Source organism: Stegodyphus dumicola, chromosome 7, assembly GCF_044657685.1.
Source record: "Stegodyphus dumicola isolate Sdum_Otavi_A_Nest chromosome 7, ASM4465768v1".
In the NCBI taxonomy this organism is placed as follows: domain Eukaryota; kingdom Metazoa; phylum Arthropoda; class Arachnida; order Araneae; family Eresidae; genus Stegodyphus; species Stegodyphus dumicola.
In genome coordinates, this window is record NC_140774.1 from 52,302,931 (window position 1) to 52,447,109 (window position 144,179).

Here is a 144,179-nt window from a genome sequence, read left to right on the forward strand (position 1 = left end):
TGGAGTCGATGTGTTTCTAGCGACTCCAGCTCCGACTCATTTTACTCAAAAACCTGCCTAACTCCGATTCCGACTCCACAGCCCTGCTAAAAATGCATTGGTTATAAAGCTTTGAAAATTCCACATATTAAAAAACAAACGCTTAGCCCTCTTTTAAAATAAGAATGATAAAAAGATATTACTTGGGCGATTTTCTACACTATTTTTTAAAATATTGCTACGTTTTTTTCTGACACCAGTTGTTACGTTATTTTCTTCTTTCACGTTCGTACGGGGTTCGTAGATTTGGAGTGAATAACGACGACACTTGATGAAGTATCGAAACACACTTTATTTACCAATATTAATTAGGATAGCTGCAAAATCACGTTTTACAGTCGTCGAAGATCTACTATAAACACGCTGGAACAATCAGCGACACAGCCTTCACACTGTCATGCAATAACGGAGGACACAGCTTCATTGCAAAGCAGCTTCACTCCCAGAAAGACCGAGCAGAGTTAAGAGTACAGCTCCCAACTCTGCTCGGTCGTTCTCGGAACTCCACGTACTCTTGAGACTCTCCACGCTACAACTCGCTATGCACTCGACGATACACAAGAGTACAGCTCTCGACTCAGCACACTCTGAGACAAAACTCGACGATGCACTAACTCGCGATACACTAAGACTCTCTCGATGCACTCGACGACCAACTCAGCCCTAGACTTCGAGACACTCGCTCAATGACTGACTATCAGCTCGCTAGACGAGGCACACTAACTGACTGCGGACCAGCATGGTTTATATAGCATTCGGATTGTGTTCAAGAACATTTTGAGTTAAACCGGTAAGAATTCGTTCCAGAAGGTTCTCCATTCGTCCATCACATATGGCAAATTTTGTCGCCAAATGGGCGATTTCTTGCCAAATGTGGCAATCATGCCTTCCCTTACCATTTTACGGCAACCCTAAACTTGCTTTGCGGGGAAGTTATCTTACCGCGCCTCGACATTTCGTAACAATATGCTTATAATATGAAGCAGAAGGAAAAGTATCAGTTCTCTCTTGGGCATCGTTTCGAAACATAGTTTTAGGATTATGATATCACTGCGTCACTGTTTCCTTTGCTTCCGTATCGACATCTCTAAAATTGATTTGCGTCAGGAAATGGCTGCTAACAGCATATCTTTATTATCCGTAGTTCTAAAGAACAATTTAACGAGAACCTGTTTCAGACGACGTTGCGGCAAACAAATCTTTTTCTTGTTTGCCAAGGCTTTACGGTCTGCATTTTCTCAATAAACGCAGTGTTATCCAATAGTCGCAATTTTTATCTTAATTTTGTTTTAGCTCGATATGGTTCAGTTTGGTTTATGTGATTCAAAGACTCGAGGATATCTGCCTAAAGGGAGGGATGCCTTCGTGGAGGATTTTCTAAGGGAACTGGCTCGTGTGCACGTTACACATAGGAAAAGCCACGAAAACGCCCATGCAGCCAGCCCGTTTGAGGGATTCGAACCTCAAAAGATTGAACTACCAGTGTTTAGCGACTTTGCCGCTCGGCCGCTGGTAGACCTTAATTTAACTCGGATTCTGTGTTTGTTTGTTTGCCTTGAAATTCGTGAAATTAATTATTGAGCCCCTTCTGCTAACCGACACGTTTTAAAATTTTCCTACACTTCTATATCTGACAATAATACAGTATTCTCGAAATTCACTACTGATTATATCATTATTATTATTATCATTCATATTATTTAGCATTGACATTTTCTCATATATCCTTGTCTAAAAGTCAAAGTAGTCATTGCAGAATTAGGATTTTTTTTTTTCACCATCGGTTGGATCGAAAAATAGTCTTCCAAATAAACTACTTTTAAATACACTCTTAGACAATAAAAACGACGCACCACGACGCACCGAGAAGATATAAAGCAAATTGGACACAAATTGATATGCACACAGGTTTCGATGGAAAATGCAAAATTTTACATTTTGGCTGCCAATGAATGAACGGTTGTCGCTACAGCGCATCTGATCTGCGCAACTGGCAGACTATTTAAGAAGAGAAATTACGATTCTAGGTCATAAATTCTTCACGAATTTTATTCCGTGTACACTGGTAGACAACTCTCCTGGCAGGAAGGCTTCCGACCAAACGGAAAAACTATTCCTCGCATACAGGTTAGCGAAAACGATATGCACAGATGTTAGAATTTGAGAGAGGTCGTCTAGTTGGGCTCAAAGAAGCCGGTTGGTCTTATCGGCGAATAGCTGGACATTTGAGCAAGAGCGATGCCACTATTAGGCGATGTTGGCAGGAATGCGTGAACCATGGCCGCACACAGCGTCAAGAAGGAAGCGGCAGGCCTAGAGAAACGACAGAACGTGAAGACCGAGCAATCGTCAGAGCGGCATTCACAGCCCCAGATGCATCATTATCATCGATTGTACGTGCAACTAGTGCTTCAGTGACCGCAAGGACCATTCAAAGATGGCTCACAGAAAGGGGGCTGAGGCCACGGCGCCCCACTGTCTACCATTGACCTCTGTACAACGTCAAGCCCGTTTGCAGTGGTGTCGGGTTCATTCGCACTGGAATGTCACTGACTGGAGTAGAATAGTCTTCAGTGATGAGCCGCGCTTTGAACTGAGCCCCGATGACCAGCGAAGGTGAGTCTTGAGATGTTGCAACTCAACTCTTGCTGAGATCCGATGGCTGAGTGACGTCATCTCGAACTATGAACTCTCGCTAGAGATCACGAGAACTCGGGACTGAGAAGTCGCACGCTACATCGTGCGAACATTTAACCTTTCATTATGTAAAAATTATGTAACCGTTAACGCCTTCATTAAATATGTTTGTGTTAAGAAAGTTTATCATTTATGGATTATCCCTCTCAAGATTTTACAGATAGAGTCCCTGAGAAGAATGCATCCAGTGGCCCTGGCCGAACCCATTGGAACAAGGTAAGCAGTTTTGTTTTACCTTGATTAATTAGTTAGAAGTAAGATAAAGAATATAAAATAATAATATTGTGGCGCCATAACGTGGGGCCATTGGGTTGAATTAGAACTGAAATTTAATAGATTTTGCTTAAGCAAAAACATGGATTTAGAAAAATTAAAAAAGAAACGATCTGCTATAAGAGCAGTAGTTACGAGGCTAATAAGTAAGATAGAAACAGAAATTGCTAATGAGGGGGATAAAAATGTAATTGAAGAAACGGTTGCTCAGTTAATTAGTAAAAAAGAAGAACTAATCTTAGCGGATAATGGTATTGAAACTTTAATTGATGTAACAAATTTAGAAGATGAGATAATGTCTAGAGAAGAGTATAAAAGTAAAATTATTATTTGGAAATTACGCGCGAAAAGATATTTAGATACTAATACACATAGCGCTAATTTTACTTCATATGGAAATGTCACTGAATCGCAGAACAAAATTAAACTCCCCAAATTGACACTGGAAACATTTTCGGGAAAGGACGTGTGCAGTTGGCCCGGGTTTTGGGCACGATTTGAGACAGCTGTACACGAAAACGAAAGTCTACATGCCGTAGATAAATTTAACTATTTAAAGTCAATTCTTACTTCCGATGCAGAAATTGCAATACAAGGGTTGACGTTAACAGCGGAGAATTACGAAAAGGCTGTGAAAATATTAAAAGATCGGTTCGGACGCAAAGAACTCATAATCGATACCCATATGAACAATTTATTAACTCTGACTCCGGTTAAAAGGTCTTGCGATGTGACAGCACTTCGAAAATTATATGATCGTTGTGAAGTACAAATTAGAAGATTAGAATCGTGTAATATTTTACCGGATTCGTACAGTACCTTATTGTATCCGATATTAATAAAGGTGATTCCGAATGATTTAGCACTAGAATTTAATAGGAAATATGAAGATGATAATCAGACAAAAATTACGAATTTGCTTCATTTTCTAAGGAAAGAAATAGAAAGTCGAGAACGTACAGGACTTTTAATTAAGCCAACAGATTCTGAAGTCACTGAAAAGAAATCCCATTTTGAAAATAAGCGGCAGTTTGGAGAACGTTTTCGAGACAGCGAAAGAAATCGGGATTATAATAAGGGTAGAATTTCTTCAGCGGCAGCGTTAAACGCATCACTAATAGCTGTTTATTCTGTTCTGAAAATCATACGTCAGAATCATGTCAAAAACTGTGCCAGAGAAAAAGGAAGCGTTAATGCGAAGTGGATTTTGTTTCAGATGCCTCAAAAGACGCCATTTAGCTAGGATGTGCAAATCGAAACTAACTTGTAGTATTTGCGATCGGCGACATCATACATTGATACACTCTGACGAAACGAATGTGTCAGACAAGAGTCCCGTCCAAAGGGCAGCAGTCTCTTCTGTTTCCGATTGCGCAACAGCAAATAACTCATTTCTTGTGACAGCACGAGCTGAAATTATAAACACAGGCAATTGGCGCCAGCAAAGCGTTCGCTTGTTGTTTGATTTAGGATCGCAGCGAACATTTATTAAAGAAGACATCTGTAAGAAATTAAAACTTCCCGTTATTGGAGAAGAAAAAATAAAAATATTCTCTTTCGGCTGCACGACGTCTGAAGTGCAGAATGTTAAAAAAACCAGGCTCATTTTGCGTAATTCGAAGAATCGATATGAAATCAAAATAGAAGCTTTAATTATTCCTGTCATTAATGGATCACATATTCATTCCCCTAGAAATGAAATAGTTAATCTTATTAAAAAACAGGGCATACAACTTTCCGATGAATGGGGACAAGGGAATAAACCGCCGAAAATTTCTTTACTGATAGGAGCGGATTTTTATTGGAAGATAGTTACGGGTAAGGTTCACAGACTGTCTAATTCCTTAGTAGCGGTTGAAACAAAATTGGGTTGGACCATTAGTGGAACAGAAAGGGCTTACGGAATTTCACAAACTAATGTGAATACTATGAAGGTTGTGGTTCATAATAATAAAGATACACAGAACGAATCACTGTCTAGGTTGCTGAAGAATCTCTGGGAGCTCGATTCTATGTTGATAAATTATGATTCGGATAAGGAACTTGAATTAGAAGATAATTTAGTTTTCGATAATTTCAAAAGATCTGTGAAGTTTGAAAACAATCGTTATATTGTGCGCCTTCCTTGGAATCATAATTCAAATGAGCTAGGAGATAATCTGGAGATTGCGAAAATTAGATTTAAGAGTTTAAGTCGTAGATTTCAGAATAATCAACAGTTCTATGACAGATATCGCGAAGTAATTGATAGGCACTTAAAAGAAGGAATTGCCGAAGAGACTAACATTGCAATTGGACCAAAAACGTATTTTATGCCGCATCAAGCCGTTATAAGAGAAAACAAGGAAACTACAAAACTCCGTGTGGTTTTTGACGCTTCGTCACATGCGGAGAATTGTTTGTCATTAAATGACTGTTTACATTCAGGTCCTAAGATGTGTCCAGACATACTGGAATTGCTCCTTAAGTTCCGTCAAAATTGAATTGCGTTTACAGCTGACATCGAACAAGCACTCTTGCAGATTTCTCTTGCTGATGAAGACAGAAACGCAGTCAAGTTTCTATGGAACGATGGTGAATTAAATGGAACCAAAATAAAGGCTCTTCGTATGACAAGGGTAATTTTTGGAGCAACATCTAGTCCGTTTCTTCTCAGAGCAACTCTTAATGTACACGTTGACAAATACAAGTTACAGTATCCGAACGTATATTCCATGCTAACTGAAAATATGTATGTTGACGATTTAATCGCTGGAGCAGATGAAGAATCAGAAGCATTCGAGGAATCGGAACATATTAAACGCATACTGAAAGAAGGTGGATTTAACATGCGGAAGTGGAAAACGAATGAAACGAATTTACAAAGGGTATGGAATGAAGAAGATTTTTCACACGATTCGACTTGTTCTAAGGTATTGGGATACATATGGAATAAGTCAAATGATACATTTTTGACAGAAATTGAAGAGTTGGTAAAAGATGCCAAAAGGATAGATAACATACCAACTAAAAGGGAAATCTTGAGATTTGTAGGACGTTTTTTTGATCCACTGGGGTTTTTAAATCCATACACCATTCGAGCTAGGATTTTATTACAAGATTTATGGGAACAAAAGATAGCATGGGACACTGAAATACCAGAAAATCTCAGAAAGAATTGGCAAAGCTGGTGTGATGAATTAGCTCATATTTCTAGTTTGAAAATACCAAGACATCAGTTTGCAGGTGCTGGGAAAAGGGATATAAAGGATGGTTTACAGTTACACTGTTTCACAAATGCGAGAAGGCCTATGGGGCTGTTCTGTATTTTCGTTATTCGAAAAATGGTGTCATTCATACAAGTTTCATTACATCAAAATCACGAGTAGCACCTTTGAAAAAATTATCGCTTCCCAGATTGGAATTGATGGGTGCTTTGATAGGCTCGTGCTTGTCAAATTATATTCAAAAGAAACTTCGGGACATTGATTTAATTGTATATATGTGGACCGATTCTAGTATAACGTTACATTGGATTAGAAGTGATGTGAAAAGGTGGAAGCCATTCGTTCAAAACAGAGTGAAGGAAATACAGAAGAATTCAGATGTTTTGAACTGGAGATATACGCCTGGTGAACATAATCCAGCTGATTTACTAACTAGAGGTGAAAATGTCAAACATCTGAAGCAGAATAGCATATGGTGGGAAGGGCCCACGTGGTTGAAAGAAGAAATGGAACACTGGCCAAAACCGAATTTATGTTCCACAAAGAACATTGAAGATTCCAACAAGGAACTAAGAAAAACATCAAAGGAAGTTTTCGTAAATGCATGCGTTACCGAACCTTCCGAAGATTTATTTAAAACCCAAAATTACAGCAATTTACACCGAATTTACCGAATTACTGCGTGGTGCTTAAGGTTCATCAACAATATTAAAAATACCTCGAAATTATCAGGATGTTTGCAGGTTACCGAATTGGAAATGGCAGAAACTTATTGGATCAAACGTGTTCAGGAGCGAAATTTTACAAATGAAGTACGGGCATTGAAGAACAACGATGAATTAAGTTCAGAATCAAAACTAAGGTCCCTCAATCCATTTGTAGACGAAAGTGGTGTAATTCGTGTTGGTGGACGATTAGAAAATTCAAATTTGGATTACAAACAAGCACATCCAATCGTGTTGCCCGACAAAGATCACTTGACTGATCTAATTATTCTTCACAGTCATCAGGTGGTAGGGCACGGAGGAATAGCAGATACTTTAAATCAGATAAGGGACAAATTTTGTTTGCTGAAGGCTCGTCGAAAAATTAAAAGTGTTCTGCACAATTGCAATGTCTGCAAGATATTTCGAACTAAACCTGTCATGCAAGATATGGCACCTCTCCCACCAGACAGATGCCGAGAAGCCTTTCCATTTGAGAACTCCGGAATAGATTACGCGGGTCCACTGTACGTGAAAAGTGGAAAAGAATTATCTAAGACATACGTTTTACTCTTTACCTGTGCTGTAACCAGAGCCGTGCATTTAGAACTTACGGCTGACCTTTCCACAGAAAAAGTTTTGCTTACATTTAGACGGTTCATCGCGAGAAGAGGTTTGTGCCGAATAGTGTATACCGATAACGCCAAAACCTTTAAAAGAGCGAAAAAAGAATTAGAGCTATTGAACGAGGTGATGAAAAGCAATAAAGTTCAAGACGAGTTCTCTAAGCAAGGAATCAAATGGAAATTTATAGTTGAGAGGGCGGCATGGTGGGGAAGCTTTTGGGAGCGTATGGTTCAGTCTCTTAAAGCTCTTCTGAAGAGAATCTTAGGAAAATCATCCTTGACATTCAAGGAATTAGAGACAGTCATAACAGAAGTGGAAGTTATATTGAACTCCAGACCTTTGACATTTACATACTGGGATCTAGGAGAGCCAGAATCTTTGACCCCTGGTCACTTCTTAATAGGAAGACGATTACTATCATTGCCACAAGGAAGCTCTAAATTAACTTCAACAAAGGAGAGTCTTGCACGTCGATTTAGACATCAACAGATACTGGTAGAAAGAATCTGGCGAAAATGGAGGCAGGATTATTTGATGAATTTAAAATCTGCTCATCATTCCAAACTGGCGAAAACAGGAACCTGTTTGAAGAAAGGAACTATTGTATTAGTGCATGAAGATAAAATTCCACGGCTGATGTGGAAGATGGGCATCATAATGGAAGTCTTTCCTGGGAGAGATGGCAAGGTGAGAGCCTGTGCTGTCCGCTTGCCCAATGGACATACGATTAAAAGACCAGTGCAATTACTATATCCGGTGGAGCTGGAATGTAATAAGGACAATTACGGCAATTGTCCTTCCGGGCGGGAGGATGTTGCAACTCAACTCTTGCTGAGATCCGATGGCTGAGTGACGTCATCTCGAACTATGAACTCTCGCTAGAGATCACGAGAACTCGGGACTGAGAAGTCGCACGCTGCGTCGTGCGAACATTTAACCTTTCATTATGTAAAAATTATGTAACCGTTAACGCCTTCATTAAATATGTTTGTGTTAAGAAAGTTTATCATTTATGGATTATCCCTCTCAAGAGTTTACAGATAGAGTCCCTGAGAAGAATGCATCCAGTGGCCCTGGCCGAACCCATTGGAACAAGGTAAGCAGTTTTGTTTTACCTTGATTAATTAGTTAGAAGTAAGCTAAAGAATATAAAATAATAATATGAGACGCCCGGACAGCGGTGTGATACCAACCTGACTGTCTTCCGGCAGACAGGCCGACAATCAGGAGTGATGGTCTGGGGTGCCATTTCATTTCACAGTAGGACCCCTTTGGTTGTCATCCGTCGCAACCTTACAGCACAGCGGTACGTCGACGAAGTTCTAAGGCCCGTTGTGTTGCCCTTCATGTCACGCCACCCTGGACTTACATTTCAGCAAGATAATGCCCGCGCCTACACTGCACATGTTTCTACGGCTTGCCTTAGTGCTTGCCGAACATTACCTTGGTTAGCAACGTCGCTGGATCTCTCTCCTATTGAGCACGTTTGGAGCATTATGGGCAGGGCTCTCCAACCAGCTCGGGATGTTGACGATCTAACGCGCCAGTTGGACAGAATTTGGCACGATATTCCTCAGGAGGAGATCCGAAACATCTATCAGTCGATGCCAAGCCGAATAACTGCTTGCATAAGAGCCAGAGGTGGACAAACGCGTTACTGACTTTTTCACTTTGTGAAGCTCTATCTATCACTTCAATAAATCATCAAATTTTACTCAAACTGTCATCATTTATTTTTCTGTACATGTACATCACTTCTGCCGATTTTCGTCCCATTCGGATAACTCCTTCTTGGTGCGTCGTTTTTTTTTTTTTTTTTTTTTTGTCTAAGAGTGTAGTCCTAAAGTAACTTACCCAAGTCTGAAGGTTTCCTGAAAACCGTTCTCTGTCATACAGTTGTTGCTAATGACGTATTTTAAAATTAAAATATCTAACCCTTCATTGCTCGCATCTGTATGATTTCAAGTGATGATAAAATGAGATTTCTAAATCAAACAGAAAGTAAATGAATTGAACGCAAATTTACGCCATCGGATTGATCGTTAGGCCTTTAAAAATGACAATACAAGTACTCCCTTTCTAGGCTAATTAGAAAGAATAAACTTCCTATGTTTAAGGATGGACATTTTTTTATTACTTTTCCACCTTCTTTATGCTAAAAAATGTGTAAAATAAAATTTAAAAAATAACAAACTATTTAAAACTTTAAAAAATTGAATTTCACACTTTTAATTACGCGCATTAAAGCATTTTTTTTTTCTTTCAAAGTACTATTCTTGAGCATGCATGGCTAAAAATAAATTCTTTGGATGTGCTTATATATGAAATGTATTAGAACATTAACGGAATTTTAAAGAACAGGAAAAATTATAGTACTGAAATGACATAAATATTTGGATTAAATCTACATGGTTTATTCTAACTAAAATATTATTTCTGAAGTTGAATCTTTCCTGCGCTTCTGCCGCTTTGTCTACTCCACCGGCAAATGTTAATTGAGTTTAAATAACAAGTAAAAAGCTAAGTTTATGGACAGAATTTCGGCAACTGAGGCCCGAACGCTGAAATACCGATTCAGCTTGCTAGCACTAATTGGTGAGTTAGCTTTTCACTAATAGTTTGTGGAACAAGATATGCTAACGTAGGTGTCGAATTCTTAGTATTAATATTTAAGTTGTAAATAATTGAGTTTTCTATAACCACCAAACTGATATGCCAATAAATATTTTATTTATTTTTGTATATTTGTCATAATCAACGTGTTTTAAGTTAGGATGGAACGAAAAATCCGTCTGCCAAACTGATAAAGTCACTCAGTGTTTAAATTAAGTGTAATTAATGTGTAATCTCATATATTCAATTCATTTAAATTTCTGCCCGATAATAGTGATTTAAAATTAGCCGCTCTTAGAAAGTCTCACTATTTTGTCTTAATTATCAAGAATAATAAGATGCTGAAAGAAATACTCTTAAATTTTTAGAGCGTTTAACCAAAATTGTGTTATTTAGCACTTTTTTAAAATATGTTTTGTTTATAATAGGGTTGAATTTTGAAAAAAAAAAATGGAAACGCTTGATTTTCGAAACCGAAATGAACATTACTTTCCTGTACAGTTTCGGTTATGAAGATACCGGGTGGGGGGAGATGCGCTGTTTATGATAGAATGCGGGTTACATGTACGTCGCAGGATATTATATAACCGCTGGAAGCTCAGAAATATCCTCACAGCATCACATACGCAGTTGGCTATTGACCTTGGAGCGACTGCGGAGTAAAAATACAATAATGGCCTTCAACTCGAAACTTCCTTTGACTTAGCCAAGATAAACAGCCACAGATACCAACTTCTCCGTAACCGTACCTGTAAATGCGGCGCCCATTTGTTATTAAAAATGATAATAAGAGGCGCGCGCTTCTTTGAGTTCGTTACGTCAACGTTTTGGGTGCGTGGAATTTTACGCGTTGATGGAAAACGGCTATTTATATTTCGTCTAAGGTGACACATTTTAAAACAAATAAGACATTTAATTTATTAACTTCCTATAATTAATGTAATTAATGGCATTATTTCTCTGGCCGGAGTAAATGATTTCATGGAGTTCACTTTAAGTATACCTTATCCATACAAAACACCAACCCATATTTACTCGAAGTCTATGCGTTGGGCCTTTTAAATAATTTCTAAAGCCAAAGGGTTTGATTTATTTAAAGCTCTCGAGGGATATTTGCTTAAAAGAAGGGATGCTTTCGTGGAGGATTTTCTACTGAAACTGGTTCGTATACACGATACACATGAGAAAACCGCGAAAACGCCCATGCACCTAGCCCTTTCGCTGGAATTTGCTTCTTCTAATTGCGTAAGCTTTCAGTTATTAGATGTAGAAGGCAAACTGCAGTTTAACACCACAGAATATGTGCCATTTTCTAATAAGAATCATAGCTTCGGGTATAATTTTCGCATCCTTATTTTGATGCGATATTTGCGGGAAAAATGTAAAGATCAAATTAAATGACTCCATTCCGAAGTACGTAATATAGACAGTTTTATTAATTGTAAAAATTAGAGATGTTCCTAATTAGCAATTCAATATATCAGAAATTAAATGTAATTTAAATTAAATAAACCAGATTTACTTTTCAAAAATTAAACAGATACTTAAATTACTAAAAAGTGCATTTATTACTTTTAAACATTCAGTTTGTTAAACAATAATAAACTCGTTAAATTTGAAAGATAAATTAAGCAGCGTATGCTTTGGCAAAGGCCTTTGATACTAGAACCTCTGAGAACTGGCTGTTACGTGAGGCCATGTTCAAGACAAATTAGCTATCTCATGTTTTCATGCAGTGGTAACACTTGTCAAATTGCATGAATGATATACTATGCATGGCAATATAAGATAAAATAATGAACATAGCGATCCATGAGTTTTGGAAAGTCTCTTCCAAGAAAGCCCTTAATGTTCAATATCGAAGCACATATGTCTCATGAAAAATCCAAGACTAGAAACATTAGGCAGAGAAATGAGTAATTTGTGCAAGAAAAATGAATGAAAAAGTTCCTGAAGACCCGATTTCAGTCTTACATCCACTTTATGTCTCAGTTAGTAAATCTTTCAAAGATGGAATTCGATTGTCTTCCAGAGAATGGATGCTTGGAGATTAGAGTATAACTACAGTTTGACGCCCGGATTTCTAAAATAATGATCGTCTTTTAAAAAGATATGTAAATAGTTCACAAAAACATGGAAATTAGTTTTGACGATAATTTAAAAGAAATTTAAGAAAACTAGTGTTGCTAATGCCTTGAAGAGTTCATTGTGATTCTGATTCAGTCTAACAAGATGTTGCGAATAAAGATGGGTATGAATGCCGCCGTCGAGGAGGAAGAGCAGCGATACACCAGATTCGCAATTTCTTGTTAGATTTCAATTTTTATATGTACCAATAATTAATTATCAATTCTATTTCGTTTTTACTTTTAGAGTACTTACAGCAAAAATAACTGGACTATGTAGCATGAATTTTTTCGAGAAAAATATCACGTTATTCAAAACATATATGCTAAATACTGAAATATTAGCTCTATCTGCTAAAATAGCGATCGCTTAGTGACAAATCAAGGTATTTCGTAAGAATTAATATCGAGAAACCTTAGCGTTTTTTTTTCTACACCATTTTCAATAAGTAAAACATTAGCTTTATGAAAAATACGCGAAATCAAGATCTGTATGTATTTTTAAAAAAGCAGCGACAGTGCAATATAGTACAACTTATATATCCTCTGGTAATGTGACCAAACAGGCGTTGCTGTGTAGAGACATTAGGATTTTTGGAAGCAGGCAAGATAAAAATATACAATTACCTTCGCCGGGAATCGAACCACGGTCTTCTGAAATACCGGCTCCGTGTGCCGACCACTACACCACGAAGGCACGCTAGGAAGGCGGGAGAAATACCTTGTAGCTGTTAAGGAAAACCGTGGTTAACTGTTGGCAATACCATCGTTATTAGTACAAGGTATTAGAAAGATGATTACGGGTTTAACAGGCTTTCCTCGTCTTGTGGAAACGAAGCATTTCTGCGAGAGATGCTGAAATGGCGTTAAGCGAAGAAACGTTGCCCATTGTTTCATAGAGGAGAAAATGTTATACTTTACCAGCCCATTTATCGTGGAGGAAAGGGGATATTAAAAATATATTATTATTGCATTAGAAAAGTCATGAAAATAACTTTTTCCACTTCTTAAATTAAAATAAGTACCACTACAGACACTAAATATTTAACTTTGATTAAAATTAAAAATCAGATAATTATTTGACTAAACTTAAAAGCAGAAATATATATATATATTATGGCTTGCAATCTATATATTACTATAAAATTTATCCATCTTAAATTAAATTCTTGATGCAGATAACATTAGCATACACAAAACGTAGAGTTCAAAATCTCTTAAGATGGCCAGTTACAGGATGTTAGGAAGCCTAAAAAAAGGAAAATGAACGTTTATATTATTATAAAAATAATGCGTCGAAACGTTTTCCTTTTTTCTTTGCCTGTATTGTCTTATTTTTATCTATTTTCAGATACATTGTGTAAAAATATTTGGTAATTGGTAAATTATTATAATAAGTTAAAGAAATAACAAAACTGCTAAATTTTTGGCGACCTCCTGCTGCAAGTCCCGCGAACCCTGGGGCTTTGCGACCCGCAGTTTAAGAAACGCTGCTTTAAACAAAATGGTTTAGTTAAATTATTACATTTGCATTACAATAGTTGCATAAAGTGTAAATTGTTTCATTTACACTTAAAAAATGGCTTCTGTAATATATGAACACAATACGATAAAAAGCAAGCTTAGATATATATAGAAAACAAGCTGTACCACTGTGCGTCAAAACTACCGCTGAAAGCAAATTTGATTACAAAACGATAAAAACTCTTCACATTATTGCTTTGATTCCTTGCCAGACGAGTACTTTCAAATCAGCACCGATGAAGATCGTTAGTACGAGTAACTGAAAGTAACAAGCTGGTTAGTGTGAAGGTACGGATGATCAAGACTGTTTGTTGTTCACTAGAACCAAAGAACTTCAAAGAAAACGCCAGGAATTTCTTTGCTAGAACTCTTGTTTTCTGGAAGTGATTTTGCATTATCGCCATATATTAAATTTTCTCGTAAATAAAAACTGTATACTGATAATAAAATCTTATTCATTGTAATTTATAAGATATTTAACAATCGTTGTAACTGTGTCCTATCGAACCACACAGAAAAAGGATACAATATAACGAACGGTCGGTATCGCGAAAATTGATTTAATACTCTCATCACCTGCGGGCCTTTCATTGAAGGGTCTTGTTATTGGATTTAGTGTGGAGATACGTAGACATTCACCTTCCAACTCAGAGAAAATTTAAAGGCGATAGACGAAAATCAATTATTTTGCATAAGCACTGCATGTTTTCCGAAAAAAATGAAGAGTTACGACCTGATGTCCTTAAAAATATCGAATGACTATATTTACGTCAAATTTTAAGAGCTTTAAAAGGTTTTTCATACATGAGAAATTGTACGATGTATATCAGTTCTCGACAGGAATATCGCCTAGGAGCTTCCCAGACAGGGTGAAGCCTTCTTTAGCTTTTCATAAATATTGTTTCTGAAAACGTTTTCTTATATGCATTTGTATTAGACGTGATTTATACACGCATATGCCCAACCAGATCCTTGCAACCTGTTCGCCGAATAAGATACAGCGCAAGTGTCAAACCGTCATTGGAAATCATGGGGAAGGGGGCCCAGAACGCTTTTGCAAAAAGACCAGAAACTCTATTTGCATAAGCTGCAAGAGTAGAAAGAAATTTAGTTGCATTAGAAAATAAATAAACTTATGGTAGGTAAATGAATAAAAATACTCCAGTTTTTCGAGATATATTGAAGTTCAAATTCACTCATCAGTCTTTGACGATCATGAAAATAATATCTTCGATCATATTACTTTTGTTTTTTCTTCTCTGTGTATGGATACTGTAGTTTATAGCGTTTGATAACTAAATTAGTTGTAACAATAGATTTGCAATTGGACTACGATAATTACTTTATTTAAAGGATAATTTTTCTGTTTAAAAATGTCATTTTGGAATAGGAAACAATCTATTTTTCTAAAATGAAGCTTGATATAGTATTTTTAAGAACGCTTTCAAAATAGAAGAGGTATAAATATTCAGATTACTCAATTGTTTTTAGAAAAAACAAATTAGAAAGAGAATGATGGGATTTATGTCAGCGGAGTTGTTCTAGGAAATCTTAGTGAATCTTGGGTATAAAAGCATGAAGCGTGTAATCTTGGGTATAAAAGCGTTTGCCTTATCAGTGAGTAACAAATTTTCTTCTGATCTGGAATTTTTATCTATGAGAACAATGCATAAAATTAAATTTTATACTTACAGAACCTGTTCCCCATTAATGTTCCAAATTTTCCTCCTTCCAGTATCTTATCTTGAAAAACTTTCTAGTTGGAAATTACGCTTGGGATGAAATCTAAACGTATAGGAGAATTCTGTGTCGAGTACGTAATATACGGCAATAGAAAATATATTTCATTAAGTCAATAAATGTAGGATTTTTTATAAAAATCAGCTGGGTATATCATAAATTAAATAATTCGAAATTATGTTAATTAAAAAAGATATTAAACTAAAACTAAGCAAAAAGTGACCACTTGTCACGAATATGCAGAAGTTAATGGTCTGACATAAGGTATGGTATAACAGTTCAAAAATTACATCTATTCATTTTAAAATCGCTCCAAGCACAAACATCTACAGATAGACGAAATTGGAAGATAAATTAAAGACTTTATGGTATGCCAAATAATACTTTAAGGATCGTCTATTCGCGAGGCAACGTGAAAATAAGCTTAATATAGGCAACATTTGACAAGTCGTACGGATGCATCTATACGACTTATCGAAGCTTAGGACCATACGGCATCCATAATCTTCATGATAAGTGCATGGAAACGTCAATCCAAAAATTTAGAAAGGATATCGTTAAGGGCATTTCTAATACTAAAATTAAATCGAAGATCACGGCTACAGTTCATTGTGAACCTATAGGTTGACGGTTACCGATGAGCAGGTATAGAGTACTGTGGCAAGTTTAAAACGATAATTAAAATTAAACCAAAGGATACTGGTAACTACGGGTTGACAGTTACTTGGTGAAGGCTTGCAACGCGAGTAAAACGCGAGTATGATTAATTCATGATATCGTAGAATGCTGAGTAAAATGCTGATAGTCATATAACAGGCGGTACAGCAACTCAGCTGGTGGTAAGTAAGTAAGTAAGTAACTTGACATAACGTAACGTAACAGTTCAAAAGTTTTGATGATTCTGTAGAGACATTAGGTTATTCCGAAGCAGGAGAGATGAAAAATGAGCAACGCCTTCGCCGGGACTCGAAGTACGGGCCTATAGAATACGCGCCGAGCGTGCTGACCACTTCACTACGAAGGCATGCTAAGAAGGCGGGAGAAATACCTTACTACCTTATTGTCTATTAAAAATTTTTAAATATCAGTAAAGCCTGTAGCCATCTTTTTGGAATACCTTATATAATCGGGCATTTATTTAAACTACAAATCACTTTACCTATCCGAACGATTACAATGATGACTATAAAAACATCCAAACAACTGAGAAGTGACGAATAAAGCAAACAAAGACGTTACGAGTTATAAGTTTTGCTCAAAAGATTAACCAATTATTTTCACTTCAGAAAACAACGCAGTCTCGTACATTTTTCGCATGCAAATGAGGCAAATAACTTTGATAAAATCAGGACTGACGTTTGGACAGTTGGTGTACCAGATATTCGCAGCAGGAAATGATGCGTGGTCTTGTATTACGTAATATTCAAAATATGCGTCACTGAAAATTCAAGTTTGCCACGTGAGCTTGTAAAGCACGTGTTGGAGCAAAATTGTCATTCAAAACGGTTAACGCTCTGAAATTTTTTCTTTCCCTTTATTTTATTTATTAACTTTTGAATTTCTCTGTTTTGTTAAACGTAGAATGACATAGATTACGCAATTTTAACTATGACCTTGAAGATATCATCATTCCCACAGGTTTTGGGACTGTGTTTGTTATGCCGGTTGATAAGAGTTTTTGATGGCTTTGTTCGATAAATGCGTCTCAGAATACCCACACATCCCCGATTTTTGTGCAGTTAAAAGGTTTAAAATAATTTCTCCAATTAGAAAGAAGCGCTAGGTGTCCATTATGTTAGGGTTATGCGCATCCCGATATTTTACAATTCCTTTCAAGATACATCATGGAAAATGTCTGGAATTCTGCAGATATTCATAGATTTTTGTAAATCGTCGGCATGAATTTTGCTACTGCTGATCCATGTAGTTATGGAACTGTTTGGGGGGGGGGACAGAAATAGTCTGCAAATGTTTTCTGTTTGCCACATGAAAGAAAACAATTCGTTATACCTAAGCTTGTACTTGATGTAGAAAACGACTGTGCGCTGACCAAGATTCGAACCAGCAGCTAGCTGGTTATAACAGCAAAGTTTAAAGTTTCGTAATCGGTAAAATTTTCATGTGATAATAATGACGTGGATTTTTCAAAAGAGATGAAACATTTTTATTTTTTTAAATATAATTTTTCGTATGTCACTAATATATTTATAGAATTATAAAACCTGACTCACAGTTATTTTACTTAGCACAAAACGTAACACTAAATAAAATAATACCACTTTTGACAAACTATCTTTGACTCTAATTTACGTTTAAAAATTTCGAATCTAAAGTAAATAATCTTTTACTGTATTAAATAACAAATGCAAAAGTTGACCTCATCATAAAGTATATAAATAAATTTTTTATGCAATAGGCTTTTATTCGTAAAGTAGTAAAATAATTTTTCATGTAAAATTTAATGGCAACAAGAGATTAAGTAAGTCTCTTTACAAAACTCATCTATAATTTTACATAGTGTAAAAGAAAAGCGTGGGATGCCGTTGAAAATGAATGGCTTATACTTCTGATAAAGGAATCCAATTATTAGATTTCGTTAATCAGGCGCCCAGGCTTTTGTTCATGATATAAAACTGTAAAAAAAAGTTTCTAAAGAGAATTATTTAATCTCTTGCTCTCATTAAACGGTTTATGAAAAATTACTTTTCAACTTTTAGTTCATTAATCAATTTTGTGTTTTTTAAATAAGACCTTATTTTGCAAAAAATTCTTTTATTTTTTATTTTCATCTTTTTAGACACGTTAATCAATCAAATTATTCAATGAAAAATCATTTTTCAACACTGAATAATTATTATTTTACTTTCAACTATAGTTTACATCAAACGCTAACAAATGGAAACAAATCCAGGCGATTTTGCCCCCCCCACACACACACACACAAAAAAAAAAAAAAAAAAAAAAAAAAAAAGAAGAGAGAGAGAGAGAGAAATAACATTAAAATCAAGTGCAAACTTTTTCTTTCTTTCTTTCTTTACTTATTTTCTCTATCCGATGCTGTAAACAGTAAAATACTGAGATTTTTAGTTCGTTCGTTAAAAACAAATGTGCAAAAAATCGTTTAACATCGGAAAAAAATCAAAATCAGAATCGAAATTTGAAAAAATTGTTTCGCTGCATTCATTGTACTGTTTCCAGAAAGACTGTGTATGCAAAATTTGAACTCGATAGCTCATGTTAAAAAGTGAATGTCAAAAGTTTGACAATAGTGATAAGCGAGAAACGCCATAATGAACTAATCAAAAGCTTACAATAAAAGCAGCAGAATTAATAGTGTACAATATATGGTATACATAGTAAACAAAATGTCAATATAAAAAGTTTTCGAATAATGAGTAATAATTCTATCAGTTGCAACTATTTATTTATTTTGCTTTGACTTTCTCTACTATAAAAAAGTAGTAATCGCTTATCGTGTCAACGATCCATCTATTCTGATCTTCTGCTTTATTTTCTAAATATTTGAACGGAGTCTCCTCCTTTTTTCATAACCACCAGTTCCTGCGCTCTTATGGAAAAAGTCTAGGTAGGAATGGAGAAAGTGAATTTTTAAAAACGCTGTGCATCTCAGCTTACTGCTGTTCAAATGTTTTTCATATCCAGGAGCTCTACTTGAACCACTATTTCTCAGAAATCTCAGTATATCACTAAAGATCTTAAGGTAGCTAGTTCATCACTATTTTATGAAAGTTTTATGAAAGTCTTACCTATCTTACATGTGTCTCCGAATTTCAGACAAATTTCCTTTTTTCATTTCCGACTCACTAAGCTTTGAAAAACTTAAGTAAGTAAAATTAAGCTTTGGACTTTTTAAGTATGAAAAATCTTCTCCATGAGTATAAGGTATAGTTTTTTCAATTAACACAATATGAAACACAAATTCTATGCAACAAATTATGTGTGGCCATCAAGACAACAACAAGGTGGTTTTGATGTTTCAAGTCCCTTGAAATTGCTACAACTATGCACTTTCTTTTAATGCACGCCTCCAATGAATGTCAATAAAACTAATTTTTTTAAAGATTTAAGTTAAAATGTTTAATTTTTTTTCTCAGGTTAGGATGCGAAAGTGTGGAATGAAAAAAAAGTGCACAAAGATTCAAGTTTTCGAATCTCGAATTTTTTTCAAGATTTCATAAGATTTGAATGTCACACCCCTAATCTTCATATTTCATATGAATCTTTCTCTGTTGATTTTAAATTTACCTCTCTGACTGTAGCTCTGGTAACATGTTGAAAATAGAATTAATAAAAACAAATAGTTGGATACAGGGTTCGAAATGTAAAATTTTGTCAGCTCATTGAGATTGGAAATATTGCCCCTGAATAAGTTTAAAATCGGATACTGTCTTCAAACAAAAATATGAATACATTACAACGCTTTGTTGCTTTACCTTATTTTTGATGGTCCTTTCTGACTGCGCGAACATGAAATACGTTACATTTAGCTTGAAAAGAATTTGATTTAAGTTCCATTTATTTTCTTACTCTAATCCACTGTCTCGCAATTTACTGACGTAAAATTATTTGACACATGAAGAAATGGGAATTTTATATACAATAGAATATCAGAAATATAGGAAACTAAATTTACATAATACAGGAAAAGTTCTCAGTTGTTATGTACATAGATAATGTTAGTACAATGAATAAATATTAGGATCCGGCAATTTTCTGAATTCTTGTTCTCTTCCAAACTACGAAAAAATTATACTACTATAAAATTCAGCTGCTTGCTATTTTATTTACATATGCTTTCAATTGCTGATATGTGAAACATATGGAATATTTGTGAAGAATTCCTTACGTTACGCTACCAAGCTTTTATCTTCGATGCATCTTGACATGTACTGCCTACGCGTGAAATATTGCATGGCCCTACAGTGGCTTAGTTAGTAGATCATTGGTGTGCTTCGGTTGTTTTAAATTTATTTTAATAATCTACCTAAATTTGCCGTAACAACTGCTATCGTAATTTTTGTTCACACCGTAGCTTTAAAGTCATTAGATATTTAAGCTCAGCTTTGTTGCTAAGCAACTAGACCAGTGTTTCTTAACCTTCTTGGCACAATGAACCACTTTAAAAATTTTAAATATGTCACGGACCCCTCTGTGAAAAAAAAAATTGCTTAAACATCATTTATTACAAAATATATTCTGTTTTATTATTTAATTATTTTAATATTTTTATTTCAATAGTATAAAAAATTTGAAGAAATTAAAATTTTTAATGTGAAGGCTGTTGCTGCTTTTCCTTGATTAACAGATTGAATTGAGGGATGGTTTTCGACAAAGCAACGCGCATATCATGTTCGACATTCAGTCTATTTCGATGTTTTGTTTTTATTGTGACAAGTGTAGAAAATCCCGCTTCGAAAAGATATACTGTAGCAAACGGAATAATGGCTGCCATATCTCGTTTTACAAGCAATGGGTAGGCTTTTCTTAAAGAAGACCGAAACTCTCCAAGAGTTTTAGAATCGAAATCCATTTTTAACAAGGACTTTGTTTTCAAATCAATTAGCTCATCTTTGGCAAGGTTCATGTCATCGATACAGTCAATATCACAAAGAAAAGGATTACGAATCCACAACTCATCTTTTATATTTATTCCATCCGAATTGAAATATTTTTCAAATGAAACTTAAAGTACTTCCAGGTGTTCACAGATTTCATTTTTCAAGTTATTTAATAACAAACTTTCTTTCCGAGATCCATTTTCAAAAAGTACTTCGTCCAACATTTGAAAGTTTGCATATATCCCATTTTGAATTCCAATTTTCCAAAGTGACATTTTCAATAAAAATGCCTGTAGTTTCTCAGTGGCATCCATAATTGTTGTATCAGGCCCTTGAATTGAAAGACATATAGCGTTCATGTGGTTAAAAATGTCTGCCAGGTAAACCAAGTTACATATAAAATCTTTTTTCTTGAAATATTCGAAGAGTGAGTTATCGTTTTCTTCTAAAAAAAGTGATACTTCTGTCTTCAACGTGAAAATTCGTTTGTAAACCTGCCCTCGTGACAGCCAGCGCAATTCCAGCGTTCAGAAGTACCTCATGTTCTGCGTTCATTTCTTAACACAGTGTTTTAATAAGGCGATGATTAAGAGCTCTACTTCTAATAAAATTCACAGTTTTAATAACTATTGACAATGCTTCTTTTAAGCTGGTTGGAAGAGTTTTTGTAGGCAGTGCATGCCTATGTAAAAAACAATGTGTAACAATAACATTAGGAGCCTCTTTTTTTACCAAATGGGCAAAAGCAGATTTATTGCCAAGCATCGCAGGTGCTCCATCCGTACAAAGTGAATGAAGGTTTTGTTTCCAGTCGAAGTCGCGTTTGGAAAAGAAAACATTTAAAACCGCTAGAACAACAACTGCCTTTGTAGTTTGCAAAAGAGGCTCACAAAATAAGAATTCTTCTTTGATAGTATCAGCAGACACGTAACGAACAGAAACAAGAAGTTGACTACAATTCGAGATGTTTGTAGTTTCATCCAGTTGCATACTAAAGGGAAATGGCGATGCTTTCAATTCATCGATGATCTGTTTCAAGATATTGCAAGAAATTTTAACTATTCTTGAATGTATCACATCCTTGGACAATGGAATAGCCTCAAGTTTTTTCTCTGTTCCAGTCCACAAACTAATTCAACCATTTCCAGCGCACATGGCTTAATTAATGTCTCTCCAATAGTATGCGGTTTCTTACTTTTGGCAATACGATATGCAACTCTGAAAGATGCCTCAACCAAAGGTTTTTGTGAAATACCAAATCCAAGTTTGGTTAATGTTCCAGATTTCGAAAACTGTGCTTTCTTCTTTGTAAAAAATTCTAGATCTTTAGATGCATTTTCAGGATGATTTGAGATGCTCTATCAATTTTACCGGTTTCATACTGGCATTTGCCAAACTTTTCCACACAGAAAGTATTGTGGCTTTTCAACACCGTCCGATTCCTTCATGAAGCAGAATCCATATTTTACATAATTTTCATCATATTTCCTTTTTTTGGACATTTTGGGCTACAAAAAAATCAAATGAAATATTAAGGACAAACATTAAGACACACACACACAAAAAAAAAAAAGACTTGAAAAAAAAAAACTTTAATTACAACTTATGAAAAAGTAAAACAAATATTTTGTTTTAAAAATTTGCAAGAACTTTGCGGAACTGATTTTAATGTCACTTTATTTCCAAGTGAAATAAAATTCAAAGGCTACTTTGTGTTTCTAAAAATTTCAAATTTTATATGGTTTGCGAATGTTCTTTTCCTCGTACTCAGGTCTCTATTATTGGGAAATGGCAGACAGACGGCTTACAGAGGTTGCCCGTGACAAAAAAAGTTTTTTTTTAAATATTGATGCAAACATTTTAAAAATTAGGAGCAGTCGACGGACCCCAAAATATGACCCGTGGAACCCCAAAGGGTCCATGAACCACAGGTTAAGAAACACTGAACTAGACCTTGCTGCGTCACAAAAACTGGTTTAAGGATTTTGCCTAAAAGTTCAAACTTTTCATCTTTATGCCAATTTGATATAAGAACCACTCATCACAGCGAAACAAACATCGGTCGACGGTTTCGCTGAGTCATCTATATATTTACGTATGTGCAACTTTCCTTTCCCTGACTGGTTAAAGCTTAAATCTGTTAAACAGATGTGAATAAACTTAATGACTTTTAAACCACAAAACTTGACGTCGTCTGAATGACGTCAAAATCGTCGTCTGAACAAACGATCTTATGAACTAACCGCCGGTAGCTAGCAAATCTTAAATTACTAGTGAACTTGACCGTGGTTTTACGAGTTACCAGTCATCAACGGTCAATTTTATTTTAGTAATTACTAAATATACTGTGCCATTTTACACAGTTGACTATGAACTTGTAGTGACTGTCACCTTTGATCAATTACTCAGATGGTCAACTTTGATTTAATTTTTCTTTTTTTTCTGATTGATATAATTTTAAGTACATTAATTTATAATAAATCCATTTGATAATTACTAACATTTGCAGCATTAGTTTTAATTAATAAAAGGTATTCATAGTGTCGCATGTAGAATAAATTACGTCTATACATATTTCGTACCTAACTTTTTTTTCTTTCCCACTAGTATAGAAAAAAAAAAAATATTAAATAGAAGCACTTTTTGAAATTATTTTGTGTGAAAAATTTAGCAGAGGTAAAGTAATTATATTGTAGCCATGAAAACAAAAAGTAGAGTTATGGCTTGCAGAACTGTAGAAGGTATTTTTTCATGTGAAGCAAAAATAAATCTGTTTCCTAGTACACTACACTCAAATGAATACATCTGTGTGGTTTTGCTTTCAGAAAAGATAACAATTTTAAATCACGATATCCCGCGTATTAAAATTTTAGTTCTAGTTTTTGTATGTTCAGAAAAATTAGACGATTTCTAGTTTTCGAATGTAAAACCTTAAAAAAAATCTCCTTTTTAATAAGTAGCAAATAACATTTAAATTGTATTAATAGTAATATAATTAATGTAAAAAATACTGCAGTAATATTACACCCCTTTTTTTATTTAATTTAATTTTTCTTGCCTTTAACGAGAAAAATAGTCGATAATTAACCAAAATCTATTTTATTACAGAATTTAGAGAAAACAGACAGGTTTGATAGTTCTTCCAAGTGAAGATATTGTATAAATTTTATTATTTTAAATTTCTTCAAGCTTCTCTCACTGCTAGGAATAGCAACTGGCAACATTAAAATATTCTTAATGCACTCACAAACTCCGATTACGAATGAACTAAATTGTATTCATTTATTACCTTTGAAATATTTATATTTATGAGGGAAGAAAAAGCTTATGGAGGAATATGACGTAATTTTGGTGAACCTTAAAGTCTGGAAACCTAAGTGCGAAGTTTCTTTCAAACTCTTCAAAATTAAATCGACGACAAAATCAAAAAAGAATGTAAAAACATGTATATTTTCATATTTTGTTTTGCAAATGATGCTATTATTTAAATATTAGTTCTGTTGCTCTTGCCCGTTTTTCACATTAACTTCATTCCAAGAAATTTGCGGTATGCATTGTAACTGTTGAAAACTTACGGACGGCTTTAGAGAAGTTTGGATTCAAGGACAATACATTTTTCTTCCCCCCCCTTTTTTATTTTTTTATTCGTACCAGATATTTTGTTGGTAGTTTTAACGATATGCAGATTTCTGTTTAACGTTTCATATGCGTATATTTCGACTTTTTATACCTACCGCATATACAAAATTTTGGAATTAACACATATGAAATGATTATATATGAAGACAACAGCTTTAAGATTGTTAAACCTTCTACATACGTTCCCTTTTAAGCCGTAATTATGCATTTTTTGGCAAGTTTGTATAGCTTCTGGATTACTTCGTAGACGTCAGACGGTTTCGTCTTTAAGGTTTCCTGAATTTGTGAAACGTTCTTAAAATAATACTCCTTTAAGTTAAGATTTCTTTTCAGGAAACAGGAAATCGTTTGCAAGTGAAAAAGGACATTTTTGTTTGTAGTAAAGCCATTTGTCAACAGTTTAATTATGCGAAAAAAGCTTCCTTCTTTTGCTGTGTAAATCATAAATCTACAACGGGTATGTGTCAGCTCTATAAAAATAAACGTAGAATAACATTCAGTTTTGCTTCCATAAGCAGAAGATTATTTAATGAAAGCAAATTAATTAAGGTCAATAATCATTACCACAAGTTATTATTTCTCAGCTCCACTGGAGTAAGCTGAAAAACGCAGATATAAATGTTATTACGTAAGATGGAACATTCGAGTTCTGGACTTCCTCGGTTCTTGAAAAAAATTTGAGAATAGGAACTCCAAACTTCACCCTATTTTGTAATTCAAAGCTTTCGAATATTAACCTAAAACATCATTAAAAGCATTAGCTCTTTTTATTTTTCATATATTTTTCTCAGTTTGTGACATTTTATGTAAGTTTTATAAACAATTAAAACTTTGATTTGTACCTCTCCTTTATGTCGTTTCGTCACGTACTCGCTTAGTCCAGATAATTATGCAGATTTGATTGGTAAGCGGTTTAGCATAGACTGAAAGGAAGAAATCGTGACCGCATGATTTGCAATAGGGTAGATGCTTCGGTGGGTAAACCGGCTGCCGTGTTTGGCTTATATTCAGAAAACGCGGCTGCGCTAATAGACTACCAGAGGTTAGCGCAGATGGTATGTTAATCTCGATTAGATTTTAGGCTGCCCGACACCGAGTGTTGTGGCCTTGATAGGAATTACTTATATTCTAGTCAACTAAATCGTGTGTTTCAACTATTTTCGACAAAGTCAAGGAGACTCGTATTTTGACTATATTTTGTTGTGCATAATTTTAATTAAATTCTTACACGTGGTGAGGTCCAATAAAATCGGAATGAAGTTTTCCTTGTTTGTGTAATTGTGTTTTCTCAGTTAAATTAAGCTACAGACAATAACTATCATAAACAGCTTTAAGGTGCCATGAGGGTTACGAATTAGTTAGAAATAATCCTTCAATTGTTGTAAGTTCATCATACCAAATGCTCAATATTAAACAAAATGACCCTCATAACTGTTTCGCGTTTTAGCTTTATTTAACGTTAACACAATATCATGTAACATATCATGTTCTATGAAACTGATTCACCGTATCCTAAAAGCATTGACTCTTCTGCTTAACTACCCCTGTCTCTATCTTTGCGAGAAGGCTTCATTTGTTTTCTTTCTTTTTGCCTGTGATTACACTCCATCTTCGGGATCCCAGTGCACAAAATTGTTCTGCCCTTTATTCTATGTATAATACAAACTCCGATACCCGGAATAGTCGGGACGTCGGCATGATTTCAGATATCGGAGATCCGGATTTTTAGATCATCGGTTTAAATCTGGTAAGATGACATGTAGAATTTATACAATTAAAAAGTCTTTATTAATATTTCTTAGAGAAACAGGTATTTTGCACAAAGAAAGATTTTTTTCTGAATTAGTACTACGTAAAGTTGAAATGTGTCTTTAAAATATCATCATTTTGGTTCAAGTTGAAATGTGACTTAAATTAAAATGATGACATTTTCTGGATTTAAAAGCATACTACGGATTTTCACATTTCCGCATTGTTCATCGCAATGTAAAACTTCAGTTATATCATCTTCATTTAGCATTTCTTCTCATGTTCCATTCATCGGAAAAATTACTTTTTTTTCATGTTATATCCAAAAACCTCTCGATCGCTGCTCTGATCATTATCGTGAGATTTGGTACGAAAATGGCTATAAATTATGTCAAGCATTTTAAAAAATATTTCCGGCCCTCTCGCAATGGTCCATACATCAGATTTTATATTAACCCACTGTACTGAAGGTGGCTTTCGGTCACTATTTGATGTGATGCAGTAACTCGAGAAGTGACTCTCGGTCATCACTTGATTTGACGCGGTAACTCGATAGAGGACATTCAATCACCACTCGGTTGGAAGGCATAATTCGAGCGGTAACGATTTTTATTTAGGTTTAGTTTGGACAATATCGCTTCATGAATGTATTCAACTATACACCCAACTACCAATATTTAATCTGCTAGTACAAAACAGCTGCCAATATTTAAGCCTAAATACGCATTTTATATTTACAGTTATGCATAAGTCTTCAGAGTTAGTTCGAACTCGACAGTCGCGGCAATATAAATATTATTTTCAAAGTTACGGAGCCCATCAGTCAGCATGGAATACGATGAAGGAATCTGTCCAAGTGAAGATGAGTTTCATTTTTCTTTGACGAAGAACGATACAACGTCTATGCATAGACCACTTCACGATAGAGAGGAGGAAGATTGCAACGAAATAAGAGGTGTACGAAAGGCGAAAGATCACGGTAGCACATAATCCGAAGCAATACCACAAAAATACTGTTTGTGTCTGGCGAAAGAGCCGCAAGACTGCAAGTATCTTTAGATATAAAACCATTAGATTTCTTGAATTGTCTGCGTTAAATTATTTTAAATTTGCTATAAGAAATACACCAAATGAGCGGAAAATCGTTTAGAACTGCTGGTTCGCCTGAGCGAAAAAGGCTTCGAGTGCAAAGGGTTAAAATATTTCTAAAATTTTTGGATTGTCTTACCACTGCATCGGCTTTTAAAAAGCTACTTAATATCCTCATTTCAGCGCGCACAAAACTCCGATATCTGTTAGCTGATTGAGGGGGCAAAAAAACGGAGACATTATCCTTTACTAAAACTGTAATTTTTATTAGACAGAACAAACTGAACTTCCTCGCTGCTATGTCAACAAGAGGTATAAACCAACAAACTAGCATGAGCAACATAATATTCTAAATAAATATAACATGTGGGTTTACTTATTGTTTAGGTCAAATAGAAAAATGCTTTTCCTCCACACATACACAATCACTGAATGGCTGAAAGCGTAGACCACGCTAATGTCGATACACCGTCAATGACAACTGGTCATGGTGTGCGTCCCTAGCCAGCAGGTGTTTGAAAAGTGATATACAGGAATCTCACTCACCTGCTTTTTCTCGAATATTGAATTTTCCAATTATGTATTTTGTGAAGAAAAAAATAATTCTAAAAAAAAAAAAAAAACATTTGTTTGTGGTTAGCAGATCGTGTTATTAGACATCCAGTATTTCAGACTTTGTACTGTACTGACTATGTTTTTTTTTTTTTTTTTTTTTTTTTTTAAACAACAACAATAGGAGTTGATAACAAATGTTTTAGTTGAAACTTTCTATTGATTTGGCTTTTCTGCTTACCCATACTATGAGATATAAACGCTATGTCATGCACACTGTATCGTTTGTCTGCCACTACTATAGTAGTACACTTCTACTATAGTTAATGAACTTTCAAGAGTTATTCAAATATTGTTCGTGAAATTATGTAGAGAAGGTAAACTCTGAGTTCAAGAATTTTAATCACGAACTTCATTTATAAGGAATTATCGCCTCTTGCAGTTCGTGTTTTTGTGGTGTAAACGTAAATACGTCCCTCTGGAATTTGAAGATAAACGTTGTCCGTATTTTGGCAAAGACGGAGTTGATTTTTTATGTTTCTCGCTTCCTCCAGTGCCGGATTTACGTATAAGCTGAACAAGGTATAGCTTAGTGCTCCCACTTTCTTGGGCTTCTCCCCGAAAAATTGTAGCATATCCCACATCAAAAAAATTGACTCATATCCTTCATAAAGGGCCCCCCCCCATATCTCAACTAGCTTATGATCTTGCCAAATCTAAATCCGGTTCTGGCTTCCTCCCCCCCCCAAAAAAAAAAAACTTAACAGCTTTCATATTCGTTCACCTCGTGCGCACCTCCTTAATTAAGTATACGAATATTTTTCAAGATTGGATTCTTAAATTTCTTCTTTGTTAAACGCAGATTTGAAATTGTGCCATATTTAAATAATTCTTAACATTAACTAAATTGACTCCTCCCTCTTTCTTCTGCTTATTCTTATTTGAAGGATTCGAGAACCTTTTATGAATTGGATTCAGATTCGAGCAACTTTAGAATTTCCCCTACCTTTAATATTGTGCAAGACTTTCTATCCATGGGGATTCCTTCTCTTCAGTCTTTTTTTCTGTTGAAATGAAACTGTGCGTGGTAAATCGATCCGTTCCAATTTTATCGCTTACCTGCTGACGCGCGCTTGTTTACAAAAAGGAATAGCAGTAAATGCTGATCCACATCACGTAGTTATTGACAGGCTGTTGCCTAATCAATTCGTAAACATCTGGAGGAGGAACGTAACCTCATTTAATCGACAGGCGCAAGCTTGCGAACGTAACAACGCCGGAGTTACGACTATTATTGTACGTTCTGAAAATAAACCTAAGACTTGTATTGGGAAATTTGCTTTCCCCTCGCTTTACTTGGTGATGTCGAAACATCATCATAATCTGAAATACTTTCATTTTTCTAAGATAGGTAATAAAGAGTAACGGGAAACTTGATTGCGATGAAGGCTGAAATGAGAGACGCGATGTATTACGAATATTTAAAATATTTGTACTGTACACTAGTCATCTAAGACAACAGATGTTTTTCTCGTTTGCAGGTGCAACGGAAACTAAATTTCATACAAGCACGCAGCCATTATCACACGTCGATGCAACGCTTTAAAAAAAAAAAAAAAAAAAAAAAGATTATTTACTGATGCTTTCTTACCAGTGAAACAGAAAATCGTGATTTTTATCCAAACGCAAAGAAAAGAGGGGGGAGGAGACCAATTTGAAAATTTCAAGTTACAATCTTTTTTTAAAAAAAAGGTTGGGGGGGTTAAATTTTAAAAATTTCGAAAAATATATAAACATCAATAAATCAAAGATTCTGTTCTAATTTACGTTCCTGTAGCATTATAAACACATACTAAAGTAGGGTGTCTAAGCAGGAAGGAATTCCCCCTATTTTCAGATTTAGGATGGAATACAGACAGCCTTTTAATTTAGCTGTTAAATATTTAGTTTTATTTTATGAATAAAAAAAAAAAAAAAAAAAAAACTACTTTTATTCAAGTTTTGGTATTTATTAACATTTTATATACTTTTGTTATTTAATTTATGAAACATATTAAAAATACTTTAAATTTAAAGAAACGTATACATATTTTTCGAGTTTTGGAAAAGAGGGGTGGAATGGTCGTAGCAGCAATAGTGAAAGGGGTGCATGGGGCAAAAACGGTTGAGATCTGCTATACTAAGAACAAGTTTGGATACGGCAAAGCACACGAGGACTATCTACCTAAGAGATGAATATGCCTTCAGGGGGAATTTTAGATGGTAAATTACATCGTATTTGATTTACCACATAGGTAAAACCACGTAAACATCCATGCATCGGAAACGCAGGTATCCAGGAAAAATTCCCTGAAGACGAGGTATCTATATCGATCGTTTTCGACATCGATAAACTTAATCTAAAATATATGGCAATACAAGTCTTTTGTTTTTAGGTTTTATTTTAAATACGAGTCCCTTTCTCAGTAAAATATGAGGTAATCCTTGAGAGCAACTGAGATAATCCAAGCTCCTTCCTTCCTCATATCGATATATGATCTCGCAAGTGAAATATTTATAGGTATGCCTTACCCGATCGAGAAGGCCACGAGTTATTTTATATGATCACGAAATATTTTCGAAATATCTACTTTCTTTTTAGCATTAATATCAGATCTTATTGTTATTAATTTACACATTTTAAATTATTAGCTCAAAAGGGTTATTAGTCTCGGAGCACGAATTTGCATTGATTCACTTAATATTAGAGTCTGTTACCATTTGATAAAATGTAAGGTATTTATCATTCATATTTAATCTGTCTGTTATTGATTAACAAACTAAGCTATTTGAAAGCAGTTCATAAACATATTTTTTTCACTTTTTAAAAGTCTAAATATCCCTTCATCTAGTATCCTATAAAATGTTTCGCTTTTTTCCTGAGCTATATCTATGGGTAATCTCTACCGATAAATCATATTTAGCTATAGAAGAACATTTTTGGGTGACCGTTAAAATATGAGCCCTTTCATATTTTTATCATTATTTTGTTTAATTTTGATGATACATTTATTTTTAATTTAATTTATCATTTATATATATTTATCAACAAGCGTAAAATATATATTTATCAACAAGCGTAAACAAATAATGTTAGCACGTAAAAGTAGTGATTTAGCTAATCTTTAAGCAGGAAATAACTTTTAAATTTCTATGTCCACGATTACAATTTTTTCTAAATTAAAAGAATTCCCTGAACATTCGTAAATTGCTAAATAATGGAAGCAGAAAAGTTCTGAATTATAAGCAAAGTTATTGTTTGCAGAGTTAGTTATTGAAATTTATTAGTGGTCTCGCAGAATTTCTAGTAGAATTACTTCTCGTTATTCGCAATACTCCAGAAATATTTTCTAAAACTAATAACTTACGGTTATTTATTGAATTTTATGAATTTTTTTAATTTAAAATATTTTTATAATACTTCTTAAATATCTCGACAATGGTGTTATTGTTTTCAGTACGCAATTATGTGTCTTTCGAAAATAGAAATTGTTGCAACTGCATTTATGAGAAATATTTGTTGCAAACTTCGGATGCAAGATTCAGGGAAAATGTGCACTAACTCTTGAATAATTACTGGATTATGTTCTTTGGTTATGCAAAACACACAAGGATATTTTTCTCCGTGAAGGGATGCTTTCATGAAAAACGTTTTAAGGGAAAGTGGCTAAAAGCAAGAAAGACACTCATGCAACCCGCCATTTGCGTGGATTCGAGCTAACAGTATTCAGCGATTTTAACTACTCGATTGGTGACGCTTTAAATAACGAAATTTTTTCTTTATTGAATCAGTGTAAAAGTGTCCCTGTTTTATTAACTGAGAAAAAATAATATCATAGTATTCTCTTCCTCGACATTCGGCATTATTTTTTTCTTAAATAGCTCGTTTTAAATGTAGCATTTTATCTTTCACATCTGGAACTTCTGAGGTTGCTGTCTATTAGTGGCGCTAGATTACTTTAAACATACAATATGTTAAAATGGAATTTTGATACAAAGATCAGATTGCAATTTTTTTAAATCTTCATGATTTTTTGCGTTAAAAAATTTAATATACAATAGACTTCCGAATAACCCTATAATACCGAAGACGACAGCAAATAAAAGAAACACAGGAAGGGAGAATAACCAATATTATAATAATTCACAGAAAAGTACTATTAACAGTTTAAGTGTATTAAACAGCTCAGTTTGGAAAATAAATCCATCTGATTACGGAAATTAAATCAGCATTAAAAACAACACGCTTCAAAACAAAAAACAACATTTTGTTTTTGTTTGCATTAACTGTTGCATTTCGATAGCAGTCATCTGTAAACGAAACATTAAAGGCCGTACGCTTCATTTATTTTTACGGTTTACCAATTTATTTTTAACGAATGATTTAAAAATATTTATATATTCTATGAGCAATTAAATTACGCACCGTTGTGAATTCCTGAATACCATAGTAAGAATAATTCCATCATCTGCTATTATCTCATTTTTTTCCCTTCTTTTTGTATTTCCCGTAAAAGTTTTCTTTTATTTTGATGGCTTATGAGAGTTCTTTTTCGATTGTTCCCCAATAAGGAAAGTTAGCTTTTTCTAGATGAGATCTGGTTAATCGGGAGATTACCGCATTTAATTTTTAAAAATTTTTTGTTAGGAATAATATATTTGTGTGTGTGTGTATTTTATATAGATGTATGTTGCGCCTGCGCGCGCATTTCATTACTAGCGTCGGCGCATGCGTCTTGAGCTCTTGGAGTTTGTGACATGAGATTGTGAGCTAAGAGCGTGTGAGAGAATTCGTGGCTTCGAGTGGCCATGAACTATGTAAATTAATGAGAATTAAAGTGAGATATAATACAGTCCATTGTTCCTGAGTTTATTGAATTATAGTGTAGTGCCTGTGCAAAACATCGTGGTCCGTCATGGGCCAGAGATCTATGGATTATGAGTTATATACAAGTAACAAGTAAGTCAGCAGTTTCGATTTAAGAATAAAGTGCCATTTTGTTATTTTGAGATACTGTGTAAGAGTTTTGAGAAAATTTATAGTATTTATATACTGTGTTACTGTGTTTAAGTAATTGAGAAGAATTACTTATTATCTTGTGTTATTTCATTAAGAGTATAATGTTGATAAAAGGTGCACTTAAAGAGGATTTAAAGCTATTGGCTTTAGAACTGAATATAGAATTAAGTGAAAAGATAACTGTTACAGATTTAAATTTAGCGATTAAAAGTAGTGAAGCTTTTAAATCCGATCCAAATTCGGTAATAGAGTTGGGTAATTCCATAGTAGAGCATCGTAAATCTGAAGAAGCTAAAGTATTACAGTTAGAACAAATTAAATTAGAGAGATCTAAAACAGAACTGGAAATTGCTCGAATAACGATCAAAACGAAAATAAAGGAGAAAGTTCCGATTCCTTAGATTCTCTTATTAAAAGTATAAGAATACTAACATTGAAGGTTCCGAGTAAACCTGAAAACTGGAATTATTTTTTCTCGTCTTTAGAAAGAGCTTTCGCGACAAAAAATGTGCCTGAGAAATCTAAAGCGGAAATATTGTTAAACTTGTTAGGGGAACGGGCTTCAAACATTATCGTGTATATTAGAGATGAGGAGCTAAGTCACTATGAAAAAGTAAAAGCTATTATTCTAAAAGAATTCGAACCTACACCACAAATTGTTTTAGAAAATTTTAAAAAGGCTCAACGCCTAAATGAGTCCCATGTGCAGTTCGTGTTGCGATTAACCACAAATTTCGAATATTACTTAAAATTGAGGAAAGTGTCTGATTTTGAAACTCTGAAGCAGTTAATAATATCAGACAAATTGTTTGAAACATTAGATCGAGAAACGTCAGCCAATATTTCTATAAGGCAAGCTGAAAGTTGGTTTCCGCCTCAGCAAATGGCTAAGGAAGCAGATTTATTTTTCACATCTCGCGGAAAGTCCCTTGCCGCAAGTGTGGACAGTTTTCAAAAATCCCGCAACAATTACAAAACGTCGAAAAATGTTTCAAAGGTATTCCTTGCCGATGTAAAAGGCTTAAAGTGTGTTTTTTGTGAAGAGAATCATTTTTTGGCAAAATGCCCAAATTTCTTGAAACAACCGGTGAATGATCGGGTTGAAATCATCAAAAGTCATAAATTATGCTTTAATTGCCTAGCATTAAACCATTCCGTCAAAAACTGCAAATCAAAGTTTTCGTGTTCCGTTTGTGGGAAAAGACACCACATGACATTGCATTTTCCAGTAGAAAATAAATCATCGAAAGAGAAGGAAAAAAATAAAAACGAAACAGCGAGTAGTTCCAGTGTGCTTTCCCCCCTAGCGCCAGACTTTCTGCCTAACAGCGGTAATACTCTACTTACAGCGACTAGTGTAAACAGATCCAAAAAAAAGTGTTCTTCTGAGCACGGCTATTTGCTTTATTAGTGATGGTATGGGTAAGCTACATCCAGTCAAAACATTACTTGATGGCGGCAGTACTTTATCGTTTATAAGCAGAGACTGTGTGAATAAATTCAACTTTGATTCTGAGAAGGTAAACATTGCGATTTCCGGATTAAATGATTCCTTGTTTACAATTCGGAAAAAAGTTTCGGCATGCATTAGCAATAAAGATAAAAGTTACGTGAGACATTTAGACTTATTAATAGTACCAAAAATCACGCAAGACTTGATTCCTTCAAGGAAAATTGATATTAAAATGCAGGATTTTTGTAACATAAAATTAGCTGATGAGAATTTTAATGTTCTAGAACGTATAGAGATGCTTTTAGGAGCTGAGGTTTTCTTTGAGATATTAAAATCTGAACAAATTCGCTATGAAAACTCGAGTCTTTTTTTACAAAACAGCGTGTTCGGGTTTATAGTGTCGGGAAGCGTTACATCAGAAGAACAGAGCCGCGTACATTGTGGGTTAATGAAAACATCTAATGACTTAGAACAAACAATGAGAAAATTTTGGGAAATAGAGAATGTTGAAATAGCCATTCCAAAAAATAAAGAAACAGCAATATGTGAAGAACATTATGTGCAAACTCATAAGCGGAATGAAGAAGGGAGATATATTGTAACAATGCCACTAAAGGAAGATCCTATTTGCTTAGGAAATTCAAAGGATGTTGCCCTTGAGAGATTAAATTCCCTATGGAAAAGATTAGTTAAAGACCCTGAATATTTGAGTCTGTATCAGGATTTTTTAAAGGAATATGAAGAGCTAGGGCATATGACTGAGGTTAAAGAGAAAAATGAGCCTAGGGTAGTGTATTATATGCCACATCATGGGATATACCGACCTCAAAAAACAACAACTAAATTGAGAACAGTGTTTAATGCATCGTGTTTAACATCAAATGGAATTTCGCTAAATTGTTTACAACGTAATGGAGGGGTTATTCAAGATGATCTCTTTTCAATCATGCTTAGATTTAGAAAGTACCCATTCGCATTTACGGCGGATATTAGAAGAATGTATAGAATGATTAAAATTAACCCTGAACAGAGATGCTTGCAGCGAATCCTGTGGAAAAAAGAAAATGATGCACCTGTGAAAATCTACGAGCTTAATACTGTGACTTACGGTACAGTTAGTGCGCCATACTTAGCTATGAGAACTCTTAAACAATTGTCGATTGATGAAGGTCCAAAATTTCCGTTAGCTGCGCCAGTCTTACTTTAAAATTTTTATATGGATGATGTGCTTAGTGGAGCGGAATCTTTGAGCGGCTTACTGTCAAGGAACTTAAATCTCAGTTAACTGCAATACTGAAGAGTGCAGGAATGACACTGCACAAGTGGTGCAGTAATCATGCTGAACTTGCGGAAGAAGATCACTCCTATTCCTTTCCTAATGAAGCAGAATCTACAACACTTGGAGTGTCTTGGAGGTCTAGAAGAGACTGCTTCTGTTTTAGAGTGAAACTCGATAATGACATAGTTGTTACCAAACGACAAATATTGTCCACAATTGCAAGATTGTTTGACCCGATTGGTTTACTAGGGCCAATCATAAGTAAAGCCAAAATATTCCTCCAACGGTTGTGGTTGTTAAAGCTGAATTGGGATGAACCACTAGCAAAAAAGGAAGCTGATGAATGGAAGAAGTTCTCTACTGAACTGGAAGTTTTAAGTAAAATAGAAATTGAAAGGTTTATTCTTATTGCTATGTGGAACTTCATGGATTTGCAGATGCCTTTGAGGTAGCATACGGAGCAACCATATATTGCAAGTGCCGTTCGAGAGATGGAGAAGTGAAGACAAGGCTAGTGACGAGTAAATCCAGAGTCTCGCCTATTAAACGAGTTACTATTCCGAGACTGGAGCTTTGTGCGGCAGTTCTACTTGCAAGGTTGATGGTTAGAGTATCAGGTTCAATGTTCCTTCTAACCTTCTTCGGGAACATACAAGGACCTGACTAGGAACAGAGAGCTTACTAAAGCTATGTTCACTAATTGTAGTAAGTAGACAGGATACAGACGAAGGGTATATAAAACCCTTTATTTTTCTCTATATACAATAACTTCCGTACTTCGGAATACAATGACCCGCCACTCGGGGTCTAACGTAAAAGTATAAAAATAAAACTAAACTCTAATTTAACTTTAGAATAATACACGTGGAAGATTGGCCTTATATTAACAGGAAGCGTATGTAGCACAGAGACTGTGAACACTACAATACGTTTTAATTTATCAAGAGGATTAAAACCTCTGGCCTGGAAGGCAACCAGCAACTGCGTAACTTCTGAGGTAAGCGGCCTGCTTTAACTCACTGCTTCCTCTCTCTCGCTTGGCAAAAAGGCCACACTTAAATACTTGGCGCTCGCCAGACAACTTTGCATAAAAACCTTCACGCTTATAATTCTGGCCGGAAGTAGAAAATAAGAAGTGATAGTAAAGATTTAAAATAAAATAAACGTTAGTAAAACTTAAGATCCTTACATACTTCCCGCCAGAGTTAATTAGTTTGAAACTGAGGTCTAAAACGACCTTGTTGAAAACTTTTAGCTCTAGAATCTAACGCGAGGCCAACCTTTTACAAACACAACTTAGCTAGAAACTAGAAATTTAAAAGAAAGAAATTTGTTACAATAGCAGCTCCCAGGATATACAACAATCTTTTTTTTCATCTGTACTGCATCTAAACAGGAGCTTATATTCAATTCTGGTTCCTTCCAGAGATCTGAAAGGAAAACTAGTTTAATGAAATGTTACACAATGACATGGCAAGTAACATATAGAATTATACTGCTCTTAACATTCTTATTTCATTCATGACTATTTTAATTATCTCTTCCCGTGCTCTCTGACATGTGTTGTAAAAAAACACCAAACACGAATGTGTTTCTGTCTACGTGTGCCACACTTCCTCCTACAATCAAAACACTAACGTGTTAAAATTCAACATAACGAGACCTCTTAACACACCCTAATTTCAACTCTAAACCCTGAGGTACTATTCTAAAAGTGGCTAACTCTAAAGTGTAGCGTCAGAGAGCCTAACTACATCATTCAACCTTTAACACATATTCGCCATGATTTATTTAGTCTTTACAGTCACACGAATAACAAATTTTTAACATTACTTCCACTTTTACCATATCACGGTATTTCTTAACATTTTAAAATAACAGAACATATCAACATGCCGTTAATTTTACAGATTTGAAAACATACATTAGTAGTACATTGTTAACTTCTATTCTTTTCAAAGCAAGTGCAAATTCTTTCTACATTGAAATAATATATTTCAAAAAGTCTTTCAGACTAAAACTTCTCTCTTGCTAGAATGTTTTAAATAAAATTTATACAATAACTTTTTACAATATTTAAGTCTTTACACAACGCTATTATACATCAACTTTAGTTTTACGCGCGAGTAATTGAAAACATAATAAGAAAATCGGTCACAACTCATTTCTCGACCTTTTGGCGATAAAGGTAGACCTCGCATGAGGTAAAACTTCTTGAAATCTGCCACTTGCAGTAAGAATGAAAGATTAACTTAAGTTTGCAAAGTAACATAAAATTTTACTTATCTTTGTAATATTCGGACATCCTTTTCTGGGCCCAGTCTTTAAAGGTACTGCAGATAGTAGTTTGGTTTATCCTCCTTCTTGTACGGGCTCGCCCTTCAGTGCTTTCCTCTGGAAGCTTCCGTTTTTCACCAGTTCGGCCACCCTTGAACACCTTCCTTTTCTCCTCTGCTTGTGGTCTTGGCCGTTTGAAGGCAGCTGGTCTTGGCGGAACCGGGAAACTTCTGTCGTGATCCTGCTTGGACCTCGTTGTTGGCCGTTCAAATTTTCCTTGTACTTTTTCCTCCGCCGCTGATGGCCCTTCCGCAGTTCCGCGACTTTTGCTGCGGAGAGTTCTGTCGGATGAGTAGATCTTCCGTTTTAAAGCCGGGTTATAGTTGCCGTCATTTCTCCTGGTCCTCTTCACATACGTCGTCCTTCTCCCTTCTTCATTCTGGGGGTGTTCGTGAACTCTGTTTTCTGGACGGTGGAACGGCTTCTTTTTCTTGTTACCTTCGATTTTTCCGCGGGGCAATTTTCTTTTCACTTGCTTCTGTCTCTCATTGGCTTCCCCTTATACTTGTCGTTTTTTCACCTCTGGAACTTGTACCTGGGGTGTCTGCCGTGCCGGATCAATGCAAAAGATCTGAAAAGATTTGCATTTTATTACGATCGAAGTAGGGCTTGATTTGATCAATGTTTGCGGAACAGGTTTCACCATTTCTGGCTTTTAACACTACAACAGCGTGAGTTATTTTTTCTATAACATATGGTCCTTCAAATCGTGGAAAAAATTTGGCAGTTTTATCTTCTGGTGCTGAAGAAAGTGAATGCTTAATTTTTAAAACTCCATCCCCTACTTTATAAGTTACTCCCCGTCGTTTCAAATCATAATACAGCTTCTGTTTTCTTTGTGCTACTTCCGTATTCTTTTTTGCTTCTTTTATTAGTTTTTCTATATCACCCATTTTAAATTCTGGGGCTCTTTGTTGCACATAAAATAATTTATCTAACGGTGTTATAATCTTTCTGCCTAGAAATAACTCAGCAGGAGTTTTGCCCGTTGTATCATGTTTTGCGGTCCTAAGGGCGAAAGCAAATTCATTGACATAGTTATCCCAGCTTTTATGAAAATTTTTAACATAACTACGGATAATTTTCACTATATTTCTATTGACCCGTTCCGCTATATTTGATTGCGGCCGATACGGGACCATTTTTAAATGACGTATGCCCAGTTTTTGGCACATGTCTTCAAATATATTACTTACAAATTGAGGACCATTATCCGATATAACTTTTAGGGGCGCCCCGTATTTTAAAATATATTTATTTAAAATAGAATCAGTAACTAATTTCGCGGAGGCTCGTTTTAAGGGAACAATTTCGGTCCATTTACTAAAATGATCAACCATAACAAGGAGATAGCGACTTTTATTTAACTGACTTTTTGGGAAAGGGCCCAATAAATCGATGCCAATTATTTCATTTGGAAATTCGGATTTAATACTATTTAGAAACCCGCCCGGGCGTAAATTAATATAATTAACTGCTTGACATGTTGGGCAGGACTGGACATACGCCCTTGTTAACTTTTGCAGTTCAGGAAAGTAGACTGCCTCGCGTACGCGTTGGATAGTTTTTCGAATACCAGCATGAGAAGCTAAAGGGCTGTCATGGAGCTCCTGCAGGATATTTAATCTAAGACTAGCTGGGATAACAGGTCGAAATTCGTTGTTGGAATTCGTAGTTTTTGTATAGAATAATAGACCATCTATTAGTTCGTAATGAACCGCCCTATTTCTTATCGCCACAATATCTTGGTGGCTAAAATTTTCAGGATCCTTCAAATACTCATAAATACTTCCAAACTCAGGATCCTTACCCAGTTCGGTTATTACAGTTTCTCGGGAATTTATTGTACCTGCTGTAAGCATTGCAACTTTTACGGTATTACCCTGTTCGTCTAATTTAATTCGTGATAGGGCATCTGCTACGATATTTTCCTTTCCAGGGGTATGCTTGATTAGCAGATTATATTCTTGCAGCTTGAGTGCCCATCTTATTAACCTTGGGGATAAATTTTTTCCTGAGTACAATCTAGTTACCGCCGCATGATCAGAGTACACTGTTATCGGCGCCTTTCCAAAATAGACTCGGAACTTTTGCACTGCTAACAGAACTGCAAGTACCTCTCTCTCGGTCGCGGAATAGTTTCTTTGTGTTTGATTTAAAGTTCGGCTAAAAAATGCCACGGGCTGCTGATTTTGCGAAAGTACCGCTCCTACCGCATAATCCGAAGCATCCGCTGAAATTTCTAAATTTTCATCCTTTTCAGGAAATTTCAACACAGGGGCTTGCGTTAATGCTTGTTTTAATTTTTCGAAAGCACTATTGGCTTCGGCCGTCCACGAGAATCTTTCCTTTTTCCTTTTTAATTTTAACAATGGCTCAGCGATAGCCGCAAAATCTTTTATAAAGGACCTATAATATGAACAAAGTCCTAGAAAAGAAGAGAGCTTCTTTGCCGTGTTTGGAGTCGGATACTTTTGTACAGCGATTATTTTTGATTCATCTGTCTCGATCCCTTTTTGAGATATTTTGTAACCTAAATATTTTAATTCAGGGGCTGCAAATTTGCACTTTTCGACATTAACTTTTAGACCGGCCTCATTTAATAAAGAAAACACCTGTCTTAAATCCTGTACATGTTGGTCTAGATTATCACTAGTAATAATGATAGCGTCTAAATAGATAAATGTGGATTTTCCAAGAACAGGTCTTAACACAATGTCCATGCATCGCTGAAATGTTGCTGGGGCCCCTGAAAGGCCAAACGGCATACGCAAAAATGCATAAGTGCCAGACTTGGTTATAAAAGCAGTCTTAGGCACGTCCTCAGGCCTCACCCCTATTTGAAAATAACCAGTCGTTAAGTCTAAAGTCGTCATAAATTTGGTTGATTTTATGTTCCTTAAAATTTCTTCTATGATCGGTAACGCATATACCGGATATTTCGTTATGGAATTTAATTTACGGTAATCAATAGCGAATCTCCACCTTTTTGGATGCTCCAAAGCATAGTCATTATTTTTCTTACATAAAACCACCGGGCTAGCATAACTACTTGAGATGGGCGTTATGATCTTTTTACGTAGCATATCGGTAATATGCCATTCTATAATTTTTTCCTTATTCTTATCATACCGGTATGGTTTTTGACGAACTGGCAATGCATCTCCGGTGTCAATACTATGGTTAGTAACCTGAGTAAATCCTGGTATATCACTAAATAACGAAGCAAATTCACTTACCACTTGTCGGATTCTATCTTGCTCGTCATTAGGCAGGTGGTCAAGATTTATTAACCTTGGCGGTTCAACCTTTTCTACACGCACTGGTTTCATCGTCAGCTTAAGAGACGCTTCATTAAAATCCAGTGTAGCTTGTGCGTCTGAAAGAAAGTCTATTCCTAGTATTAAGTGTGCTTGCAAATTCTTTACTATAAAAAACATCACCTTTACTTGTTCGTCCTTGATACGGATGTACAAAGGTACTTTACCTACGCACTTACATTGTTCTCCTTGCGCCGCTAATACTGTTGTATTATCCGCATTATATATGCGGTATTTGCGAAAATACTTTCTAAAAAAGACTTCTGCCACACAGGAACACTGCGCGCCGGTATCCAGGAGTGCGGTGGCCGGGATATTATTTACCAAGACTTCAATCTTCGGAAGAGTCAAATTTTTCACCATTACTGTATTTAACTTGTAGGAAGAGGGGTTTTCGTGGCCTTCGGATTTCCGCACCCTCTCGTCAGCAGAAATCCGTTTTAGTTTAAATTATTTTTCCTTTCCGTGCTTTCCTTCTTTTCCCCCTGGCCTTGAGACTTTTTTCCTGGGTTGCTATTGAACTGTCGACGTTCGCCGGCTGTTTTTGAATGCTCGGGTTTCCTTGCCCACTGATTCGCTTTTTCTCCGTAGCCGTATGCTTGAGTTTGCTGTAGTCTTGGCGTACCAAATTGGTTTCGCTGTTGATATTGGCGTCTTCTTTCGACGTCCGCCGTTCTTCTACTTTCAAACTGGATTGCTAGCTCAAATAACTTTTCCAGTGTAGTCGGATTTCTTAATTCAATAAAGTCTTGCACTTGGGGCAGTAACCTCGGCAAAATCACTTGAATTATTTCAGGATCCGGACGGTTTCCATACAAGAGCTTGAAAACGTGAATTTTTCTTAAAATAAAGCTCGAGAGGTTTTCGATTCTTTGTTGATATATACTAAAAAGTTCCGTTTCTAATTTCGCACGATCCCTTACAACAGGGAAGGCTTTTAGTAGGGCAGTCTTGAAATTTTCGTAAGTATAGGTGGGACTTCCTGCTTGACCCAAGAGACTTCTGCCTATACATTTGAACCAGTTAAGCGCTTGGCCCCTCAAAGCGCTGGTAGCTAAGGTAACTTTTTGAAACTCGTGCACGGGGTAGAGCATGAAGTGGTCATCCAATTTTTCCAAAAAACTGGTAACCGGTGAGTTTCCGTTAAACGTTGCTTCTGGTTTCATCGAAGCGCGCATGGTCTGGACGATGTAACCGAATCCTTCCAGGGAGGCAGCTGGCATTTCTGGATTCTGAGCCGTTTCTGCAGGCAGCACAGGTTCTTCTTGAAACTCGGCCATGGTTATTCTTCTTCGTTGGGCGCCACTATCAGGTTCAATGTTCCTTCTAACCTTCTTCGGGAACATACAAGGACCTGACTAGGAACAGAGAGCTTACTAAAGCTATGTTCACTAATTGTAGTAAGTAGACAGGATACAGACGAAGGGTATACAAAACCCTTTATTTTTCTCTATATACAATAACTTCCGTACTTCGGAATACAATGACCCGCCACTCGGGGTCTAACGTAAAAGTATAAAAATAAAACTAAACTCTAATTTAACTTTAGAATAATACACGTGGAAGATTGGCCTTATAATAACAGGAAGCGTATGTAGCACAGAGACTGTGAACACTACAATACGTTTTAATTTATCAAGAGGATTAAAACCTCTGGCCTGGAAGGCAACCAGCAACTGCGTAACTTCTGAGGTAAGCGGCCTGCTTTAACTCACTGCTTCCTCTCTCTCGCTTGGCAAAAAGGCCACACTTAAATACTTGGCGCTCGCCAGACAACTTTGCATAAAAACCTTCACGCTTATAATTCTGGCCGGAAGTAGAAAATAAGAAGTGATAGTAAAGATTTAAAATAAAATAAACGTTAGTAAAACTTAAGAGCCTTACAGGAGTAATATCTGCATTAGAGATTTCTGTGAACAACGTTTATCTGTGGAGTGACTCCATGATCGTGCTTTCATGGATACAAAAGGAGCCTTACCAGTTGAAGACATTTGTTGCAAATCGAGTGGCAACAATTCAAGAGTCGACTAGTGGTCATCAATGGCGTCATGTGTCATCAAAGGAGAATCCGAGTGACCTTATATCCCGAGGTTTGGATCCCAGTAAACTTCTACAAAATGATATGTGGTGGAAAGGCCCTCTGTTCCTGAGATACGACGACTACCCAAATAGAGAGATTCCGGTGGAAGTCATTGTGAAGGACTTTCCAGACGAACTTAAAATCCTTAGTGACTCTAATATTTTTCTTAATGTGAAAGCTAACCCTTTCATTGAGGATTTCTTAAATTTAAGTAACAATTACACTAAAATTATTCGTGTTTTAAGTTTTATTTTTAGGTTTATAAACAACTGCAAGGAGAAGGACAAGGTTTCAGGTCCTCTTCATAGCTCAGAATTAAAATTAGCTGAACTTAAGCTGATTAAGCTAATTCAAGATAGTGAATTTAAAAAAGAAATTTCAAGCCTTGAAAAGGAGGGTAAGGTACCTCCAGATAGCAAGGTAAGAAGTGTTTTTCCATTTTTAGATCAATATGGAATTTTAAGAGTTGGAGCCAGATTAGCTAATTGTAAGTTGAATTTTGATAGAAAATTTCCTATAATCTTACCAAAGAATCATAAGTTGACTAATCTAATTATTGTGATGTTTCATAAGAAATACATGCATATTGGTCCACAAGGCTTACTGTCTATTGTTAGACAAGGGTTTTGGCCTTTAAACGGGCGCAACACTTGTAGAAAAATAGTACATGAGTGTGTCGTATGTTTCAAAGCAAAACCAGTGCCCTGTCAACAACTTATGGGTCAACTCCCTCAAGAAAGAGTCAGCCCGAATTTTCCATTCAATTGTGTTGGAGTTGATTTTTTTGGTCCTTATTTTATAAAATACCCACATCAGAGAAAAGGTCGCCTTAACAAGGTGTATGTGTGCATTTTCGTTTGTTTTGTTACCAAAGCTTGTCATCTTGAGTTGGTAACAGACCTGTCTAGTCAAGCATTTATTGCAACCTTAAAGCGTTTTTTCAGCAGGAGAGGCAAGTGTGCTCGCATATTTTCAGATAACGCAACCAATTTTGTTGGTAGTAAAGCAGAATTAAAGAAATTGAATAGGCTAGTCAGCAAACCAGATGATGAATTAGGTAATTATTTATCGAGTGAGAGTATTGATTGGTCGTTCATTCCCCCTAGAGCTCCCAATCATGGAGGTCTTTGGGAGGCAGGTGTCAAATCTGTTAAGTTTCATTTGAAACGCGTAGTAGGCAATTTGAAACTAACCTATGAGGAGTTTCTTACAGTAATTGCTCAAATTGAAGGCATTTTGAATTCTAGGCCCTTGCAACCTTTATCATCCGAACCAGAGGATTTTGATATCTTGACACCAGGCCACTTCCTGATAGGCAGACCTATCACGGCTATTGCAGAACCTAATATTTTAAACGTTAACGATAATAGATTAAAAAGCTGGCAAAAATTGACTAAAATAGTACAAACAATTTGGAAGTATTGGAGAAATAACTATTTGAGTGCAATGCAAGGAAGAACTAAATGGTTCTTTGAAAAAGACAATGTCAAGGTTGGAACTATGGTAATTTTAAAGACTGATAATGTTCCTGTATGTAACTGGCCTCTTGGCAGAATCGTAGAGATATTCTTAGGTAAAGACAATAAGGTTAGAGTAGTTTCAGTGAAAACGAAAGGAGGCATTTTTAAAAGATCAATTAATAAAATTTGTCTTTTACCTATGCCAAATTAAACAAAAAGTATGTTTGTAATTAATTATTGTATTTTCTTATTATAGTAGTTTGATTTTTTTGATGTTATTATTTGATATTTACAATTATTTACCTGTATTTCGTTTTGTCACTCTGTGTAATTTTTTATTGTAAGATCTAATTTTGAATGATTACATCATGTCAAGGCGGGCGGTATGTTACGCCTGCGCGCGCATTTCATTACTAGCGTCGGCGCATGCGTCTTGAGCTCTTGGAGTTAGTGACATGAGATTGTGAGCTAAGAGCGTGTGAGAGAATTCGTGGCTTCGAGTGGCCATGAACTATGTAAATTAATGAGAATTAAAGTGAGATATAATACAGTCCATTGTTCCTGAGTTTATTGAATTATAGTGTAGTGCCTGTGCAAAACAATGTACGTAAGATAAAAAATATAAAAGCGAACTTTTAAGTTTAATTTTGCAACAGCTGTTTTATTTTCCATTTTAATTTGGGTACTTTCCCTTTCTGTTCTAAAAATAGTAACTATTTATAATATATCAATCTAAAGAGCGTCATTAATACTGAAATGCGGATATCTTATAGCCAATCAGATTAAAGATTTCTGTTTTCTTTCACACGTTCTTCTGAATGCGTCACTTTTCGTTTTTCTGCTTCGTTATTGCAATTGGTAACTGCTTGCAAAAAATATACTTCACAAGCCTATCGGTATCGATGTGAAATTTTTTTAAGGAATTTTTTATAACACTCATATTATTTTGGTGTACCCATATTACGTGGTGTACCCATATTACGTGTGTACATTACTTACTTAATGAAACATGTGTGTCAACAAAGAATAAAAATGATATAATTGGACTCAACCACGTCTGCAAGTTCCTTCTTCTATATCCATCTATCTAGGGCGCAATACACCTCTCCAGGTTATTAAATATCTATATCATTTTAAAATATCAAATTATAATCAAACAGGCAAAATTTTTAATTTAATCCAAAATTCAAAAAATACATGTAAATTAAAATTAAAATTCATAAAATGCATCTATATGTAAAAATTTATTAAAGTTGATGGTTAACAGTGATCAAAACGTTTTGATTTCAACTAAAATCTTATTCCTTAATTGGCTAAAACGTACCTGCATTGCAGCGCAATGTAAGATCGTATCGTACGGATTAATTTGAAATGACGCAGTTTGTATAAATACAAGCAGTTACTATTTTAGGACAGAAAGCGAAATACCCAAATTAAAATGAAGAATAAAAGGGGCTAATGCCAATTAAAATCAGAAGTATGCTTTAATATTTTTTTCATCTTACATATATACAGGTAAATATTTATGCACAACTTCGTCCTCAAGTGATTGGTTTGACAAATTAAAAGTAATAATTCGCTGCACAAATAATTGTACACCGGAGCACGTAATACATGGCATTATTAACATCTTCTGTTAATTACAATAATACTACAAATGTTCATAAAAAGCTAGGAAATGGGTAGATTAAAGTTGAATATACTTTATATATTAAAGAAAAATATTATTAAGAATCTAAGATAAAACTTGAATTAAGATAAAGATAAATTATAAAAAAAATGAATTAATTTCTTTTAAATCTGTGTGTTCGTTAAGCAGACTGATTAAAATTCAAAGTTTATTTATTTGTTTATTTATATGAACACAGCGAAGCAGATGAGGACTATCTGCTTAAGAAAAGGAGTGCAGGATTCTCGTTCGGATTTTCGAAGCGAAATTGAACGGTATTTACGTTACGGATGGAGAAAATATTCATGCAGCCGATCCTGATCCACAGGATTCGCATCCGAGCAGAACCAACAAAATTCAGTGGTCTTATTCATTCAGCCACAATGGGCTTAAATTTTAAAAATAAATTAAAGTTCTTGTACTTTGCCGAATGGCAATATTGCGAGAATTCACTATTTGCCATGGAAGGCAAATTAAACTCGTATTCGCGTAATGCCATTATTCGAAAATCCGCTTGGATGATAAATATGCATGCAACGTAATTTAAAATAAGTACCGAAAAATTTTCGAAAGACTAAAAATTATCTAACTTCAAAACAAAATTTAGATATTTATTCTGTAATTACATATGTATATTGCATTTTTCATATGATTTAAGTAAAAATAAAAATTTAAAAAAAGACGTTTTGGAAATCATTTTCTGCAAAAGATTTTAAAAATAGCATTGTTTTCGAAAATGATGTTTACATAAGTGAGCCATGTCCATTCAAAACAGTGTAAAACTGAACACTGTTCTGAACAGTTTTACAGCTCAGAACAGTGTAAAACTGTTCTGAGCTTCATCCGAAATGTCTCTGCCCCTTCCTTCAGTTATCGGATATGAGTTCAGCCTAATAGTCTGTGCTGAAGTGAATAAAATCTGATGCACTATTTTATTCCCATCACAAGGCTCAGTCTCGGGCGAGACATTTTAATTGAACTCTGCTCACAGGCTAATCAATATATATTTATCTATTAACAAAATTATACAGTAATTTTTAGACATTTGAGTAACTTTACAGTAACAATCGTCAAAGATCAATTTAAAATACAAAGTCACAATCTAATATTAAAATTGCTTTTTGGATTGGTAACATAATTAACGCACATTGTCACTAACGTTGCAATATGTCCCGTACGAGCTTCTAAATGCAAATTTCTGCTGAAGTAAAAATGAAAATAAAATCACTATTGATAACGCTTTTAATGTATTCACTCGCGAAATTTTCCATCATTTTCCCTTTAGACTATTTTAGAATTAAGAGGAAAAAAGTAGGTAATCCGCGCTACTTATGACAGAAAAGGTAAAGAAAGAATTTAATATCGAAGTTAGAAAAACTAATATTATTATCGATTCTTTGCTTGTATGTTGCTACAAGTTAAATTGATTTTTTTAAGTTACATATTTCAGATCTGAAGACTTTTCTTACCGGTGTGTACCTGTTATCAGAAAAAGCTCACATAATAACATAATAATAAATTTTAAAACGATACTTATCTTCAGTGCTGTTCCTATCTTTAAACGCCTATATTAGTAATTTGTGATGGTGGACTGCAGGAAGGAAGACAAGTGAAATTCGATTTTTACAAATACTCTGCATTTTCCAATGCAGAATGACGTGCATTCCTAAAGCATAAAAATCGTATTTTTCATCTTTATTAAATCTTCCAAGGTTTTATCTTTGGAGAAGATGTAAAGAACAAATTAAAAATGCCAGAAATAGTAATTTATGTAAAGTTAGTCAATGGAATACGATAAAGTACGCGAACGTTATCTCTCTAAAAGAATAAATGCTTTCATGCAAGACCTTTCTAAAAGGAAGCTGACTCGTATTCATATAACGAATGAAAAAAAATGCACAAAAGCATCCATGCAACTAGCTTGTGTCGAACTACCAGTGTTCAGGGGTTTTAGCCACTCAGCCACTGATGGGCATTTATTCTTTCGAGGAACAAACTTCCTAAATTCAAGGAATGAGTTGAAAAGTATCTAAATAAATCAAAAGCTTCTAAATCATGTTCTGAAAAACCTATGAGGAAATTACGGGAAGAAATACGGTATCTTTCGCCTACGCGATAAAATTCTTCAAAGCCGCAGATTGAAGGTTAAACAACAAACAAAATGAAAGTTTTAGTTATTTAAACATAAAAGGAAAGGCTGCGATCTTATCATACATTGTTATTGTAAGAAGAGGAAATAATAGCAGCTGGCGGTATCTGCACTCTGAACGAGAAGTCTACTTTCCTCTGGGCTCTTCATGCGTGTCGAGATAAACAGAGAGATTGGTGGATGATGTCACCTGCTTGGAAATTGCGTTGTAAAACTGCCATTTATCATTGCCATGAAATTTTATCGTATTCGTGTATATACAAGGTGATCATAAAAAAGCTTCGCAGATATATGAACACCTAGCGGTCTATCCGTGGTGTAAGCAGTTAGCATATCCTATTGGCAAATGAGAAATACATGTTTAGAATCCCGGTAAGAGCATAGCAGATTTTTCGTGTATCAAAGATGAATAAAATAACTTTTTAAATGTTTCAGTTCCTTACGCAGATGAAAAATATACTTTCATTACATTCAAGTTAAAAAACGATCCTATGCATTATCCTTGGAAACAATAGGCCTCTCGTGTTTTCGATCCTTTATTTGTACTGAGCAGGATTTTAACGCTAACTGAAAACAATATCAGTTCATCTAGAAGGAGTTGAAAACATTTAAATTTTTGGGCATTTATTGTGAACGCTATTACGTTTAATACGTTTTTCATCAATACTGTACATTACTCGCAAACTATTTTTATTTAACAGGAGTTAATTTTCACTTAACATAATCCAAGAAAATTTCAGACACCAATGATAACCGCATAAGTTTTTTTTCTCCATCCTTTCCGCATGCCTCCGTGAAGTAGCCGCAAGCACGTTCAATGCGTATTCGGGAGTCGCAGTTCGAATCCCGATGAGAGCACTGCGGATTTCTTCGAATTCCTGCTTCAAAAAATCCTAGATTCTATAAGTGGCGGTCGAACTAGAAAGGTGGTGGACGATAACTAGTCACCACCAGGATTTGGCCGTTGGGCCTCTTCATCACCAGTCGCACTTGAAAAGGAGAAGTATATAAGGTATTTTACCCCTCCTTTCCGCATGTCTTCGTGGTGTAACAGAAAGCACTCTCGGCGTGTATTCAGGAAATCCGGAGTTTGAATCCCGCAGAAAGCAGGGCATATTTTTTTGCGTTCTTAATGACTCTACAACCGAATTTCACAGTTAAGGTGTTTTTTAATCCAAAGGGGCTTTCGTCCCCTAAGGACTATTAGTTTCGTTCGGGCGTTTTTGTCCGATTCACAAAAAAACCTTATATCACTTTTCAAAATTGTGCCTTCTCTCTCTCCTCGTCCTCTCTCTCATCCTCCTCGCTCTCTCATCCTCCTCTATCTCCTGTTCCTCTCTCTCCTCGTCCTCTCTCTCCTCGTCCTCTCTCTCCTCCTCCCCCCTCTCATCCTTCTCTCTCTCCTCCTTCTCACTCTCTCATCCTCCAAACCTCTCTCATCTTCGGAAGGAAGGCAATTCGCCAAAAAATTTCAAGCCATGAATCTCGAGTTGCGGACGAATCCCAAACACTTTACTTACCATAGGATATTCCACGATCGATGGAATCTTTTCCAATCAAAGCACGAGAATGGATTTATATATTAGTACATATAGTTACTATTTCCCGTTATATGGAAGAATAAAATAGTAATCATTGTCAATAAAACGGTAGTCAAGCAACCACAATAAGAAACCATTGTAATAGACCTTTGTAAAAAATAACTGTGGTAAGAAACTTTTGCATTGAAAAAAAATATCATATCATTAATCAAACTGATGGTTCTTCGGGGACGAAAGTCCCTTTGAGCGTAATCTAAAATCTGAATACTTTCAGACTTTTTTTTTATTCGAATTTAATTGGAATATCCTGTTTCAAATTTATCAGGTTATCTTCATTTGCGTACTCCTAATATTCTTTTATCTTTTTCTTTTTTTCCCCTAGCTGAATATGGCAAAGAACACGAGAGTTATCTGCCTAGCAAGAGGAGTACTTTGATGGGAGAATTTTCTAAGGAAAACTGACTCCTATTCAGGTTGAACATTGGGAAAACATGTAAGCATCCATGTAGACTATCCATTCCCAGGTATTTGAATTAATTAATAATGTTTAGTGATCTTCTCCAATAGGCCATTGTAAGGTACAGATGAGTTCTTCAGTTCATAAAATACATATTCGAATATATTCGACTATTATAAGCACGCGTCATCAAGGAATATACGAGCTGCATACTGTAAGAACTTATTGCCTCACTTCACAGCTGATTTTGCTGATCACAGTTACTCATGAAATTAATTATTGGGTATGAATTAGCCTTCGATGGAAAATATTCGGCAATTTTATAGAAATTATTGAACTCACATTTTCAGGAATTGAACGAAAGCGATGCTGTTATCATAAATTTATAACGAGCATATAAATGTAACTAACAATGACAAATAAACTGAGGAAAAAGCACTTTCAAAAACGAAAAGAACTGCAGCACTATCAAGCAACTTCATCCCATCTCTCAAGAACTGAAGTAATGACTTCATGGAATTTCATATATTTATCAAAGAATACAAGTTGAAAGAAACAGAAGAAAAGGCATTCTGAGCTTTAGACAGAACAAGGGGGAAAAAAGTGTTCATAATAAAAAAAAAAAAAAAAAAAAAAAAAAAAAAAAACATTGCCTATCAGTCTAATAGTATCTAATAGTACTTAATTATCCTTCGTGTGCAGCGGCCGAGCGGTAAAGTCGCTGAACACTGGTAATTCGGTCCGAGGTTCGAATCCCGCGAATGGGCTGGCTGCATGGGTGTTTTCGTGGTTTTCCCCATGTGTAACATGTATACGAGCCAGTTTCCCTTAGAAAGTCCTCCACGAAGGCATCCCTCCTCTTAGGCAGATAGCCCTTAGTGTGCTTTGCCATAATTAAATACACACCTTATCCTTCGTGTGAGCGTATAACTGTCGAAACACTTTGTAGGAAGGGACTGTATAATTTTTGCACAGTGGGCTGTAATTTTGCTGTATTCGGAGGTGCAGGATTCCTGTATTTCATAGTGACTGATATGATATTCCAGATGTATACGTTGAGATTTGATCATTAATATCACTCTGGAAAGACTCAAATAATGTTTTTCTAATCATAATTTGGTACTAAACTTTAGTGATTGATTATTACCATGACAGAAGAGGCCAAACCCATTAGAAAGAATGCACAAATGAATTTTCATGTTCCTTGGCTCCGACAATAATCTAATAGACACTACAAGTAAGTTGTGCAGAAAAGTAAACAGTATATTTTTAAGCAAAATTCCTTATTAAGTTGGCAGCTTATTTTAAATAATTTTCGTATCAAATTGAAATTTCTTTGCATATCGCCAATCTCCATGTTAATTGTTTTAGAGTAAAGAAAAATCGCTAGTTCTGTATTTTTAAAAATTACGGCGCTATTCTTCACTTCATAAAGAGCTTTTTCCATCAAAGCAAAGACTGCTATATTTTCATTCTTTTCAATTTGCGCCTGCTAGAATTATTTGACAATAGCAGTCAGAATCAGAGAAAAGTAGAAACCAGAAGAAAAACATTTCTTTACTGTTTGAGGAAGGTATCCAATACATAGCTATTTTATTTTATTTTATTTTTATTTAAAAGTTTCAAATTTGAAGTATGAACATATATTCCTAAATATAGCATAAGAACAACAACGATATTCGTACTAAATAATTATAATAATTACAAAATGCATTATTATTGTTAAAATACTTAAAACATTTACATATTTCTATTCGAAAACTGTTTTATTGCTTTCGAAATGACTTACGCATCTAGTTGAAATAAAATTGCAATTCTTTCTTTTTTCTGAATTCTGATTTGCAGCTAGCTCTTGCTGATATGAGGTTCGGTTCCTCTGTCACACTTTATAGAGCTGAGGAGAGTTTGCTTTAAAATAAGGTGAAACAAGAAAGCTGCAATCTAAAAACCACAGATTATAGCTTAAAGGAGCCATTAAAAAAATGTTTAAATATTGAAAAATTAAAAATAGTAAACTTAAAATTTTAAAACAATACTTAAAATATGGCCTGTGAAACAGCATTCATTAATCACAATAAAGCCTCAAATGTTCATGAAATTTATAAACTGGATATACTATAGACCAAAAGTATTTAAATTTATACGAATTAATGCATTATTTTAAAATGTAAATAAATATTTAAATTGCTAAGAAAAGCATTCATCGAATTTAAATTGCTCAGTTTATTATTCGACAGCAGAGTGATTTAATTTAAGAGATAAATTAATCGCGAGGAAAATAAAAGACGAAAAGGCGAGGATAAAAGACGAAATTGAAGGTCTTATATTTCGCACAATGGCAACACTTTGTTAACGGCTGATTCTAGATTCGTTTTATTCTTCTTGTCCGGTTTATTGCTACGGATTATCTTTCGTCAGGACGTGAATTTACTCTAATTTATTGTTCAAGTTTAATTGAATTTACGATAATGGCAACAAATCTTACAGAAAACACTGCACCTCTTTCGTGGTGGAGAAAATACAAATTTTTTTCCACCAAATTTCCAAAATGCATTCATTCATAAAGAAAATCCAAATATCGAACTGGATATCTTTGTTTTGTTTAGTTTCATTTATTTTTCTTTGTCTGTCAGAAATAGCGTCCTCTGGCGAACGTTTGCATTAAACGAAAGCTTCCGCTAGTTAAAAAACCCTAGAGCCTGTTTACTAAGGAGGGTAGAGGGTATGTGGAACTTCCAGAGCTCACCTCTTTGTTCTCAAGGTCATGGTCGGTCGTCTATTCATTGCATATGCGCATCCCTGGCAGGATAGGAAATAGAACGGCCTACTGCAACAGCAAACATACGCAGTAACATGTTGAAGATCGTAATAGGTAAAAACATGCATTGTGAAAAATTCTGCAATTTAAAATAAACAGAGTAAATCATTCTATGTTGTGCTGCTAGTTCCTACATGAGAAAATGCTTCAAATTGTCAAGCGAGCTGTTTAGTCCTGAATTCTACATTCTGAGCCTTTGTTTACGCATGTTTCGAATTCTTGGTAGTTCTTGAAAATTCGCTCTAGGCTTAATCTTGTTGGCCTTATTATTTTGCATTAAAAACTTTATTGTTGTTATTCCTTTCTCTAATCCCTTGTTTTTCAGACCACCTATGTACTAAAACAGGAATTGGGTTATAAAAGCGTTATTTATTCAAGAAATGCACGTGGTTCTTTATAACGCGTTGTTATCGAATGAAATTATTTTGTATACACGTACATTATAAATAATAAATAGTACTAACACATAATACTTAACTACAAGTCTGCTCTGCGGCTCATAGTATTAATGACTGCTAGTATGGGTGAATTCGGCAGGCACATAAATTATGTGAATTAAAATAAACAACTTTTATATCAAAGTAGGGAAAAGGTATTTAATGCAGCTTTAAATTATTTTCGAAATATACTTTAACTTTTTGAGCTACTGAATTCGAAAATAAATAAATAAATATTCAGGTTACAGTTTACGCCTAAAGGATTTACTTTTAATAATTTTTAAAACTTTAAATTTAAAAAATATTTTAAATATAAAAGAACTCTGTAAATATTTCCGTCTTTCAAATAAAAGTTATACTGATTGTAGCGAATCCATAAAACTAAATACTTATTATGGAACACCACTAAAACTCAATTTAAAACGAATTTTACTTTTAAAAAGCTGTCTCCCCCCCCTACATTTTTCTTTAGAATGTTAAGGGGTATAAACACACAAACTAAAAATATCAAAAAATTACATTAATGCTTGAATTTCTCTCTAAGAAAGAAGGAAATATGAAAAGAGGCTTTCGGATTGTATGTAAATTACAGCGAAACTTCGTCATCACTGTATTTTATTTTACATGTAGAAAGTAACTGTTTCCAGTAAAAGTAAAAGTTTCCTGTTGTAAAGTATTAAAAATTTATTTTATTTATGATAGGCCGGTGGTGGTGGTGGGGGAATAGCGTCCGAGGCTATGGCAGCGAGATCTCCAACCATCTCTTGGAATGACAGCATGGGAGCCGGCTGGTATAGCGTTGTAATGAATAGTAATGTATGTAATAGTTAATGAATAGTAATGTATGTAATGTTGTAATGAATGTAATGCGTTGTACTAATGTAATTAATGTCAAAATTCATTTTTGAAGCTGCAATTCATCTAAAACTTTTATTATCTAATTATCTTAAAAACAAACCCTTGCAGTAATAATGATATAGTAAAAAAAGGAAAAAGAAGAAGAAGATACAGATTCATATAATAAGAGGAAGAAGATACAGATTCATATAATAAACTTTATCTCAAGGAACTATTATGAACTGTTATAAATTATGACTGTTAGCCTACTATTATTATACCTATTATATCTACTATAATTATATCTAATAGATATAGTAATCAAAATATCGATATACTATTTACACTGTTATACTATTTTATATTATGTGTTATATTATACTATGTACTATTTTGAATATTACTTTAAAAATAAACCGAAGTGTAGTGGGACTATACCTACATTACTTATAGTAAACATTGGGTGTCCCACTACATTTCCACCTGAACTTGAACCTGAACCTGGTATAGCGTTGTCCCCAGGTTCGAAAACCGGAGAAAGCATTGATGCTTGTAAGTTTATTATGCTTTGCGGTTCGGGGGTACTTAAAATACATTTGAGCCGAATGTCTTCTGGAGAGGTTGCTGGTAGAGGAAGAGGAGTGAGACCATCGAATCCGTCACCCAGAGTAGTCTCTATCAAAACTGACACGTAGTTTTTTCTTTCTCACTAGTATTATTCGGTCTTTCTATATGGTATAACCTCGACAACGAATTTGGCGATGAGACGGCTGAATAATTGATGGATTTTGGCTGTTCCTGATAAATGTATTCGTAAGAGTCCATTTGTCAGGAATACAAATGTCAAAACACATAATGAAATGTGTTTTGTATTTTACTTTGTGGTCATTTGGAGCGACAAGAACATTTACGATGCTTATGGCACAATAGAACACTTCTTGCAGCCCGTTGTTGTTAAGATATCTAGATAAAGTGACTTTTTAAATGATTAATTTAATGCTATATCAGAAAGCACATTTTTATAATATTGAACATAAATGAAAACTCTTATGCATCGTCGACTGGTAATAGCGCGACGGGCAGGATTTTATCTCAAATGGAAAACAATTTAAAACACCAAATGACTTACTTAAACCAAAAATAAACAAATTATTAAAACTTTAATAAAATTATTAAGTTTTCAGAGAAAACTTACCAAGTGAGATGAAAATTGAGAATTAATAGTAAAAACTTAGTCTGTGTGAGTACAACTATGAGAGGAAACAACTAATTTTTTTTATTAAATTTTTCTTCGGTGTATAAAAAAAATACACGTGTTTGTAAGTAAATAGTTGCAAATAATGAGATGTGTTTTGTATTTTACTTTGTGGAAATAAAAATATTTTATTTATATCGTGTAATCTTTGTGGAAGTAAAATATGACTAAAAACGTAACCTATTTTTCGTTGAATTATAGTAAATCGGTATCTAAAAGATGTGAAAACGACATTCTGACATATTATGAGAGGCTGCAGTCACAGTTAATCCGTATGCTTGAAGTTCTATAGCACTCAAATACCGAATAAAGTAGGATAATAATTTCGATTAAATATGAGATAAAAAGGCATTTCTCGCAATTTAGAATAACTTCCTTTAAAAAGAAAGGGGGGAGAAGTGGGATCTTGAATACGTTTTTGCAAAAACTAATAAGCACCATAATAGCAAAAGAAGTAAAATTATCTATGAAATTGAGAAAAGAAACTTCTGTTCATTCTGACACCTTCCCAACTCTATAAACAGCCTGACTCTGACAAAATATTAGATTCTAAAATCTAAATATTTGATCTCATTCTATAAATGTAGGTGAACAGGATAAAATGTTCACGTATTAAGTAGAATAACAAAAATCCTTGACATAATTTTTCTAAAAATATTTTTCTAACGTTATTGGCTGATGGTATTTTCCAAAAAGTAGATCATAAGAGGAAAAGAGTACCGAATCAATCAATTCGAGAAGAATAAACAATAGGATTTTTACCCCAACAGATTCAACTTTCTCACACGCAACATAAGATGTCGTTTCAGTTATACTGTTGAGGCAAATAATAATATTCATGTGTTCATTCGGGCATTTATTTTATTGCTTCGCAGTGTGGTAAAATATTAACTTAAGGAGAAAAAAAAATTGCAATTGAAAAACATAAAATTACAGCCTCACACCTCAAAAAAAAGAGTTTAACACCAAATTTAGCAGTAAATAACAAAATAAGTAGCTAAAGGAGTTTTTAAATGTTTAAATATAAAAAAAATCCCCTAAGCGGTTCAAAACCCGTTTCAGTCTGAAAATTTCAGAATACAGATTAAAACCTATTACCGTTAAATATTTTTAAAAATAATTAAAAAAAAAATTAAAGTATTCCAAAAATAAAAAGATACAAAAAATGATTTAAATCAATTTGATCTTTGAAGTCTATACTTTCAGTTTAACACTGAAAAGTTTTAACTAAATAGCCTTAGGCCAAAGTTCGAGATAAGCTTATTAGTTTAAGAATAAGTTCCCGGAAATTAAATGTAAAGAAAAAGTCTTAAATTCAGATTTCTTGCGGGTCCAGTGAATGATCTGAAAACAGTTAATGAGTCAGAACATTTTGTTTAACTAATAGAAAAATTTTATTAACAAATTTAAAAAGAAATTTAAAATTTAAAAAATTAAGAAAAATTTTATTAAGAAACTTTAAAAAATGAAAGCTTTCAGATTTTATATTAGGCAGCGTTATTTTAACGTTTTGTGTGTTACCTTTATTTATTAAATATCATGTTCTTCGCATCTAAACCATAAAATTCAGTACAATAACACAAAATAATTTTAAAATGAGCATTTCTTTAGAATTTCCATTACACAGTCTCGCGCGCTGGAGATTTCCCCCCCCCCGTACAGTGCTGCCATTCATTGCTTTGAAATCGTTGAGTTTGTTAATAAAAAATTCTCCAATGTCTGACAAAATATGAAATTGATAATAAAACAAATTCCAAATTAGGGCTTCCATGTGCTCATATTTGGTGGAGGATTACGTTATTAAAATTTGATGGCTCTAGGAATCGTTGTTTTATCATAATGCGAGAAACATACATTTATGCAGATTCCTTATTATTTAATTTCTTTAAATATAATACGGGGCTGTAATATTTGGTGACAACAGTTTGAAAAGTGAATCGACGCAAAATGCCAAAACGAAATTAATAGCCCTTCTGGGCCCTTTGCGCTAAAAACTGTAACCAACTTTTAAATTTCACTTACGAAACATGCATAAACAATAATACTGAAAAAAAAAATTTCAAATTCTCATTTATTTTCGATCTGGTACCCATAAAGCATTTGTTGTTAGTTACATTCTGTAATTCAAATATATGCTCTAAATATTAAATTTCTACATACTAATTTCAAATTCCAAATACTAAATTTTTATAATAATTTTTTAAGTAACTCTAATGTATTTTATTAATCCTTAAATGACTTACTTAAACTGCATTTAAACAAATTTTAAGCTTATTTAAACAACTTTTAAGCTTTCAGAAAAAGCTTAGGAAGTGAGATAAAACTTGGGAACTGATAATAGCAACTTAATCTTTGCGAGAACAACTGTAAGAAGAACGACTCTTTCTTTTATATATTAAATTTTTCTTCGATGCATAAACGCATAGGATAATAACTAAGATTTTTTACTTTATTATTAAAGATTTTCATGCTCAAGTTAATTATGTGCTTTGAGTCTACATACGATGTCATCACTACTCAGACTACACATTCCTCTCCTGCTCGAACGACTCATTATATCTGTTACGAAATGTATATTGTTTTATCTGAAGTTCTAAAATCTTATTGACCAAATGGATAGACGAACACGGAAGAAATCTAGGAGCAAATTTTGGCAAACGGAACACAAAACCTTTAATTTATCTTCCACCTGACCTTGCATGTATCCTGTTTTCAATGAGCTGCCGTTCTACAAAGTATAAGGTCTTTAACTTATCTTTTAAATTTAATCAGGCTATTACTGACTAGCAGACTGAGCGAATAAAGAACAGCAAACATAGTTCTTAGCAATTTAAATATCTGCTTTAATTTTTTTGTAACATATCTAATTAATATCAATTAATTTATAAATATCCAGCTAAGAACTTTGATGAACAGTTGCAGCTTTGTTGTAATTAATCAAAGATGTTTCTAGCGTCAGATGTTACGTAACTGGTAGAAGATCATTTATTATCCCTAAATTTTTGGCTTATGTTTAAAAAAGTTTTTAAAGTCTTTAATCTTTGAGCTGAAGCCTGGAACCGTATTTATTTGTTGTTGTTTATTTTTATATTACTTTTTTTAGGCAATCATGCCTTTTCATCCCTATAAGTCCAATTCCTTAAAGATCTAAAACAAACTATTCTGGTTGTTTCTGTTTATCTTGTAGAGTCATTATGTAATTTTGAAACTGAAGAGGTGGAAAGTGTGCATTGCACTCTCCGGTATTCGAACTCCGAACCTCCCGAATACGCGTCGAGTGGGTTTTCAGTTAAACCATGAAAGCATGCTGAAAAGAGGGAGAAAATGCCTTACATACTCCGCCTTTTAAAGAGCAACTGGGGAGGGGATCGAATTGTCAAATCCTGGTGGTGACAAACCGTCGTCCACCACCTTTTAAATCGAGCGCCATTTGTAGAGTCATTGGGTTATTTTGAAGCAGAAGATGTGAAAAATGCGCAATGCCTTCGTCGGAACTCGAACGCTGGACCTCTCAAATAGGCGTCAGTATGCTTCCAATTGCACTAGGAAGGCATGCGGAAAGATGATAGAAAATCATAGCTTTAGATTTAATGCAGCTGTTAGCGCAACTATGACATACTCTGATGCCTTTGATTCTTTTCACATTTTAATTTTCTGCTTATTAGAAACAGGTTTTGTTAATCGGAAATCTCAACCCCTCCCAAGAATTTAAAAAAATTTCCAAAAAAAAAATTTTTTTTTTCTTTTTTTTTTTCAAATTTTGAAAAGTAGAAAGTTTTTGAAACTATAATCACTACTGATTCAGAAGTCAAACAACAAAAATCAGCGTTAATTCACAAAATTTTCACAGGACTAGTTTCGATGGTTTTACCGAACCATCATCTTCAGCTGCAAAACCGCAAATGAACAAGATAGGAAATAATGTTTAGATAAGATAAGAAAGCCTGGACAAGAATAAGCAAGTGGCGCCATCTGTTGGCGAAACCAGAACTAAAACATAATTTCTCTAAAAGCCGAAGGCAAATTTGGATTGGAATTAGGATCGTTAACTAGAACAGAAAGATTTTTATGAATGTGAAATGCCTCTAGAAAATCCAGTTCTCCAATGGAAGATGTTTTTTGAATAATTTTGGCAGCAGAAAAATTGAAAGTGTGATTTTCGGACCAACAATGTTGAGCAACAGAAGACTTCTGTGTTTCCTTTTTTCTAACATATGCCTCATGTTCTTTGACGCGAAATTTTAAGGCTCTCTTAGTTTGGCCAATGTAAATTAAACCGCACTGGCAAGGAATCCTATAAATACCCCAGGAATTCATATCCGGAATGGGGTCCTTGAGTATAGAAGTTGGAATTTTATTGATGGGAGAGTAAACAACCCGAAAGTTAAATTTCTGCAAAATATGTGCAACTTTATAGCTAATTGATGGAAAGAAGGGAATGACAACAGAATTTTTATAATCTCCTAAAATAAGAGTGGGGCTTTTAGTGTGTTGAGATGAGAATTTTTTAACTGCTTGATTAATAATGTTGGGTGAAAAGCCCCTGTCAATAGCTATTGCTTTTAAATAATTTAGTTCTTCATCAAGGGCTAGTTTGGAGGAGCAAACTTGAAGAGCACGGAAAACATAGGAATAAAATGAAGCTAACTTTTGTTTAGTCGGATGACATGATTTAAAGTGTGGTGGAAGGCAAACCGATGAAGGTTTACGGTAAACTGTAGTACTGAAGTTGGATGTGTTACGTGTGACCAGAATGTCGAGAAACGGAAGAGAATTGCAAGTTTCAAGTTCAAAAGTGAACTGAATAGCAGGATCAATAGAATTCATTGTTGAAAGAACTCTATTTAAATCATATTTATTACCTTCAAACAGGGTAAAAGTATCGTCTACCCCTCAGTCCCATCCTGGCTGATATCTACATGCATTATTATGAATCAAAATTGTTTGAAACTTTAAACTTCCCGGCATGGTTCCGCTACGTAGACGATACTTTTACCCTGTTTGAAGGTAATAAATATGATTTAAATAGAGTTCTTTCAACAATGAATTCTATTGATCCTGCTATTCAGTTCACTTTTGAACTTGAAACTTGCAATTCTCTTCCGTTTCTCGACATTCTGGTCACACGTAACACATCCAACTTCAGTACTACAGTTTACCGTAAACCTTCATCGGTTTGCCTTCCACCACACTTTAAATCATGTCATCCGACTAAACAAAAGTTAGCTTCATTTTATTCCTATGTTTTCCGTGCTCTTCAAGTTTGCTCCTCCAAACTAGCCCTTGATGAAGAACTAAATTATTTAAAAGTAATAGCTATTGACAGGGGCTTTTCACCCAACATTATTAATCAAGCAGTTAAAAAATTCTCATCTCAACACACTAAAAGCCCCACTCTTATTTTAGGAGATTATAAAAATTCTGTTGTCATTCCCTTCTTTCCATCAATTAGCTATAAAGTTGCACATATTTTGCAGAAATTTAACTTTCGGGTTGTTTACTCTCCCATCAATAAAATTCCAACTTCTATACTCAAGGACCCCATTCCGGATATGAATTCCTGGGGTATTTATAGGATTCCTTGCCAGTGCGGTTTAATTTACATTGGCCAAACTAAGAGAGCCTTAAAATTTCGCGTCAAAGAACATGAGGCATATGTTAGAAAAAAGGAAACACAGAAGTCTTCTGTTGCTCAACATTGTTGGTCCGAAAATCACACTTTCAATTTTTCTGCTGCCAAAATTATTCAAAAAACATCTTCCATTGGAGAACTGGATTTTCTAGAGGCATTTCACATTCATAAAAATCTTTCTGTTCTAATTAACGATCCTAATTCCAATCCAAATTTGCCTTCGGCTTTTAGAGAAATTATGTTTTAGTTCTGGTTTCGCCAACAGATGGCGCCACTTGCTTATTCTTGTCCAGGCTTTCTTATCTTATCTAAACATTATTTCCTATCTTGTTCATTTGCGGTTTTGCAGCTGAAGATGATGGTTCGGTAAAACCATCGAAACTAGTCCTGTGAAAATTTTGTGAATTAACGCTGATTTTTGTTGTTTGACTTCTGAATCAGTATTTATTCGGCGTGTTATTGTGTCTTAATTATAATCACTACGTTAACGTCACACGTAACTGAACTTTCTTGACTGAAAGGTTTCCATTTCTCTCATGGCTCTCAAAACAAAATTGCTTTTAAGGTTAGGTATCTCAAAAAAATCAGAGGGCGGTGAATTAAAAAATTTGAGTGAAAATAAAACTAAAAATAAAGAATAGCATATCAAGAAGCCTGCATTGACATCAAAGGAAGCAGACGCCGCTGACTGAATCGTATCCTCTTGTATGACGTTACGCGCAGTGGACCATTGATAATAACCATCATTTCACCTGCGGTACTCAAACGTTTTCTCGGTCGGGGAATGGCGTGGAACACGGGATTTGTTGACGACGGAGTCTGTTTGTTGATGTTAGTTCTGCTGTCCCAGTTTAGGGTTTATGAACTTGTTGCTGGATACGCCAGGAAGTGGCAACCGGTTTAAGGTGCGGTGCAGACAATAACAACGCACTAGGAGAAGTTATTTTTTTTTAATGCCGATGTTTTGCACTGCGTTTAAGTTTTTCTTGTTTTTCAGAAAAATAATAGTGGGAAAACATTCGGAGGCAACCCAGAGAAGGGTCACAGAATTCTTAAAAAATTCCTTACATAACCGTTGAATAATAGCAGGTAAATTGTTTTATAATATGATAACAGCTTTTGCAACAGACATATAAGGAAGAAGATTCTCAGAAGGCAGATTAAACAAATTTTTGATTGAAATTAGGCAAGCTTGTATGTTCACTATGTCAGTTACGAGAAGGCAACTTCTTCATTTCAATCTTACAAATGACAGTTACATTTTCTTCAACACTTAAGAGACAGTCATAGACAGTTGTAGTGTTAAGAATAATAAATTACTTCAACAGAGCTTTCATTTGTATATTTATCTCTATGTGCATATACGCAAGTTGGTGCATTCCCAAAAGTTCTGAGATAACTATCTTTTAAAACAATGAGATTTTTTTTTAAATTTTTTTTACTATTATTATTTTTAAATTCAACCTAAAAGGGCCAGGAGGAGAAGCGAGGTCGAGGGGGGACATAGATATGCATTTCGACTTTCGCACTTGAGTCAGTGTTTTCGTAGCCCTCTCTCTATGCATTAGCGAAGTGAATAGTACACTGCCCGGCAGAGAAAATACCACACTAAGGAGAAGGAAGAGCACTGTCTCACAAATTTCTGTGGAAATGCGCGCAAAAGTTAAGCAAAGGTTTGTATTTACAAGCAAATCGGCCAATTACCATGAGGGATATAATCATTCAAACAATGCTAAGCAGTTTCGGCATCTTACCGGTTATAATACGTGAGTTTTACTGCTGTTTCCAAGTCTGCTGAATAAAAAAGACAGAAGAGGCTTTAAGATATATTCTAAATATAGCTCAGTATCAGCAAATGAACAAGTTCACGAGGGGCTTCATATTAGGCCTTCCTATAGCTGGATAGTCTTTGTGCAAATAGTTTCGTGTCGATTGGCTGATGTGGTTTTGGTATTCAATTGACCTTTAGGAAAGCTTCCCATAACAGGAACTGCCGTTGTGAATGTTTACAATAATTTTGACAGCAGAGAATGGGATAGTGCGATCTTCAACGACAATGGTGCTTGAAGCACTGAAGTCTTCAGGCTCAAAAACCTACCTCAAAGCACATAGCATAAGATAGCTGACGATTTCTAAGTAGCTACAGTGAAAGGTCCCAAGCAAAAACCTCTTCCACTGCTATGAAGAATGGCGGTAGAGCTGAATTCGCTATATTTGTTCACAAAGCGTTATTGTGAAAATTATAAACTTTAATTGCGTGTATGTCCAATTAAAAAAAACTCATGTCATTTCCTCTACTCTTGGGGCATATCATATATGTCTGTGTATATGTACATGCGCAATATATGTGATAAGAATAGACAAGATGATGCTAGAGAATTTGTCCAAATGATATAGCAATTTTAGAATTCCCTCTCTTTCTTTCTTTTTTTATCTTTCAGCACATCTGAAAGAGGTATTCTTGTTCCCAACTGGTCGTAAAATCCTGTTAATCACTGTTAAAGGCCGTAAACGGAACAGTTCATTCCTGCAAGTCGATCTTAGTATCGCACAAAAATTTTATATCTTAGCTATTATAAAATAGCGTTGCTCGCTAATATAACAAAGTAAGCCATTTAAAAAGCTTGTTTATGATATTTCATAATAATATATTTTTAAAAAGTCTTAGTGTATATCATAAGTATATTTCCCTATAGTATATTTCCCTGAGTGCAAATTTCTTAACTCTAATTTTGGCGCAATCGTCTATATCCAAAATAAAACAAGCACATATGGCAATGTAGTGTAATCATCGTACCCCTTTTGCAATGCTTCTTTGCATGTGATGCTTAGTAATGCTTTGTACACTTGTTTTGTACCTGAGCACAGTATTGTGTCCGGATCTGTTTATCCTCGTTATGTCCCTACATGCAATTTTCTGAAGCAGTTTAGCTCTTCAATGAATATCTATCTGCGCTGTCTTCCTGGTCTTTGACTGGGGTTTGGCAGTTAGTACACTATACCCGTGGAGGAATATGTGACCCGTGGCTGTATGCTCCGACGCTGGTAAACTGTCGTGCAAGCAGAGCAATAAGAGTACTTTTATTAAACTGGGATGGCGTTTACGGAGATCGCCTCCGAGTTTGCTTAATTTAAATGATTCAATTCAATCATCATAAATAAACATAATCACTCTCATCTTATGAATCATAGGTTGATTAATAATAATGCTTCATTTTTTATCATAGGCCATATACCTCTGTCAAACAACATTTAGCTTATTTACCGAGTAGCGATAGTGCATGTAATCCAGTCCAGTTAAATAAGAGTATAGCCAAACTTTGAATCTTTACAACACACGGTATCAGCATTATTTAGTTTATTTATTTATTATTTCATCATATTACTTAGTTTCTGAGAGAATTCTGTAAGACATGCAAAATAAGCAGGAATCGATGAAATTCCAACTGATTTTGCTCGGCTTATGAATTTTATTGTTTCCTACAAATCATTGGCCGTTAATAAATTGTCGGAGAGCCGTTTTGTGCAATTCATGCATCGCACGCAAATACCCAGATAAAACAAGAACGTGAAGTACACGTGGCACTTAATTAATCTTAAAGATGAATAACTTGTCAATCAATAAATAAAATGAAATTTCAGATAATTGGATTAAGTAATGAATACCAATTTTATCTATTTATTATTAAGCATTTTTGCATGTACATAGATAATCTTCTATTAATCTCATTCAGCATGATCGCAAAGACTTACTATGATAATTTCTGTTGAAGTAGCGAATGATTATTTATATTTGATATCAATGACCCTGACTGTTGAAATCTCTAGTATTGATGGACGAATTAAAAAAAAACTTAACCATGAACTTTGCATAGTGGATTAGGAAAACCTTGATCTTGAACACTACGCGCATATTTTTACTGGTATTTCAATAAATTAAAAATAGAAATAAAAAAATTCATAAAAATTGCAATGTAATCTTCGTATCTAGTTAAACACTAAAGAAGCAGTTTTAGGTGTAATGGTTACGATACACCTACAAGTTTCAGAATTAATCTTCAGAAATTCAAGAAATGAAATATAATATCATATATTTCAAAGTCGAAAGCAGCAGTTCTAGATTTACTTGTAACAAAGAAAACATACCATGACATTATTCCATCACTTATTAACGTTATGTGGAGATTTGCACACATTTAATAAAGAACTAATTCATTCATTGTAGATGACGAAGCCGTGCATTTGTTTCAAGAAATCATTGCGCATATGGCATGCATCAGATATTTACTGCAAATGAAGAGGCAAGAATTTAAACTTAGAACACGAAGTTTGCGTAGTAAAAATAATAATGCCTGATTTCAGATGTGCAAAGCGTGGGGAAATCTCATGGATTTAAAATAGGTTAAGTCTGGAATTGAAATAAGTTTTTCTATCGTTTTTATTTTTCAGTAACACATTAGATATTGTTTTTTAAGATCTGAAATAATTTTGAACGCCTTCAACACCAAAATAACAGAAATCATTTTGAAATTTCGATTATTCTTTATTACTATCTTAAACTGCTTTAATTTGAAGATGAAGCAAACCCGTACTGCATTTTCGGACAGTTTCTTACACACGTCGTTTAAAAAAAAAAAGTGAGCTGCAATTTTTATATTTCTTTAGATATTACCTTTAAATATATTCTTTCAACACCAACAGCATCTCCGTAGGTTTACTAATCATTTTCAGCTGAAATGGAACTAACCAGAGAAATTGCAACTGGAATTTAAACATATGCAATATAAATAAAAAATAAGTTAATGGGAATTTAAAAGTTGTGCTTACCAAAAAAAAATTTCTTTTTAGCACTTCATCAGCTTTTCCTATTCATAACAATTTTCTTAAAACATCTATCTATATATATTTTTTTTTCGGTTAATTTTTCTCATAGAAAACGTGCTTTCCCCAAAATGAAAACAAAAGCATTTTAGATGAATACCTTGAATGTACCGGATTTAACAATGTAATAAGGCCCCGTTTTTTGCCATACTTTTGCTCTAAAATTTGGTATAGTCTTATAAGAGGGTATTTTGATAAATGAAATTGCAGAGTGAGTGAGGGGAGTTTGATTTCCATACTACACAGAAAAAATTACGCTGATTAAATACTAAATAAACTACACAGTATAGTTACTTTATGCATTGTTACGTGAGTTTGGGTTTGGAATAGATTGAATACACACAGAACCGATGATAGCTTGATAAAATTTATTTTTACCAAAAGAAATATTTCACAGTTCTAGAATTCAAACTACTAAGAACGTTAAACATATTTCAATGCAAAGCGCATCTAAAGAGCGAAGCTAACACGGAGATATCTCAATACTGAGAAGCACAAAGAACAAAATAACAAATAAACTGAGAAACTTATGCTCTTTATGGTCTTATGTAGTTTTCTTCCGGTCGCCAAGAGATTTATAGTACTTCTCGAAGTTACTGGAAGGCTTATGAGGGCCGGCTCATATATAGAGTAATTACAGTTATTTAGTTACAATACCCATTACAGTTATGCAGGGACCGGAACGAAATGTCGCCGAATGGTCACCAGTCTGGTGGATTTTGGTGATTTATCGCCAAATTTGGCAATAAACATTAATCGCGCCAAAATCTTCACCAATTTAGCGAGATAGCCATTTACTCAATATTAAATAGATTCTTATTTTTTCGGCAGAACCTCGTCTCTAGATCTTCATGTTACATTATACAAAAAAAATCTGATCTGTACACCACATGACTTCCTTGTACGGAATATTAAATTATAAGCATTTTTTCCTGCATTTCATTTAAACTTATTGCCTCGAATTTCACTAGAGATATACTTCTTATTCAATTAATTCAGGTCTCACTTCGCAACGACGCAAAAATACATAAAAATTCAAAACATCTATATTAAAAATTGAAAGGTATACAAGAACATAAAACACCAAATACAGTTAAAACAATTTTAAAATTTTTTTACAGTTCGAATTAGAGTTTCTACGCAAGAGCAAGCAATTCGGCCAGCGGGCGAGAAGGTAGATTTTTCGGTGCACGAAACTGAACGTTTTAGTCTCACTTGACAAAAAGACATTGAAGGCGTAGAAACTGATTTAATTTGTCGTGGACGCTATGTTGAGTTAATATGTAGCAAAATTTAATAACGTAAATGATAATTCCAGAATGGATTAAGCATGATTTCATTCGCAATAATAAAAAAAAGACGTTACTTTGTTGTTGCGAAGCTTAGTTTCTCTAGATCGGCAAAAAATCCACTATTCTACTAAGTTTCAAATGTAAACAAATATGACTGCTATGATGAATAAAAATTGGGCTTAGCCGCACTTAAACAACTTTTAAATTGTTGATAATTTTACAACTATAACATGCAGGTTAACTGAAGGCATAAAAACCTTAACCGGAAGATAAAAACAACATTCATTTTTCCAAATTCATAATTCATTCATTTTTAAAACAAAACATGCACAATTTACCAACATATAAGAATAAAAAACTGAGCTAACGGAGCCGAGTAACAGAGTGAGTATATATATATTTATATGCTTTCGAAGCGGCCGATTGCACCAAAAAGGGAGGTGCACAACTACATGCTATAGCAGTCATATACAAAATTTCAACGTTTTGAGGCCACTTGTTTTTGAGTTATGCGAGATAAGTATGTACGTATGTACAGACGTCATGTAAAAATATCTTCTGATAAATCAGTTTTATAATTCGTTTGGGGAAAAAGAGCCCTTTATTCTGTCTTTACGTACAGATGTCAGGCAAAAACATCGTTAAATTGCATTCGATAGTGGTGAAAATGGATATTTTCGTTAAAATATTGTACCCGAAATTTTTTGTGATTAGAATACTTCCTTTACTTCGCACAAGGAAGTAAAAAGTTCAACAGTTTCACATATAATTTCACTAAAATTATTTATACATGTACAAAGTTCGTAACAATGTAATCTGCATAACTGTGTCTAATAATAATGGCCACATCTTTCGCTGAAAGGCAAAAATGTATAAAAAATCAAAACATCTTCATTAAAAATTATAAATTACAGAAAAACATGAAACACTAAATATAGTTAAAAGCAATTTTAAAAACAATCTTTACAATTAAAATTAAAGTTTCTACGCGAAAACAAGCCATTCGGAAAACGGGTTGGAAAACAGATTGTTCGTTGCACAAAATAAACATGAAATTCATTGAAGCAGAAAATCTATATTCGTTGAGATATGATACCCAAAATATTTCGTGATCCCAATACTTTCTTTACTTCGTATAAGGAAGTAAAAAAGAGATGAAAATTGAATCGCCTGATCTTTAAAAGTAAAATCCTTTCTGAATTTTCATTTTCTTTAGTAATAAAAATTAAATTTTGCGAATACTGTATTTATGTAAGAAGAAAAACTAAATATTGGCAGGATTTTTGCATAATTTAATTTTCTGTAGTTTAAAAATTTGCATTGTGTAATTCTTTCAGACTGTAATCTGAAATTTCCAGATTGCAGGTGCCCGTGAAGGCCGTCGGAATTGTAAATTAACCTTGACAGTGATAAGATAAAGAAATAACTCTTTAATAAAAATCTTCGATAACGGAAAGTTATTACAAGTACCTTCTAGTAGTTAAAGATAAATGAAGCGCCATCCAATTGTAAATGCTGTGCTATCTTTCAACCTGTGAAGATATGAAAGTTTCTTTGTATATATTTCGCAAACTCTTATCTAATAGGCAGTTGACTTATTTCTTTGTTATTCAGTTTTCTGTTTACGCATATAATGCAGTATATGTATACTTGACAAATAATTCCGCAACATTCTGCTTTTGACAAAAACAGATAGCATTATCATTTAACACACTGTTAACTTTTGAAGCAAATTTCTACTTTCATTTACTATTTTTAGTTCTAAAAATTATTATTGTAATAATAAAATGAAATTCCTGAAATACTAGACAAGTACTTCACTTGAAGTTCTACCATTAAATACATAAAAAATAATAGCTGCTGTTGCCTTAATAAAATTAAACTTATACCGTACAAGAAAAATTAAAAAATAAGTCCGAAAATACTGGCGCTTGGATTCCGCATTTCTTTTACGATGGATTTTTATCAATAGGAAACTATCAAAAACATTGAAGGGTAACAGTAAAAACGTAAAATATTATCAGCAGAAAAATATCAAAGTATTAAAAAGTAAACTTCCGTTTGAAAAAGAAGATAACCATTTGAATAAAATTAAAAAATTATAAAAGTATATATTAAGAAGATTGCAATCTATATATTACTACAAAAATTTCATCATAACTATTGAATTTTATTTTGGATACAGGATTTATTTGGACAATAGAAAAACTCGCGTTTTTCCAAATGATCTATAAATATATTTTTTATAATACTGACAGTATACGAAGGACTTTCAATAAGTTGTTAAGTAGGATGTGATACTTATGAAATGTTGAAACGTAGTGAAATTATTGCATCATCCTATTGAAAATATAAGAAGAAAAGAAATTATTAAATTTTGGGAGATTGTTTATTTTGAGAGTATATTATCAGTTAATGGTGTTTGTTAATACTGAAAATATCGAACATATTTTGGTAATCAAGTTAATTTTCAGAGACTATTGTCAGTTAGTGATGTCTGTTAATACTGAAATTATCGAACATCCTTTAGTAATCAAGTTTTTGACAAAAGCAAAAAGCAAAACATAACAGATAAAAAAACATGCACGGACTCATGGATGCAGTCTATGACGATAAGGCGTCTTCCGATATCAGCTATAAACATCATTTCAGCTTTCAAATGCAAGCATTGTTATTTTTTATTAAGGTTAAAATGCATAATAAACAACCATCACACACATCATTAATCATCTTAAAACCGATCTATTCCAAACTTTTGTGTACGGTCAAAGGTTTATTCACCCATTAGCTAAACAAATAGCACAAAAAATTATGTTCTTTATTTTGCCAAATTTAAGTATCTTTCAATCGGGTATCCTGGAGCTGAACGTCCAGGTTCACAATTCAAGCTGCATGGTATTTAATACACTCGGGTAATTGTTTTGTTCCTTTTGGAGATAAAGATGTCGATTTATTTATTCTGTTTAATAGCATCTACTGAATTATCAAAATATATTCAACACTTTTGTCGGTAAATAGATTATCATATAGATTAATAAAAGTAAGTTGAAACAATAATTCTATAATAATATACTGAGGCAATTTTATCTGCGGTAAGTGCATTTCACTAGCGTTAGTTTTTTACCTATTATGATCATAATTGAAAATTAATTTAAGATCATCATCTTTAAAATTATTATCATCATATTCATCAAAATCTAGCGCAAAATTCCCCTAAATCAGAATCAAGTGTATCGAATTTTTAAGGATCATTGTTATCAACAATATCTTTGTTGTAGATATCATCAAAATATAAATCAAAATCATCATTATCAACATCAGTATCGCCATAACCATCGATATAGCAATCAAGAATCAAGATCATTGCCGCTGCAGAAGTTCTAGTGGAAAATTAGATTTCAAGATTTAGAGTGCCTTTGCTGTAACACCAAAGAGCATATTTCACATCTGCCATACTTAAAGGACTATACAGAATTCTGAGTATGGGAAAGACTTAAACCACTTCTTTGCATTCACAGTCGGATGGCATGGGGGAGAGATTTAATCGAACAATATTCGACCATTTCTTTCTATTCATATTTCAGAACAAAAAAGTCCTGCCGGAATCTTGCATTACTGGAACCAAAAACTGTCATTAATCCTGCTAGCATACAGGAGAGTGTCGTTCATGAGAGCCCTGGTTTTTCACCATCGCAAATGATTTTGGATCGTCATCTTCGTCTCTCATATGGCCTGCTTTTTTTTTTTTTTTTTTCCTTTTCTTCTCCACTGATAATAGGGCAGTCATCCACTGGGTTTAGTTAGCTTTTTGACCAAAAGCCCTATTATCGTAAATGTTTAAGAACTTTACGCTTGTTCCAGGTCTGACCATGAATCTAAAGACGGAAACTTTTCGGCCAATTATTGGTAAGAGGTCTAGCAGGGAAGCAGGACAGGCAACATGGTCAGATAACTGAATTCTGTGCATTAAATAATTTGCATGCACGTAAAGAAACAAAACAGTTAATATATACATACAGATGTATTATTATAAAAACACTAAAACTATTATAAAGACTCAAATTGTATAAACTATTAGAAATGCACTAATTGTAGAATACTCAAATTGCAATGGAATACACAGTGATGAAATGTGGACATGATAATATTTACATAAACATTTCATATGAACACAGGTAAAAGCAAATCATAATTAATAATGTTACGAATTTTTGTACATAGATAGATGAGAGCAATTATATGTGATATTCTTATATTTTCCTGTGTAATGAAACGTGAAAAATCTAGAGAGACAAGTTACGCCGGAAAAGTAAGAATACAGGGGCAAGTTCATTTAACATTGTGTAAATGGCGTAAATTGTGTAAATCTCTGTAATTTGGCGAGATATCGCCAAGCTGGCAACGGTTTTGGCGACTAATTTTTGTCGACAAATTCGGCGAGATATAGCCGAGGCGACATTTTGGTCCGGTCCTTGTATCACCGCAATGGGTATTGTAATTGAATAAATGTAATTGATCACTATATTAGCTGCAACCGTAATTCAACCCTCATATTGCCTTCCAGTCAAAGTACTAGAAATATCTTAGCGGTCGGGTGAAAACTATACAAGGCCGGAGAGAGCATCTTTTCTCAGTTGTAGTTGCTATTGTTAGTTGTTAGCTCAGCATGAGATCGGAGTACTGAGATATCTTCGGGTTAGCTTTCTCTTTAGATGCGCTTTGAATTGAGTTAACGTTCTTAATTGTTTAAATTTAACTACTGATTGTAATTAAGACACAATAACACGCCGAATAAATACTAATTCAGAAGTCAAACAACAAAAATCAGCGTTCAGCTGAGGATGGTGGTTCGGTAAAAACCATCGAAACTAGTCCTGCGAAAATTTTGAAAATATAACTCTCATTTTTGTTTTTTGACTTCTGAATTAGTACTGATTGTACTCTGTGATACTCTGAATACCTGTGCAAGTATTTCTGTGGAAAATTTCAGATCTCTGAAATATTTCTTTTGATAAAAGATCATCGGACCTGTGTGCATTCAATCTATTCATTCATCAATGCGAACCTGTACGCACTCAACAATAAAGTTACAAATTATTATATTTGTATAACAGAACAGTATATTAGTACAACATTAACATGAGAAGTACATTTAAGGAGATAAATCATACAACAAAGCTATACATTACTGAGTAACTTCAGAAATCTTTAAATAATGTACAGTACGAAATACAGAGATGTAAAACATAAGCATGATGGAGGAGTATGATTAAGGAAAAAATACATAATAAAATATATATTTATATATATATAGCTGCTGGCGTTTTTTGAAGGGGAAGGCAGGGAAGTAGCAGGGAATTATTCCAGGCTGTCAGCTATACTCTTAGCAATGGCAGTACGATGTCTTATGCAACTGGAAGCAGATTTATTTTTGCTGATGTTCCTGATCCATGCTTATCGGTGGGTCATGGACACAGACATTTCAAATGATAGTGTCATGGACACAGACATTTCAAATGATAGTTTTTACCGTCGTGCAGTCGAACAAACAACGATCAGCATCACCGACACTACAGCAGATGCCTCACACTTCCAGGAAGCAATTTCAGCTGTTCTGAATTGCCCTAACTAGTTGTCATCTGCTGCGTCCGCCCTTAATGGCCTGCCAACTTAATGTAGAATCTGTGAAAATCACTTCGTATCTGCGATTAAAGAGAAGCCGGGGCTGCTTTTAAGGCCACAAGTTCAGCCTGAAGCACTGAGTTGCTAGAGTTAATCTTCGTGTGGATTACAAAACTGCTATCCTTGCATACTAAGAAGTTCTTGTTCCTGCTGCTCCTCAGCTGTCCTTTTGTAGGTGTAGTGGTGGAATTACTGCTAAAATATTTAATGCTGTATTTGGTGAAGTTCTGAATCCTCGGCAGATGCTCTGCAGAAAAGGCCTCTGCACAGAGTTGAGTGCCAGCTGCATTTTTGTGGTTAAACTAACGCCCCACATAGAGGCACCGTGAAGGCAATACTCTCGGCAACAATATTGTACTGTGCATTGAACATCGGCGAGGTGGCACTCCAGCTAGGGGCAGTTCTTCGCCATAGTATTCGAAAGCCATATGAGTTGCTATTAGGATTACATTCAGGTATTCCTTCTTCGCTTGAGAAGCTAATTAGAAGATCTGAAGGCGCCCTTAGAAACCCTTCATTGAATCGTTAGGTTAAGGATCAACACAGTACCCGAAATAATGAAGATGAGATACGATGCCATATTGACAGACTGGGAATTCAATATTAAATCAGGTCTAGTTGTGGAACTCCAAACGTCGCTGAAAAATCTCATCCAAACTGAAGATATCTTGGGAGGAGCCTATATGATAAAAAAACAGAACGACATAGTGTTGTTTATATAAGGAACTCCTTCTAAATCTGTAATAATGCATTATGACAGACTTTCACCTTATTATGATTAGGAGGGATAGTTGTCCTTGATCTTGGGGACTGCACTGCCCAGAAGGTGCTTCCTAAGCATGAGGCTTTAAGCACGTTGTAAATTTCTGTTAATATTTAAATTAATTATTATTATTATTTTTGGATATTCTTGTAATATTGTGCATTTTTTATTTAGTTATTTGTTGCTTTTGCGTAATTTTAATTTTTGCCATATATTTTGTATAATATTATTTATTTGTTGCATAGGCTCGTGTATAGTATTTCAGTTTTAATTCCAACGATGGTTAAATTGTTAAAATAACTGAACCAGAATGCAGGACATGGGCGAAAATGTTCTTGAGGGGCCTTGGAGACAAGTGGCGTTCTTTTGCCAAACTGGCGACGTTTTTTAAGCTTTGGAAAAGATCCTTTTCGAAGCTCTAAGTAGCAAATTCATTCATTAGAATGAAAACTGATGTTTATCAAAATAAAGTTCTGAGAGGAATGGTAAATGCAACGTGATTTGTGAAAAATTCACAGATCCACAAGGACTTAAAAATTATAAATACGCATGATTATTTTCTAACGGAAGCTTTTAACTTCTATATGAAAAACTCAAACTCTAGCTATTCTGCGATAGCAAACTTACAGACAATGACCCGACGATAGAAAACCCATAGTGTTGGGAATGGCATCACTACGCCAACGAATCAAAGACCAGACAGAGACTAACGTCATGGGACGCCAGAGAAAGAAGAGTAGTTGCTGTTCAGATAGCTAAGGACGATGTTTTCATGACGTAGCTAGATCGATATTTCTTATACATTTAACTTGCACAAATGTGTAAATAAACCCTTTTTCTTTAGTTTAAAAGATTTGAAGTGCTCCATTTATGATAAGATAGCTGTTAATTCATCGGGTAGATGATTTATGAATCCTTTCTGAGCTAGCCATTGTTTGAAACCTAACGCATTACGTACCATAACACATAGTAAAGACCAAAAACCATTCATCATAATTCGAAATGGTAAACTGTTTTAAAAGAAAAAAGCCGCAATACTTCTCTTTAATGTAATCTGCAGCTGAAATCACAGCTGAGAAGAGAAAGAGAATTTTAGGGTCGCAACATTCTCGCTGGTTTTCACCATAACTCCTTAGAAGCAATGCACAAAAACCTCTTGCGTTTTTGGCAGAGCCACTTGCTAATGAAAGATCCCGGTCTTCGGGCGAAAGGGCATTTCATCACTTTATTTTATTTTTTCTTCCGGGAATGGCCTTAAGGCAAATACTAGAAAGACACAGATAAATGCTCATTTGTAGTAATAGCATGTAGCTGAAAGAAGGTCTAAGATTCAAGATATGTTAGTTTTTACTACATTTCTTGACTCACAATCTGCCAGGGGTGAGAGATTGTGGTTCAGCTCTTAGTTAGCTGAACTGCGCATTATAATTTACTCTATTAGCGATATCGGAAATTTAAGATATTTCTCGTATGTTAAGTAAGGCATGGCCATTATCTGCGCTCTCTTTGAATTATTCACAGTTATTAATTTTTGCTATGCTCTGTATTTTTCTTCCAATAAATTGTTATTTGCTAGCTGCTCATCTGGAATGATTACTTAAAGAGACAGCCATGATCTAGTAGTTCTCAACAATATTGTTCTGTGAATTACCAAGCACTGTGTATGTTACTCTTATTAATATTAACTCTAGATATTTAATACGCAAACTATTGTAACATATAAAATAATACTCTCAAAAGTCTACTGTATACATCTCAAGCAATTCAACATTTCTTTTAAATAGCATAACTTTTCACTTCTTCTCAGGAATAATGCCTGCACAACTAGTTATACTGCATATATGAATTTTTGTACTTTTTAAGGTTTGCAGCAACAAGTTTGCTTTAGCATGTTAAACACGAATTCACGATCATTGAACGATTGTAATTTCCAATCGTTCAGTTTATTTAATTGAATTTTTCAAGCACAGAGGACCAATGTTGTACGGCGCTTTTTAAGCAGATATTCAAAGCAGCTGTCAGCACTACAGTACCTATGTTACTTTAAAATAGGTATTTAAAAGATGTACTGTACCTCTCCTCTCCTCATTTACGATTGTAACGTGTGCGTCTTCACCGCACACTGAGGACTAGGAAATTTTAGCAAACTGGAAGACTAGGCCCTCGCCACGAGGCTGAAAGAAGGAAATGGTCCTGAAATGCCCGTTCAAAAGTAGTAGGCTGGCCTACTACTTTTGAACGTATTGTGTGTGTTGTACACTTGTGTACAATTGTGTACGGGCCATCCCAAGGTGACTGTAATTTCGGACAAAGTCCTTTCCGTCGAGTCGGATTCCACAACCACACTTTGTCTCCTTCGTGGAATTGATGTTCAGTAGCTCTTGTGTCGTATCGGGTCTTCATCTTCTCCGTCGCTAAGTTGACTCGCTCTCGTGCAAAGTTGTGCATCACTTCAAACCGGGCCTGGAGATCTTGAATATATTCCTCAGACGATGAAGGAGCATCTGGAGGGCGGCCAAACAATAGATCACAAGGCAGACGAAGGTCACGACCGAATAGCATCTGTGATGGAGAATAGCCGGTAGTCTCGTGGACAGCACTGCGGTAAGCCAGTAAAAACAGCGATAATTTCTTGTCCCAGTCCTGCTGGTTTCTGGAAACCACTAATGAGAGGTTATTAAGGATGGTTCGATTGAACCTCTCTACCATGCCGTCCGACTGAGGATGTAATGGCGTCGTTTGTGTCTTGTCAATGCCGAGTAGTTTGCATAGTTCTTTGATTACTACCGAGGTAAAATTCCTTCCCTGATCGGAATGTAACTGAAGAGGCACTCCGAACCTGGAAATCCAGTGCTGTATCATTACCTCAGCTACTGTGACAGCCTCTTGATCAGGAATAGGATAAGCTTCAGGCCACTTGGTGAAGTAATCAACGACAACGAGTATGTATTTGTTGCCATCAGCAGTTCGTGGCAGAGGTCCCAGGATGTCAAAGGCGATTCGTTCAAAAGGTGGCCCTACGTTGTAACGTTGCAGCTTGCCTCGGCTGCGTCTCTTAGGTCCTTTCCAACCTGCACAGGCATCGCAAGATCGGCACCACTTTTGCACGTCATCCTTTGCATTATTCCAGTAAAAGCGCTCACGAACTCTCTGTAAGGTCTTCATTATTCCAAAGTGACCTCCCGTAGGGCTGTTATGTAGTTCTTTTAAACACTTCTCCCCAAAGCGCAATTCCAAGGCGCCGGACAGAGCTTCGAAATCTAACCTTTTGTTTTCGGGAAGAGTCTGAAGGATATCCGCTGCGTCGGCTCTTAGAGAAGCGGCGAGATGACAGGCCTTAGCTTGAGAATCCCATCCATTCGCATCCGCCACGATAGAAAATTGTGTCTTATACACCTGCCAGGAGGTCTTCCCATCATATGTGGATAGCTTCAGAGGTGGACGAGCAGGCATTGGTAAGAATTTAAAATCATCACTCCTGCTCCCTGCCGACGCTACGAATTTCTTTAAAGTATCCATTTCTTTGGCAACTGCAGAAACTCTCTCATCAATTTGTTGTTCGATTTGGTGTTGGACGGCACAAACTCTTCCTTCAATTCGTTCTTCTACAGCAGAAACTCTCCCTTCTATATGTTCTTTTACAGAAGAAACTCTTTCTTCTATTTCTTCTTTCACCGAAGAAACTCTTTCTTCAATTAGTCCAACTTTATTTTCAACTGTGTCAATTCTGCCTTCCATAGCTTCAAATTTATTTTCTATTATGCAGGTAATCTCTCTTTTCATTTCTTCTTGACCTGCTTCAATCTTTTCTTGACCAGCTTGAACGGCTTTCATTTCGTCCTTAACAGATTCCTGGCCCAATTTCATTTCTTCCTTAACGGAGTTGACGGCCCCTTCCATCTTTCCTTGGCTAGATTTCATCTCTTCTTTCATTTCTTCTTTAAACGAGGCAAAGGCTGTTATCAATTGCCTTAATTGCTCTTCCATCGCTCTTGTTATTGGCATTCAAACCCCACTCCTGACACCAAAAATTGTTGCGTGCGTACGGATTCGTTATGAAGTGAATGCACAAGTCCGATGAAAAATGAACAAAACTTTTTATTATCACAACAAAAATGCTTAAATTTTCTCAAATTATCATGCAGTATTACAATATCTCACAGTAGTTATCTTTTAACTACTCAAATGTACAATAGAACGTAATTCAAAGCAGCTAAAGAACGCTAATCCGCGAATTCGCTATAATCAACAACAGCAGTTTTCTAAACAACAACAAAACTAAGCAACTACTACAAACTGAGATGTTTTCTTCCTTTTATAAGATTTTAAAATCACGCGCTAGAATTTTCCAGTACTTTCTCGAAATCAAAAAGAGATATTTATTTATTTAATGCACGCGCTCTTGTATTTTCAATTTTCCGGCTTAGCTTTCTTTTAATATTCGTCACGCGCTGCACTGCGCGAGAAATAAAACCATTTAATTTATAATTAAACTAACATTAGCTTTTTAAATACCAAATTCGTAACAATATTAAATATAAAATGCTAAATTAGTACATACTACTAAATAATAATAATAAATACTGTCCAATAATATAATAATACACAAACTAAATAACTAACAACCCTAAACATGATGATTAACATATAGTATTAGTTATATTTGTATTGTCGCGAAATAAACAGCTGCGGTAAGATAGCTTTCCCTCAAAGTGGGCTTAGAGTTGTCAGAAAATGGAAAGGAAAAGCAGAGTTACCAGATTTGGTGCGAAATCACCCATTTGGGGACAAAACTGGCGATATGCTGTAGATGGAGCGGAAACATTCTAGAACGAATTCTTACCGGTTTGCCCCAGAATGTTCTGGAAGGCAGGTCAAAAGCTATATCAATCCTGCCTATATGCAGAATACCAGTTTATCCGGAACAATATCGTGAATGTGTTGAGTTCAGAGATTAGTTTGAGAGCAATCGACCCGAGTCGGGAGCTCTACTTAAGTGCTGTCCCGTGAAACTCTCTTCACCATTATAGCCTGATAGCCAGAAAGGCTGTGTTGCTGATTATTTCAGCGTGTTTATCGTAGTTTTCTGGCGGCTGTAAACACATCTTAGGAACTATCCTGTGTACTACTGACGAATAAACTGTGTTTTTGATTCTTCATTAAGCATTCGAAATCCACCAATCCTTAGAACGCAACAACTGGTGTTAGAAGTGGGATTTGCGAATGAATGCCAGTGACCCGCCTGCAGGAGAAGGCCATGGCGGAGGAAATGAAAGCTTTGATGGACTTGTTAGCCGAGATCAAAGCCGGACAAGAAGAGATGAAACCCGGACAAGAAGAAATGAAAACCAGACAAAAGAAGATGAAAGCTGAGATCAAGAACGAAATAAAAGCCGGACAAGAAAAGCTGCAAGAACCACTTCGATAGATGGAAGTGGAACAAAACAAGATCAGAAGTGACGTCGTGAAGCTTATAGAGGAAACCGAAGTTAAATCAAAAGACATGAAAGAGAAAGTGAAGGAACAGTTAGAGGAAACTTGAGCTAAAACAGCAGATGTGGAAGAAAGATTTCAAGAAAAATTGAGAAAGTTCCAGAAAGAAGTAGATGTTTTGAAAGAAACCAGGATTGAGTCCAAGAACGAACTTGAAGATTTTAAGATTCTCCCAGTTTCTTCTCATACGGTAATCAAACCAAACACATACGATGGAAAATCATCATGGAGTGTATATAAGATCCAATTTTCCATCGTGGCGGAAACTAACAAGTGGGACTTCCACATGGAGGCTTTGCATTTAGCTGCATCACTGCGAGGAGGTGCTGCAGACGTCTTAGGAGTCCTATCACAAGACCAGATTTCGGATTTCAACGCCCTCTCGAATGCGCTAGAACTGAAATTTGGGGAAAAAAGACGTAAAGGGCTGTAGCCGCCTGCAGTTGAAAACTCGCCACCCGAAAATCACAGAAAGCCTTCAAGAACTGGAAACTGACATTGAGAGGCTAGCACACCAAGCATATTTGGACTATCCACCTGATGTTCGGGAAAATCACAGAAAGCCTTCAAGAACTGGAGACTGACATTGAGAGGCTAGCACACCAAGCATATTTGGACTATCCACCTGATGTTCGGGAAAATCTGGCCCTGATGCATTTCGTCGATGCAGTCAAGGATACGGAAATTCAGAAGGCTCTCAGATTGGCAGATCTGAAAGATCTAAAATCCGCCTTGGTCTACGCCATGAAATTTGAATCGGCTCAACAAACGACTTGAAAAGATCGCCATTCGCCATTTTATTCAAGTAGCGCAAATAGAAGACCCAAATTTTGATGTCGAAAAACTGAAAGAGGAAATAAGAGAGATTCAGGAGGTTTTAAAAAGGCCAACTAAAAAACTAAAAGCAACTGGAAATAAAACAATCAAATGCTGGAATTGCGGACTGGAAGGATACCTCCGCAGGAACTGTCAAGTGAAACAAAACCGGAAGAGAGCTCCCGCGATACCAAATCAGGGAAACTAAAATGCGACAATCTCATGGGGTGGAGGTTGCCAGGCAGAGATGCAGCCCCTTTGAAAATTCTACCTATCTCTTCGATGAGCGGCGGAAATAACGGAATGTTAATCGAAGGATACATGAATAAGCATCCTTGTAAGATGATCATCGATACGAGAGCAAATGTAATCATAGATAGAAGCTCGGGAATTACACGAAGAGTAAGTAGCTTTGTAGCTCCGGAATTACACGAAACGTTGCGCTGGACTCCGCCCTGTGTGACTTTACAGACACGGCAAACTGTCATGTGAGCTCAAGTTCATTTCATTATCGCAATGGTGCTTTTAATGTGATTAATATTTTTAGATGAAAAAGATATTAAAACGGTTAGAAAGATTTGTATACTGTTTAATTCTGATGTTCTCATAAGTTTCAATCCAGAAGGGGTCCATACAGTTATTTACAGTCTGTTACGACAGGTGTTAAGATTCCGATTGTAGGTAAAATTAACATCACCATTAACTTCATAAATGAGATCTGTATTATTTTTTTGTTTTAAGCAGTTTTATTCCAGGAATGAAAAGATATTGCACATGCCTTGTGAACCTGTTTCGATGGGTGGAGGTTAACCATGAAGTAGTATTCTGAATTTAGCTCTGTTCTGTTATACATTCTCTTCACCTATTACAATGTTTATTGATTATGAAAGACTTTATAAGAAAACCGGATTGAGTATAGTATTAAGTATAGTTCTAATAGTTTATATTTACTACTGAGATTAAACTTTTCAGATTGTCTGAAGTAATATTTCAGTTGGTCTTCTATGCATTAATATAGTGCTTGAATATAGTAATGTATAAGAACGGCTTGAAAAGGTTGCCGTAATGCTCTTGCAGCAGGGTAACGCTCGTGCTCATCAGGTATCTCGTATTACAAAATTTGCTAGTATTGAATTTTGCTAGTATTTAGAAGTGGGAAACCCCGTGGGGCAGTAAGCAAAGGGGCGTCCTCGCCGCCTGTCCTGGGTAATTCAGTTTGAATTAGCAGACACCTTTGCACAACTCATTTTAATTACAATTTATAATATCTAGAACAGCGGTCATTTCGTATGACCGCCGGGCTTTCTAGTTCTATTATAAACATACACTTTGCCACCTAAACACAATGCACTTATCTCCTGCTTTTCTAAATTATACTCAGTGACAAATTTTATTAATAATTATCATCAGAAAAATTATTGTAGTCTGGAGCATACTAACTATACTAATTAATAAAGTAATTTTGTACAATTGGTTGCATATACATTATGTCCTATATTTTATATTATGTCCTATATTTTCAGTAGCTCGAGAGATGTATTAATGTTAACGATAAAATTTTGTACCGTAACAATAATGATAAAAAACATGAGAACGTGTTATCAATGGGCGACGCATGTGATCTCTTATTTATCTTTGATATTATAGGCATCGCATTGTTCACTAAAGAATGTGAAGCTTTCGGAAAGTTACTTTATCGATACTTTTCAAAATACTTTTCAGCAAATGTTATTTTATATCGAAAATGAAATGAATGAGACATGTTTTAAAAATTCAGAATTATATATACCGCAAGATCTCTAATTCTACTTCTATCATCCGCATCAAAAATAAAATCGAACGGTATTAAGTTTGATTAAAACGGCAATACATTACTTTAATATTTCAATATCTCTCTGTTTTTAATCATATATATGCAATAATTTAGGATACGGGTGAAGATATAAATAATTTTAATTATGGCCGATGGTTGTAGAGGATGCTGGCGTATGGAATGTGCATTCAGACGCAGTCTTTGTAACTATTCAACACACTTTATTTCTGAACCTAGCAATTCTATAGAAGCATATTCTGATTCACACATCATTATGGAAGCAATCTGCACCCAATCTTCATCACATTTTTGGAAGTTTACTACACTACTACACACAAATACAATGGATGACACAAAGAAGTGAGCTTTTATGTGTTAGCTGATAGCAAGCAGACAGGAAAGTGCGACGCATTTAGAAAAAAGGCCTTGGAGAAAGTCAAATGGTAATGGTTCAAAAAAGTTTTGATTTCAAATTAAATCTTATTTACTGATTGACTAAAATGCACCTGTTTTAGCAGCGTTATGGAAGATCGTATGATAGGAATTAATTTGAATTGACCATGCCGCTTACTAATTGATTCACTACTTAAAAAGTGGTTCCATTTCTTGACATTCTGGGAAATACTCATTTTTATTTGATCACCACGAGTCTATTAATTAACCGTCACTTTCCGCCTTCACTTTAATGATGTTTTTGACTCATAATTATTGAATACTAATTACTCTCAGAAACCATGTTAACTTTAAAACATTAAGCACCCAAACTCCAGCATACATGCGCCCTTTGCGCAAAATATTTTCAGCTGCCTAATTGCTATATTTCACGCACAAAACTCCAGTTTTACTTTCATTTGTTGCTAATTAACATAAATAATTACGCCACTGCGTATTGGTTGAAACCTTTAACCTTATTTATTTTTTCAGATTCCCTTTAATTCTGATGAGCGGTGTATAATACAGTTTAAATAAAAAAAATCACGCAACAAAAGGATAATACATTACTCCAGGGTTATTTTTTTAAATCCCTGAATTCTGCGCAGTGCTATTATGTTTTTGTTAATGTTGTGGCTGTTCGTGCAGAGAGAATAGGCTATGTAAAGAATGACGCAGGAACTTCTAGTTCAAGGTTAGTCCATGATTTCGGGTCACAGTTTTTCTGTTGAAACGGATCTTGTGCTGAGACCTGTGTTTTTGGAAGAATCGCGATCTCTCAAATCGGCATGGCGGCTATTTATGAAGACATATTCTTCCATCTCAGCAGTAAATTTGATCTGTTTTCTTCTACAGTCAATTAAAAAAAAGATGGGTTGAAGGAAAGAAAATATTGCAAAACACTACTAAGTATTTTTATTTATTTTATTTTATTCTTAAGTATGCCATAGATGTAAATGCAGCATTTTGGATAACCGCATATTGATCGCACGAAGATACGAAATGCTTGAAAATAATAGATTTTGTAAGGAACTTGGCAATCTTGTTCACAGTGCGTTGTATACAAATAACAAATGTGGCTGTACGATGTATGCATTCAAATTACTTATTATGTCAGTTGTGTGAAAGAAGGAATAGAAATAATCTAAAAATTTAAAGTTTTAAAACTACGTAAAAAGGAAAATAAAATTCAGCGAACCCGTTTAAGTCAAATTAGATTAATTTTTTTCCCACGTTTTCTTAATGATTTTCCCTAGAAATCATTTTTAAATGCACATCTTTCAATTCTAATTATTGACAAAATTTTTTTATTTACTTATTTCCAAACATCAGAAATGCAGCTGTTCTAGAGGATTCTACTAATTGTTTATCGTTCTATTCCATTAATTAAAAAGAAAAAAAAAATAAATGAAAATGAAAATCTGAAAGGTTTAAGATTTTAAATTATGTCCAAGGTGGCGTTTTTTTTTAACATTTTGTGTGTTACCATTATTTATTAAATATCATGTTCTTCGCACTTAAACAATAAAATTCAGTTCAAGAGCAATATCGCAAAATAATTCTAAATTGAGCATATCTTTAGAATTTCCTATATAGTCTCACGCGCTGGAGATAAAAATGTTTTTTTTTTTTTTTTTTTCTGTATGACGTTGCCATTGCTCGCTTTGAAATCCTTGAGTTTGTTAACAAAAAATTCGTTAAAGTTTTATAAAATATGAAATCGATAATAATACAAATTCCAAATACTGCAAATTTGGGCTTCCAGATGCCCATATTTGCAGTAGGATTACATCATCCAAAATTGAAAAACATACACACATTTATGCAGATTCTTCATTATTTAATTACTTCAAATATAATACAGGGCGATAATATTTGGTGGCAACAGTTTGAAAAGTGAAACGGACATTCAGAGTGATTCGAAGCAAAATCGCAAAACGAAAACAATAGTCGCTCAGGAACAAAACCCCTTAAAAAAAAGTAGACCTATAGACCTATAAACTTCTTTTATCATTAAATCTCAGTGTTTGGATCTTTTATTCTGCCTGGTTTTCCCATTTGCGCCTCTTTTCATAAAAATAATATCTTTACTTTTGTTTCTGCAATAGTTTGATGTTTTTTCGTCCTTCTTTTGATCTTTTTATATCCATTTTATTCTTTTTGCATTTCTTGATTATTTACTATTTATTGTCATCTATCATTGACTGCTGTCCTGTAGTAATTAATGAATTGGCTCCTTATTTATTACGTTCAAACTGTTTTCTAAAGCTTTTAGACATACATTTTTACTTCTTTAAGTAATTACTTATTTTTGCATTATTCTTCTATAGGTACGTAACACGTAAAAGTAATAGTTTAATCAAATCAGCATCAAACTATGCCCTAGATGCAATAAATGCTGCAGTTGAACCTAGGGGTGAGTCATCTTTAAATACGTGTTTATCCACAATCTGATACGGGAGTACTAGCATAGTTCTGGTCAGAGCCGTGCCTTGAGGTAAAGACGTAAATGGACACTTCTGTATGCTGTCAAATTAGCTATCGTGAGCCCTTTGAGGAGAATACCTTCCTTTGAAAAGTCCGTGTGAAAGTGACCAGTACTCCTGAGATCATAAATGCGCATTAGCATTGAACATCACCTTTCTAATGACCTCTTGCATGCGATCAACCGACAAGAGATCGCATGCATACAAAAATTGCGGTTCTTGCAATCATCATTTTTTTTGCATGGTATCTGTCACATGCAAATTTTTGTCTTCTCTCCAGTTGTGCACGGAGCTACTTTTTCAAAAAAGTGCCTTTTTATGCTTTTGATTCCTTGTTCGGATAGTTTTGCTCAATTGTCTCATAGTTTCACATCTTGATATCTTATGGTATGATTTAGGTCATGTGAAACATTTCTGCTCAACGTTACATTAGAAAAAAAGTCTCCTCGTCCTTAAATTTTATACACCAGTATTTTTCGTTTATTTTTCATATCTCCATTTTAAGATAGTAACAACTGTCATATCATTCTTATATATTGTTTGACATAAAAAATGCAACGCACTGAAAGGGCGAGTTGAATGTGGTGGAAATTCGCAGACTGACAGAGAATACATTTCACAAATATCACACAGCAATACAACGATCGAATATACTGGATTATCAGGAGGAAGTAGGACAGTCTCTTGCGGCTACATAAGAAATAACCCTTAGAGATTAACAAGAAATCAGCGTGCAGACAATATCCTGACAGATGGATAACTAGGCGCTTTCATCCATCGTCCTCAATTCATTCTCTGATTGAAACTGAAACCAAGTAAACGATGACCATTCACGTCCCACATAAACTGGATCAGTGTAAGATCTGGACACCTCTGCGGGGAAGAAAACATTTAGGTACATTGCTAACCGTTGTATGCCCGATGACTGCAGTGTGCAGTGAACACCGAGCAGCATTTTAAAACCGTCAAAGTTAAGAAAGAAATCGATTACCGGTACGGCTGTAATAATTGGTATGAGACACCAGAAATTCGCCATTGGTCGCACAGGCGCAGTCTCACCAAACTAGCTGTTAAGCTCTATACCTGTAGGCATCGTCCGAAGGTCTTCCCCTACCACTAAACTAAACTAAAGGATTTTACAAGTATATCACCTACGTATTGTCGATACAACGGTTCATCATACGAACAAGCTATACATAGAGATGACACTCCAAACCATGATGCCTGCATTTAATGTCTAGTAGAATGGCATTCAAAGACGCAGAAAGACGGGGGGGGGGCAGAAAAGAAAATCTGAAATGTTTCAGATTTTAAATTACATCCAAAGGGGCATTTTTTTACATTTTGTGTGTTACATTTATTTATTAAATATCACGTTCTTTGCACTTAAACCATAAAATTCAGTTCAACAGCAATATCGCAAAATGGTTTTAAAATGATCATAGCTTTAGAATTTCCGATACAGAGACTCACGCCCTGGAGATAAAAATGTTTTTGTCTGTACAACGCTGCCATCGCTCGCTTTGAAATCCTTGAGTTTGTTAATCAAAAAATCGTTTAGGAAATCGATAATAAAACAAATTCCCAAATTTAAAATTTGTTCTTCCACATGCCCATATTCGTAGGAGGATTACGTCATTCAAAATTCGATGGCTCTGTGCACCGTTGTTTTTTCACAATTCGAGAAATATACATACATTTATGTAGATTTTTCATTATTTAATTTTTTTAAATATAACACGGGGCGATAATACTTTGTGGCAACAGTTTGAAAAAGTGATTCGCCGTTTGTAGTGAATCGACGCAAAATCGCAAAACGAAAACAATACTCCGTTAGGGACAAAGCCCCTTTGAACTAAAAAAAATTGGGACAGTTCTGTATCTCCCGTTCTACTGAGCCAATTGACGAAATTCAAATTACTTTTTTCATGTCTCGAAAGCGCGACTTAGGATATATATTAGATTTATATATAACATGATTCTAACAAAGGTATTTTGACACAAAATCGGACATTTTCTGAAATAGCATGCCATTTTTTTCAATATTTCGATTCTACGACACAAATTATGCTTAAATATTAAATTTTGTAAAATTTGGTGCGAAATTTACGGAGAAATTCAAAAATTTATCTTGGTGAACTTTTTAATTTATAGCAACCTATTTTCCTTTTCTTTTTTTCATTCTAAACGAGAGGAACAAAGGTCATTGTTCATACTATCAAATAAATTTAACAAAGCGCGTATCATTGTTTAGTATTATTATTCTCAAAAAAAAAAAAAAAAAAAAAGATGCCAAATTTCTAAACGATCCAATATGTAAATTCATGTATATCTTAGAAAATTTTGAATAAAAAAACTCTAATTTTTTGCAGGTGTGCCTAGAAATACATCTACTTTAAGATGATGTTAAAATTTTTCTAGGTTAAAATACAGAATTTTTTCAAAAAATTTATAGAAAATATTCAAAAATACAAATTTTAAAAATAAATCATAAAAATATGCTAATTATATTTGGATTAAACCTAAATTTCGGAATAAAGTAAGTTTAATAAAAAAGAAATATTAATAAATCTATATGAAATTCAATTAATATTGGAGCTAAAATTTTGAGAGCTAATTTTTTAAAATCTACACTCGTGCGGTTTTTACAAAACTTGGTAATTTGGCATAATTTGAGTCGTAGAATCGAAATATGGAAAAAAGTTGGCATGTCATTTCAGGAAAAGTTCGATTGTGTGTCAGAATGCCTATATTAGAACAATGCTATATATAAATCTAATACATATCCTAAGTCACGCTTTCAAGACATGAAAAACGCAATTTGAATTTCGTCAATCAGCCCAATAGAACGTAGAATGGAAGATATAGAACTGTCCTTTTTTTTTTCTTACGCAGTGTACAGCATTACGCTGATTTTTACTCATTCCTTCCTTCTCGGTTTTGGCTTAGCTGCAATATTCATTCCATGGTAAAACCGGAAATAGAAAATTTTTGTGGTTTTCTCTTTCTATGAATTCATAAGAGCCTTATCGTGGTGCTCCTTTTCATTGAAGCCCAAAGCAAATGCTTATATTACATAATGATTAATCCAACTCTGGATGTGACGGAAGGACCAATTAGTCATTTGTAGGCGTTAAACAAAACTCACCTGTTGTGAAAACACCTGTTTGCCAAAAACTGACTTCGTTACCATCTGCCAGGAATTTCTTCAGCTGCATGTGTCTTTTGAAACAAAAAACAGGACCAGCCAGCTATTGACTTATACTGCCTTTTTAGAGAAATTTCTAAAGATAAAAGCTCGTATTTGCATAGCTCGTACCCTCATAGAGAAAACCTAAAAAACATCCATGGAGCCATTCCTTTCGCCAGGAATTTGAATCCAGGTACATTTCTTTCTACAGTTTTTGATTAAAAGACTTTATTTACCTCTTTTCGTTTATTGCGATATTAAATTCTATGTAGATAATATATATAAAAACTTAACACCGATTTTTTTTTTCAACATGTTATTATTTGCAGCTCATTGTAATGATTCACCATTTGATATTCTGTATAAATTTGATGCAATATATATTAAATTTTAATACCTAATGAATGTTTATCAAATGTTAAGCAAAAATAACGACATGAAAGTTACATAAAATACTGTAGTACCCTCAACAGAAAAAGTGTCCCTTCTTCAGAGTGAACATTTTAACAAAATGTAATTTAATTAGAAATTGAAGTTGTATCAAGCTTTAAATAAATTGTACATAAATAACTTAGGTACAGGTATTTATTTGAATATGAACTTAATGAAAAATGAAATTCTTGATTAAAAAAGTTTAACTATAGCAGTATCAAAAATTTAAACTTTTTTAAACTATATGAAATGAACTATAGAGTTTTGTACTTACAGAGACTTATTGAAAATAACTCGTTACATGGTTTTATTTGAAAGTCTATGCACTCAAAGAATTTTTTTCTACGTGAATATTAAAGTCACCGATGATATTAAGTTCTTCACTGTCACCAACAGCTATCATGAATTTTTTTAATTGACAGATACATTTTAAGGCATCTGTAAAGTTCTTTACGTCACACTTTTCGTTTGACTCGTCTTCATCTTCTTCACTGCTTTTCAAGCTAGTTACGTTAAAGCTAACATCATCAGCTACAGCTTTAAATAAAAGATTTTATGTCCTCGTTGGTGTCTTCAGTACACAATTTTTCGTCTATTTTTAAATAGCCTTGCATTTTAACACTGCCACTGATTTTGACACAAATTCAAATAATTCATTTTCTTCGTTAGTATTTTCACTGAGAGCACTCAACAGTAATTTCAAAGCCTGCTTTCTTAAAACAGTGCTTAACACAGCTTTGCGATACGGATTTAACAGCGTTTACTATTCACTGGATGGCATTTTATGTATTGACACGTTTTGCAAGCTGATTGCTCTTTCCGCAAGCAGCTTGACAAAGAACGTGCCTCTAAAACGGTTTTCTGTAATGAGCCTTGAAACTTCTAATTATACTTTGGTACAAAGGCTGTAATTCTAATATGTTGCATTAGATGGGAAAATGATGAATTAGATGGGCACTAATTTCACTGATCAAGTTTCACATTTGGTAGGTGGGCTGATGAATTTTCAAGAAATAGCTAAAATCTACCATTATTTCCTGGACGTTGTTTCACCAAGAACAATAAGTCCATCTAACACTATGCTTTTCGTCATCCATAACTTTTTATTATGATCCCAATGGACAGAAAAAGCTTTTTGGATTGATGTGTTTGAAGCACCTTGGGTTTTGGGCTTATCCAAGCTCAAGTAGTTGCTCAAACCCTCCTTCTATGTTACAATAAAATAGCACAGTGAGACGTTTTCTTGGAGCTTTTAAACCAAAACACTTTTCTCCTTTGAAGCATAAAGTTTTAGGAGACAAAATTCGATTAAATAAGCTAGCTTCATTTACGTTGTAAATGCTTTTGCTTCATATGCTTCACAAATTTCATTTAGCTATTTTATCTAGCTGTTGCATGTTGCATACCTACTGACTGACCACAAATAGTCCTTGAAATAACATTATGTCTTTGCTTAAAAATGTGTAACTAACCGTTTAATGCTTTGAAGTTCTGAAGGCCAGACCAGTGGCGTAGCCAGGGGGGGCAAGGGGTACATGATGCCCTGGGCGCCGCTCGTAGAGGGGCGCCAAATGGTCTCCAAACAAGATTTTCCGGAAAATTTCAGTTTTTATTTAGATCGATTTCTGAAAAATATATTTAAAATGAATAACTATTGTAATATAATTAATCACTTTTTTTCTTGATTTGTCTGATAAAATGTGTAATAAAATGTTTGCAGTACATCAACCAAAACGTTTTCCCTGACCACTTTATTTCTCCAGAGATATATTTTTATTTTTTTAAACGAAATGCATGTATATCTCCCGCTTCTTATTTTAAAACGATAACACGACCTTGTCCCGAATTTCTCAAACATATCCAGTTTCCCAATTCCATTCCATAATCTGGAAATGACATTTTGGGAAAATCCTAACGCTTCCGCTGCAATGGATTGCGTTTGACTCTCCTGTAAACGACTGATGGCCTTCCTGGCTACCGATACAACTAAGTCATCTTGCTGAGACATCGTATATTCACTGCTACGAAGCATTCAACGCATGCCAATTGTTTTTAATCTCTTATTAAAAAAGGAATACTGCAGGTCGCTCCTTACTCCTTATTTAAAAAAACGCATAGTTTTTGACGTCACAGACAAAATTTGCATATTCCCATCTTTATAAATGTTATGATTTTCCTTTATAATCTCTTCTATTTCCTTTTGTTCAAAAAGGTTCAATATTAGGATTATATGGTTATTTCATACCAGTGGCGTAGCAAGCATAACTGGCGCCCGGGGCAAAATACCTTTTTGGCGCCCCCCCCCAAAAAAAAACTTTCAGTATATAATGTATAGAATATATTCGTAATAAGAAAATAAGGCAAATAATAATAAAATGCTGAATCTGCCATAAAATACTCAAAAATATATTAAGAATAGTCACTACCTAACTACACTAGCCTTGAATTCGGAAATGCATCTGTGTCGGCGAAAAAAATCAGACATATGATGATCTAGAATTAGGTAAAAAGATGTTATTTATTTTATATATTTACATAAGTGTTTTTAAAAAGTACAATTTTTAAACAATTAAAAGTTTAATATACATTATAGATAAATAGGTATGTGGCAACTTGCCTACTACAACTCAACTGTGCCAGTCTGGTAACCCATAGCAACCAAAAACAAAATAATATTTATTCTATTCAATTGTTATAATTATTTAACGATCTGTCTCAAAAAATTGTACTACCATAATTGGTGACCCGCATTTACTACGAATAGCAACCTTCAATGTTGCACGAATATGGAGATTATATGTCAAAATTCTGAGCACCAGTAAGTTATTCAGTGTGATGAGATGCAAGTAAGACATTTCACCTGTGATTTCAAGCGTTGTGCCGCATTCCGGTGAGTCAACATATTTCTGTCATAATTTCAGCGGATATATGTATCGTCTGCTGCACTTGAGCTGCCAATTTCTCTGATTTCAAGTACAAAGAAACTGTGTCACTATATACATATTGATTATTTTTCTATACATATTATTACTGTGCATATTTGATTAGTCTAAATTGGTTTACAACGATGCTGCTTCACAATTGGCGCGGATGGCAGTTAAGCCACCACCTTTTTGTCACCGAGACCCATCGTTATGGTTCATTCAGTTGGATGCGCAGTTTAAATTGAGTCACATTACTGCCGACGAAACTCAATTTTATACACAGATCGCCGCGTTAGAATCAGAGGTACTGCAATCAGCTCGTGAAATAATTTTGAATCCATCGGCGACGGACAAATACAAATCTTTAAAAAAAATTAATTTTTGTTTATGAAGAATCCAAGACAGTTAAAATCAAGCAGCTCTTGCACTATTTACAGTTGGATGATATAAGGCCTTCTCAATTGCTGTCTAAAATGTCAGACCTAGCCTCCGGTAACCTAACGGATAACATTCTTAAAACATTATGGATGAATAGACTCTCATATCTAACATGCAAATCATTTTAGCGGCCAATAGCAAGCCTCTTAAAAATCTTCCCGAAATCGCTGATAAAATTTGCGAGCTGGCTATTTCTGCGCAAATACACGCAGTGCAGGCTACTGGTCTAGGTATTGTGGCGTTACAGGCTCAAATTGACACAGTTTCTTTGTACTTGAAATCAGAGAAATTGGCGGCTCAAATGCAGCAGACGATACATATATCCGCTGAAATTATGACAGAAATATGTTGACTCACCGGAATGCGTCACAACGCTTGAAATCACAGGTGAAATGTCTTACTTGCATCTCATCACACCGAATAACTTACTGGTGCTCAGAATTTTGACATATAAACTCCATATTCGTGCAACATTGAAGGTTGCTATTCGTAGTAAATGCGGGTCACCAATTATGGTAGTACAATTTTTTGAGACAGATCGTTAAATAATTATAACAATTGAATAGAATAAATATTATTTTGTTTTTGGTTGCTATGGGTTACCAGACTGGCACAGTTGAGTTGTAGTAGGCAAGTTGCCACATACCTATTTATCTATAATATATATTAAACTTTTAATTGTTTAAAAATTGTACTTTTTAAAAACACTTATGTAAATATATAAAATAAATAACGCCTTTTTACCTAATTCTAGATCATCATATGTCTGATTTTTTTTCGCCGACACAGATGCATTTCCGAATTCAAGGCTAGTGTAGTTAGGTAGTGACTATTCTTAATATATTTTTGAGTATTTTGTGGCAGATTCAGCATTTTATTATTATTTGCATTATTTTCTTATTACGAATATATTCTATACATTATATACTGAAAGTTTTTTTTGGGGGGGGGGGGCGCCAAAAAGGTATTTTGCCCGGGCGCCAGTTATGCTTGCTACGCCACTGGGCCGGACTTTCCGAAACTTTCTTCTCTATCTATTAGAACATTACTTACTTCGTTTTTGCATATTCGTAATTTCTGTCCTAAATCTCTCAAATTTTAAAGGGATTTCAATTTCTGCTCCATGAATTACATCGACATCGTTTTAATGTTTTCCTCTTTGAAGCCTTGCCAAATAACGCATGTAAAAATAATTATCAAGTACAAAACTACATTTCTTTTGCTCTTTAGTCCTAGTAAAAACTTAGAATGATAGAAATTTTCACTCTATCCACACTGTGAGATCCCTTTGCCTTGGCAGCTGGCCCAACCATCCCATTACCTTTTCTTACCCATTGGTCCCTGTCATGGATTGCCTTACAATTTGCTAACATTGTTTTCTTTCCTTTACTGAGAACTGTAGCAAGAATAACTTGATTTTGAATTCTATGAATGTAAAATATCTTTTGCACCACAACTTGCTTTTCAAAATGCATTTTCCTCCTTTTCTCTACTGAACAGCAGTTTTCAGAAGAGAAGGATTAACTTTTCATTTTATTGCTCCTTTGTTACAAGACTGTCTTTCACTGAGCACTAACTTGCCTTTAAAAACCTCAAAAGATCATTAACAAAGAGTGTTTCCATATTTATTTATTTATTTAATAAGAAATAAATACATTAAGGTCCCTAATCAAAGGGACCGGAACCAACAGAATTGTCCCTTAAATAGAAGTGTTCCTTATTGCCAGATGTCTGGCCCATACTTGCACATGCCTCTCCAGCATGGACAAATGCCAGCGAAAAGGATATCCAGTTTCTGCAGATAATACAGAATAAGATTCTCGGAATTATCACTGGAGCCCCATACTACGTAACGAAATAAAAATCTTCACGATGACCTCAAAGTTGAGCTTATTCCAAGTTTCTGCACAGACTAAAAATTTTATGACAAGGCCATCAGCCTGCTTTTCGGACCTTTTTGCCTACGAAATACTCGACGAGGACAGGAATATCAGGTCCTACGCAGCATTTCTTCACTAAAGTCAGAAAATGCAGAGCCAAGACATCAGCAGTAGACAGCTTTCCGCCTAGCCCGCATACTGGGAGTATTTCACTCAAATTAACTGTATTGAAAAGCATACTCAGGACTTTACTACTTTTGAGATTCTGTGGTAGGATTCACATCACTATTTTTTCGCTCCTGATTGGACTTCAGTTCATCACACTCTCACCCGCCAGTGAGTGCAGAGACAAGGTGTCTCATTTTATTAATCTCATGTGTTCATATTTTTATGGTGAAACAATTATGAAGAGCTCTTATGTGTGATGTTCCTAGTGGGATTCGGAGATAAGCTCTGGTAAGAGCAGGATAACAGATAAAGGAGAACACCAGAATACGCAACTAAAGCATCAAAGCATCCCTTACAGGCGGTATTACTGGGGCGATCTGTCCAAAAGAGGAAGCTTTAGTTGAAGACTTTCTAAGAGGAACGAAGTAATCTAGTAAAATCCCTCGTAACTGGTACCTAATTAATCGGCAATATCAAAATGATGGCACTTCTGATAGTCGAATTTTAAATTAGAAAATGTATATAATGAGCTAATGATTTAAAACTTAAATAATTAATAAGATAATTGTAATAAAGATAATTGTATTATGTTTCTGACTCCAAACGTAACAAGCCGTATACAACTAATGAGTCAAGGAATTATCTATAAAAATGAACTACTTTTTATGCGTCCATATGGGAACTTTGAAAGCAGTGTCTACGATTTTCAAAGACAACCCATACCGAAGTAAGCCATATTTACTTTATATCTTTTCTAGGAAACTATAAATAACTTTATATTGTTATTCATGTAAATTGTGGCCAATGGTCATGTTCGCAGATGACGAGTACAGTTACAAAGAATCTCTTGGCATTAAAATAAGACCCGCTCCCGTGTTCAGATATCTTGGATTTGCTTACACATTCGAAGAAGATTAGTATTAATGAAAAGGAGGAGGTACAGGCTTGGATTGATGCAGATAATTCTGTTATAGAAACAGAATTAGCACTCTTTCAAGATGACGACGAAATAATCAGACATATACTGAGAAATGAGAAAATGGTGATAAGGAAGGGGAAGTTGTATTTAAAGACATCAAACAGAGCAAGAAATTTACGTGAAAGGAAGCGATGAAGAATTGGCAATTTTCATAACATTTCCCGAGTATGCCCATACATGATGTTATGAAGCTTCATTGTATGCACAATAATTTTTAAAACTGTAGTGATAATCTTGTAAGCAGGCAGACATTCTAAATCGTATGCCATCGTACTAAGAAATTCGTAACTTTCATTTGACAAAAAATACAGTTTTAAAATGTAGTTTAATTTTGTTTTTCCAAAGTATAAAATCATGTTGCATGTTTTAATTTTTGAATAATCTGTACGATTTTCGACATTACCTACTTAACTATGGCCGATAAATCAAAAACACTACCGACAGATTTTGCATGCTACAATTTCGACAGATGACTTCTCAAAACATGAGCAAATGAGTTCTAGAAATATATACTTAATTATCCGTAAAAGTCTTCTGTCCTAAATCTGCGCAATTAAAACAGATTTTACGGTATTTATATCACATATTAAGTCTATTTATCAGTTTATGGGAAAGTACTCTAGGCTACCTGTCTGAGGGAAAGGATGCGTTCGTGGAGGACCCTCTGAGGGAAACTATTTCATATTCATATTACAGATGGAGAAAATTACTAAAAACCTTATGCAGCTAAGCCGCTAGCAAGATTTGAACCCTAAACAAGTAACTAGTATTCAGTGATTTTATCCCCTCGGCTATTGACAGATAAGTAAGTACAATTACGTAATAAACAGTAGTAGGCAAATAGGTATAGGTAATTACTTTGATCAAAATTTTATTTCCTAAGAACCTTACTTATTACTGAGTACTACCGACTATTTTTAAGTTTTATTTTAATATAAATAATAAAGAAAAATATGTATTACTTCCTTGTACGAAGTAAAAAGGAAGTATTGTAATCGCGAAAAGTTTCAGGAATCATATTTCAACGCAAATATCCATTATCACCGCTATCGAATGCAATTTAAAGATATTTTTGCGTAACATCTGTACGTAAGGACAGAATAAAGGACTCTTTCCCCCCAAAAAAAAACTGTTAAACTAATTTAAAATGAATTCTGAATGTAATTTTTCGTGGCGTCTGTGCGTACGTACATATGTATCTCGCATAACTCAAAAACGAGTAGCTTCAGAACATTGAAATTTTATATATAGGACTGCTATAACATGTAGATGTGCACCTCGTATTTTGGTTGCAATCGGCCGCACCAAACGTATATAAATATATTTATGTATATAAATATATTTATATATATATCCACTCTGTTACCCGGCTCAATGATCTCAGTTTCTTTATTCTTACATGTTTGTAAATTGTACATTTTTTGCTTTAAAAATGATTGAATTATGTTGTTCTTATCTTCCGGTTAAGGTTTTTATGCCTTTAGTAAATATGTATGCAAGATTTTTAGACTTATGAACAATTTAAAAGTTGTTTAAGTGCCGCTAAGCCTAATAATTTTTGTCATGGCGGCCATTGCTTGTTTGCATTTGAAACAGCAGAATAGTAGATTTGTTGCCAATCTATAGAAAATAAGCTTCGCGATAACAAAGATAACGCCTTCTTTTAGTATTGCGACCTAAATCATGCTTAATCCATTCTGGAATTTATTTGAAGAAATAAGTGTTTAAGATTTACTTCATAATTTTCAATACAGACATTTTCAGTTTTTATGTATTTTTGCCTTGTCTCGAAGTGCGAACTGAGTTAATTGAATGAGAAATACTGATCGTCTGTGAAAAACTGTTTCTTTTTTGTTTATTTGCTGAATTTCTTTTATGCATCGTTCTAGATTTATTATAGTATTTGAATATAATATGTGGCAACAATTAGATAATTCTTCAAATGATATAAATTTTGTGCATTCTGAGTTATAATATGAACGAAATATAACGCTGTTAAGTGAACCTAGCGCCAGAGTGTCGCTATGTTAAACAAATATAGTGAATTTTAAAGAGTGCATTTATTCTATCGTTGTTTATGCGCTATCGACGAAGTAGATTTAATTCAATCCAATAAGTTTAAATGAATGCAAGAAAAAATGTGTATAATTTAATATTCCGTACAAGGAAGTCATGTGGTGTACACATCAGATTTTTTTAATTATAGTTATGCTTTAAAAATAATGTCAATTTAATAATACCATTATTACAGGTATTCTCCGGGATTAGTGATATTTTTTCCCCATTATCACTGGTATAGCCGAAAATCAGTGCTTTTATAATCATTAATATCTATTGCAGAGACATTAAGATATTTCGAAGCAGAAGAGATGAAAAATAAGCAACGCCTTTGCCGGGACTCGAAGCACGGGCCTCTCGCATACGCGCCGAGCGTGCTGACCCCTACACTATGAAAGCATGCTAAGAAGGAGGAAGAAATATCTTATACTATTATTTCAAAATAAGTAGAAAGGGTTTGTTTCAATTCTTCCACAACAAAGCTCAGAATTTCGAAACTTCCTTTTTATTATTATTTTTTTTTATATTAGACAATTTCTTTTATTGTCGCACTTGTAAACGACTAAAATCTTAGAAAACGGGAATCGGGACTTTGCTGATCTCTTTACTCCCCAGTTATCACAGAAAATAAAAATGAGGTGCCGATTCACTTAATCCATTTATCAATAATTGAAGCTATTTCAGGAATAACCGCAAATGAAACCAACTGTACAGTTCTGAGAGAAAGTAAATATGAATATAACAGGATAAAAACTCAGATAATACGTAAAGTTTTTGTGTACGGAAAACTTCACAACAAAGCATGGACCAAAAAAACTGATAATGAGATAGATTTCATTTTCAGAAAGCCTTATTTAATCTCCTAATGCAGTGGGTCTTGTAAAAATAAACTCTTAAGTAAGCGTCAAGTCATTTTACGTTCAACTTGTGAAGTTCAGAAAGCATATTATGGCACTAGTTTCAGCTTAATGATATTTCCTATAGAGGAAATTACAATAAAAGCTAGAAATAAAAACAGAAGTGCCGACATGGGCAGCATTTTTTATGCTTCTGTTTCGAGGTTTTAGGTACGTTCAGTTTCTGCCTTTCATTAAACAGAAATCAGTCTCAATATGTTAGTTCCGATAATGCTGTTTAGGATTAGAAAATAGTGTATACAGTTCTATAAAACCCCAGAGCTAATAAGAATAAATTAATGATATTAATTATTCTCTAAATCTTTCACTGAGTTATCATGTAAATTTTTTCTTGATCTCTTGCTCTGAATTGATGGAAACTACGCAATAAAATAATGTGGGAATGAGTTTACATTAATGTTAAAACGTAAACAAGTTAATTCTAATTTATAAATCTTTTTTTCTTCTTACAGGGACACTATACTGTGTTAAATAAACTGAGAGGCGCTATTTTGCCCAAGAATATGACTACGAAAAATGAATAAAGGAAACCAAACATTAGGCTACTCAGCACCGATAATGAATGCAATATTTTCAGTTACCCTAAATAGTGTTTATAAATGTTTTTTTTAATTTGAAATATGAAATTTGTGGCTTATTTTCTGTCGTTTCTAGTAATTCACCTTAGGAAAGAGCTTCACTTGCCTCCCCTTTGTTCCGATTCTGGTGTTGGTCCACATAGAACGGATATTTTCAAAGCGAGTATATCTGGCAGATGGGGGGGGGTTGGCTATCCAGATATATCACACATGCTGAAGATGTTTGAATGCACTGGGAATTAACACTAATTTGCCAAAAATTAGTGTTACTTCCCAGTGCATTGAAACCTCGAAAATCTATTTAGTAACTAAGGGCTGCTTTGGTGAAAAATGTGGGTATAGCTGTCAAAGAAATCCATCAACCGTCTCGCTAACAGTACTATGAATTTTAAACGCAAACTATTTTTGCAGATGATATAAATAAAGATGGTGAGTTCACGAGTAAAAGAAACAGAACTGTGCTTTTCCAAAACGGAAAGAGCAAAATTCTTTATTTAACCAATTGTCTGCTAACAGGACATGTATGTCCCACTAGAAGTTTAACAATTACTGCTGGGTTAAAAAGTACTTAGAATGTTCTGAATGGCGTGGATCATCTTCCATTAGTTGTAAAATTAAGACGCCGCTGTGCTCGTTGTACACAAATGAACATAGAGAAAAGAACAAATATGTATGTGTAATTGTCCAATGGTTATTAATGTTGAGTTATGCAAAAAATGCTTTACCCTGTATCATACGATATAAAATCTATTTCATATAATAATATTTTCCAGAATAATAGGTGTGCTTATAGTAAGTCGATCGCTACGTGTGGGATACATGTGTCTCACCTTTAACTACGCCTGAGATATACAGTGTCTCAGTCTTTGCCTTGAAAACCGTTTGTCAAAAAAAAAAAAAAAAAAAAATGATAAATTTACCTTATTTATGACATGTTTTGTTCACTTGGATAGAATAAGGGGTAATTTTTTTTAAAAAATCCGTAGTCAAAAGGTTAAAAAAGAGAAGGAGGAAGTAAAAAAGAATTTTTGTGGGAAATGTAAAGTGCAATTGAATATTAAGATGGAACAGCTAATATTTCTTGTATTTTTAAAAGTTTAATTAACATTGCTAATATTGTCACAAATGGAATTATTTATTCTGAAGAATCTAGAGTTTTGTTTTGAAGAACTATTACTTAAGGAAACGTAATAAAGTATTCGAAGAAATGCATCACACTATGGAATCTGGAAAGCAAAGACAAAAGATTTTATTATCATTATTCGTTATCGACTTATGTGCCTGTTACATGTGATCACATCCGCTATTAGCCTAAATTTATATACGATCTTGCAACGTCTGCTTTGAGCATTCCTGCTCTCATAAAGCATTATTTACGATTATGAGTGGATACTTTCATTGCTGTATGATATAAATTACTATCATATCTCTGTGACTTTGCGAAATTCCGTTAATTCTATCCATGGAGTTTTCAGAAACTAAAAAAAAAAGTTCTTTATTCTTTAAATTTTGAGCACAAATGAATATGCATACATTTACATGTCCATGTAGAATGAGGTAAAATACATGGAATAATTATATATATCAATTAAAAATGGCACCGTATACACATGTATACATATACATATGTAAATTTAAAATATGAAAAAAATTATTAACAAAATTATTAATCTTAATTGAAACTAATTGGCGATAGACCTTGAAATTCATAATTTTTATTTAAACGCATCTCCTCTTCAAGGATAAGTGTAACACCATTTTGCATCACTCTTATCTAGAATGTTAATTTTGAGATCGCCACTTATTTTTAAAGCAGCTATCGTATTTTTTTATATCTTACACACACATATATATAGTATATACTGCTGGCCACCCATATTGCAGCACCAAGAAAGACAAGAGATATCACAACAAAATTTATTTAGTAGATAACATGCTGACCAAGTATCAAATGATTAAATTTATAGACTTCTGTGAAGTGTGGTTCCTTCCAGAATCAGTAGCCAGAGTAGCCGCCATTGTTGGAGATCACCACTGCCACACGCCTCGGCATTGATTCAAAGAGAGTTTGGATGTGTTCTTGGAGAAGAGCAGATTAAGCAGCTTCCGCACGTTGGCAAAGTTGATCTGGTGTGGCAGCTTGAGATGTAATCATGTAATCTGGGTCAATCGTTCAGCAACCATGAACCACATGTTTTCTGTCGGCGAAAGATCCGGAGAGCGAGCCGGCTAGGGAAGCAATTCAATCTGGCGATTGACGAAGAATCCTTGGACAATGCGTGCCACGTGTGGTCGCGCATTATCCTGTTGAAATGTGGCTGTGGGCAACCCCTGAAGGTAAAGAAGGACAACTGGTTCCAACACCTAGGAGATGTAGCGCTGGCTGTTTACCGGCAATGCGTACTAGAGGAGTGCGAGAGTGATATCCAATGCCACACCATACCATAATACCCGGTGCAGGACCAGTGTGGCGGTGCATAGCGCAGCTGTTCAGCATCCTCTCTCCACGATGTCTCCAGACTCGAATCCGACCATCGCGGTGCTGCAGATAGAAGCGTGACTCCTCAGTAAAGACAATTTCATTCCATTCTGCCGTCCACATCCTTCTTTAATCGCACCATTGGCGGCGGAGACGTCTGTGGTTCTGCGTCAAAGGTAGACGAAGAAATGGACGTCTTGCGGACAGACCGCTCTGCTGTAAACGGCGTCAAATGGTACACGCAAACACTGGATGATGCGTTACAGACTGAATGTGCTGTGCTATGGTTCGTGATGTGACTGAGCGATCCGTCACTGCCATGCGCCCAATGTTCCTGTCATCACGTGAAGTGGTGCACTGAGGTGGATGCGATCGAACACTTTGGTCCGTCGTACCCTCCTGCATTCAACGGTCACATATCCGCATTACAGTTGTTTGTTTTCGTCCAAAACGACTACCGATTTCCCTGAAAGATAATTTACATTCTCGGTAGGCCACTATCCTTTCTCTGTCGAACTCGGATACTTGATCAAACGATGAGCGCTGTTTACTACGAGGCATAATTGACTTTTTTTTTTTTTTTTTTGAAAATACCACAAGAAAAACACAGTTACCGAACTTGAAATCGTCGAAAACTCCAAGCCTTAAATAGCGCTTTGAAGTGGCGCCACAGGCGCGCGTGATGTGCGTCTGCGCTGAAATTCTAATATTTGCATATCTCACCTCCGCTAATGCATGTTGTAAACTTCATGTTATTTGCATGCTTCCTTCAGGTGTATTTACGGTGGCCAGCAGTGTATATATATATATATGTATATGTAATAAAAAGGACTTGGCAATATTTATGGCGTAGAATGTTGATCCATATTGAAAAGCAATACTTAGCAGCCGAAGCGGATTGAATATTCGTCTTTGTTTCAACTGACATTTGCAGCCACAATTCACTTGGTACTCTAATCGTAGCGAAATCAAGAACATTTACATTTTTGACACTACTACGATAGGAAGAAAAGCAGCGCCTTAACGGCAAGAGAGCTAGAAGCAAAAGTGCGCGGTTTTCCAATATGGTAACCTATTAACAGAACATTTTGGTTTCAGTTCCGAATTCGCTACATCATCAGTGTTATGCAACTCATATGATATGGATTGATCTAGAAGTAGAAATGACGCAAAGCAGAAAAGGCATTACTATCTTTATAAAAGAGAGCAGGGATAAAGGGGCTATTGCTAGTTTAAATTCTAGTTTTCAGTTTCCTACATTTCATTTTGCCTACACATACATATATTTATGTAAGGAGAGAGAGAGGAGGCAAAACGTGGAAATATGGGTTACAGTTCAGTTACAGGTTTATAAAATAAAAGTCCTATCAAAATTCCATTTATGAGAAAAACTTTTCAAAGCGCTTTTTATTAAGCTAGTTGAGCTAATAGCTCAATCATTTTTATCGATGCATACTTGTTTAATACTGACAAATGCTGTACGAAGTGAGAGTTGGGTTATCCAAATATTTGACAGGTAAGACCATTCCCGTAAACCACTTTTTTTTAAATTAAATAACTTTACGAAATAATTAATCAAAAGCGTAATAAAGTTATTTTTCTATTGTAAACGAAATACTGAATCATAAATATTCGTAGTTTACCGTTGAATCTTTTAATTGCTGTTGATGAATTATAAATAGACATATTTATTTTTAGTATATTTTACACATTAATTTATTTTCCTTTCAAGAATGCCTGAAACTGTTCCAGAATACTCTAAATAAGAGAAAAGAAGAGGTTAGCATCCGGATATGAAATAAGAGATTCTGTTAAGGAAAGAAAATGATGAGAACTCTGTAAGTGGCTGAAAATTTCAGTGACTGTCGAAAACGAAACTTGATCACAGCTCAAGCAGCTCGTATTGAACTGGTGGAAAGCCAATTTTAAGAAACGAAACTGAAGAAGACCTCGTTTCTTATCTACATTTTATTATTATTATTATTGTTACGTGTTCCGCCATTAGGCACAATACAGAAAGGGAAAGGTGCCCCATGGAGGACCTTTTTAAGGGAAACTGGCTCCTATCCACGTTACACATGAGAAAAATCACGAAAACGTTCTCGTACGTTCGCGAGGACGAAACCCCTTCAGTGTTCAGCGGCACATTCTTATCTACTGATGATGAAACATAAAATTTACCTAGCTGAGGGAAGATATGCCTTCGTGGAGGACTTTCTAAGGGCAATTGGCTCGTATACACGTTACACATGGAAAAAGCCACGAAAAGACCCATGCAATCAGCCCTTTCCCCGGCATTCGAATACCGGACCGAACTACCAGTGTTCGGCGACTATTACTGATCGGCAGCTGGTGGGAGTTTTATGGACACGGGAGCTTCTGGTTACTATGGCCTTCACTCATAATAGCGGCCGAGCGATAACGTTCCTGAACACTGGTGGTTCCGTCCGGAGTTCGATTCCCTGCGAAAGGGGCTGGGTGCATAGGGGTTTTCATGTTTTTTTTTTTTTTTTCCCCGCGTTTAATGTTTTTAAGAACTAATATCTGCCAGGTTTTAATGAAAGATATTCCACCAGGCTTCGCTGAAGGAGTTTACCCATCTTGTTGAGTTCGAAGTATATTTTTATTCAATAGTTCACTGAAAACGTTTCTCCAAACGAAAAATAGCCATTTTTTTATACCTTCATGGGTTTGTGACGTGGGTTCACTTACGTACACCAAACTGATTTAATTGTATTGTTAAAGAAACGAGCGTAACTATCATTTCTTTTTCACTTCATTCTGCACACAAACTGCAGTTCCTTAGTAAAACCTTTCCTGGATCTTTTGAAAGCAGAAAAAGAAAGTGACGCAATTCAGAACTTGCTTCTATGACATCCCGTACAATATGACATCTTGGAATTGTTTGGAAACGCTTATACAAATAGAAGAATCCTGGCAGGCTGTAACATTATAGAAATACCTAATTTATATTTCAATACACCTTCTGAAAGTGAAGCAGAAAATCTTACAACGCAATTCCATTTGCTTCAAATGCAACTCAGCCATTGATAAATTTACCGCTACCTTCAATACCATCCGTTCCTCATTTATTTCTTCCACAAGCATCCATGTAAGTAAGTTCATACGATATATTTCTCCCTGGCACTCTCTGGTACCAGTTAGAAAAGGAATAGCAATCGTAATCTAAAAGTAGCAAAATCTTGTGCATATAACTGTGATTTGAGCCAGTTTTTGAACAAGAACTGAATCTCAAGTCTTATGAAGTTGAAAAGTCCCAAGAATTAAAACTCAAAACTACAAAATCTGATGGTGAAATTTCGAAACGACAGCGGCTGAAAATTGCAAAATGCGTAAATTCAGATACAGAAGGTTAAAAGCTCACTACGCAAACTCTGTCACTGGATAATGATGATAAAGACAAAAAAAAAAAAAAAAAAAAAAAAAAAATCTCATGAAAGTGATGAAGATCATGTATATTTTGTCAACCCCAGTTCTCACAAGAATTTAAAAAAGAGAACTATGATGTTTTAATCTCAAGCCTACGAAAGTTAATAAATCAAACAAAAATGCTTCAATGAATTGTTTATTATCATTAGGAATATTCGTTGATTGAAATTATTCATGCAGAAACAATTTTTACATGTACAGCGAAACTGCGTATAATTCTTATAGAATATTTTATTACTGTTAGAGCTTTTATTATATCAAAAGCACGTAAGGCAATCTCACGCACACCTTCAATTCTAAAAATACAACTTTCTATGCAAGAGTAGTAGAACGATTAACTTGTGACCTCGATTCGAGTAACAGTAATACGTAACCTCCCCCAAGATCGTTCCATGTTTGAATTCTAGCCAAATTTTTGGACACCTTGTCCCCAATAAAACATTACCATTACATTGTTCTTTCTTTTAGCCAGCAATTTTTGTCTATACTGTATTCATTAAATGCAGTTTAATACAAATTTAATGTTTAAGAGCTCATAATATGAAAGCAAGTAAGGTTATTATGAGGAAAACAGCTTCACGAGTTTAATAATAAACCTATAAAGAAATTCAGTGCAAAAATTTGCTCAAATACGTATGAAATTTTGTTGTTGACTTCAGTTTTCTTTGAACTCTTCACCTTACCCAGTGTAGTTTTGCAGTCCAGCTTTAATGAATATATTTCATAAAAGTTGGACTGGATTCTAATTTTATCAAACACACAAATAAAAAAGAAAAAAATCTGAAAGGGTTCAAATTTTAACGGTCTTAACATAAGTAAGGATACCATAAATAACAAACAAATTCGCACTCTGAAGCAACGGCTAAAAATTACCGAATTTTAAAGGGTTTCTTAAGATTTTTGCGCTCTCACTGAGCTTGCAGACTACTAGTCTGCTGTTACACTCACTCCTACTACCTCACCCCTTTTACCGGTACAGTCGCTGAACACTGGTAGTTCGGTCCGAGGTTCGAATCCCGCGAACGGGCTGGCTGCATGGGCGTTTTCGTGGTTTTCCCCATGTGTAACGTGTATACGAGCCAGTTTCCTTTAGAAAGTCCTCCACGAAGGCATTGCTCCCCTTAGGCAGATAGCCCTCGAGGCTTTGGCATAATCACACACACACACACTTTGTGCCATCGCTTTTTCACACTGTAAGGAACCCACACACACGCAGATTCTTCCTTAATTTAATTTCTTTGAAAATAATATAGGCGATAGTATTTGATGGCAACAGTTTGAAATGTGATTCCCTGTTTATACTAGGAGACACAAAATCTCGTTTAGAGACTGATAACCCTTTATTATCTCGGAAGTCAATAAAATTGTATGCTTATTTGTGCTGTTTTTTTTAATTGAATGTCTTTATTTGTTTATTACAACAGAAAATATTATAAGAATAATTTAACATGTATTACAAACCGTATAACATAACTCTTGAACCAATTATCATCCTCACAGGCTTGTAGTGAATTCAAAATTTTCCTAGTTCGTAAAATTTGAAGATATTTTCTGTTATTAACTGCTGCAATAATCCACACAACGGTGTTACGAGTTTGTAAAGGTCTCCTAAATAGGATAATTATCAAGAAAGAGGAAATTATGAGTTTTTATTGAAATCCCAACTAATGCAGTTTTTGCAGACGAAGAAAAACAACTAAATATAGTTCAAGCAAATCAGCTGATATTGCTTTATTTTACTTAACATAAGTAAGGATACCATAAATAACAAACAAATTCGCACTCTGAAGCAACGGCTAAAAATTACCGAATTTTAAAACTGGACAACTCTTCAGTCAGAGAGAGACCGAAGAAAAGAATATTCTGATAAACTTGGGCTTAGATACTCGAAACTATGCAAAAACTTCTAAAATTCAGACAAAGGGGTAAAAAATTGACAAATATCTCTAGGTAAGTGCAAAATTACAAAATATTTCAAACTTAGCAATAATATCTAGTCTCCAATTCCAAGTCATTTCAAGAGGCAAAATCTATAATTCTCCTTGAGCTATTTAATTATACACTGAAGTGACAAAAGTCATGGGATACCTCCTAATATTTTGTCAGTCCTTTTGCCCGGCGAAGTGCAGCAACTCGACGTGACATGGGCTCAACAAGTCTTTGGAAGTCCCCTGCAGGAATATTGAGCCATGCTGCCTCTACAGACGTCCATAATTGTGAAAGTGTTGACGGTGCAGGGTTTTGGGCACGAACTGACCTCTCGATGATGTCCCATAAATGTTCGATGGGATTCATGTCGGGCGATCTAGGTGGCCAGATCATTCGCTGGAATTGTCCAGAATGTTCTTCTAACCAATCGCGAACAATTGTGGCCCGGTGACATGGCGCATTGTCATCCATAAAAATCCCATCGTTGTTTGAGTACGTGAAGTCCATGAATGGCTGTAAGTGATCTCCAAGTAGCTGAAGGTATCCATTTCCAGTCAATGATCGGTTCAGTTGCAACTGAGGACCGAGTCCATGCCATGTAAAAACAGGCCACACCATTATGGAACCACCACCAGCTTGAACAGTGCCTTGTTGACAACTTGGATCCATGGCTTCGTGGGGTCTGCGCCACACTCGAACCCTACCATCAGCTCTTACCAACTGAAATCGTGACTGATCTGACCAAGCCACGATTTTCCATTCGTTTAGGGACCAACCGATATGCTCACGAGCCCACGAGAGTCGCTGCAGGCGATGTCGTGCTGTCAGTAAAGCCACTCGAGTCGGTCTTCTGCTGGCATAGCCCAAGGAAGACAAAATTTCGCCGCACTGTCCTATCGGACACGTCCCTCGTACGTCCCACATTGATTTCTGCGGTTATTTGAGGCAGTGTTGCTTGTCTGTGAACATCGACAACTCTACGCAGACGTCGCTGGTCTCGGTCGTTAAGTGCAGATGGTCGGCCACTGCGCTGTTCATGGTGGGATGTTATGCCTGAAATTAGATACTCTCGGCACACTCTTGACACTGTGGATCTCGGAATGTTGAATTCCCTAACGATATCCGAAATGGAATGACCCATGCGTCTAGCTCCAACTACCATTCCTCGTTCAAAGTCTGTTAATTCTCGTCGTGCGGCCATAATCACGTCAAAGCGTCTTCACATGAATAACTTGAACACAAATGAAAGCCCTGCCAAAGCACTTCGCATTTTTACATTTTCTACGCGATACTACTGCCATCTGTATATTTGCATATTGCTATCCCATGACTTTTGTCACTTCAGTGTATAACTTCAACATCTATTTACATAGCTCAGATAAAAGAACTAATGCGTAAAAATATATTAAATGCCCAATAAGGCTAATATAAAATACACAAGAAATAAATATAGGGTTACAGATAATAATAAACAAAGTAAATAAACAAAAAAACTACATTAAAAAGTCAAAACAAAAACACAAAAGAATGCAAATGTATATATTCAAATAAACACAAGCATTTATATAAAATCTACAAAATTATTTATTATAACAGATATGATTATTTTAAAAATGTAAAACAATTACCTCTGCCCTATTTATTAGTTAATACTATTTATTAGACTTTATTTTCCTATTAGAGAGAATTAATCTTAATTAAGGTAGAATGGGTTTGTTTGTCATAAAAGGGTTGAAAATTTGAATCAATATGCTTCAAAAGATTTCATTACAGATGAGAAACAAATAAAGAGAAACTGTCGAGAACTTATGGAAACTTTTCTTTTCTTACACCGAACATATATATATGCATCTCTTAATTCATTGAAAATATTCTTCATCTACCACTATGCCCTGCTGTCATCACTTTCATCATACTTTGGCACTCCATCCACACTAGGCATGTAGCGGTGAGACACTTTGGCAATTGGGCTTTAACATCTTACTGTCAGGGACTGTTATTTTATTCACAATATTCAACTTAAAAATCACAAGCAAACACATATTCAAATCTTTGAATATGCGTTTGCTTGTGTTAGTCGAATAGGGTAAATACGCGAGAGCTGTCTAAGAGAAGAGATGTCTTCATTCTGGACTTTCTAAAAACAGTTGCTTCTTATACACATGATACATGGGTAAACAGCAAAATTACCCATGCAACTTGTTTACGGGGATTTACACTTACAAACTACGTATTCAAAGATCTTATCCACTCGTCCTTTGATAGGTACCAAGTTTTTAAATGTCACAAAAGATTGTGTTCATGAGAATTTTTATTTTTTTAACCACATAAAAAGAAAGAAGTTTTAGTTGTTCAGGTTAGGCGACCATAGTAGTCACGTATTCTTGACCATCATGCTGCTCTTAAAAAAAATTACTACTTAAATTAGATGTAACTATTCACTATACCTCTTCACGAGTTGAGTTGTTAGGGCGTGCTCAGTGTGAAAAAGTACTCGTCGTAGAAAGGGTACATATTTTTAAGCCATACCTTGGGGAAAATGTAGGGATCTGAAGATGTCGGGTAAATGTAAAAACTGAACAATCTCTGCAAGCGAAATGTGCAAAATATTGTGTATCTTTACATGTGCGATCCATTTTTAAACTGAACATTTTATATTCAGTAATTGTGTTTCCCATACGTTTTGTTTTCGCGTGACTGTGAAATTGCTGAATTAATAATTAATTTATTTTTTTAGGACTCGAGACGCCTCTTCGAAAATTCTCAAGAATCTCAAGCTATACCAATATGTTTTCTTGTGCAAAAGAAAAGTAATTCTAATAACGGAAAAAAAAGAAAAAAGGAAGAAGAAATCATCTAAAACAAAAACAGGAAATACTGGATTGCTCTAGACATTTTTAATCTTTTAACTATTGAAAAAAAATTAATAGCAATCTCTTTATAACTATTGGCACATTTTATTAAAATAGCATTTGGATACAAACAGTCCTGCTGAATACATAGGTTCTGTATGAAGACAAAAACATTAGACATGGAGAAGTTCCGCTTTCTACTCTTATAATTCGCATTTTTTTTTTTTTTCGTGTTAATATCAATCTTACAAACCACATAGTTCCTTCCCCGGCCAGTTATTATGATTTTCCATAACATTGTACAGAACCTGTTCATTTTAAAAGTTAATCTCTAAAGTTAATCTCTTTAAAGCTTAATGTCAACAGTCAGGCGATTTATTGTAGTCCTAATCCTTCGGTAAAGTAACACTGAGTCAAGAGAAGCTTTAAAAGAAACCTCTTTATTAGAACTTCGGCCGAACAATTTACACAGTTCGGGTAATAACAAAAGACCTTACACTGTTTTCAGGAAAAACAAAATATAAAAATGAAATAAATCCATTAGTGCATTATAACATGAAATGCACAAGATAAATTGTGATCATAATTTTTTGCTCAGGACGCACACGAGCAAACATGGCTAGCAAAGGATAAAGGCCGATCCAAATCACTTTAAAAGCTAAGCAAAAATAGTAGTAGATAGTTAGTGGTACCCGCTTAAAAGCTCTGGGCTAAATTCAAGAACTCAGGAGAAACGATAAAATAATCAGCTAATAAACATAAAATTCTAAAACATTCACGTGTTATCCCAGCTTGTCATTATCTTCGCATCCCCTTTTTTAAATTTTTTTAAATTGCGATTCAGTTTTTAAGTGTTTGCAATTTATCAAAACTGTTAATGAACTTAATTGTTGTGAGAGAAAAAGCAACATCAAAGTTGATAGTATTTCAAATGTAGCTCTTTGGTCTGTGACTCCACATCTGGTAAGCGCAAAGTAGGCAATTTTGGAAATTTTGCCGTTTCACTAGAACAACACTACGTTAACTTAGTAGTATTAAGGATCATAAATACACCTCTGACACAAACTTTCTCAAACTTCTTCAGCAGAAGAGAAAACGTTCAGTATTTTTCAAGAAAATGAATACAGACTCCCTGTATGCAAAGTATTTTTGGTTTGCAGTTAAAGGTATATGAATATGATCTGCTTATAACTCCCAAATGACACGCAATTTACGCATTTAAAAAATCAAGCTGTGCCGCAATTAATACCACATTCATAATTTTTTAAAAGACAGAAGAGCCGAAGTGAACAAATAAAAAGTGAAAATAAATTTTCAAAAAATCTAAATGGTTTCAGATTTTAATGGGTGCCCAAAATGGCTCTTATGGTTAATCAGAAGAGATTATCAATATAGGATACTAGATGGATATATGTTTGCACTACATGCGAGTATTAAATATCTTCTTTATATTTGAAATTATCTTTAATGTAATAAAATGATGGAAAATCCGTGGAGCTGTTAAAAATGAACTGGGATCTGGACTATATTCCAAACTAACACCAAGGAATCGCAGATTTGCCCGATGGAAAATCAAACAAAACCCAAAAATTAGTACTGTAAAACTTGAAGTCGATTTATATGAACGGCTTGCAATAAAATTAAAAGCCTAAAACTGTTAGAAGAGCCAATAGGGCACATGGATACAGTGAGCAATCAGCAAGAAGAAAATTCTTCGTCAACAAGAAAACAATTAAAATAAGTCTAACATTCGCATAATCCACGGTAAACAAAGATTTATCATACTGAATTAATGTTATAATTGGAGAAGAGTCAAAATTTAATATATTTAGGTCCGACGGAAGAACTGCTGTGAGACGAAAGCCAAACGAAGAAATATTGTTAAGCATGAAGATGAAAGCATAATGGTTTGAGAATGATTCGCTGCGTTTGGCATGGGAAATTTACTTTTTATAGAAAATAATATGAATCTGTATAAATATTAGTAATGAAAACCCGAAAGCATCTACAAGAAAACTTCGAATACAAAATACATTCAGCTTCTCTCAGGATAATGATTCTCAACATGTAGCCCTATAGATGTTCGCATGTGATTATTATACAACTGCCCTATAAAGTTATCAAAACTCGTCCATATTCTTTGGACTTAAACGGGTGTGGAATGAATTGAAGAAAAGTAAAACGAAACACGACATCTTCGAAAGCTCTATTAAAAGGAATTCTCGCGCAAGAATGGATCAAAATGGAATATTCTTACTCGAGTTGAATCCATGCCAAAGCGCATGAAAAGTGTAATTTTAGCTAAAAGATTTCTAACGAAGTATTGAATGTCTTGTTTGTTTCATGTTTTTATTAAATATCAACTGTTTGTACAAACTGTTCGAATACTTATGTTAGTTCTTTTTTTATAACTTTTTGAATGAACTATTTTTATTTAATGAAAACATTTCAAATAAATTTTTTTTTAAATTCAACCAGTTTTTTTTTTTTTTTTTTTTTTTTTTTTTTAAAGATGACAAATAGTATATTTATAAGAAAAACCGAGTCCTTTCGCTCATATTTAGTAACTGATATTTGCAGATAAAACTGATAAGTACAAATGACCGACAATAAATGCGAACTTATGCATATCTTTCAGACAGCATGGAATTTTTCAGATGATAAAAAATTCATTACTCATTTTTCAAATGTCCCTAAATTCCTGAAAGAAAATGTCCACAGTAGACTGTATATTAATATGATCTCGTTACGTTTCTCAGATAGCGTGAAATAACTGCATTTGAAAAAGTAAAAGAATTGTCATCTGAAATCTTCAGATTACAGTTACAACAGACCTTAATTTAGAGAAAATTCAACAATTTCATGATATAGAACATAAAATCATGTGTTCAAAACAAACTATTTAACGATGCCAAACAGTATTTAAAATAATAATAATAATTCAGTGACATTATTTCACTGTAAACTGATGCCCTTGAAGTGTTTTCGCCTTTTAACTGGAGAGGAAAATTAACAGTTTAAGTTGTAGCGACGCACTTTTTTTTTTTTAAGCGGGGAAGATCGTTCGTTTTTCAGGAATGCAGAAAATATTCCCTGCAAGACCAGATATAACAATTATATTTTGCTATGACATGAGATTAAAGTAGGGGGAAAAATAACAACTTCCTCAAGATATTTAAAAAAAAAAAAAAAAAAAAAAATCATTTGGAAGTTATCGGTCTTAGCCTGATTTCGTTAACTTTCTCAAATAGCACAGAGTCCAATAAGCCATTGATTAATGAAAATGCAGTTTTAGCATGTTAAACGTCAATCCTATTTTGCTTGGTGTAAGGCCAGTGTTTAGGGGCCATTGCGGCATTTAATGGTTTTATCACGTATAAAAACGAGTTTTCTCGCTGCACTAGTTTGAAAGAAAAAGTTTCTAGCCAAGATAGTTACGCACAGCAATCTGTTGTAAAATAAATAAAATGTAGCGCATCTACACCGCAACGTTTTACGGGTCTGCGAAAAACATTTCGTGTTGGAGAGGAAGAAGAGCTTATAATTTTGGGAGATCTTCGTGTAGATCAAACAATCAGATTTCTTGAAAGAAACAATTTCCAGAAACATTTCTTTCGTCATGCAGTTGAAGATAGGTAGCAGGTCCGATAGCGATTTAACGTGTTTAGTGAAGAATTTCGCTGCCCCTGCGACTCTGCGTTATTTCGACCATCACATTAGCTACGTTTCTCAGCTCGCGAAGAAGCGTAATATAGTATCTGAACCAAGGTCATGTTCACTGTTGTGTATCTTGCATCCTATCTTTTGGCAATAAGCAAGCATTCATCAAAAGGGAACATCGATGGGACGAGAAGATTCTTGGAATTATGTCAACAATATTTTGCACCAATCAATTTGTGCAGTACCAAGAGCGCCTTTAATAATTCTTTTTACAAAAACAGAAAGTACAAATAATAATATAAGAACAAGAAAGCATTTAAAAGAATCTTTAAAATTAAATAAATAAATAAAATAAATCTCAAAATACCACAGAAATTACAACGAGCAAATTTAATTATGTGGCACAATTTATGCCAGAATCTGCCACGTATTCTTTTCTTATTCTTTCACGTCAGAGATCTTTTGAGACCAAGCGATAAATTTTCAAAAAAAATAAGAAAGTTTTTCCCATAAAGGTCTCTGAAACGTTTTCCATTTAAGAAGTTATTATAGTGCAATCAAAGATGATCTTGTTGAAATACTACTGAACAATGCTTAAGCTATTTCAACTTTAGGTCTGCTAACAGCAAATAACACAAGGTATGATCTTATCATACCAAGGTATCAAATAATACAATGTATCCCTTATCAGCATTCAGCACTTCTAAAAACCATACTTACTGACTTTAGCTTCCTTTTCTCTATTAGGAACTTCGTTTTGCAATTTTCCAGTTAAAAGCTATCTCTACAAAATCCCGAAAATAATTTATTTCATGCTGTAATATAAAGATTACTGTTTGTCAAAGTAGATGATTATGAGACTCAAGACGTGTGTTTTTCTAGAAATAAATAAATAAACCAGTAAACAAAAAGAACAATATTTTCCCTATTTTTTAGGGAAGGGGTGGAGTAAATCATTTGACACAAGATTTTATTGCAACAAGTGAAATGAAAGGAATTTTTGTTTTGCTGGGATACGATATTCGAGTAATGAGAACAGTATTTGTTGAAAGTGTTATGAAGAGTGAAACTTTTTTTTTTTTTTCTTTTTCCTGTTGTTAGTGTTCTACTGTTAGTTTCATTAAATGCGAAATTCGGTTCAGTATGTTAAACAAATGAATGTATGCTTTGATTTCGTTAAGAGCACAACCAGCTTCAACATTTGTTCATTATATGAGGTCAAGGTTAAAAAGATCTTTTTTTACCCCATTACTTTACGCAGAGGAGGTATGATTGCTTATAACAGCTTTTTCAACTAATTCTGCTCTTATATTCCTTATACATAATCAAAGGTAGAACCTATATGCCTTACAGGTAAATGTTGTTTTACGAAACGGAAATTTCGAGCTCGCACAGAATTACAATTTCACAATTTCATCCTATTGTGAAGAAGTTTCAGATTTCGATATCATGGTAATGAAATGGTAATGAAATTACTTTTATTGAAATCAAAGAGCAACTCACTCGCGTACCATGCCCATTTATTCGCAGAACTTCAGGTATTCTCAGACAACAATCATAGGATATCATTAGACTTTCATTGTAAATTTAATACGATGAATTTTTAAATACTGATCTCTCTTTCGAGAAAAAAAAAAACTAACTTTATTACGCCAATTGTAACTTTCGTTCAAGGCCTCATTATCACCTAATTAAGTCGCACATGCCCAAGCCTAAGCCGCCAGATCGTAGGAGGCTCCAAATCATCCTGTAATACCGCACAACTTTTTATCTCTCATAAAAGCAATGAAAACAGATGGTGGATGTCCGCTTAAAGAACTCTGTGTTCTGAGCGGTCCAACACGCAATCCGATTAGGCAATAGCTTGCTAACTTTTTGACAGCAAAAAATAAGGATGACTTTAAAAATCTTTATGGGTCTAAGAAAGACGAAATTGCTCAAGGTTCTGCATTTGAAGACCAGCTGTTAATATGTGGCGCCTCAGTTATCTTATGAAAGGAAATGGCGGTAATTCGTTATTGAAATGTCAAGGAAGTAAGGTAGATAAGGTAAAGCTCGCTGAATTCTGTGGGCGTCATTAAAGCCCTGTCAAGAGAATCGCAGTCCATTGGGGATTAAACTCTTTAAGAGTCATTCATTCCATAAAAGTCTGAGCTATGAAAGTTATTTCAAGTGTGAAATTTTTAGGAAAGAATTTAGATTTAGGTTGTGACAATCGAAACAAGATCTGCTGTGGCAGTTCGAGGATGGCCGAACAATCCAACCCTATCATGAAAGACTGCTGCTAAAAGTGCTGGTAACCTTATGCAGGTCAGCCAACAATCCCCAAGAAGAAAAGCATTACAAGTGCACACAGGAATAAAGGTGGTGGCTTATTTATGAAGATCAGTTTTCAGTTCGAGAAAAAGAATCTTCATTAAAGTGCGAGCATCGTTCGTCAGAGTATTGGGTCAAGTAGGATTTTCGTTTACTTTAATAATCAAAGTAGTAGATTAAACATCAGCTTACATGAAGACGTCCAGCATAAGAATGTTGGCATCTTTACTGGCTGCTTTTTTCACGTTGAAAACTGATCTACATAAAGGCACCTGCGTTCTTGTGTTAAAATGTTCCTAACATCAATTAACAGAATTAAGAAATTTAACTTCAGCAACCCTTTAATTAATCTGGAGAGGGACGTCTTCATGCCGTTGCCCTGTCATAAAACTTTCGCAACGGTTAATAAGCATAAAAGTGTGGATGGCATTTTTATGAAAATTGATTTTAACTTGAAAAAAATCAGCTTTCATAAGTTGATGGGGTATTTATATGGTTGATGGTATATATGGTGGCACTTCTAAGTAAATAGAGTTCTAATTTGCTATTCTGATTAACAAATAAAAGCGCTGCTTTGGTATCGCTTAATGGTGTTGAATCGTTCCTAAAGAAGCATCCCCCCCCTCCAAGTTAAAAATTGATTTTTGGAAAGGTGCAGGCACTTCTGGAATGGTTTCTATCTTGAAGAACCCTGACGCCCTGCATAAATGCATTTTGCAGTACCTTTATAACAGGACGCGTTATGTAGCAGCACCTTTAGACAGATTACCTAACAACAGACAAGGAGTAAAACGAAAAGCAAAGTATAAACAAATAAAGAGTAGAATGAGAGGAAAAGGAATGGAATGTCTGAATGTAGCTATAATTAGGAAGCCACAGATAAAATAACCATAGATAGAATAGCATCCTCCTATCCGGTATCTTAATGGCTCCTACCAAATGAATTCCAAACACCCAGCACATCGGTAGAAACATTCGGAACACCACACCTGCGAACTCTATTTGCAGTACCAAAACAAAACAAAATCGCTTTGTTGACACCAACGAAACCGGGTCAACTCTACGACAGCGCCGCGCTGTCTGCCGCGTTCTTTTCCCCGGCTGTGACGTCAGTGGAGGAGGCGTGTCTTGGACGACTTCCAAGACGATCTCGACGAGTTGTTATACAGTAAAAAGCGAGACAGGATGTAGATTTTCGGCCACCACAATGGGGTTGTGTTCGGGGGCATTTCTCTTTGTTCTTATTCCAGGAAAATGCTCGCCGGGAAGTAGATCGCTAAAGCTGGTTTGGAAATAGAACTAATTTAATTAAGAAATCGAATGTTTTGCATTCTCTTCTCTACGTAACTGTTAACGGAGAAGTGCTTCTTTTATTTTCAGTTATAAATATGCACCGAGTTCCCTGAAGGCATCTCCAAAACTTAAGCTTGAATAAAACAAAACATTAGAATTATGGATTTTTATTTTACTGCATGAACCACGGCGAAAAAATAAGAAGGTACTGTAACAAAAATAGCGAAACTTAACATCAGTAAAAGTCACATATTTGAATTCAGAATATTCAATAACGGCAACTGCATATTCATATTATTTTAAAGTAATATAACCAGCTTTTGAAATGAAAGAAACATTTCGAGTAAATTCGTAATGATTTTACAATATTAATCAGTTAACCAGTGTTAACATTTAAAAAAATAAATAAATAAATCTTAATGCTTTTACTAGTAGAAGTTTTCCCTTTTCATCATTAATTCAGAATATACGTTATAATTCATGCAAGTTACACTTTTTTATTTAATTATTTATTTATTTTTTGTTTAGGTACAGAATAAAATTTCTTCCTGATTATTATAATTATCAACTGATTTTAATAAGTAAATGAAAAGCAGACGTAATGATCTTAAAAGCCCTGTTCATTGGAGAGAAAAATAAGATAGTAATTTGTAAAGTAAGAAAAATAAATAATGAAAACTAGAAGCAATGCACTTGTACGTAGCAAGTGAATCTATTTCTTCATTTATATGAAAATTCCATGTTACTAAAATTAGAGCATAAGAAATCCTTATAAGCTTTACTTAATTACATTTAACAACTCAAAACTGTCCAGAGCAGAAACGTCCAGATCATAAGACTAAACATATTAGTTTGTACATTTTTATTAAAATTATTAGGATTTTTGAATTGACTAATGAACACACATCTTTGAGAGATGTAAATGTAAAAACTGTCTCACTACAGCATGGGCGTAGCTCGAGTTTCTAGCGCCCGGGGACAACTGAAGAATTTGCGCCCCTTCCTGTGTGCCAGAAATGGAAAATATTTCATTAAAAAATTTCGTAGCATCAATTTGGCGCCCCTTGGATGCTGCGCCCGGGGACAGATGTCCCCCCTTGCCCCACCCTAGCTACGCCACTGCACTACAGGTTAAGGGAAATATTGCCGCCCAGTGTAAGCTTTCCGGCAGTTAAATTCTGCCGTCTGATACTTCTAAACATCTGAAAATAAATCTTTGAAGTCTAAAATTTTTTTCAGCTCTAAATTCTGCCGCTCGGTGTTACTTCACTGTTTGCACCGGCTCTGGCGCCAGCTCTGTTAAGTTGCAGCAGAACAGTTCCATTATTACTCGTCAAATTTATGCATATAAATCCTATGGCCTTTACCTTAGCACTCACTCGCTGGGGACTTTATTTTCTTTGTACACACACACACACACACACAGAAAAAAAAAAAAAAAAGTCTAAAAGGACAAAATATCTCTTTTTGTCTTTTACCTGTCGAGTATTTCTTCAGCTAACCAAACCATGAAATTAAGATGGGCAACAAGTCTTTTGTCGCCCAGATGGTACAGTGGTTAGGGGAGTCTACTACAGTACCGAAGGGCCCGGGTTCGAATCCCGGAGAAGACACGGAGGTTCGTAAATGTATAGTGTCGGCGCGGCATAGAGGCACTCTAAATATGCGGCGAGCCGAAAGTCCTGTCGTGTGCATTGGTGGAAGGGGAGAGGGGTGGAAGACCTCCGGATTTCCCCCGGGGGTTCCTTTCCTTAAAATAGGGGGTGGAAAATAGAAGTCCAACCTCTCTTAGGAGTAGACTCTGGCAATCATTGTTCCGTCTAATATGGCTAAGGCTACAACAACAAGTCTTTTAAGAATTTCCGATCACAGTCTAACCCTTCAGAAAGGATTTTACCGTTCAATGAGTACAAATAATGTGTTGTGACGAATGTGTGTAATTTTGGCGATCCTTATTCTAGATATTACTTAACGTAGTTTGAACAGACAAAAATTTGTTATACTTAATTTAGGGATAAAGAATAATCCCGCAATAATTGAGAAAACAACGCGGATTTGTTTCGGTAATTTAGCGAATCATTGCCGATTAACTTTTCCACAAATTCTTACTTTAGAACATTAAAATGGTAATATTTAATTAAAATGCTACATTTAAATGGGGACTGACAGCGTTTTTATTTAAGTTGGAATGGCACCCAATTCAATGTGATTATTAGTTTTTGGCTGCATCAGTTCAGAAGTGATTAAGATATTTCTGCAAAAGAAAATAGTTAAAACTTAAAAATAAAATTACATTCCATTTATAATACTTTTCCATCTAGAATACTTGTGCTATTTTTAATGTAATAATTTTAACTAATAAAAGAAGTCCCTAACGTCGTGTGATACGCTATTTATATCTATATACGTAAGCGTATTCGGAAACTAAGTACCGTTTCATTCTAGCGCCGTCGCAGCGCTGTGGTAGGCGTCCCGCGCATGCGCACTAGTCTTTCTTGTTCACTGACTTTCAATTATCTCCATTTTGGTTGCTCTATGTTGTGTTTTCAGTTTGCTGTGCACATTCAAAATGTTTAAGACAATTAGTTCTCCCGCTGACTGTGAGATTCGTGCCGTGATTAAATTTTTGAACGAGAGGAATGTTAAACCGGCCGAAATTTATCATCAAGTGACAGAAGTTTACGGTGAATTCGCGATAAGTGATTTAATGGTGAGAAAGTGGGTAAGAATGTTTAATGCAGGTCGAACAAATGTCCACGCCGAGGCTCGGAGTGGTCGGCCTTCTGTTGTCACCGATGATATGGTAAGGAAAGTTGATGAAGCAATTCATGAGAACAGACGCTTCACAATGATAACTCTTTCAGAGGCATTTCCACAAATTTCACGTGCTGTTTTGTTCGAAATTGTGTCTGACCGCTTGAATTATCGCGTTCCCGATGGGTTCCAAAAATGCTCACTGATGTTCACAAAACAAAGCGACTTGGTAGTGCCCTGACATTTCTCACGCGGTACAGTGATGAGGGAGAAAACTTTTTAAACGAAATTGTGACAGGTGATGAAACTTGGGTGCGTCATTTCACACCAGAATCGAAACAACAATCGATGGAGTGGAGACACATTCATTCTACGAAAAAACAAAAGTTCAAAGTGACAATGTCATCACAAAAAATCATGTGCACTGTCTTCTGGGATAGGAAAGGCGTTTTGCTTACTGAATTTCTTCCCAGAGGTGAAACCATTAATGCGGCACGATATTGTGAGACTTTAACAAAACTAAGGCGTGCCATTCAAAACAAACGAAGAGGAATGCTCAGTAAAGTTGCTCCATGTGTTGCTCCATGACAATGCTCGGCCCCACACTGCTGGTGTCACTCAATCGTTAATTCGACAATTTCATTGGGAGCAGTTCGATCACCCGCCGTACAGCCTGGACTTGGCGCCGTCCGACTATCACTTGTTCCTGCACATGAAGCGCGAGGTTGGTGGCAAGCGCTTTGGATCTGACGATGACACGAAAAATGCTATGGAGTCGTGGTTATCGAAACTGGCGGGAAGTTTTTTTGACGATGGTATACAAAAACTGGTCACCCGCTATGACAAATGTTCGATCATTGGCGGAAACTATGTTGAAAAATAGTTTAAGACATGTATTTTCATGTAAAAATAAAATTGGATTCGAAAAAATTGTTTTACTTTTTTTTTTTTTTTTTTTTTTTTGAAAACGGTACTTAGTTTTCGAATACGCCTCGTAGTATATACTTGTATTACTGTCCAAAATAACCGTTTGCCTGATACAAAGCCTTATACCTAAGAATAAATTGTTAATAGTACAATCTTTAAAGTTGAGAAAAGGCAGTCCTTCGCAGGTGATAAAGAACGAGAAAATTGGTCGAAACATCATTTTAAAAGACACGTAAACAGTCAAAGAACTTGAATGATTTAACTGTCTATCGAACTTGGACCGAGCACATTTTGTTAATACTTACCCAGTTTAGTACAAATTCTCACGATTCTATACCTTTTGGAGTAAGTTTAGGCTAACTTATTGAACTCAATTCGTTTATCCAAATTCATTATGATTCAAATTATTTATCTGTTTACTTTTGACATGATTAAGAAAAGCACAATTTCTTGTTCGATCAGGGGTAGGGCCTTCGGCCCAGGTACCCTGGTGTTCTATCACCCCTCCCACACCGGTCCGGTCCGAGAACTCAAATGAAATCCAAGAACAGATTCAAACTCTTTGTCTCAATGGATTAATGGTGCTTTGACTCAATGTGTGACATAGTAAGGTCTCCTAAGGTATGTTTATTGTGTGTCTTAGGTTTCAAAGAATTAAGTGCTACACCTGCTTAGCATAGCCTTTTTTTTTTTTTTTTTTTTTTTTTTTTTTTTAATGTAGAGAAAGGTGAGGGGTCAAGAGAAAAAACAGTGACGTAAAGTTATTTTTATTTATCTTAATACCCTAAACAAAATTAATTTAAAAATTAATAATTTTTCAGTTGAGAGCTACAGAAATTCAGGAAAAAAAATTTTTAAATATAAAAAGTTTTAAAACCAAGGTATCCCTACACTTCGTTATACCCGATTTTTATACATTTGGAAGTTCGCCATAGCCGCATATGATAACATCAAGTCCACAGAAAAATCGACGGGACCCAAAATTTGATTCATTTTATCTAGGAATGCGTTATAAGCCGGGTTCGTGATAGCGGCGTTTTACTGTATTTTTTAAACCGTGTATTACGAACCAAGTACAGACAGATTCGTGAAGATGAAAGTTGTTATGTTATCATAAATCCTAAACTCTTTATTGTATTTGAATAACTATTATTAGATTTTTATTGGCATACTTAAAAAGACTAAAATTTTGGGACGGTGGGGAATCACATAGGAATGCATGTTCGGAAACGCTTTCCTGACGTGGTAGCGACGACACAAAAGTCTAGAAAGAAAGGACACGAACGGGGTGAGAAAACATGTTTATTTTTCGTAGTACAACAAAAACAAAGAAAAAGCAGAATAAAGAAACAACGGTCATCATCAAAGAATGTGTTCGAAATTACGACCCGGATGACCGCACACTCAGTTGATCAATGTTAAACGAATTTCGTATACTGCGCATGCCCGGAAGAGAATTTGGCACAATTTTAAAAGAAGATAAATACGGTATAGGGTTGATATTGTGTTATCTGGGTGTAAACAGTTCGTGGTTTTGAAACTTGTTAGGTTGTCAGTTGCTTCATTACTTGGAGTATAAATATAGATTGTAAACTATCCAAATTTTCATTTAAGAAGGATTACAAAACAGGAAACATTACAAGATATATTAGCTGAATATTTACTTATTATACTTTTGAGGAATAAAAGCAATTGAGTATTTATCATACTTTCCATTCCTGTATACTTTAACAAATTAAGGAACAAATCTAATTTAAATTAATTAAAGTCAAAGAAATTATTATAAAATGATATTAAATGTAATGTTTGTGAACAAAATAAACCAAAATGAAATGCAACAGAAGCAAATGCAGTAAGCACAAACAAATTTCCGTAGAACTGTAATTGTAAACGGTCGACAATACCTACATGACAAACAGTCTTGTGTAAGGTTGCTTATGCTTATTAGTCGCCGGTTTTTCCTCCCATACCAACGGTACACCATTAAACAACATTATAAGCAAACCAAAAGCATACATATATACATACATAACACACATAAAACATAGGTCACATACATTTCTGGTAAATAATACGGAAAGAATGCGTTAGAAGGAATCAAATTTTTTTCCACGCTTTCCAACAACAGCTCTCGGTGAACTGTTAAATAACTGCCGTTCCGTTATCACCGGGACGTTGCCCATTTGTTTTGTAAAGTGAATCGGTTTCGGAGCGGATCGTCCATTTCTATTTTTCACCACTGCTAGAAGACCTTCCCCTCTTTACAAAACACGAAAAGATGCATATTCTTGCTTATTACATTTCTTAAGATTTATATTATTTTTACGTGTTTTTATAAATTAAACAATAATAAATACAGAAAATATTGATAAATACCAGAACTTGAACAAAAGTACCTTTCTGTATTTATAAACTTAAACTAAATACTGAACAGTTAAATAAAAATTTGATCGCATTCCTCTCCTATAACTATTAAATTCCCCCTTGGTTGAGAACCCGCTGTTTTCTTCAAAATGAGCAAGAAATATATGCGTTTAACAGCAGCTTTTTTACACATATTATCTAAAATTTTACTGCTTACATCATCACAAAAGTACACAAACACAAATGCAGGTATTTAAAAGGAAAACTTCCATTCCATTACATATGATCCATGATCGATATTTTCCCCTTGTATTTTTTCTGAAAATCAACGGCCCCACCACTGGCGTGGTGGTTAAGACCAGTGAATATTAGACGTCCAACCTAGGTTCGATCGCAGACGAAAGAGTTAGCTGCATGAATGTTTCTCTTCGTTTTCCCCATCCCGTCCTTTTGTCAGATAGTCTTTACGTGTTTTAACATATTCGAATAACCGGTGTTTGCGAAACATCGCAACCACCTTAGTAGAAGTCCTCAAATCTTCAGAATGTACCAAACTCTGGCAACTATGCTTATAGTTGCTTTCAGTCAAGCAATGTCGCTTTTTTCGCTTGCGTTGTTGTATTCCAACAGCTTTTATAAACACAGAGTGGTGTTTTATGCTTTGAACTTAATTTTAAAATATACGCTGTGGACTTTGTCAGAGATGCAAGAAACAGCGGTAAAATTTCTTCAGAAACGCAAAATTTTGACGCGAAATCTCTAAAGGGAACAGCGGGGGGATGTGTTTGGTAAATAGCCGATATTACCGGAGTTTGCCCGATGCCGTATCTCTGCAATTCTCTGATCTTTTTGTTACACATAAACTGATCGTTCTGTACTTGGGGAGAAGAATTGCAATGTACCACGTTATACTTAATTAATAAATACAATTTGGTTTTTAAGTTACTAAAGTATGATAATGTTTGCCAGCTTACAATAAATATCGATAGTTTGAATATCTTTTCAAAAAAAAAAAAAAAAAAAAAAAAAAAAAATTCCCGCAAAAGTCACCAGCTTGCACGCAATAAGTAAGGTTTACCTTTCCATCTGTAAGAAATCGCCAGATTGCCCCTAGGTGGTTGGGTTAATGCGTAAGTACCAAATAACCTAACCTAAGCTAACCTGAAGATCAAAGTATGGACATTACACGAGCATACAGGAGCTGTCCAAGTTGTTTCTTATAACACTGTATCAATTTCTGAAAATGAACTTTAGTTATCTAAGCACGTGAAATTACTATTTGATTAAAAATGCATTCTTACAGCGCATTTCGAATTCAGATTCAGATAATTCTGATAAAGATTTTAATTTTAATTTTTACTAATTTTGTACCTATAAATCTTTCAATTCGTGTACCTTATTACCCTTTAGTGTATTATTATCTTAATATCTTACTACCTTATAATGTATACCTTATTCTATAGAAAATTACGACAGCATATGCCCTTTTTTGTTTACATTAAATCCTCTGCATGGAGTCATTTGGTACTTAATAAAATGTAGCCTTCCTGTGTGGAGGGAAAGGAAGTTTAATTTTGGAATTTAGGCCTTCGCTAAGGAAACTGCTTTTTTATCTATGAACTTATAGACAAAAATGAGTGGTAAATCGTGACGCACATTCCTCGCAACCCAAAGCCAACCGGTTGCGACGAGTTCAATAAAACCGGTATCATCGCTTAGAATACAATCATAGGCGGATCTAAAGCGAATGAAGTGATCTAAATGTAGTTAACAGGAGCACAGAAAATTAAGAAAGGGGTAAAATCACAAATCTTGTATCAATTTTTATAATCTTTCTGCTGCATATTAATTTTTCTGTACGAAAAAATATGAACATTTCCATGTGTTTCAAAATAGATTATCTTCACTCTTCCCAACTTGTTCGATTCAGAAAAGAATTGGCCACATTTTTTGAAATTTTTATCACATCCACCTTAGTAGAAGCCGCCAAATTTTCAGAATATGATCAAATACAAACCATTTTCATGTTTGTTGTATTCCAAATTCCAGTAAATTTGCCAGCAGTGGAAGAAACTGCAGCAAAATTTTTTCAGAAAAATAGAAGTTCTGCCGAAAATCCCTACAGAGAACAACGAGCAGATACGTTTGGATGATAGCCGATGTTAAGGAGTTTGCACGATGTCGTATCTCTGCAATTCTCTGATATTTTTTTAAGTAGATATCGCGTACTCGGAGAGTAGAGCAACGAAAAGTAACTGCTGAAAGATTTGGAAACGAATGTAAGAGTTTTATTATTTTTTTAATATTTCAAATTTATTTTAATCTTATTTAAATAATTAAGATTCGTGTTTTAATTTGCTAAAATATGTTTTCTTTTTGTATATTGATAAAGTTTACCAGCTTACCATGTACTATATTGATAGTTTGAGAATTAAAAAAAAAAAAAAATGCAAGCAAAACAAACAACAACCCAGTAAATAACTTTCTTCTTGTCATCTATAAAAAAATCGCCAAATTACACAAAGGTAGTTAGTTACGTTAATACGTAAGTACCCGCTGTTATTCGAATCACGGATCTGCATGTTGGTTGAAAATGTTAACTATTTACGCCACGACAGCACGCACTCCAGAATGGAAAAATTCCGTATAGAACTATTAGTACTCTGTGGTGTCACCGCTCGGCCGTTAGTGGGCCGAATCCTGAAAATCATTCGATATTATTTCTATTAATTCGTTTTTATTTCTATTAATTGATTCATTGAAGTTTGTTTGGAATAAATCCTTTCGATTTTATGATAAATTATTGGAGACGCATCATATCAAGAAACTGCGCCCACAGGCGGATAAGGCTTTTAGAGATTCCGGACCGCAGATGGCCATGACGCCATTATGTTATCCGATATCGACGATTTAAAACTCGATAAAATATTAATTATTATTAAATGATTCATACAGCCCAGAATAAACGCATAGAAAAAGAAATCTAATGACACTAAACGCACATAATAAACCGAAATTATTATTATTACCCGAATTATTAATCCAAAGGTAAACTAATGGCAAACCTTTTAAACTCATCATTTCAACCCGACGTCGATACTAGTGAAAAATTCTTCGTCATCCTTTGATCTTATTCTGCGGCGTAAAAGTAAGACATTTGGATGTCTTGCTACTGAAAACGATTAAATGACTGTGTGCAATCATAAAAGTTGCGGTACTTTGATGAAGATTGCATCCATCAGTTTATAAACTGAACATCATGAAGTTGGGGGCCCGTTTACGCCAAAGCAATCTTGAAAAGATGTCGGTCTTGGCGAACAGTGGCTGATTAGCATAAAAGTGCTGGCATGTGGAGAAAGAATGGTTATATATAATGTTCCATCGTCACTAACGGGTAGAAAAACAAGCAAACATCTGAAACGACGTATCATGCATTAACTGTAAATGAGATTGTGAATCATAAATCTTGCATTAGAGAAATGTAGCCTTATCAGTTGGTGTGCCTGTTTTCTTTAAATATACAGTCATTGAAAGATTTGAAAAACCAAAACAACTAATGTTCTTGGTACGCAAAATGGTATGGAAGCATTGCAATTAATAGCAATAAGTAAATAAATAAATAAAACGTTTTTATAAAATAAGCTTTTATTTAAAACTTGCAAAATAATTAACGAACTAAACGGAGAAAAATAGTTTATCGCATAGTTTGATGGAAATAAGATATTAGATAATTCTCTTTCGAAATTCCTCTACAACTTTATATCACGAATAATAAAAAGTGTGGGGTACTGTTAAAAATTTATGAAGGTAATTGCTTATATTTTTGACACTGCATTTCGATTATAAAATTTCTTTATTTAGCCGGCCCGGCTTTTATAAGATTCTAGAGGAATTTGCAGCACAAATGCAATGTAGCACTCAGGGCCGTCACGTAGATAATACAAGTAATCTAGGAGCCTCTGAAACTGCATAAAGTCGTGTTGTTATTTATTTATTTGTTTGTTACTGAACACTTTTATTGTATTTTAATAAAACTAATTCTTATAAAGCTTTTTGAGTTAAAACGTTTGACGGTTTTTTTAGCCTAGGATTCAAAAGATTCGAATGACGAAAAAGAAGCAAAGGTTCGAAGTTTCGAATATCAAATGATTTTCAGGATTCGGCCCACTAGCGGCCGAGCGGTGACACCACAGAGTACTAATAGTTCTATACGGAATTTTTCCATTCTGGCGTGCGTGCTGTCGTGGCGTAAATATTTAACATTTTCAACCAACATGCAGATCCGTGATTCGAATGACAGCGGGTACTTACGTATTAACGTAACTAACTACCTTTGTGTAATTTGGCGATTTTTTATAGATGACAAGAAGAAAGTTATTTACTGGGTTGTTGTTTGTTTTACTTGCATTTTTTTTTTTTTTTTTTTTTTTTTTTTTTTTTTTAATTCTCAAACTATCAATATAGTACATGGTAAGCTGGTAAACTTTATCAATATACAAAAAGAAAACATATTTTAGCAAATTAAAACACGAATCTTAATTATTTAAATAAGATTAAAATAAATTTGAAATATTAAAAAAATAATGAAACTCTTACATTCGTTTCCAAATCTTTCAGCAGTTATTTTTCGTTGCTCTACTCCCCGAGTACGCGATATCTACTTAAAAAAATATCAGAGAATTGCAGAGATACGACATCGTGCAAACTCCTTAACATCGGCTATCATCCAAACGTATCTGCTCGTTGTTCTCTGTAGGGATTTTCGGCAGAACTTCTATTTTTCTGAAAAAATTTTGCTGCAGTTTCTTCCACTGCTGGCAAATTTACTGGAACTTGGAATACAACAAACATGAAAATGGTTTGTATTTGATCATATTCTGAAAATTTGGCGGCTTCTACTAAGGTGGATGTGATAACACGTAAGTAACTGCCAGCGAATTATGCGATTTTTCACTCTTCCTGCTTCGAAAAATATTTTTTAAAAATTAATGATAATAGTAATAACAATAAATAAATAAAAATAAAAAACTATTGGACGGTGGACGATAATTCGTCACCTCATGAATTTGCTTGAATGGGTCTCATGCTTCTCTGCAGTCGCTCTTTAAGTGGAGGATAATATAAGAATTTATCTCATTCTCCGTAATGGCTTTTACGGTACAAGTGGTTGGTGCGTCCAGCAGTCGAAGATCGGTGATTCGATTCCTGCGAAGGCCTACTTGATTTTTTGTACTTCTTGATACGAAATGCCTTATAGTCTTTACAGTTTGACCCACATTCAAATCCTACTGCATGAGAATTTTTGTGCTTTTCCCATATGTATCGTGAATATGAACTAGTTTCTTTAAAAAGTCCTCACGAAGGCATTCTTCTCTTTAAGCAGATAGCCAATGCGTGCTTTGATGTATTCCAAATTATCTAATAATAGTTTTCAAGACTGATGAGATTAGAGGATCCGAATATCCGATCCCTGAAAAGAAACAATACTCTCAGAAAGATTCAGGTTTGCTTTTTTGTTTCGACTGAGGCTACAAGCAATGAGATCCTAATGGTGGCATTACTCATTAGGATTAGAAGACAAGAAACCTGGCGAAAATTACATTTCGTGATCGATTTATTTGAGCATGAATTATATCGGAACACTTCGAAAAAAGAAAGAGTGCATTAAGAATTTTTGATTTTGTTGAAATTGCTGCTGCAAAGCTTTTTTAGATATGAAGAATTAGATAGTTCCAAGTGCTTCATTTTGAAGTTTCCGCAGTGAATCGAACAAAAAAATTTTAAAAGAAGACTAGTCTTTTTAAGTAGCTAGTAACATTAGCTGCAATAAAGGAAACGTAATTAACTGCCACCTTAAAGAAAAAAAAAAAGAAAGAAAGAAAGAAAGAAAGAAAAAAATTCACATCCAAATTTCATTGCATTTCATTTTTTTATTACTCTTTGACATCGTTTCTTTTTCAAGCGAAACATATCTTTAATAAATTACCTTAATATGTAAAAATTCCAGAAAGGCATATGTATTTCCTGAGGCCAGCCAAACTGAAAATAACCGTATTTCTGAAATCTGCCTTTCAGGAAAGAAAGAGGGAAAAAATTTAGGAGATCTAAAAGCATATTCTTGTTCATATTGCTAGTTTCGATAACTCGAAATTTGTGTAAACAAAGTACAATTTTTATATGCTGAGATAATTTTTAGCCGAAAGGGGCGTTTACCCAGAAGGGCTATTAATCTCGAAACGGCATTTTGCGTTGAATCACTTACATGCGATGTATCCCTTTTCAAATTGTTGCCACCAAATATTATCACCCTATATTATATTTAAAGAAACTAAATAATGAGGAATCTTCATTAGAGTCATCAAATTCTGAATAACACAATCCTCCACTCGAACATGAGCACCTGGAAGCCCGAATTTTGAATTTCCAATTTGTCTCATTATGTATTTCATATTTTGTAAACGAATTTTTTATTAAAAAACTCAAGAATTTTAAAGCGAGCAATGGCAGCACTTACGGAAAATATCACTTGTATCGCCAGCGCACGAGATCGTCTGTCGGAAATTCAAAAGATGTGTTGTTTGTTTTCAATATTTTTAAACCACAGTGGCATTAGGCGAAATGCTCTCGAATCGTGTATGTGTTTGTAAATAGAAAAAAAAAAAAAAAAAAAAAAACGCCCGTTTAGTCGTAATATAAAATCTGAAAGATTTCTTCTGTTCTCTGAACAGTTCAATCCAACTGGTTTGATTGCGGTTAATATAAGAAAGTTTGCAATATAGCTTCTAACCAGCGGGAAATCCAACGATACAATCTAAACCACTGCAATCTGTCTTTAGCATACTATTTCTCATTTCCTCTTGCAGCATCTTATAAAGAACAGACTCAAGATATTTCTTTCTCTGATATTAAACTGAGGTTATAATTATTAAACAAAAATTTGAAAAGTTATAATACTAGATAGATACCTGTTATTTTATTTCCTCAATTTTTCACTCATGTTGAAAACCAAAATTATTTTCATTTGCACAAGTAGTTTTCAAGGATTTTCCCCATTTTCAAAAAAGATGGTTTTTTTTTTTTTTTTTTTTTCAAATTTATAGCATTCTTAATTAAACTCTGCTTACTGGGAACAAATGCTACTATTTTGATAATAAATGCGAGGAAATCTCGCCTGATGATCACCTAACGTAGAAAAAAAAAAAGAGTTAAAAATTGTCGATATTTCTAACGAGAATTAAATTAACATCGACATTCAACATGACCACAGTCATATTCTCTAAGGTGACCACTTTCATAGAAGATTAGCATCGCTTAGAACCCTAAGTGACCTTAGCCAGTTTTCACTGCTATGAGTTCTAGATCTCTTCATCACCTAGGCTCCAGCCTTTAAGCACTCAAAGTTAACCTGTAACTTTTTTCTTTTGCTTTGTTTCGAAAGCAAGGCGAACACTGGAAGTCCCTGAAAGATCTCTGTACCTTTGTCCCAGACTGCTTTAACTGAACCCTATTGGAAAAGTTTAAAAAAAAAAAAAAAATGCCCAGCTGTATGCAATAATAATAATGATAATATGCTTCGTTTCTTAACACTTTGAAAGAAATTATTTCAAGTTGTTTAATGTTTTCTTTTTGTAATAAATCAGTTTAGGATGAATTAACACTGTTGCCAAACCATGATGCATAAAAGTAATTTCACACTGAAGTAAAGTATCTTCACTTCAGTATAAGTGCGTTGTTCAGTTGCAAACTGTAAAAATTAGGAAGAATATCTCGACTGTTCAGACCGTTTTCCTGCCAGGGAAAAATTGATTCACTTACATTTTTAAGCTTTTAATAGCTTTTAAAATTTTATGCAGACTTTTCTTTTACGACTGATGGATTCTTAGCTTATAGCAAAGCAGTCGAGGACTATCTACTTAACGGAAAGGAGCAGCCAACACCGTTCGCTAGGATTTGAACTAAGTCGAACAACCAGTCTTCAACTACTTTACCGTTCCATAACTGGTAGGTCTTTTTCTGTGAGATAGAAGATAATTTAAAAACTTATATCTAACAAGCTAGATCTGCTAACATTGAACTCAAGTTTGGTTTAAAAAAATACAACTAATTCTATTTATTTAAACATAAAGATATCGGTTAAAATTATACAAAATCCAGAAAAACTTCCCTATTCACTGGAAAATAAAACCTCCTCCTTGCACTTAAGTATAAATTAAAAAAAATAAAACTGTATAGAATATTTTATGAGAGTAACTTCTGATTAGAATTCACTTGTTTTCAATTAGCGTGAAAGGCAAGCTACCTGATCAAATACCAAATTTTACTATGATACAGAAAAAAAAAAAAAAAAAAAGAGTTAAGAAAAGTTAATGACACGTAATTACACATTTATCTTCAGGCATACAAGTAACCAGTATAGAGGATGCAGGCCTAAACTGAAATCAATCAACTAGACATAGTCATTACAATTATCGGTGATAGCAATTTTATAATTAGCGGTAATAGCAGTTTATACATGTGTTACCTGTGTTTATTTAGTATTTAAACGGCGCAATCATTCTACATAATACGATAGTTAAATTCTTTCCTCTTATTTTGAAATTCCTTTTATCAAAATACCCGATTATAACATCCTGCCAAATTTTCGAACAAAAATATGACAAAAAAAGGAGATTCGTTTTTCGAGTAAATACGGTAAATATGAAATTTCTGATCGTCAAAGGCAAATTTCTGACATATTGGCAGCATTTTAAGTCATCAAAAAGATCTATATTGCTAAAATAGAATGTATTTCAACCGATAATTTACACTGATTTTGCAATTAATGTTTTTTTTTAACATTAAACTACTCGTGTTTTGTTATTAAAATTTTTCAATAAACTTTAATTTAATTTTTTTAATGTCAAATCAGTTACTATAGATATCCAAAGATATCTATATAATAAATAAAATTTTTAATTGTACTAGATAATTTACATGAAAAAAATCTTTATTCAGTAAAAGCTCACAATACGCTGCATAAACAAAATTGCGAAGGTGGAACTTTTAGTGATGTTATAAGGTATTTTTTCCACCTTCGTAGCATGACTTCGTGGTGCAGTGGGTTTGCACGCTGGGCCGGTATTCCAGAGGTCCGTGGTTCGATTCCTGGCGAAGGCGGTTGCTTATTTTTCATCTCTCCATCCTCCAAAAAATATCCTAATGTCTCTACAGTGGCGCCCGAACTAAAAGGATGTTGGATGATGATTCTCCTCACCCAGGATTTCGCGATTGGGTTACCTAAAAACCCCAGTCGCCCTTTAAAAGGGGGAATATGTAAGGTATTTCTCCCGCCTTCCTAGCGTGCTTTGTGGTGTAGTGGTTCTGCACGCTGGGCCGGTATTCCAGAGGTTCGTGGTTCGATTCCCGGCGAAGGCGATTATTCGTTTTTCATCTCTTCTGCTTCCAAAAATATCATAATGTCTCTACAATGTCATAGATGGATGGGACGAAGCTTGTGACGTCACAATGTATTCTCCATGAACCTTATAAAAAATAGACTAACCCAAACGGGTTTTCTCCCTCGTCTGAGGCGTTGCCGGCTGTCACCTTGATCATATCCGGAGGAGCAGGGACGACTTGCAGAAATTTAATATTGGTTGGCTATTGCAGCGTGTATTAATTGTCAAGAAAAAGCTGGTTGTAGCGCCTCATTTCACAAATTAGAATTTCTATATATTTTTTATTTTTGAAATTGAGATTGATTTTTAAAAATTTAGCATATTTATCAAGCATATTTAACGTTCCAAATAATTATAAAGCTATTGCATGCTTTCAGGGATGGATATTTTTTTAGCTTTTCCTATGCTGTAAGGAAATTTGTAACTACTTCTTTTAGAAAATATAATTTTAAATCTGAACTAATAGAAAATTTCAAACAAGCAATTGTTTCTTGCAATTTTTATACTTTTTATTGGTGTAAATAAGTAAAAAGTACTAAATTATTTAAAACCGAATTTTCGAAAGTTTTGTTTAAAATTCTAAATTGTGCTGCTTTTTTAAAATTATAGATGAGTATTATAGCACAGTTTGTATAAAGAAATTTTATTTCAATTATATTTCATAATACATCATAGTGATAAACACTTTGGACTCCTTAAAAATTTTTATACATTTAATTCTATTATTAAAATTGTATTTAACCGTAATAACTAATTTTGCTTGTATTTTATAGTGATTATGTTTTAAATATATTTTTAGTTCTGCATAAAGATTTTTTTTATTTACTGTTAATTTAATTTATTAGCCAAAAGCGGCGGTCGCCTAAAAAGGCTGTTAGTTCCGAAGCGGCATTTTGCGCTGTTTTACTATAAGTGTCCGTGTCTCCTTGCAAATTGTTGTTACCAAATGTTATCGCCCTGTATTATATGTAAATAAATTAAATAATGAAGAATCTGCATGAATACATGTATGTTTCTTGCACTCTGACAAAAACTACAGTATCTAGAGCCATCAAATTTTGAATAATATAATCCTCCACTCGAACATGGGCATCTGGCCGGCCGAATTTCGAATTTCTTTTAATCTATTTAATATTTTGTAAAACGTTAACGAATTTTTGATTAACAAACTCAACGAGTTCAGAGCTAGCACTGTACTACGGAAAATAACAGTTTTATCTCCAGTGCGGAAATTCTAATGATATGCTGTTTTCAAATGCATGTGGTTTACGGGCGAAGAACATAATATTCAATCATTATAGGTAACACACAAAACTTTAAAAAAAGTTTCCTTTTGGGCGTAATATAAAATCTGAGTGCGTCTAGATTTGATTTTATCTTTAATTCCCCTTCATTACGCTCAGAAAAAATTTATGCTCCGAATTTTGTGAATTATTAAAATAACTAATCGACTTTAATGTTAATAATTTAATGATCATATAATTAAATAAATATGATCGTTTTGTAATGTTATTATAGTTTGGAAAATCACTGCCTGAAAATGTTCATTAAATTGGAAAAAAATTTATCAGATCTTGTTTAATTTTACCTTATTTATTTCAAAGCATCACGTACTATATATCTTATTTATTTTTACTTTATTTGTACACAAAATTAAGTTCATAAATTTTGTGCTTAGAGTTTTTACCGTTTTACCAAAGTAAAGATGTTTGTACAAGAATTACGCACGAAAAAAATGCGCGAAATGCAGTAAAAAGTGCTTTAATGAGATATATTAAATCCTATTATTTAAATTAAAAATTATTTAAATTAAAAAATTATAAGTGCTAAAGCTTAATAAATATTTGAAAATATTGAAACTGTATGAAATACATTATGAAAGACTGCGACGTTGTTTATAATTTTAATAACTGGTGGAACTCAATTAATCTATCGTGTTAATTTTAAATATAACCTTATTTTCAATAAAACCTAAGTTTAACTGTTAGAAATATAAATTTAAAATAAAGAATTTAGGCCTTTTCCACATGTTAATTTACTATAACAAACAATTGAATATTATTATTTTCAGTAGAAAATATACACGTAGTGTAAATGCGAGAATACCATGGACCTTATAAGAGATAGACTAACCAAGTGGGCGGGGCGCGCGTCACCGACATGTCGGCAAGATAGAGTAGGGACGATCTGGTTTACTTTAACACTGAAACCTATGGCGTTTGTATCACATAACTCTTTTTAATTATTAAATGTGATACGTTATATAGTGATGAGATTATGGGCTTTCATAATTTTTAATTTAAATTCATATTTTGGAACACTTTAATTATATCGTTTTCACAAATCACTTTATTGCTACATAACCTCACAATCCATTACATACTAGTACGTAGACAAACTTAATTATTTTTTTAAAAATTTTAAACTTTAGCATCAATGAAAAAAAAAAAAAGAAAAGTATTCTTATAGCAAATGAACATTATGCACAGTTTTCATATCACTGTTTCTTAAATTCCTAAATCACGTCATATTCTCTATAGGCATATTAGGGTTCTATACATTAATAATTGCAAAAAAAATCTAATTCCCCACAATAAAAAAAAATGTAATAAAAATATAAACACTACAAATTTAGAACAATAAGCAATGTTTCTAGTAGAAAATATAATATCAACTGCAATTATGATAGCAAACACTACGTATTAAAATAATCAGGAAAAAGTTACTTATCGGGTCCAAGTTTGCAGCTTTCCTACTGTTCTTAAAAAGATCGTTGAAGTATTTATATTTATCGTAAGTCGGAAAATATTATCAACATATCAAAAGAAAACAATTAAATATATAATTTAAATATAAAAAGTTGTGATTAAAATATAATTTACTTTAAAACAACAATACAAATTTGAAATACACAAACGATATGTTAAACACTGCACTTAATATAAGATACATTACTGTTGTTCTCCCCATGTACATAGAGATCTGTTTCCACTTAAAAAATTCATAGAATTGAACAAGTTCGGCATCGCGTCAAACCAACTCTATTAATTCGAGGTATACAAAATAATGTTTCCAGAAAAACATCGCAACGATGAAAATAAAGCTACAAGAATAAAGTAATTACCTTACATCGAAATCGCCTTATTTGGAGTGCACTCGATATTTCACTTTAGCCAATAATAATAAATGAAACTTACCATCAGCCATCTCCTTTGGTAGAATATATTACCGACTTCTCACTCAGAAATATATCTCCAGTAACTCGTAGGTGTTAGATTTCTTCTGCTGGTTTCTCCACACGTACTCTGCCGGACATGAATCGAACTTTCCTGTTGCTTGTAGAATACCACAGAGAATTCTTTTAATTACCCCAAGTCCCCTCAGTACTGGTGGTACGTGCACTTGTTTCCGGATCTTTAGAACACAATTTATGATTCATTTTTAGGTGCGCATATTCTTCAGACTCGAGGCAGCTATATTGCTACGAAATGTACAGGCGCGGTAAGATGGCTTTCTCGCAATTTTAAGTAATTTTAAGGTTGCCATAAAATGGCAAGAGAAGGCAGGGTTGCCGCATTTGGCGACAAAATTGGTGATATACCATGGACGGTTGAAAAACCTTCTGGAACGAATTCTTACCGGATTAGCCCAGAATGTTCTCGAACACAAGCCGAAAGCTATATAACCCCTGCTGGTACGCGGAGAGTCAGTATCGAGTTGGTGTCTCGTCTAACGAGTCAATCCCTGCGGAGTCGATCGAGTTGACAGCCGGGCAGCGAGTGCCGAGTGGGTCGTCGAGTACACCGAAAGAGTCTCATAGTGTATCGCGGTCAGTGCATCGTCGAGAGAGCGTGTTGAGCTCCGGGAACGACTGAACCGAAGAGTCAGGAGCCGTGCTCTGTGTGTCGTCGAGTGCATCGCGAGTTGTAGCGTGGAGAGTCTCGAAAGTAAGTGGAGTTCCGAGAACGACCGAGCAGAGTCGGGAGCTGTACTCTGGTGCTTTGCAGTGAAGCAGTGTCAACCGTTATAGCCTGATAACCTGAAGGCTGTGTCGCTGATTGTGTCAGCGTGTTTATAGTAGTTCTTCAACGACTGTAACGTGATTTTGGAGCTGTCCTGATTAGAGGACTGGCTAAATAAAGTGTGTTTCAATACTTCATCAAGTGTCGTCGTTATTCATTCCAAATCCATACGAAGCCCGTACGCACGTGAAGGAAGAAAATAACGTAACAACTGGTGTCAGAAGAAAAAAAAACACAACAACATACTTTCCATCAATCGGAAATAACAGCTGATCCGCATAAGACATTCTGTTAAATAATTTCTAACAATGACTAGGTATCTCTGCTTTCAACCACTATAAACACACGTTTACCTCTCCTCTCAAGCAAACCAAACACCCATTTCCCTTCGACTCTTTTCACTTTATTTTATTTTGTTTTACCAAATTTATTTTCGTTAGTTTTCACAATCATGCCCACTCCACCCAACATCGCATTTTCCTTCAAGCATAACTCCATGTAAACTTCCCTACAAAAAACTCTTCCAATCTGTCAGAGTATTTTTAGCAATACGTAACTCTGATCGTATAAAATGATTCCCTCACTTACCCAACCACATATATGTAACCTGCAAAACACCACAGATGATCAATTAACTCTTGGCAAAACACGAATCCTTTCGGACAGACCTTGTAATTCGATGCTCACATTCGCCTCCTGTAAGGGTGCTATCACACGTCGGTTTGTTTTGAAAGAACAACTGTTTGGAACAATTTTTCTGCTTTGTCACAACAGCCAATCACCACAGATCGCTTTGGGCTTAACACAGGGAAATCTGGTTCTCCAATTACATACAAGCTAACAGCATTCGACACTGATAGCTGATTGGTTGAAAACGAACAACTTGCAACTTTTTACGAAAGGAAGGAAAAAATCGCACGTCTTTCTTTCAATAGTAAACCAGGCAAAAAAATTGTCCAAAACAGTTGTTCGTATGAAACAAACGCCGTGTGATACGGGCTTAACTCTACTCAAAACAAACAGCACAGTTCTTTTACTCTATCATTGTCATATTCGTTTCACAAATCGGAGATTTGTACGACCTGCAATCAGCGTTTTCTCCATACATCATTCAGTCATGCTTTTTTTAGCCTTTCTCTCCCAACTGCAAAAAAAAATTACAAATTCAGTTATCCACTCATACTGTTGGAAGCACCGAGATCGGACACACTCATCACTGATCAAAACGTTCTTTGAACAAAAGAATTCTCTTCTGTATTTTGGGCCCACCAGCGGCCGAGCGGTAAAGTCGCTGAACGCTGGTAGTTCGGTCCGAGGTTCGAATCCCGCGAACGGGCTGGCTGCATGGGTGTTTTCGTGTTTTTCCCCATGTGTAACGTGTATACGAGCCAGTTTCCCTTAGAAAGTCCTCCACGAAAGGCATCCTTTCTCTTAGGCAGATAGCCCTAGTGTGCTTTGCCATAATTAAATACACACACACACACTTCTGTATTTTGAGCAGTTACGGTTATAAATTTTAAATTCCTCATTCAATGATTTGTTTGGTAAATCTTAATATTGCATTTTTGAGAGCTAACTTGTCGTATTAAATGTTAACAATAGTACACAACAAACAATAAAGTAGATTTATAATAAAAAAAAATCTCCCATAGTAACATTATAGACCTAACATTTCAACTAGGTTAAAATATAATTTAAATTTTCTTCAATAGTGAAGCTGTAGCATAACTATAACATGTTTCTAGAAAGAGGGGTAACCAATATTACTTCATACAAATGCGTGTCCAAGCCTAAGACAATTAAACAACGTCTAGAGGTGTGCTGCGTCTTCTAGGATTGAGCCCTTTATTTTTTGTGTAGTTTATGTAACCAAAAAATATCTTTAAAATACCATTTATTTTTAAATTTTAATAAACAAATCTAACATCATTAATTTGTTGTCGTATAATAATTTCAAAATAACATAGAAACAGTATCGTAGTTACAGCTCATTAATAATTAATACATTATATAATAAATAGCAATCGATTAACTCAACCAATCAATTTTCTATTATTCTATATGATTAAACAAATAAAATATTAACAGAGTTTCAATAATAAATAGCATAACTGTTCTTGATGATAGTTATACTCTACCATTCCTCAGTACTAATTTGTTTTATAAAAGATTAGCTAATTGAGACTTTGAAAACTTCTCAATATTTTTTTTTCTAAATCCAAATTAATTAATTATAAAATCAGCATTTATATACTATCACAACAAACTTATAGAAGTCGCCAAACTCTGTTAATCATGAGTATAACAGTTCTTTAGGTAACCAATATCCATTGTAAGTTGCAAACCGAAAATTCACTAAATCATCTTTATTTCTGTAAAAAATCGCCAGACAGTGATTGCGGTAATACGTAATTACCACAAAATCTACTTTAATTTCTATATATCGTTAACTAAAACAGTTGCTTAAAATAGCTTCTTATACACCATTTTCCAATGAAATCTGCGAAACATAACTTAAGGAAATCTAAGAAATTCTTAGATCAATGACAAGTCAATTTTCATCTATTACTGATTCAGAAACACCAAAAAATACACATACCCTTGATTTACTGTTAGAATCCAATAAAAGATCTAATAAATCCCCTATAAGATCCTCAGACAGCTCTTGAAAAAAAAATCAACTCAGAACAATTACAGCAAAGTAAATTCTAAAATAAATGACTCAAATAGGCAAACGGGCACTACAACCACAACTAAAGATCATACGAATGGTGATCACAACCTCCTCAATCCTAGGAAATGCGATCATAAGCTCTCCTGTTTTTGGAGAAACAGAGAGACTAAAAAAGCATAGTTAAAAAAAGTTATTGTAAAGATTAAAAAAGCAAAACGTTTGGTTTATTTAATTATGGCAAAGCACACTAGAGCTATCTGCCTAAGGGGAGGGATGCCTTCGTGGAGGACTTTCTAAGGGAAACTGGCTCGTATACACGTTACACATGGGAAAAAACGCCCATTAAAACGTTATTGAGAGAGCAGTGAACACCTGTGCACATCGTCGTTCACAAATCTGAACTATATAAGTTCAGTGACAGACAGCTCAATTTGATTATTAACACCAAGTGTCAAATTAATTCATGTAGCCAAGTCAGGAGTGTTATAGAAAGAACTCCAGTACTCCGAGAATGTCGGAGATTCCTACCACAATAGCATCCTGTAAATCAATTTACAGGAGAAACAAGGCATTAGCAAACTGAACAGCTCTACAGTCTCATTCGTACTAAAAAATTCGTACGACTTAATGGAAGGTACTTTTTATATCGAAATGAATATGTAGGGTTTTTCTTATTTTGCATAACAAATTTATTTTAAGTTTTCCTGTTCTCAACTTCATTTCACTTCTCTCGCCAGGATGTAAATTTAAAGTTAAGTGAAGTGCTATTTAAACGTGTGTTTATCTCAATTTGTTCAGAGCGTTACGTGCGCTAGCCTAGCGCACGTTTCGTTGTTATTTCACGGTCACGCTAGTAAGGCTCTTGGCCTTATCAGTCTAGTATCACGCTGGTTAGATTTCTGTGAGTCCATCTCTTAGGAGTAAATTTGAAGTGCGTTCTTGCACTCGTTTATTTTTCAGGTGTGATTTGTAGTATAATCTACGTTTAGTTACTGCCGCAAGTGTACGATGTTTTGAAACGCAAGAAGTCCGTGCTTTCTGTTAATTTAGTTTGATTTAATAAAGGGTTATTTTGCACCCTTCTTCTGTGCTGGTATTTAATTCACGCCTGTGCAAGAATTCGCCAGGTTCATTGTAGGATCTAAGTTAAAGTATGTGGACAAGTAGAGATAAATCTTACAAATAAAGTAAGCTATGGTGATTTAAAAATTCTCGGAAAATATTTTGCCGAAATAAGAATTTTCCTCTACGAGCAAGAGATAACAATAGCAAGACAGGAAGGAGCCATACAAGAATTAGGAGCTTAACGTTCAGACAGTTAAAATCTTGAATATATTACTCCAGTATCATGTTTACGACTAGCAGAGAAAAACTTTGTGTCAAACAGCAGCAGCTGCATTCTTTAACCGCAATTCCTTAGGTCCTGCCTGCAACACCGGTTTTTATCCTCAGCGGTGGACACCAGTTTTCCACATCAGGAATTCGACGAGGCAATACTCGCCGTGGTAAGAAGGAAAAAGAAAACGTTCTACCAAAGCAAAGCAAAAGTTGTCAGAAGAATAAAGAACTTACCACTACAATAAAAAACACAGACCGTTCACCCAACAGCGTCCAGCTGCAACTGGCCGAGAACTTGAAAGCGAACAGCTCATAACTCCAATATAACAAATCCACCCTACTCGCACAAACTCTTAGCTCGTTGTAAAATCAAAGGACACTTAGACTTCCTGAAAACTACCTTCGAAAATGAGAAAGCCTCAAAACGAAATTCCAGTTCCGTGAACCAAAAGCCAAAAGAGGAACAGATAATAGTATTTGGAGTTCCAGCATACTTGCAAACACAAGAACTTACGCAGGCATTCAACAACTGTGTTCCAGCGCCTTTCCTAGATGCAATTCAGCCCAAAAATTCATAGCATAGACAAGACGGAAAAAACAATTGGATTACTAAAATGAATCCAAATTGCGCTGAGGCAACTGGTCATGTGGGTCAACTATTAAGTATATTGAAAATACATAAAGATCACACACTGTGTTACGACTGCCAAGGTATTAGCCGTACAATTCGTAGTTGTAAGCATCGCTTGTTTGCGTGCAGCCCTCGGGTAGTCACTCAGATAAATGATATCAGGAGGCAGGTTAGTGCATAAACTGTTCCCAGGAGCAAGGAACAACTTACCCCACCGATCATGCAACCAGCTCACGGCACTGTCAAACGTTCAAAACAAGACTTTATGCAAAGATCCACAGAGAACATAAGTATATGTTCGGTATCATAGTTTAAGAATCTGAGCAATGTTTCAATCAACGATAAATCAGCTTACTCGGATTACATACACTGTAGCTTGTGAAACATTTAGACCAGCAACTAGGCAAATCTTTTGAGAATACTTCGCAGACATGGCCCAACCTTCAGAATCCTTGTATCCATTATAAGTAATCCTCGGCTCTCTGAACTCTTCTAAATAACTAAGTGAGATTTGGGCAAGAAACCAGCTCCGAACAAAACTGATGAAAGTTGGACATACAATCTAAGCTGCAATTAACCTCCCCTCAGAATGCTACACCAAACAAAGACCAACTACAGCTATAAATAAGACTGCTAATATTTTCCGAAAGAGCATGTCATAACGGGAAGAACCATTTCCCGCTACCTCAGCATTCTACTATTGGAATTCATTATTGGATTATGACTATTGGAGTACCTATACACTATCCTCTAATGAAAATCTAAGGACTAAATATTCTAAAACTTTCCACAGTCTAAAACGTTCTGTTGCATTATGTTACATATGTGAACAATGTATTGGATCTACGGACTAAATAATGTATATATGTAAATAATATTGTATATCTCTGATCTATATAACACTTATAAAGCTAATTATGCGTTAAATATCAGTGTGTAAATTATGAACTAATTATTATGTATATGTTAGAATTATGCGGAAATTATGCATCGCTCGAAGCACTAAAATTGCAACGTCATAAGAAATGTAAGAAACAACTAGAGCCTTATTTATCCATGTAAATCTTTTCCTTACTATGATTTATAAATGGCGTTGGCATGACTTCAAATCAGTTCAGTGTGAAAGACCTAAGGTTGGATGTCATCTCGATGGAGAGTTAGTAATAAAATGCGATTTCATTTTGTGAATTTTTCTAACAATCTATTAATGTGGATTTTAATTTTATCTTTTAAAAAAATGCAATCATGGTTCTTTATCATTTGACAATTTTCCAATCGCTTAATCCTGAATAATTGTTTTCTTTATTTAATTAAAAAAATGTTTAAGCATTTCGACAAGAAAGTCATTTGAAAATGTCAAAGAGAAAATAACTGGTGGATGTTCATTCTTCCCACATATTCATAATGATATCACTGCGCAGACACTGCGAGGCGAAACAAACAAATTTATAAATAATTGTGCCAGAGCACCAGATGTAGTAAAACCCATTTAGCGATCTGGCGCAATTAACGACTGGGGCCTAGTTACCCGAAAAGTATCAAAGTTTAACTGTGGGATGCTTAAGTATAACTGAGTCTCTTGCAATTGACGATAAGCTGAATGTTACAGGAATAATGTCTCGTGGCACTTTCGATACAGCTACGTACGGACTCACGTCTTGCGCTAATATAGCTATGTATATTTCAAGAATACTATGCCATAATAAATTTGTTTATTTTTGTCAATCCGGTATTCCATGATCATTAAGCGCACATTAACATATTTATAGCATTACAGCAGGAGAAACAGAGAAACGGAGGATAAGATGTTAGATGTATAGAGAAGAGTGAAGATTATGCTACTGCCGTTATATTAAAAGTCGCATAGTTAGTTATTTTCTCTCAACAGAATGGGCACAGTATCACTTTATTGCTATCTGTTTTGTCTAACTTTCAATTTCATTCTAACTAGGGGGCTCACCAGCGGCCGAGCGGTAAAGTCGCTGAACACTGGTAGTTCGGTCCGAGGTTCGAATCCCGCGAACGGGCTGGCTGCATGGGTGTTTTCGTGGTTTTCCCCATGTGTAACGTGTATACGAGCCAGTTTCCCTTAGAAAGTCCTCCACGAAGGCATCCCTCCCTTAGGCAGATAGCCCTAGTGTGCTTTGCCATAATTAAATACACCACACCACCATTCTAACTAGATAGAAGAAGTTACTTTAACTTTTGCTAATATATCAATACATGCGTCACGACATTTATATAAAAGTCACATCAAAGGAATTAGTTTTGAACTACGCATTTACAGTTCAAACGTTTGTATGAATATCACAGAAACGAAAACAGCGATTTCTCAGTTGGTTTCAGTCAAAAGGGTATACTCAACTAGACACAATAGTCGGGGTTGAACCTGTACGACCAATGGTGAATTTCTTATGACCCGCAAACTTCTACCTGTATCAAGATATGATAGTAAAAGGACTTTTTTCTCTAAAAAAATAGAATGTCACTTTAAAAACGTGAAATCAGGTCACTGTATAAGGTATTTTCTCCCTCTTTCCAGCATACCATAAGGGTGCAACCGTAGCACATTTGGCGCGTATTCGAGAGATCTAGGTTCGAGTCACGGGGAGGGCATTGCTCATGTACTTCTGCTTTAAAAATCACCTAATGACTCTACAAGATTATAATATATCCAAGCAGAAATGCGAAAGGTCTGGGTCTTATTATAAGTTTGAATTCTTGAGTTTTTTCAAAAAAGAGAAATTATCTTTTTTATGTCTAATTTTCCCACAATTTTATTTGATAAAATTTAGAGAAAAGTGACTGTAAAATTATATTTGATAAAATTTAAAGAAAACTGGACTCTAAACTCTGAGAACGACTTTAAAAAATTTTTTAATTTATTAAAA

At 34.7% G+C, this 144,179-nt stretch overlaps 1 protein-coding gene across 3 annotated transcripts; it reads left to right on the forward strand.

Moving 5' to 3' along the window:
* The first annotated feature begins 5,997 nt into the window (after positions 1-5,997).
* LOC118194824 (uncharacterized) lies at positions 5,998-112,346 on the forward strand. Of its 3 annotated transcripts, none has more exons than XM_085820200.1 (4): positions 5,998-8,642; positions 50,887-51,028; positions 54,919-55,032; positions 109,758-112,346. In XM_085820200.1, the coding sequence occupies exon 1, from the start codon at positions 6,416-6,418 to the stop codon at positions 8,393-8,395; it is 1,980 nt and encodes a 659-aa protein (XP_085676326.1). In that variant the 5' UTR covers positions 5,998-6,415; the 3' UTR covers positions 8,396-8,642; positions 50,887-51,028; positions 54,919-55,032; positions 109,758-112,346. The 3 variants fall into 3 exon arrangements, 2 of the variants coding, with proteins under 2 accessions (XP_085676326.1, XP_085676325.1); XM_085820199.1 differs by having other exon boundaries at positions 50,887-50,997; XR_015042005.1 differs by lacking the exon at positions 5,998-8,642 and adding an exon at positions 46,605-49,335 and having other exon boundaries at positions 50,887-50,997.
* Positions 112,347-144,179: the final 31,833 nt, after the last annotated feature.

Bases quoted from the DNA above. Each gene is read 5' to 3' on its own strand.
- LOC118194824 (XM_085820200.1), top strand. From the start codon at position 6,416: ATGGGTGCTTTGATAGGCTCGTGCTTGTCAAATTATATTCAAAAGAAA.